Consider the following 120,000-nt stretch of genomic DNA (forward strand, 5'->3'; position numbering starts at 1 on the left):
CTGACATTATAAAACAGCACCCAGGTGGGCCACTGGATGGTTGTATGTTTATTAGGGCTGCAACTAAGTAATGTTTATATTCATAATACATTTTAAAATATATAGATTATATTCATGGTACATTTGACAGTGACAGATACAGTGTAGCCTACACAAATTGCAAGTATCATAGTGTTTATAGCAGATGCTAATTTGCAAAACCCATCCCAGGGCTTTTGAGAAAATAAGAGATTCATTTAAAACATGTTTTTGATAAATCTACATGTGATTAATTTAGACTATAAAATAATGGTATGGAAAGAGAAGAGAAATAATTAAGTACAAACACACACCTTGAGATTGCTTATATGTTTACCCAGCAGGCAATAACATTATTTTCCTTTTATAATATGGAACATGGACATACATTCACATTTTGGTGTAGTCATAAATAACATGATAGCAATCGCTTGATCGCTAAACTGATTATTTGATTACTACCATAATAATAATTTGATTCATTGTCTGTCGATCGATGAGGATGTCTCCATTGTTGACAGGACATTCATCACACTCAAGTCAATTAACAGATTGGTATTGTGAATGCAACCTCATGGAGCTTCAAGTATTTCATTCTCCCCACCACTGACTGGCCTCCAAAGCCTTGCCTATATGTGACATATCTATGTCTGCACTTGTTTGTACATTTGTATGCATGGTAGCTGTGTGAATGCATCCCATGGCCTAATACTGTATGCACAGCCTGAATATTTTTTATCCAAAAGTGGAAGCACATGTGAGGCCATGGCATTATTTTTAAACAGTTGGTTAAGGTCTCTTTATTGTCTCCGCCAGGCCGAAAGGCATGGCGAGAGAGTATGTTTTGCCCCCTGTCCGTCCGTCCGTGTGTCCGTCCGTCCGTGTGTCCGTCCGTCCGTCCGTCCATGTGTCCGTCATTCTGTCATTTTGTGTACAGCTAATCTCCGGCACCGTTGGCTTGATCGCAGCAAAACTGTGCATACACACTCCCTGGATGCCAGAGCAGAACCTCTGCCCCAAATTTTTCAAATTAGCCTTTTATAGCGCCACCAGGAGGCCTCTTTTTGCAAAACACATTTCTTGACAGTACTCCTACAGATTTTATCCAAACATCACGCAAATCAGTACACAGTATCTCTATAGTCATGTGATCAACACAGATCTGTCCAATTTTCCATATTTCATCCTGATTGGCTAAGGTTGGCTTCCAAAGTTTGCAGGATTGCTCCGTTTTCAACAAAATGCCTCAAATCATGAACGCAGCTTGCGATTCCCGTGAGATTTCACGCGCACATTCCCATTAGGCCGAGGAAGAAATGCCACTTGAAAATGTTCAAATCAGCCTCATGGTGGCGCTATAAATGGACGATTTGTGTTTTTAACTATAACTGCACCGATCTGCATGAAACTTTGCACGCACACTCCCTAGAGGCCAAGGAAAAACAACTGACCTGCATTTTTCACATTTGGCTTTCATAGCGCCACCAGGAGGCCGACTTATGTAAAACACATTTTTTGATATTAAGCCTTCAGAATTTATCCAAATTTCACGCACATCGGTACACTTGATCTCTATAGTCATGTGATCACGATGGATCTTTAAAAATGTTCATATTCCATCCTGATTAGCTAACATTGACATCTAAAGTTTGCAGGAGTGGCCCGTTTTGAACAAAATGCCACAAATCATGAATGCAGCGTCCGATTGTGGTGACACTTTGCACGCACATTCGCACTACATTGAAGAACAAATGCCACCCTTTTAACATTGCCCTATTATAGCGCCACCAGGAGGCCAATTTTGCAACACTTTTCTTTTTTATTATTACTTCTACAAATTCAAACATCATGCAAATCGGTACACATATAGTCAAGTGATCAAGATGGTTCCGTCCAATTTTTCATATTCCATCCTGATTGGCTAATTCCGAACATTGCTGCCCCACGATAACCTACCTGACCTGGCGGAGACCTGTGCTCCGAGGAGCACTTTTTCTAGTTTACATATGTAGTATCACCCTCTGTCACATTGGCAGGAGCAAGTATTGATATAATGAGAGTCCCATTATGAAAAATGGAACTGGAACTGGAATGGAAATGACCCCGGGACGTTGTGATTACAAGACTGTCATACAGACCGGCTAAAAAGCTACTAGCAGGAATGGTCCCGGTATCGGTGCCACTGCAACACATTAATGTGTCTTTGTGTGTCTTTCAGGTGATAGAAAAGCCTTCTACTTGCGCGGTAAGGCCCACATGGAGGTGTGGAACGAGGCAGAGGCTCGACAGGACTTCAGCCGTGTGCTTGACATGGACCCTGGCATGAAGAAGACTGTCAAGAGAGACTTGAATGTACTCAACATGCGCATGCAAGAGAAGAACCAGGAGGATAAATTGAAATACAAGGGCATGTTCTGAGCAGGAAAGCCAGACTAATGACGTGTTGATGATACTAGTGGTGACAAAAGCAAAACAAATATACCAATAGTGGTCAGCTACATTGCTGCAGAGTCGCTGTTGAATTGGAGCTGGAGCAGAACTTTTGCTACAAGTGTCTTTTAGGGGTGTAAAATGCATTGATGCATTAATCGATTTTGGTGACGATTGAACAGCAATGATTTTGAATGTTAGAATAGATTAGAAATCAATAGTTTTTTGGACAATGTAAAATGTAACAAATGAAATATGACACTTCTTGAAATGTCATATACCTGGTATGTCATTTTTATTGTCTATATTCCACGAGATTTGTGAATTTGAAACTCTGTCAAAGTGTGACATGTCATGATGTATTAGATCATTTACTAAACTTAAAGAATCATAATTAAATCAAATCATTGTAAGGTCAGAGATTGCCACCCCTGATTGTTTTGTAATTGTGTAATTATAATTGTGACTTCTGAAATCAAATAAACAAGCTGCACCCTCTGACTTGTAATTACATAACATGTCCACAAAGTGGTGCTGTCCCCATAATGATCTCTCTGAGTCATCTGGGTAAAACGTTATTGAGATAGTAGTTGCATGTTGCAAGGAGTTGCATTGTGGACCGGCCTTTACACCGGCACATCTGGACGATACAGAACTTTGAAATGGGAAACTGTTTGGTATAGTAGAAGCTTTGTAGAAGCCATTGCGGGTGAAGGGACGTTTTTTGTGTATACTGGGGACTTACATGTATTGTCTTGGTGGTATGTTATGTGTTATTATGTTGTTCTATGCTATATGGTTATGTGTTTTTCTATTGAACAGACTGCGAAGATGAATATCCCTGAGGGGACAATAAAGACATTATTATTATTATTATTATTAAGAGTCTGTAGCCTGCCTCTGGGTACCAGGAAACCGCTGACAATGGAGTGCATTTGCAGCCAGGACTACTTTAGGTGGCTGTGTGCAGTATGTTTGTGCACAAAATGTATCAGGTTGTTTGTATTACATTATGCTGAGAGTTCAGTTTCAGGGAACCCCCAGTTCTGTATTTCCACTATACCACTACACTTCCATTAATACTGTATAGGCAACAGTACAGTACAGCACAGCACATCATCACCAGGGGATTGGAGCCACAACACACAGACACTGATGCACCAATGTAATGATTAAGAAAATCAACAAAAAATAACATTACATAAGTCATTAATCATTACAGGTTTCCAGGACATGCTTGCTGGCAATGTAGTGTGCATAGCCTAAACTGGTAACTGCTGCAACTATAGGCCTATAGCAATATGTCAAGCGGTAATACCCCGGCACATCTGGGCGACATCACTCCAGACGAGGTGTGCCAAAGGATGGGGTTTGGTTAATCAGTCAAATCTAATACAACCTACCGTCTTACATATATGGCATAAATGTCATGCATCACGCTAATATTGGTTTATGGCAATATTTGCTTACAGACTGACATCATGACAATGTGGTGAAGAACTTTGAGACTTTGCAACGGTAACCACCTCCAACGCAGACAAGAACAAGGAATTGATGGTGGACTACTGGACGAGCAAGAGGGTTCCTCCGGTCCCTAGCACCATATTTGGGGAGGTGGTACAGATTGTGGACAACTTTGAGTTCCTGGCAGTGCACCTGAACAGGTTACTGGACTGGTCTGACAACTCAGATACCCTCTACAGCTAGGGTTGGAGCAGGCTGTTCTTTCTGAGAAGGCTCAACCTCAAGTCCCTCGGGGTGTGCAACAAGATGCTGCAGATGTCTTATCTTACAAACAGCCTGTCATGGCCAACCCCTCTCACCTCTTCCACAAGGAGATAAAGGGGCAATTGAGCAAGAGGGGAAACGACAGATTCATCTTCCCGGAGGAACTCTGAGACTGTCCTTTGTGCAGGTAGCCATTGATTGATTGATTGATTGATTGATTGATTGATTGATTGATTGATTGATTGATTGATTGAATACTTTATTGGTCAGAAATGTAAACAGCATGTGGTACAGTAAGACATTAAAGCTAAAAGGATAACACAAAAAAGTCCTGGGGACTTGTTTCCATTGTGGTCCTATGTAATTCAATTCATCAACATAGCATAAAAAATGTACAGAATAATACATGTCTCCAACCAAATACAAACACTATACAAAAGAGATGGGAAAATTACATTTAACTCCACTTGTGGTCTCCTGATAGATGTTTTTTTTTCAGGCCAATTTAGAAAGAAACCAGTGTTACACATCTTAGTGGATGGTGCCAGGGCATTCCACATTTTGGTGGCAGAGTAGTATGAGGGTATTGTGGGCACTGTCTCTTTGACTATCTGAAATACCATGAGGATATGCAAGGAGAAACGCGATTGCCACTCTCTTCCGTCAATTAGACTAATAACTCTGGAGTAACACCCAGTATACTTGCACAGAGACTATTGTAATGTCAACAGTGTATTCTATTACACAGTTGTTATACTGATAATGTTGACTCTGTATTCATATCAGTGTCTTATGTTGATGTTGTAATGACACAGTGATTGTATTTGCTTATGCATAGTGCATGGGAAACCTGCAGAAAAAGACTCGATCTCCACATAAACTATTAAGTAAGACTCCTTAGACAGAGACTAAGAAAATAGTATTTATTTTATTCTAACATGCTCATAAAGAGCTCTGTGCTCAAAGTGAGGGGTGCACTTCAGTGCAGGATACTGTAATGACACTGTGATTGTGTATATTCTGTTTCTGTATAGTGCAGGGATAGAGTGTATACCCTGTTCATTGTTGATGGTGGTTTGTTCTTCTTTTGACTCAGAGTCAGGACATCTGGAGGTGCAGGAATGTCCGAATAAATCTATCAGAAGTTCTGAATGCCGTCAAAATGTAGTTATTTCACCTCCCGTTTCGATAAAACGTTGGACATCGGAAGGAGCATGTATTAAGTGCTTTACTTCATTCACAGCTGTTACCAATGATACTGATAAATGTTGTGTTCCATTCTGGTCAAAAAGAGTCAGAGTGCTGATATTGCATGTTCACTGTAAAGGCTCTGCAACACTAGATGGAACAGAGCCTTAATTTAATCCGTATCATTGTTAACACCTGTGAAGGAAGTAGCTAAATTTCTTGCCAATATGGCTGCCGTGAATAGAGCGTATTTTGCTAAAATGTATGGAACATTAAAAGGGAACAGATAGATAGAGAAATGCTTTTGAGTCATGGAAGAAAAATTGAATTGAAAAGAAATAGTAGTAACAACAGACAAAGCTGAGATATTATACTGTACATTCAAAATGTAGTCTTGGATTTAGCAGGTACAACATGGGGCCAAAGACAACGCCTAATTTGTACAATTGTTACAAAACCTGTGGATGACCATCATTTTGGGCATAAGAAGAAGTTGAAGGATAAATGTAGGTCTGATAATGACGTGCATGTTCAAATCATTATTGTCAAATGTTTTTTCTTTTTCTTTTTTTAAGGGTACTTAGGCATCAGGGGCAAAGGGGTAGGTGCTCAAGCCCCTCAGCCCCCCTGCCCTGCATGTGCCTGTGGTGTTACACACCACAAATAGCTGATCTAGAAGATCACAAAGCATCACGTCATTGAGCATACATTTGTCATATAACAGTGTGTATGTATCCTCAGGAGAAGGCCTGGGCGACGCCATGGATGAAGCTTGAGAAGATTGGAAACACTTTGACTCTCAACTACTGCCAGTGTCTGCTGCACATGGAAGAATATTATGAAATCATTGAGCACACTACTGACATTATAAAACAGCACCCAGGTGGGCCACTGGATGGTTGTATGTTTATTAGGGCTGCAACTAAGTAATGTTTATATTCATAATACATTTTAAAATATATAGATTATATTCATGGTACATTTGACAGTGACAGATACAGTGTAGCCTACACAAATTGCAAGTATCATAGTGTTTATAGCAGATGCTAATTTGCAAAACCCATCCCAGGGCTTTTGAGAAAATAAGAGATTCATTTAAAACATGTTTTTGATAAATCTACATGTGATTAATTTAGACTATAAAATAATGGTATGGAAAGAGAAGAGAAATAATTAAGTACAAACACACACCTTGAGATTGCTTATATGTTTACCCAGCAGGCAATAACATTATTTTCCTTTTATAATATGGAACATGGACATACATTCACATTTTGGTGTAGTCATAAATAACATGATAGCAATCGCTTGATCGCTAAACTGATTATTTGATTACTACCATAATAATAATTTGATTCATTGTCTGTCGATCGATGAGGATGTCTCCATTGTTGACAGGACATTCATCACACTCAAGTCAATTAACAGATTGGTATTGTGAATGCAACCTCATGGAGCTTCAAGTATTTCATTCTCCCCACCACTGACTGGCCTCCAAAGCCTTGCCTATATGTGACATATCTATGTCTGCACTTGTTTGTACATTTGTATGCATGGTAGCTGTGTGAATGCATCCCATGGCCTAATACTGTATGCACAGCCTGAATATTTTTTATCCAAAAGTGGAAGCACATGTGAGGCCATGGCATTATTTTTAAACAGTTGGTTAAGGTCTCTTTATTGTCTCCGCCAGGCCGAAAGGCATGGCGAGAGAGTATGTTTTGCCCCCTGTCCGTCCGTCCGTGTGTCCGTCCGTCCGTGTGTCCGTCCGTCCGTCCGTCCATGTGTCCGTCATTCTGTCATTTTGTGTACAGCTAATCTCCGGCACCGTTGGCTTGATCGCAGCAAAACTGTGCATACACACTCCCTGGATGCCAGAGCAGAACCTCTGCCCCAAATTTTTCAAATTAGCCTTTTATAGCGCCACCAGGAGGCCTCTTTTTGCAAAACACATTTCTTGACAGTACTCCTACAGATTTTATCCAAACATCACGCAAATCAGTACACAGTATCTCTATAGTCATGTGATCAACACAGATCTGTCCAATTTTCCATATTTCATCCTGATTGGCTAAGGTTGGCTTCCAAAGTTTGCAGGATTGCTCCGTTTTCAACAAAATGCCTCAAATCATGAACGCAGCTTGCGATTCCCGTGAGATTTCACGCGCACATTCCCATTAGGCCGAGGAAGAAATGCCACTTGAAAATGTTCAAATCAGCCTCATGGTGGCGCTATAAATGGACGATTTGTGTTTTTAACTATAACTGCACCGATCTGCATGAAACTTTGCACGCACACTCCCTAGAGGCCAAGGAAAAACAACTGACCTGCATTTTTCACATTTGGCTTTCATAGCGCCACCAGGAGGCCGACTTATGTAAAACACATTTTTTGATATTAAGCCTTCAGAATTTATCCAAATTTCACGCACATCGGTACACTTGATCTCTATAGTCATGTGATCACGATGGATCTTTAAAAATGTTCATATTCCATCCTGATTAGCTAACATTGACATCTAAAGTTTGCAGGAGTGGCCCGTTTTGAACAAAATGCCACAAATCATGAATGCAGCGTCCGATTGTGGTGACACTTTGCACGCACATTCGCACTACATTGAAGAACAAATGCCACCCTTTTAACATTGCCCTATTATAGCGCCACCAGGAGGCCAATTTTGCAACACTTTTCTTTTTTATTATTACTTCTACAAATTCAAACATCATGCAAATCGGTACACATATAGTCAAGTGATCAAGATGGTTCCGTCCAATTTTTCATATTCCATCCTGATTGGCTAATTCCGAACATTGCTGCCCCACGATAACCTACCTGACCTGGCGGAGACCTGTGCTCCGAGGAGCACTTTTTCTAGTTTACATATGTAGTATCACCCTCTGTCACATTGGCAGGAGCAAGTATTGATATAATGAGAGTCCCATTATGAAAAATGGAACTGGAACTGGAATGGAAATGACCCCGGGACGTTGTGATTACAAGACTGTCATACAGACCGGCTAAAAAGCTACTAGCAGGAATGGTCCCGGTATCGGTGCCACTGCAACACATTAATGTGTCTTTGTGTGTCTTTCAGGTGATAGAAAAGCCTTCTACTTGCGCGGTAAGGCCCACATGGAGGTGTGGAACGAGGCAGAGGCTCGACAGGACTTCAGCCGTGTGCTTGACATGGACCCTGGCATGAAGAAGACTGTCAAGAGAGACTTGAATGTACTCAACATGCGCATGCAAGAGAAGAACCAGGAGGATAAATTGAAATACAAGGGCATGTTCTGAGCAGGAAAGCCAGACTAATGACGTGTTGATGATACTAGTGGTGACAAAAGCAAAACAAATATACCAATAGTGGTCAGCTACATTGCTGCAGAGTCGCTGTTGAATTGGAGCTGGAGCAGAACTTTTGCTACAAGTGTCTTTTAGGGGTGTAAAATGCATTGATGCATTAATCGATTTTGGTGACGATTGAACAGCAATGATTTTGAATGTTAGAATAGATTAGAAATCAATAGTTTTTTGGACAATGTAAAATGTAACAAATGAAATATGACACTTCTTGAAATGTCATATACCTGGTATGTCATTTTTATTGTCTATATTCCACGAGATTTGTGAATTTGAAACTCTGTCAAAGTGTGACATGTCATGATGTATTAGATCATTTACTAAACTTAAAGAATCATAATTAAATCAAATCATTGTAAGGTCAGAGATTGCCACCCCTGATTGTTTTGTAATTGTGTAATTATAATTGTGACTTCTGAAATCAAATAAACAAGCTGCACCCTCTGACTTGTAATTACATAACATGTCCACAAAGTGGTGCTGTCCCCATAATGATCTCTCTGAGTCATCTGGGTAAAACGTTATTGAGATAGTAGTTGCATGTTGCAAGGAGTTGCATTGTGGACCGGCCTTTACACCGGCACATCTGGACGATACAGAACTTTGAAATGGGAAACTGTTTGGTATAGTAGAAGCTTTGTAGAAGCCATTGCGGGTGAAGGGACGTTTTTTGTGTATACTGGGGACTTACATGTATTGTCTTGGTGGTATGTTATGTGTTATTATGTTGTTCTATGCTATATGGTTATGTGTTTTTCTATTGAACAGACTGCGAAGATGAATATCCCTGAGGGGACAATAAAGACATTATTATTATTATTATTATTAAGAGTCTGTAGCCTGCCTCTGGGTACCAGGAAACCGCTGACAATGGAGTGCATTTGCAGCCAGGACTACTTTAGGTGGCTGTGTGCAGTATGTTTGTGCACAAAATGTATCAGGTTGTTTGTATTACATTATGCTGAGAGTTCAGTTTCAGGGAACCCCCAGTTCTGTATTTCCACTATACCACTACACTTCCATTAATACTGTATAGGCAACAGTACAGTACAGCACAGCACATCATCACCAGGGGATTGGAGCCACAACACACAGACACTGATGCACCAATGTAATGATTAAGAAAATCAACAAAAAATAACATTACATAAGTCATTAATCATTACAGGTTTCCAGGACATGCTTGCTGGCAATGTAGTGTGCATAGCCTAAACTGGTAACTGCTGCAACTATAGGCCTATAGCAATATGTCAAGCGGTAATACCCCGGCACATCTGGGCGACATCACTCCAGACGAGGTGTGCCAAAGGATGGGGTTTGGTTAATCAGTCAAATCTAATACAACCTACCGTCTTACATATATGGCATAAATGTCATGCATCACGCTAATATTGGTTTATGGCAATATTTGCTTACAGACTGACATCATGACAATGTGGTGAAGAACTTTGAGACTTTGCAACGGTAACCACCTCCAACGCAGACAAGAACAAGGAATTGATGGTGGACTACTGGACGAGCAAGAGGGTTCCTCCGGTCCCTAGCACCATATTTGGGGAGGTGGTACAGATTGTGGACAACTTTGAGTTCCTGGCAGTGCACCTGAACAGGTTACTGGACTGGTCTGACAACTCAGATACCCTCTACAGCTAGGGTTGGAGCAGGCTGTTCTTTCTGAGAAGGCTCAACCTCAAGTCCCTCGGGGTGTGCAACAAGATGCTGCAGATGTCTTATCTTACAAACAGCCTGTCATGGCCAACCCCTCTCACCTCTTCCACAAGGAGATAAAGGGGCAATTGAGCAAGAGGGGAAACGACAGATTCATCTTCCCGGAGGAACTCTGAGACTGTCCTTTGTGCAGGTAGCCATTGATTGATTGATTGATTGATTGATTGATTGATTGATTGATTGATTGATTGATTGATTGAATACTTTATTGGTCAGAAATGTAAACAGCATGTGGTACAGTAAGACATTAAAGCTAAAAGGATAACACAAAAAAGTCCTGGGGACTTGTTTCCATTGTGGTCCTATGTAATTCAATTCATCAACATAGCATAAAAAATGTACAGAATAATACATGTCTCCAACCAAATACAAACACTATACAAAAGAGATGGGAAAATTACATTTAACTCCACTTGTGGTCTCCTGATAGATGTTTTTTTTTCAGGCCAATTTAGAAAGAAACCAGTGTTACACATCTTAGTGGATGGTGCCAGGGCATTCCACATTTTGGTGGCAGAGTAGTATGAGGGTATTGTGGGCACTGTCTCTTTGACTATCTGAAATACCATGAGGATATGCAAGGAGAAACGCGATTGCCACTCTCTTCCGTCAATTAGACTAATAACTCTGGAGTAACACCCAGTATACTTGCACAGAGACTATTGTAATGTCAACAGTGTATTCTATTACACAGTTGTTATACTGATAATGTTGACTCTGTATTCATATCAGTGTCTTATGTTGATGTTGTAATGACACAGTGATTGTATTTGCTTATGCATAGTGCATGGGAAACCTGCAGAAAAAGACTCGATCTCCACATAAACTATTAAGTAAGACTCCTTAGACAGAGACTAAGAAAATAGTATTTATTTTATTCTAACATGCTCATAAAGAGCTCTGTGCTCAAAGTGAGGGGTGCACTTCAGTGCAGGATACTGTAATGACACTGTGATTGTGTATATTCTGTTTCTGTATAGTGCAGGGATAGAGTGTATACCCTGTTCATTGTTGATGGTGGTTTGTTCTTCTTTTGACTCACAGTTTTCATGTCGCTACCCTTGCTGTATCTTACTTCTCTTACTTCTCTTTACTTTCACTGCTGTGCTGCCTTTTCTGACTGAAGTTCCCCCATGGTGTGTGTGTGTGTGTGTGTGTGTGTGTGTGTGTGTGTGTGTGTGTGTGTGTGTGTGTGTGTGTGTGTGTGTGTGTGTGTGTGTGTGTGTGTGTGTGTGTGTGTGTGTGTGTGTGTGTGTGTGTGTGTGTGTGTGTGTGTGTGTGTGTGTGTGTGTGTGTGTGTGTGTGTGTGTGTGTGTGTGTCTATCTATGTATATATCAATCAATCAATCATGGCTATATACTTTGGCAAGTCATTCTGACAATGACAATTTAGGCCAATATATGCTTTGCTCCAAAGAAACCCAACTGCCCTCTGTCATGAACAATATTTCTACCTTTTGTCATTTGTGTTTGTCCTATGACCCACAAAGGACAGAACAGAACTGCATTCTGTACATACGGTATAGCAGCACTGTGTAAATAACACGGTTTTTAATGCTTAACTTCTCCAACCATCTCGCCTGCACATAAAATCGAACTTGCTGTTTGGGGCTAGCTATTAAGGAGCTTGTTTATCCAACAAAACATTTGATAACCCTGCTTTTTTATCAGCAATTTACACTTGGTTTACATGGCTAACATAATGAGCCCTGAGCAAAACAAATGCCATTCTGGTATTATCATAGCAACGTTTCTGTGTTATTTTAAATGTTAGGGCAGCACTGATAGACATGCATGCAACACACCAAGCAGGAATGGAAGCAGATAGACGTTGCAGTTATATAATGATGCACTGTAATAACCACCAGGGCACTCCCCAGCAACTGGCTTCCATGCATGAGCTGCTGCCTGCCTGGTGCTGATGTTGTGAGGAGAGGAAAGGGGGGCGGGGTGCATGGAGGAGGGTGTGTGATGGGGAGGGGAGGGGAGGGGAGGGGAGGGGGGGGGGGGGGGGGGGCGATGCGCGCCGCACTGCCCCGTTCCAAGCAGTGTTGCCATGTCCGCTTGTTACAAGCGACTTTGGGCTTCTTTTTCTGCAAAGTTGCTTGTTGAATATTGGTAGTTGCTGGTTGCGTTTTTTTGGGGCTTGTTTCTAAAGTGCAGTTGCTTGTGTGGGCTTGTTTCCAAATGTTTTAATTATAATTTAAACCAGTGGTTCTCACTTCTCAAATATGTATTTGTCCCTAACGCCCCCATCTGAAAATGTTTTGTGCCAGGGGGGTCCCGCATACCAGATTTGTGATTTTTTAAATATATTTCCAAATAGCCAATACATATAGGTTTAAAAGTGCTCATGTCATGTGGCCTAGTAAGTTGCTTGACTTGCTTCTTTTGGGCTTGTTTTCCTAGACCTGGTTTGCTTATTCCTCTCGCACAATCTGGCAACACTGGTTCCAAGTTGCGCCCATCAGTCCGGCTCTGTTGCTGCAGAGTGCTGAGGAGTATACAGGCTACACTACAGCCCGTTGCGGAACGAACTATACAGGGCAGAGGGGAACATTCATTCACTTCTTATCTCCGGTTGGAGACTGATCTACCAGAAGACCTTTCATCGTTCTTTGGAGTTTTAAGGGGGAAAGTAAACTAGTGAGGAATGGTAACAAAGTGGTGGGAGAGTCAGGTGAATTGTTCCTTGCTTGGCGCGCTGTATACTGCTGTGGACTGTGGATGGAGAGGAGGGCAGATATCTGATCTGGTCTGTTCTGAGCCCCTGCGGATAGATCTGTGCTGAAGGAACCATTCTTCATCCAACAGGAGGAACATGTGGAAGAAGCTTTCCGCTTTAAATTTGTTTACGCTCTGATTTTGTTTTGTTTTGTTTTGTTCCATTGCCACTTGAGGTTTAGTCCCCCCCTTTCAGGTAATCTACATTTTAGTTATCATTAATATTATATTAATGATAAATGATTAATGATATTATAATTAGCCTCCTATTTATCTAAATCAGCCTACATTGATCGTAGGTTATAGTGTTTAAGAATAAGGGTATTTCAATTATGGGAAATTAAGAGTGTCCTGGTCTGTGATAATAATTCATAACGCGAGGGGGAAGAGATTTCATTTTAAACGGTTCATATTTTACCTTGAAAAAAAAAAAAATGGCCATCAACACAGACACTGAGTTTGAGAAATCCAACCTAGGAGGAGAGAGCGGAGGAGGCGCGCAGCCTCCCGACTCCCACGAGACGGAGAAACTTCTGTCCGTGACCACCGAGCAGCCCGGCGGCAACGGCGTGAAAATGTCCTCGTCCTTCACACTCAACGTGAGCGGCGACAACAAGGGCCAGCAGCAGGGTCAGTCCGACGGCGACCAGAACGGCCACAGCGTGCCCCTGAGGTCAGGCTCCGCCAGCCACCTGGCCGCCGCGCCGCTGTCCCCGTCCAGGGCCAGCCTGAGCCACAGCCGCAGGGGGTCCAGGGCCTCCGTGGGGGTCCAGGAGACCCCGAAGCCCAAGGACTATCTGATCCTGGTCATCTTGTCCTGCTTCTGCCCGGCCTGGCCCGTCAGCATCGTGGCTTTGGTCTATTCCATTATGGTAAGTCAAGTGTCTTGGGGGGGGGGGGGGGGGTAGGGGGGGGGGGTAAGTAAAGTGCACTGTGTTGTAATTCAGTGGTTCTCAACCTTTTCTGGCTGTGACCCCCCAAAATAATCATATTTGTGGGACCCCCCACCCTGATAACAAGAACTTGGGATGTAGGAGTTGAGGCTTTACATTTATGGTTCTACAGATAAATGTCGTGAAAATAGCAGATCTACAAGCTCACCACGCCTCGCGTCTGTGAGCTTGTAGATCGGCTATTTTCACAAATTGTCACTGCACTGTCATCTGAGGACCCCCTCAAAATCATGTGGGGACCTCCCTGGGGCTCCTGACCCACAGGTTGAGAACCACTGTTTTAAATTTACCTCCACATCTGTTTGATTTACACTGCTGGGTTGAAAAGCCCCATGCAGGCATCCAAAGCATTGCACCAATGAACATATAGTTCTATGAAAGGCTATCACCTGCAATATCAGCTGCTTCTAGGGTAGACATAGCAATCAGTTAATTCAACCAATGGACATGGTCGGCCCGGGATGTCCTGCAGTTAGACTAGTAGTAGCCTGCGTTGCATTTCTTCCCCCCCCCCCCCCCCAGCCTAATCTAAACCTAACAACAATTCAGATATTGTCTTTCTTTTTGAGCTTGATTAAAGCTGCAATCTGAACTTATTTTTAATGACTAACCATCTGTATGGTGAAGCAGGTTATGCTAATAGTCTACATAACTACATGTCTGCAGTGGTTGGAGGGCCATCTTCCATTGAGAAATGCAGACCCTGGTACTGCGTCAAGCTCACATAGGAATAATCTCCCCCATGGCCAAGTGAGGATTCCCTCTTGAAAGAGCCGTACTAGAAGTTTGGTCTCCCACATGGGAGACCCGGGTTCGAATCCTGGGGTATAGGACATGGAAGTTACGGATTGCAGCTTTAACCATGTCCAACTAAATTATGTAACCTGCTCTCCTGGTCTAACTGACTCATTGAGGAATAATAGTGCAGCGTAAGCAACATGCAGCCTCTCCGGTGCCATGCAGTGCATTGGCACTACAGTCCCTGCTTCACAATGAATGACCAAGGCTCACTGGTGCATAGCCGACAGGACCGATGGACCAGCTGAGCTGCGGAACAGACTATACCACAGCAAAGTATACAGGCCTTTGTAATTAAATAAGCCTTGCCAATCTTTTATAGAACCCTAATGGGAATTGGTCCAAACAGGAGAAGTGGGCAGTTGAGAAAACTGGTCTTATGTTTTCTTTGGGGAAAACTGGGCACTGTTTTAGGGATAACTGTGCACAATTTTTGAAGGGGAGAACTGGGCACTATTGTGGAGTACACTATAGTAACTCATAATAACTCATTTCTAATCATTATCGTTAAACATTTCAAAACCAATTTCCAATCACTCATGAACAATATGCATTCAATTAAGGCTACAGCTTTTACATTTACTTCAATTTAATTAAATGCTTTAATGTTGATTCACAATGGGTGATGGCTATTGACAGTTAAAGACTGGCAGAATTAAAGTTTTTTTAAAGTGATGTGCATGGAAAAAAGCATGAAAAACAACATACCTAACAAAGTCTTGGTCAACTAAGACCAGGATTGTCAATTAAACAACTATGAGGGGACAGCACTAGTGTGGAGGCCTACATGTCCTATAAATAAAAGAGCTATCAGTATCCATCAACACATTCTGGTCATATGAAACTTATTGGACTGACAGACGGCCAATAAAACAAAGATTTTATATGCATTATTCATTCAAACTGTGTGTGTGTGTGTGCGTGTGTGTGTGTGTGTGTGTGTGTGTGTGTGTGTGTGTGTGTGTGTGTGTGCATGAATTGTGACAGCTGGTAACCCCAGTAAAATCCTGTTGTTGTTAATGTCACTCTGGGGATGGAAAAAATTACCCATAGGCTCCTCAGAGTTACTGTACATTAACACTGAGGAAATTGTACTGGTTATCAGTTAGATATCACATCAGCGTATACAGCAGGAGAGGGCTGCAACAGCCATATTATCCAACATCTATCTTTCAAGAGGCTCTGACTAAAGTCCTAGCTAGAGGATGTGGTTGAAGCAGGAATGTCACCCTCTCAAACAAGACAAGACACCAAGGCCCAGGGAGATTGACAGCTCAAACGAAACCAGTTAAATATTCCCATGAAGCCATAAGGGACCATTCAAATGAATTGTCCACAGTGTGGTCACCACAAGTAACACCACAGTAATAACACCTCAGCATGCTTGCAACATAAGAGCATGAACAAAATTGTCATCAGATGTCTGAGATCATTGACTAAAAACATGTCAAATTGCCATAAGTGAGAAGGGATTCGATAGGACTGGTCTGGACAGGACTTTATATCCAAGTTGGCAATTAACATTTTAAGCATTTAGCAGACACTCTTGTCCAGCGCGACAAAGTGCAAGATCAGAGTAAGTGGCATAAACACTAGCAAATGACATGGTAAATTGTCATGTAAAATAGAGTGCAAACTAAAGATAACAATTTAGTGCTATACATAATCTATCTGTCTAAACAACATACAAGCATTTGTGGACATGCAAACAGTATAACCAGTAACCAACTAAGTAACCAACTCACATCTATGGAAAATAGGAAACAAGAAATCATAGAAGAACTCAGGTGTGCTATGGGCTGAGATAGAGTCTGAAGAGTTGAGTTTTCAGACTACGAAGGAAAATGGGGAAGTGAGTCTGCAGTCGTGACTGAGGGGGGAGGTCATTCCACAGCTTGAGAGCCAGAAGGGAGAAGAGTCTAGGACGCTTGGAGTGTTGCCAGGGTGTCGTAGGGGAAGGCAAGGGCAGACGTCCTGTTAGCTGATATAAGTGAGCGGTAAGGGGTGTAGGGGTGTATCATATCCTGAAGGTAAGGGGGTGCCATGCCCTTGATTGCCTTGTAGGTTATCACCAATGTTTTGAATTGGATATGACTTCAACTGGAAGCCAATGAAGGGAAAATATAGGAGGTTGGAGACAAAGGGTGCCATGACATTCTGGATCAGTTGATGGGTCTTGAGTGAGCAAGTCAGCAGACCAGTAAGGAGGGAGTTCCAATACTCATTAAGCCTGGAGATAATGAGCTGGACAGACTCCCTTGAGGAAGGGTCTGATCGTTCGGATGTTGTACTGTACAAACCTATAGGATCGAGTGATCGCTGCAATTTGTGCCTTGAAGGACAGCTGACAATCTAGGACCACTCCAAGATTGGTTGGTCGGTTGGAACAGGAGCCGTGGTGTTATCGTTCTGGGTGTTGAAGGAAATGGAACGATCCAGCAAGGGACAAACTTTGGAGCTCTCTCTCTCGCTTACATGCACGCTCGCACGCACGCACGCACGCACGCACGCATGCACGCACGCACGCACGCACAAAGGGTATGATAAGGCCCCAGCTCAGTCCTTCCCCAGGCTTTGACTTAACAAAATGCAGTAGTCGTCGTGCAAAGTATAAACTTTCCTTGGCCTCCGGCTTCGGGTGATCACAGCTCAATTGCTGCCATTCAAAACCAAAACCAAATCCATCTTGTCAAAGCTTCTGTGACTTTATTCGTTTAGTTGTATTGACGTTTCATTCATCTCCCCAGAAATGGTTCCAGGATGCTGACGATGCTGATGCACAACTCCTGCAAATCCCTCCCGTTACATCAGTGATGCGAGATGGAAATTTGCACAAACAGTTTGCTATGATGCTACTGTTGACATTGTGTAGCATATACAGTAGCTGTACTACAGATTTGCTTCACCATGATCACCAGTAGAAGGTTAGAGACTGTTAAAACAAATAAGTAATGTTGTTGTAGTGTTGATTTGTTTAGTAGTGACCATACAGTATACAGTGAAAGACGTTGACTACTGGAGTACTACAATTGCTCAAAATCCAGTCAGACTCATTTTCCCTGCAAATGAGATGTTACTTTGCGATTCATTCCCCCGATGAGGCATACCGTGGTAGCAGACTGATTCCATGATCATGGCATAAAGCTGCTGTAACACAATGCAGGCGTTGCAATTAACAGTTAGTCTCACATTCAATTACTACCCCAATTGTTTTTCAATTATCTGATTCATCTTTGCAATTAATTTGGACCAACAAATGATGGCGCAACGAGGTAATACAGTAGAAAATGATGGCAAATGCTCATGGCAGGTCATCTAAACACAAATAGCAGAGTTTCCCACAGCGCTCAGGAATAATTGTCGCCCACCTTGACCTTTATTCCCACAAAAATAATATTTCATTAATTAATTTAATTTGGACCATACTACATGACATCCTGCACTTAAACTTAGATCGGCAAAGAGGTGCGATGAAAAGAATGCAGTGCCGTAAAGTTATTTGTTCTGCATGCCATGGGAATATCAAATAATAAACTGAGACAGGTATTACTTTACTGAGCCATCATCTTGACCCAGTTACTTTCCCATCAGCCTCTTACCAATGACGGTCTGTTGGGTGGGTGTGTGTGTGTGTGTGTGTGTGTGTGTGTGTGTGTGTGTGTGCGCGCGCGCGTGCGTGCGTGCGTGCGTGCGTGCGTGCGTGCGTGCGTGCGTGCGTGCGTGCGTGCGTGCGTGCGTGCGTGCGTGCGTGCGTGCGTGCGTGCGTGCGTGCGTGCGTGCGTGCGTGCGTGCGTGCGTGCGTGAGTGCGAGAGAGAGAGAGAGAGAGAGAGAGAGAGAGAGAGAGAGAGAGAGAGAGAGGGAGAAACCAGAGCTGGCCACTAACTCAATAGAAGGCGAGAGAAGTCAATTTAGTGTTTTCCAGAGGTCACATTGCAGCAGTTTGCTGGGTACAAGTCACTGAGCGACATCCCCCCGCTGCAGGGGGAAACATATTTAGCAGAAGGGATCAGAACCGTGCAGAGGCTACAAGAGCAGATAGGAGTGTGAGACACAGCAAATGGCTAGGAAGTATACTTCCTATTGCTGGACTAGAGCAGAGCAGAATCAATCACTGTGTTATGTCTGATAAGAGTGAGTGGGTGAGAGTCAGGGATACATCAGTGGAGAGCATCACTTGTTTGAACTATACCATGCACCAGGTGGTCCAGATTGGACCACAAAGTGGGGGTACAGAAGGGTAGTAGTGGTGGGTGTGTCCGCTCCGGACAGTCACAGATTTATGTTGGTTATGTGCTTCGCCATTTAATAAACTGGATTGTTTTGGCAAGTCTGAATGAAAGAAAAGGTCAACGATCACTGATGTCTCAAGTCCTCTGATGATGCTACTAGCAGAGTGCATGTAAGAATAAAATAAGTCAGCGCCGGCAACTGCATGTGCAAAGCGTTTGCACGATGTAGACTTATTTTATTCTTACACATGCTTATTTCTTGTCGTGAACCAGCGACATACATGGATGTGCATAACAATTCCTTTTGAATCTACTAGCTGAGTGCAACCATGTCCATGTCAGTGATAGCAACAAAAAAAACGAACCCTCAAATGAAATATTTATACTTCATTCCTTTCAAATCCACCAAAAACAAGCAAACAAAAATGATGTTGAATGTGCTAGGTCCCACTTGGCCACTAAGGAGAGTCAGCTGTTTTTGCACTGGCAAAGTGGTGCACTGTCTGCTATCATTTTCATCATCATTGTCATCCACTGTCATTTCTAGCACCAGCTCCCCCTAAAATCCAACTTTCAGCCGACTGCCAGAGGAATAAGGAGGCCTCAGAGCTAGGACAGATACACTGGTTGTGTTTTTTTTTTTTTTTTTGATTGATTGAATACTTTATTAGCAGTTTGCAAACAGTACAATTAAGCAAGCAACGCTAAAGATAACGCAAAGAAAGGCTTGATTTCTTGTTTCCATTCCATCTATTATGGTGAAGGCTTGTGGCTGGCAAAGAAGGCAAAGAAGATGGCTGGCAAAGAAGATGGGAAGGCAATTATGTGGAGTGGTATAAACTGGGTTAAGGGCTTTTATTGCCCAGACTGACCTATCCCAGTAATGGGAAAGCCAAAACTGCAGGACTGTTATTGCTCTCTCTGCAGATTTGCCTGTGAAATATGGGCAAGCAAGTCTACAGCTGGATAGATGGGTTTTCTCGTCCCCACTGTGTGTGGGACGGTGCGCTCGCGCATGCGTGTGTGCGTCTGCATGCAGCATGCATACTGTAGATAAATTACTGAATAGAAAATCTAATACTGCATCCATGATTGGACGTGAACTCCGTACCCAATTATTCCAACAAAACCTTTGATAAGACACAGAATCTGGGTATTGGAGTAATACGTGTTACGCTGTTACTACATAATCCCATGGAACACTGTTCAGATTGAAGAATACAGACACATCTAACATTTCTAATAGGAAGTCTGGTAGCAATTACATTATCAAGCCACAGTGGATGAATAGGACAAATCAAAGCAGCTTCAGCAAAACAGTGCTGAATCTACACTTATAGAGTAATGCACTCTCATTCAAAGTCTTTAAAATGTTAACAGAATGAGAATGAAGAAAGTGGCATTGTATCCACACAACTTTAATGAATTAATGACACATTAATTGAGTGTTTTAATGCATCAGCAAAGCACTTAAAAGAAGCTTTTGATTAATTGGATGAATTTCACACATTTTAGAAAAAGGTTACATGATTGAGTTTCATTCAAGTTTAGGCTAAGGTATGCGGTATGTTCAATTCCACTTTAAGTTGACGGCAGTGTTCAAGAGTTGTACAGTGCATTATATGGGCAGGACGAGCTAGTCATGACGGAATATTAGAGGCATAACAATGGCATATTTTGACAACATGCTGTCATTCAAGTGACCACAGGGCTGCCATTAAAACGCATTCACTGCCTCTGATGTAATTGACGTAATTAACCAATACTGCCACTGACGAAAAAAACTATATATTTTTTCCCCCCCAAATTTGACCCAAAGACCAAGGAGATATGATTCTAGACACCCATCCACTTCCTTGTTAACTTAAAACTTAAAAATTCTGTATCTCGGCTCCTGAGTACTTTTTTTTTTCAATGAAAAATCTCTGGCAGTGAATGAGTTAATGAATATTTTCATAATTAATCTGTAGATATTTTAATTATATTATTCAATACATCTTATCTTATCTTACTACTATATAATTGACAAAAGCTCACAAAGTTCGTGCGGGATTCGCAAGCACAGGATCACTCCACATGCCTCCAAGACCCGCCACAGACTGTTGATCAGAGCTCTGGCTATGTTTTAGGCTCCTCACCCCACCTCGATCAGTGATCAGACTCTCGGCTTGATTGATTTTGGGTTTGCCTATCAGACCCTCAGCCTGATCTGGCAGGTTGCCATAGCAACCAGATACAGGAAGTCTGACCTCCTTATCACATGACCACGGTTGGGAGGCTGGGAGGTTGGGACTAGAGGTTAGGGCCGCAAAGCAAAGCGGGGAGGGAGGAGAGGAGAGGGGAGGAGCCGAGAGGAGAGGCCAAAGGGGCCGGACTTCGCATGACGTGTGTGCAGAGTGACTATAGGCCAGTGCTGTCTGGACCAACCTCGGATCGGGCCTAGATGTGAGGGCCCTGACATCTAGTTTAATTAATTTAGAGTAAACTATAAAATACATTTAGAGTGTCCTACTTTTAAATTGGCGTGCTCATGTCACTATGACTCAGCCATAACCATAAGGAGGTCCCAATGCAGTAACACTCAAATATGGAGTGTGTTGTCTAACCTCAATATGTCGTCATGGCATCAGGCACAAACACAAACAAATCAGTCAGCTCCATATACAGTATGGGCACAAACGGGGGCAGGCCCATATATGGGCATATACTGATGATGGGTATAAAAGGGACAAGGACTGACAGATACAGAGATCTCCATATATGGGCATATCGGTCGGATTGGTGGTGTGACATACTTGTATGTGTGAGGGCCTTATAGCGGCCCGAACCTCTAGTGTTAATAAAGTGCACAATGATGTACTTTGTAATGCTCTTGCGGAAACAGTTATATTGAAAATCCTTAAAGGAATTTTATTAAGTGTTAAATAGCTCTATATCCCATGGCAATCATTGCTATGCTTAGTGTTTGCTCAGTAACAAGGATCTCCCCGTTTCTCCAGCTCTTTAGTAAACAGATAGAAAATAAATGTCCGGGGTGGAATACCAGTTTTATCCAATCATAAGACAGAAGGACTCATGCAGGACACAACATAAACAAGTGGGGAAAAAACACTATAAAACGGAAGCTGATACATTTTTTATTGGGTTTACTAAAAGCTGGAGAGATGTGGAGACCCCTGTTACTGAACAAACAAACCAAACAGAAATATATATACTATAACAAAATATAATACTAATTTTGTACTTTAACAAAAGCATATCACTTACACTCCCTTTAATGTTTATCCAGCCACTTTTAATTGTATTACTTTTTATTACTAAAATGTAATTCAATACATTTTCTGTCAATCAATCACATTAGAGCATTAATATGTCAAATAATCTGTCTCAGATGTCATGACTTTATTAGGATTCTCTCTCTCACTCGCTCTCAAACATGCACGCACACACTCACGCACACGCACACACGCACACACACACACACACACACACACACACACACACACACACACACACACACACTGTACACACACAGTGGATGTTCTCAGTTCAACTACTGCAGTGTGCGGGTATGGTAAAATGAGTGCCCTGGCAAAGCTCATATTGATCTGGAATCACATCACAGAGAAAAGCCACATCAGCACCTTAAATCGATGGGAGGCCCTTTCAACAACACTTCCCTGTTAGACCACATCTCCTTAGAAAAATACCCTCATGCTGTCATTGATATTAATTCCCCATGCACCAAAACCACCAAATATAAGACATGCTTTTATGAATGTATAAGCTATAAACCACAGCAAGATCTCACCTCTGAATAGCTTGGGTGATGTGTTATCGGATAATGTGGACTGTGTGTGACTGTGTGTGTGTGTGTGTGTGTGCATGCGTGTGTGTGTGTGTGTGTGTGTGTGTGTGTGTGTGTGTGTGTGTGCGTAATGCGTATGTGTGCGTGCATGCGTAGGTGCTCGTGCGCGTGCGCGTGTCTGTGTGTATGAGTGGGAGGGACCTCCGCTTGGATTGATTAATGACATTATTGATTTTCAGGGAAAGCTAAGCCTGGTGATATTTGTCTTCTGAATGGGAAGATGTAGCCTGTTACCATGAAAGTGTCTTGTATACTGTTTACAATACTACTGTCCATTCTGACCTGTCAACACGCACGCACGCACACACGCACGCACGCACACGCACACACACACACACACACACACACACACACACACACACACACACACACACACACACACACACACACACACACACACACACACACACACACGCACACACACACACACACCTTTCCCATTTCTTTTGTCACAAGGGAGTTTCCACTTTAGTTTGTAGAGAGAGAGAGGGTTAGAGAAGTGAGAGCTCTCCTTCACAGCTTTATGTCAGAAATAATGGACATTGAGCAGCTTGTTGTGGAGACGGACTGTGAAATGCAGACTATTTACCACACACTATAGTGTCTTTTACAGCCCATAAATCTTCCATAAGTAATTTAGCGCTGCAACTATTGATTATTCTCTTAGCGATTATTCTATCGATTACAATATAAAGCACGCTTCTCTATATCTAAAGGCTAAAAAGCTCACAATGTGTCGGCTATTATCACTAGTTTTTTATTAGAATCTTCTACATTTGTTATTTACTTTTCCCTATAATGACATGACCAAAATACTGATATATTATTAATTGATTATTTTACTAAATTATTGATTATCGATAACTTTTTATAATTGATGACATCGATTGACTGTTGCAACCCTGAAGTAAATGTATCTTCCATAAACTCTTCTACTAGTAGTTAACACTAGTAGTACTACTAACTGCCCAGGCTACTTGTAGAATAAACTACTCGAGAGCTTCAGATTATATTGTACTTGCTAATACAAACTACTGCCATATTATTGCACTGGGTATGGCAAGCATACTCATTAAAACAAGCTGTGATCAGGCATAATTGTATTCAGGTTGATGCGGTTCACAGATGACCTCTGTATGTACAGTAAACCTTGGTTAACTGGTGAGCTCAAAACACCATTCAAACTGATAACTGGACAATATGCTTTTTACAGATAAACAGCACCACTGCTCATGTCGCTATCATTTTCAGTTGTGTAGGTGTATAATGTACAGTGTACAGTACAATGGGGTTCAATGGCATTTCTGTAAATTCATACAATAGAGGCTCTATGCTTCAGTTTTTGTTCAATGAGCTATAGAATGTATTTATTATACACAGCACAGTATACGGCTTCTCGACATCTTGACAGGATAAGATGTCGAGATGTCATACTGAACAGCTGCTTTAAAACAGCCCACACATTTCCTCCAACAAAATGTCATTCGTTTTTTCTTCTAATTCTTAATTAAGTGTTCAGAGTACAGTATCATCAAGACTAAATACTCTCTGAAAGCCAAAGTCAGTTTTTAGGCCAAGCATTTTATATACAAGTGCTTGTTTGGGTTAAAACAATTACATTCTGACTATTATTTTCATGTTTTTAATCATGGTGATTTACATGCACCCATTTTTGTTTTGTTTGTCTGGGAGAAACTCCTACTGCATCACCATGGGATTAGGGCACCTGTGCAGGTTTTTCCCAAGTGCATTGTAGGGTCTTACCACACTGGAGACAGCCTGGAGACAGAGAGGCTCATGGGAGTGAGAGGGTGGGGTCGGGACGATTCTTTGTCACTGCAGTGGTAGAAGTGTAATCCTATCCTATAGGCTACTGAGGCAACAACTGCATTGCAAGAGCAAAGACGAGTATAGGCAAAAGTGCGCGCACGCGCACACACACACACACACACACACACACACACACACACACACACACACACACACACACACACACACACACACACACACACACACACACACACACACACACACACAGCTTCTCGCTCGGTTGGTAAGATGGTAGCTGAGGACATTGATTTTATTTCTCTTCTTGTGCTCATAAACCTATTCATTTGAATATTAATGAGGAAGCATATACAATAAGCATAAAATGGCTGTCATGATAAATTAAGCTATGAAACACTGCTGGGCCGTTCCCCCCATGCATTTATTTCACTGCTACTGTTTCAGCCTGGAAAGAAAATATGGGAAGGTTAGTGCTTGATTTACCTTTACAATTGTACTTTTACTTTTTGATTAAGTATTAAGTATAACGTTTTGAAAAGAAAAGATTCAGTTAACCAAAGGGCATTCATGGGTATATGTATATTGGCCTGATGTTTACAGTGGTTCCCTTGTAAAGATGATACTTATACAGTACTTACATATTCTTTCTGAGAAATGTCACTTTTCTAAACAGTGGAAAAATAAATACAATGGAGCTCACTGTCTTCGAATATCTGTCCTAAACTCTATCCTAATCCACGCTTGAGGAATGTGGAGATGAGTGAGAGATTAATTAATTAATTAATAATTAAAAATAATTAATTAAGAAGTTTAATTTGGCACAATTCTGTTTTAAAAGGGCATCATTTTGCAAACAAGTCAGAGAACACCATGGGCAGACTATCATGGGACAAAGGCTTCTTCACTTGTAATTATACTTTATTTAATTAATTAATTAATTACAAGTGAAGAGAGTGCGGGAGTCACACAATACTGTTTTAACCCTTTAAGACCGGGAACGCATCTGTGTGTCATTTTAAGATTTCTTTGGCTACTCAAAAATAGCAGATCTACAAGCTCATAGAGCTATGAGCTTGTAGATCTGCTATTTCTGTGTGCAAATCTTTGAATTTATATAGCGAATATTTTTAACTCTGTTACAACTTCAGGGGATCCCTGGAACAAAACGTTTTGAGATCCACGGCCAAATACATATATAATTTTTGATAACCACTGATATTATACCAACATACATTTAGGATTTAGAGGACATTTGTAGAATCCCTGGAAGCAATAAGATTTGAGTTACAAATGTTCACTTTAAAAAATATATATATATTCAAAGATTTGCAAGAATTTTCACGATCTTCCAAAAATAGCAGATCTACAAGCTCATAGCGCGGCACTCTGTGCCGCGCTATGAGCTTGTATATCTGCTATTTTTGAATAGCCAAAGAAATCTAAAAATGACACAAAGATGCTTTCCCGGTCTTTATTGGTTAAAACAGCTTAAAATGACTTCATGGCACAGTTATTGATGAACATTTGATGTATTTGCGATTGAAAAGTGGCCCTAAAAGCACTTTATATAACTGTGTCCTAAAATTGTTCATTAGATGTTGGTGAGGTGAGTGGGGATGAGTTCAGTACTATGGACATTTACACGATACACAGTAGTGCACTGTTCGTCTATTAATGCTCATAGTCTAATAAAGTAAATGATTGCTTCATAGGGACTTTGTGGGCTCTATCACAGACAGTACCGCATGTACTGGGTTTGAATACAGCACATTATCATGTCAACCTATTTCTATTACACTTGCCTTGTAATGATGCAGAAATGTTTTAAGTATTAAGCTGCAATCATAACCATGTCTTACCTGGGATTAGAACCGCTAGCATACAGATTGGTTAAAACCGGGAAAGCATCTGTGTCATCAAAAAAGCTTGTAGAGCTTCGAGCTTCGTGCCGCTGTTTGAGAACTATTGATTTAGAAGGCATTTGTGGAATCGGTCTCAGGTCTTAATGGGTTAAAATAATGTTTTATTCACTATCTTAGATTACAGCTTTACAGTAAATCCCAAACCATACAGACAGTTTGTTGTTATGAAACATAATGCATTTTAACTAGAAATCTGTTGCACGCTATCGATCTGTTTTCTAGTCTGTAGCTGTGTGCTCCTCCGGGGACCACTAAGGAGTTTAAGGAGGAACCAAAGCTAATGGGAAGGGATTGCCATTCTTGTGTGATTTATCTTTCGGGGAAATCTCAGTCAGGAAAGCAGCAACACACTAGATTTAGGGTTCACCACCATCCGTCATGCGTCATGCGCCCCACACACATGCACACATGTTACATATCATCCTGCCTCCTTCATATGAAGGAGGCATAAAGCGATATACATACAGCATTAAGTTGACATACAACCCCTTCACATCGCTGCATTCATCTCGTCAATCCAATAGGCTTTGCATGTCACATCTGTCCATCAATGTCAACACAGCATGGAATAAATGAATGTTAAAGTTCATGTCGAGATGGGCAGATTCACAGGTTACCCGAAGAGCAACATTTATGTACTGTACATAAAACATGGTGATATACATTTGTGTGTAAAAGATTAGTACTGATTGACACAGATTGTGCTCATACAGCTCCTAAGGCTACTAGGTCATGTTTATTCCAAGGTTGATGAAGATGTAAAGTTTATATTTAAAGAACATATCATCCAAAATATGAAGAAAGACTACAGTACTTACAGATTGTAAATACTTTATTATTTTAAATTGTTTGAAAGTGGCTATAGGGGGATAATGAACTCCGAGCAGTGCGGTTATAAAATAATTATGCACTCTGTGGAGGCAACGGCACCTCTCCACCCCCCACCCACCCCCCATGCTTCACACCAGGGGAGGGGGGGGGGAGGATTTGCCTCTGTATCATGCATTATTTTTCATTAACCATATTAATAGTTATGATTATTCCTCCCATATGGACTGGGCCCATTTTAAGCAATATACATATTAATAGATTAAAGGTAGGGTAAGTGATATTTTTTGGTTAAAACAAAAAGTATTTTGTTAAAAGGTTAAAATACTATATTCTGATAGTAATCATTGCTATAGAGTGTTTTTTCAGTAACAGATGTCTCCCTGTCTCTCCAGCTCTTTAATAAACAGAAAATACATTTTTCAGTAGGTGTCAAAATCTCAGCCAATCAGGAGAAAGTACCCATTTTTAAGCTTAATTTGTATAGTGTTCCAGTTCCAATTTTGCATGCTCATTTCTTAGTGTCATCACTTCCAATTTCACTTGTTTAATCTGTATCCTGATTGAGTTCTCTGTCCTGGTTGGATAAAATTTGAAATGAAACTGAAACTGAAACGAAAATGCATTTTCTGTTTAATAAAGAGGTGGAGAGACAAGGAGACTCCTAATACTGAACAAACACTCTATAGCAATGAGTACTATCAGAATATAGAGCTATTTAACAATTATTTTAACCAACGCAAATCACTTACCCTACCTTTAAATCAAAAAGAAAAACTACTGCATCTTACTGTAAAATTTATTTGGGGGAAAAAAAGGAATGCTATGGTATGTTTGGAATATTCTACAAGTGAAAGATTTGTTTGATTTCCCTTTTAAAGCTGCTTCACCGTCGATTAATGGAACCTACCTGATAAATATTTCAAAGACAAACACTCAGTGAGCGCGCCACCAGAGAGCCTCAGCATCCTGTTTCTTGGAGGGAACATTCTCTGGGTAATTTATGGGTGAACCATGTTATTGTTGGTCTTTGTTCTTGGGCTAATACTCAAAAATAGCTAAGGAGGTAACATATCACCTTGGTGGTTTAGGGGGCTGCCCTGTAATGGAAGTGGGTGTGAACACATGGTGGCTCACGGCAAAAAGAAACTCATATATCTGATGGTTATAACTCAATTTAGAAAATAAAATGTATAGTTACAGACATGGGCATATCAGTCAGATAGGCGGTGCGACGTAGGTGTGAGGGCGGCCCGAACTCTAGTGGCATAACAAACTCATATCTCTGCTGGTAATAACTCTATTTAGAAAATAAAATGTAAGGTTGTATAGCTTTATTTCAATTACATATTTTTGGTGAATGTAATTGTTTTATTTCTATGATTAAATTGCGATTCAGCCTATACAGCAAAATGCTCCAAATGGAACTAAATGGACCCTTGCGGGTCAAATTAAACTCTGAGTTAAAATAACACTGATGATTTTACTGTGTATATTTTGAGCTTTAAAATAGTTTTGAAGATTACCTTAGGTGCTGGTTTTAGGGGTGAATTAGTCACTCAAATCTCACTCAAATGTCTGATGGGGAACAAAAAAGTGGTATGCAGGATGCAGAATAATATCTCTAGTTGATTATAGAGTTCTATCTGCTTGCTTCTTCTTGGCTGTTTCTTTAGTTTAGTATAGAGTTCTTCTTGGCTATTTGAGTCAGAATCATGTTCTTTGACTTCTCCAGGGCTTTCAACACCATCCAAACACACCTGTTAGCGGTATGGTGGCATGGATTTACGGACAGTACGTGACAATGAAGGGATGTCGGTCTGTTGTGTTAGTGAGCAACACGGGTGCTCCCCAGGGTACTGTGCTGTTACCCTTCCTGTTCACCGTCTACACCTCTGACTTCCGTTACAACTATAAAACCTGTCACCTCCAGAAGTTCCAGGATGAAATTGTTGTTGTCAGCTGCATCACAGGTGAAAGCTCGAGGGAGCACGATGACGTGATGGGGGACTTTGTGAGGTGGAGCGAGGTGAAGACCAAGGAGATGTTTGTGGATTATCAAGAGGGTCCCTCCAGTTCCCGGTGTCATTCATAGGGCGGTGGTGGAGATCGTGGTATAGCTACAAGTTCCTGGGAGTGTACCTGAACAAACAATTGGACTCGACTGACAACTCTGATGCCCTCTACAGCCAGGGCCGGTGTAGATTGTTCTTTCTGAGGAGGCAGTGTGTGTAAAAGGATTCTGCAGATGTTCTGTCAGTCCTTAATGGCTTGCTCTCTCTTCGATTGCATGCTGGGGGGCATTAATGCCAGGGACACGAGCAACATGAACAGCTAGCTCCCATGTGGGGGCTACCCTGGCCTGGGTGGAGGAGGTGGTGATGGTCCATATAGCGAGGAAGCTGGACACTATTATGGACGACCACTTAAATCCCCTTCACTTGGAGATCGTGGGGAAGGTTTAGCAGCAGGGGTGATAGATTCATCTTCCCCGCGGGGACAACCAATAGACTTAGACAATCCTTTGTGCCGCTAGCTATGAAGGTGTATGATGAGGCACACAATGGTCGCTCAGCTTGCTCAGTAGACTAATTGTTCGTATACAAGCCGTTCAGTACGGTAAGGACACTATTAGACATGCTCGCTTACTGTGCATTCTCTTGTATTTCCTGTGTCTTGCACTAGTACTGCTGAGGGTGTGTAGTGTTGTATATTGTATGTTGCATATTCCTATTTATATTTTTTGCCAACTTACTGATGGTGTTTGTTGCTTTGACTGTGATGTATTTCAATCAGGCTGTATCTACAGTACTTTTTGTTCTTGCCCTGTAATCTGTATTTTAACGTCTGCACTGTCTTTGGTGACTGTATTTCCCTTGCGGGATAAATAAAGGTATTATCTTATCTTATCTCTTAGCTCCACAGAACAATAATGAATGTGTTTCACTGACATTTTTTACATATTTGTAGAGGAAATATCAGATACAATATCAGGCACATACACCATCCCTGACTGAGCCAATGAAGGCCATGAATAGGAACAGAGACGTTATTGTATATCTGAAAGAACCACATACAGTATATCCAGTGCAGAGCATGTTGCCAGCGCTCAAAACCTCAAGCTTAAAGGGATATTTCACTTTAAAAAAGACTTTGGGTCATTTTATCGTCTACTCAGGCTAAACAGTTTTTAAGTTGCTTGATTCAGTATTTAGATATTTGATATTCATTTTATCAGACACGCCCCCTTCCTATACAAACCCATTATAACTTCAAACTCCATTTTAACATGTTAGATTCATCAAAAACACCCGTCCTTGGTTCTGGTGACTCATCCTGCCCTCAAGGGGGCCGTGTTTTTTCGATTACTTTTTTCATTTATTTTATTTCATTTATTTATTGTATTTAATTTTTTTCATTTTCCAAAAAAAATATTTAAAATAAATGAAAAAAAGTCATCGAAAAAACACGGGCCTCTCGCGTATTAGGAGAGCAGGGTGAGTCACCAGAACCAAGGACAGGTGTTTTTGATGAATCTAACATGTTAAAAATTGAGTTTGAAGTTATAATGGCTTTGTATAGGAAGGGGGCGTGTCTGATAAAATGAATATCAAATATCTAAATACCGAATCAAGCAACTTAAAAACTGTCTGGGGGGCTGACAAAAGCCTGAGTAGACGATAAAATGACCCAAAGTTTTTTTGAAAGTGAAATATCCCTTTAAGCAGCAGTCACATACAACACATTAATAAGGAAATCATATTTGACTCCATTTGAGAGAGAGAGAGAGAGAGAGAGAGAGGAGAGAGAGAGAGAGAGAGAGAGAGAGAGAGAGAGAGAGAGAGAGAGAGAGAGAGAGAGAGAGAGAGAGAGAGAATGAGAATGAGAATGAGAGAGAGGTGGAGAGAGAGATGACCAACACCCTTTAACAGTATATACCGTACATGACTGGCAACAGTTAGAATAACAGTATGCCCTTGATGTCTGTGCAGTAAAGTCTTTGATCAGGTCAGTAAATCCAACTTTTTCAAAGTCACTCACTCTCAAACATTTAAGCGACTAAGACTCTCCAACCTTTTCTTTTTTTACCAGAGCCGGCTGTGAGAAAGGACACTATAACCCCTTTATATAATGCCCACATTGTTTTAATACCCTCCTTTTTAACAAAGATATGAATGTTCCAATCTGAGAATTTCTGAGACAAAATGTAGGCTAGTGCATTCATAAACTTTCATTATGGTTAACCAGTGTTGTAAAGGACATTATTCGTATTATTTTCAAAATATATCTTTTTGCAAAAGAAATATGTAAAAGCCCGCCCTTTCTAGACTACAGCATCCTCAGTTAATGAAAAACAAGAATGAATATGACTTGACAGTCATATTATTAGCAGATGCATGCTGTATTGTGTGTGTGTGTGTGTGTGTGTGTGTGTGTGTGTGTGTGTGTGTGTGTGTGTGTGTGTGTGTGTGTGTGTGTGTGTGTGTGTGTGTGTGTGTGTGTGTGTGTGTGCGTGCGGCTAGTCAGCGTGTGTGTGTGATTGTTATCATAGACCTGCTTGTTTCTGGCCTAATCGCCCTGAAGGCCTTTAAATTTCAATAATGACTACCTCCCCATGCATTATCCCGCTTATTACACGGCTACTTAATAAATACATAAATACATTTACCCAAAAGTAACAACAAAACGAAGTATGTCCTTGCTTACGGCAATGAAAGTATTCCATAAGTATTGGGCTGGGCGGACAAGTTTGCCTCGGAAAACAAATGAGAAAATTAAAAAAAACTCACAGCCACACAGTATAGCCAAAATAATAATAGTATTCAAATAGTAGCTTTAAGGCTACTAATCATCTACAACACTAAGTTACCTTACAATACACTGAATACAGGCACGCTTGTAAAACTACCCATGTTCCCTAGTAAGAGAGGGGTAAATACAAAATATACTGCCTCCAAAGCTATTCCTGTCATACCTAAATAAATTAATTTAGCCTAAGCCTAATAATCATTGGTGGAAAAAGTACTCAAATGTTTTATTTAAGTGAACGTATAAATACTGCAATGTAAAAGTACTCTGTCTGTTACAAGTAAATGTCCGGAATTCAAAATGTACTTGAGTAAAACAAGTACAAAAGTATTGGTATCAAAATGTACTTAAAGGACCAAAAGTAAAAGTTTTAAAATGTTTGAAAATAGCAGATCTACAAGCTCACAACATGTTGTGAGTTTGTAGGTATAAAATAGGTCTAAAGTGGTAAATGTATGTTTTATAATAATGTATATCTACAAAGTAACACGTAACTAAAGTTTTCAAATAATTGTAGTGGAGTAAAAGTACAATATTTGCCTGTGAGATGTAGTTGAGTAGAAGTAAAAGTACTTATAATTGGAAATACTCCAGTAAAGTAGAAGTACCTCAACTGGTTAATTAATGATGTACCCTTATAAATGTAGTGGATGAAGAAGTACAAGTAAAGTCAAATTTTGTGTACAGTATATATATATATATATATGTTTTTTTTTTTATATTTATATTCTGTCATTCGTTATACGTATATTATAATGAATTGATTACTGCAACAAATTAATGATACAGCACTATTGTTACAACTTATGTGCATGCAAATATGCACTGAAGGGCAGAGCAGCACTCACTCCAGACCGTTCTTTGCGATCCGGGGCGACCGTGTTTAGGGGCGAGGCAGAACGGCGCTGATCGCTCACCCCAGACCGTTGTGATCAGGGGCGGCCGTGTTTACGTGCATCTGTTGTCCGTCAACAACACAGCCAGGCTCTCTCCCCAACTCCTTTCGCGTCTCTACTGGGTTAGGTGCCTCGGAGGCGAAAGGAAAAAGCCGTGCGCGTGCTCAAACATGTTCATGGACCCCCAGATTAATATGTATTTGTCAACAGCCCCCCCCCCCGATCTATTTTGTGGCAGGGAACCCCCTTCCCTGCGGGGACGGGCGATGTGAAGTCGTTGGCGAAAATGTTCTGCGAGAGGCGTGTCTAGTCCCATAGCTTGGGCGGACGAGAGACCGCCAGTTCAGAGTATGGGAAAATGGGAAAATGTCCCCATTGGCTTAAAGGACAGCCAATGACGCAAATCTGTCGAATGCAAATGTGTAAGGACAGCCAATGACGCAAATCTGTCGAATGCAAATCTATCTGTCGAATGATGTGTCATAGGTCTGTCTCTTAGTAGAGCAGATTGCATCTGCTAATAAAAATTAATGGCCACATAGGATTGCAATATCAGTCACTTTGCTGGCTTTTGTTGGTCGCTTAATTACGATGCTGTATCGCACTGAACATACAGTGTATGTAACTGAGCTCAACGAGGTAAAAGTCAGGATTTAGATCTAAACTTGTTTGCAATTGCACTTAGTTTAAGTTCCTCTATGGTATGAATGTAGGTGAAAGGAACAGCCTAATAAATAAAACATAACTCACTCAGTTCATTTGTGTGTGTGTGTGTGTGTGTGTGTGTGTGTGTGTGTGTGTGTGTGTGTGTGTGTGTGTGTGTGTGTGCGCACTCGCGTGTGCGTGCATGCGTCTCCAGTCCAGAAACAGTCTGCAGTCGGGGGATGTGGATGGAGCCAGGAGGCTGGGTCGACTGGCTCGTCTGCTTGCTGTTGTTTCCATCATCCTGGGCATCGTCGCCATCGTTGTGTTCGTCTCTGTCTCAGGTATGCAAAATACACACTAAAGCACGTCAAACATTTATCAACCAGTTAACCTCAGTTATTTCTTTTGAAAATAACAACTGTCCAAGCTCACAATGCGTTGCGGCGCGTTGTGAGTTTGTAGATCTGTTCTTTTCAAAGGGTTTTTGATATTTCTTTCCCCCTGTCTGTTTTGGCATGCTCACAGTTGGGACGCCAGGGACCAGGGCTAAAGTTGGTTAAAGTTCACGGAGGATGAATCCAAAGGAAATGATGAAATGTTAAGTCGAGATGTATTTAAATGGCCGACGAGATGTGCATGGCAAATGTTTGTAAAGGCACAGCGTTGTCTAATATTAACACATTTAATATTTCAATTATTCTAATAATGGTCTCTGTTTAGTAGTCTTCATATCCATCATGGCAAATGAGCTACAAACAGGACCGGTGCTTGAGAACATGTATTATGTTTCCAGTCAGTATGAAAAGGAAACATATTCCTGCAACTTTTACTACAAGTCTACAACAAAAAGTAATGCATTACATATATCACATTGCTGGAGTGATATATGACACCATCACAGAATGAAAAGTGTGTTACAACTCAGCAGATTTACAAGGTCTGTGTGTGTGTGTGTGTGTGTGTGTGTGTGTGTGTGTGTGTGTGTTGATTAAGCACTGCAGCTACTGTAGCAGGTGGACTGTGTCGCAAGGGGAGTGATGCCCCTGCTGCTCAAAGTCCTACAATAAAAAAAATTACATCAGTCAGAATACTGGACAGGATTGTTAGTTTAACCTTCTCTCTCTCTCTCCCTCCCTCTCTCTCTCTCTCTCTCTCTCTCTCTCTCTCTCTCTCTCTCTCTCTCTCTCTCTCTCTCTCTATTATAATACCTACCACCATCTCTCTTCCACAGTGACCCAGTGACCGTAGACCGGAAAATAAATGGCAGTGCAAGCCAAACCATGGATGCACAAGAAAACCTAAATAATATAAATACATAAGTACATTGTGTCCATTCCAATACCAAAAAAAAAAGTCCTAACTATACCACATTGTAACAACACAAAGACACCACCTAAGCAAAAAATATATAACAGTCAAAAAATATGTACTGTAGCAACTTAATGAATTAATCAATCAAACAAACAAACAAACAAAAAAAGTATCCAGAGATGCATGCATTAGAATCCAGTAACATTTGCTTGACAATGACAAAGAAAAAACCTGATGTAAGTAAGCTGTGTTTGGTAAAGAGGACAAATGTCTCTCGCTGGAATGATGGACTTCTGAATATGAAGAGGTAAAGATTGTATATGAAGACAAAATGAAGATGAAGAAGAAAACAAAGGAAGAAAGTGGTAACTTTCAAAATGGGCTCTGGGCTTAGACTACAAACTTTGCATTATATTCCTCTTATACCGTATATTCTTTGTTGACCTTCTTGCATTCAAAGCATATAGAAATACAGATATTTGCAGTATAAATGAAGACAGATGCACATTTTATAAAAGGTTTGTATGTTGAGTGGTGCCGGATTGATAGAATCACAATGGTTGCTTTGTCAGCACTTGGATTATTAGGGGTTTGTGAACGGGACTGGGAATACATTTTGGATGTTTTGGGGATTTGTGTTTATTTTGTATAATTTTTGGACAGAAAAAGAAAAAAAAAGAGACCAACAGCATGCTGAAAGTAGATAACCAGTGTTTTTATTTGGGAATGAGGACCATCTAGGTGGGTCTGTCATAGAGGCACATGGTGAAACAATAGAAGCGAAAAGATTTGATCTACATAATGTGGGGTGGTCCAGCAATCCTAAACACTGGCCAATATCTTTCTATTTACTTGTACCAAATCTCTGGAGCCTTGCCTTGTACTGTCTGGGAGGGGTCTGATGTAATGAGGCGCATGCCCTCCCTCCCTTCCATATCCTCTGATTCCTACCACCTACTGTATCCTAAATATTTCTGGCCAGTGTCAGGCTTCATTTATACTTTGTCACATGACCCATTTCGACAAGTGTCACTCGACAAAAACAACGTATATACGAATGTGCGACAAAGTATAAAATCAGCCTTCAGTTTGGGCCCTGCCCCTTTCCATTCTGGTCCGTCTTACATCTTCAAGCTCTATCTTACAGTACATACCAAGTCTTAGAACCCTATACCCTACCACCCCCGAATCATGCTTACATCATAATAATTGGACTGTTATATGTCAGTTGTTTCACTGAATGCCTTTTATAGTACAAAGTCCTTACCCCTGACCTACATAATTGTATCCTCCACTGTGTATTAGTATTACTGTACTTGTATTTATATAAGAAAATAATATATGCAATATCTAGGCATGCTGTGGGCCAAACAGAACTTATCATTATTTATTTTATTTATCACTGTAACAATCACTGTAACAATTAACTTTGCCTTTAGAGTTTGACTGAGTGAATGGCAGCAATTAGAGCATCTCTGTAAGCACGATGGATTGTCTGTAATAATGTCACATAGGCCTACTTTTCTATGAAGTCACAGGACTGTTATATTGACAAACTACAGCTTTATTCTGCAATTACACAGGACAAGAACTAGTAAGACCATTGTAGCACAACTTTTTATTAAGTGTACATGCTGTTTTTGTTTTCCTTTTTTACTTTTATAAGGATCCGGAATAATTCTGACAAGTTTTCTAAAAGTGAAAACTTTGACCATTTATTCAGCACCGTTTTATTTCACTAGTGTGGATTTCTAAAGGGGACATCGTTTTTAGTTTGTGGAATAGAGAGAAAAATAACATTCACACCTGGTTACAGATGACATTCATCAGACTTGGTTTGAACAGAATTTTGTTATATAAGATAAGTATGACAATTCCAAACAACATTGTTTTTGAGACTACCTTTGGCAAGTTAAAAAAATTAAGACCATATATGTATCAAGTTAAAGGGCAATCAATAGCAATATAGCATATTATTACAGTATAGGACAGTTACAAAATAGCATTCAGCCTATTCCATTCCAAGTCTGATTCCCTCAATCCAAGCTTGCTAACAGCAATCAAAGAGTTTCAAGTCTACTCCTTAATAAATTATGAAAAATATTTCATAATTTATGATGAATGAAATGGCAACATCTGCATATATCTTAGAAAAACAAAACCCAGGTTAATTGTGCTCATGGAACTAAGCTGGTCTACAAACCGAAGGCTACTGCTTAAGTGTTACTCTAAATCTCAACACAACCCTTCTGTTCCAGGGTGAATTGCCTTGTCTAAGCATTACTGTCAGTAAAACTGTTGAAACATTCAATCTAAATGTTACTGTCTAATTTCCTCTTCTGAAAAATGTATATGCCACTTTTCCCTCTCTGTGTTGAATATATTTTTGCATGCCTGGAATAAAGGTTAACATGCATGGTCCATGCATTGTTGTTTGGCTTTTGATGTTGTCTGCAGTCAAGTTGATAGCGAGCATGTGACTAAAGTGAGATTTGCAGCTAGAATATCATCATCTGTCAGTGTTACCAACTTGTACAAAAAACATGGTTCACAGAGCCTTTACCTATGGGGCACTTTACAGTCGTGAGCAGAACAAGAGGAGGAGCATTACGGCTTAAGTTAGCAAGCAAACTCCCTGCAAATCATCGGCACAAAGTAATTCCATTCTCCATTTTTCATGGTCTTGGCAGCATGAATATGGCTAATGGATGGCCTACGAAAAGGCACAAGATCTCCTAGCAGATTTTGCACTTTAGTCAGGGCCCTCAGTGCCTGATTACAAACTAATGGTTTGACGCCCAGCTTGGCCACAGCCCACCGCCCACGACAGATCCTTAATGCATACTAAAGGAGGTAATATATTGCACAAGAAGATACTGTAGTGACAGCCCATTCACAATGTCTACTCCAAACCCCAAGATCCCATTCTTAATTCCACACTGAACTGTATGACCAAAATGATGGAAACAATTTATGAATGGGCTTTTGAGTTTAACATGAGCTGCACAAGCTACAGAGAGCAAACAAGCAATAACAAGCCATGCACTATTCCTCATTTCTATTAAAGTCTAGTATTCAATTCTATGATGAATACAGGTCCAAACTATTAAGACCTTTCCAAGATACTGTACTAAGAGCACTTGCATTTCAAATAATACTGAGTGCATTGTCAACACCGGGAAGTCCTCCATGTCATGGCCACTGAGTGATCCTCCATATGCAATGATATAGGGACAAAGGAAAATAGAATGGTGACATTATTGTATACAGTAGGTTCATGATTTGTGGTTATTGTAGTCCAGTTATTACACTGGCCTGGGGCGCAGTCCGCGGAAAGAGAAAAGAAAGAGACAAGAGAAAAACATAGGACGAGACAAAGAAGACTAGACTTAGACTAGGACAACAAGTTAACTGTCTGTGGGAAAAAAACATCAATAACCATTTTGACAGAATGAAGGATCAATAAATATACTAGTGTGCTCGCATGGTGGCACAAGATGAACACATTTTAATTAATGAAACCATTGCAATATGTTAGATAAAACACTTTAAATGGGTAAGTATTCAATGGAGGGGATTTCTGTGCATGAGATGTTGAAAATTAATTGATTTCGACTTGAAATTAGATCACAGCACTAGGTATCAACCTCTGTAATTGGTGCCCAGTTCTGTTATGATACACATCAGCCAATCTTGTCAGTCACCTATAGTTGCCTCCTCTGGGACAGCATGTAGGAAATATGTAATTATGCTACTTTTGCTATTCACTGTTCCAAGGCCTTAGATTAGAACTTCTCCTGTTACTGTCCACGGTAATGATTAATAACTACAAAGTAGACACAGCATTGTGAGACAGACTATCAGCCACAGGAGGCGACACAACCAGAGTGATGTATGTCCCGTGGGGAGGCCATGAGAATGTCAGCTTTCTAAAGGATCATGGGGAGCTGCTGTCAATCTCCAGACAGTCCTGTAACACTATCTCTCCCCAGCACACCTGGCAACCAGCCTTGCTGCCGAGTGTGATTGGGAGAATCAATAGAGAGACACTTTCCTCTTGTCCTGGAGCCCGCCATCTTCAGTCAGCTGGGTTTAAAAATCTAATTTTTTCTAACAGGACACAATAGGGCATGTCCTAAAGTCCTGTCCACCAACAAAAATAAACTAGAAAAAGTGCTCCTCGACGCACAGGTCTCCGCCAGGTCAGGTAGGTTATTGTGGCCTCCTGGTGGCGCTATAATAGGCCAATGTGAAAAGGGCGCCATTTCTTCTTAGGCCTTTCACAGCAAGCAGGCACTGCATTCATGATTTGAGGCATTTTGTTCCAAAAATGGGTTTTGCTAAATTAGACCTGCTGGTGGCGTCATAACAGGCCAATGTGAAAAGGTGGGCATTTCTTCGTCGGCCTGGTGGGAACGTGCGTGCAAAATTTCACGGAAATTGCACGCTGCATTCATGATTTGAGGCATTTTGTACAAAACGGACCAATCCTGCAAACTTTGGAAGCCAATCTTAGCCAATCAGGATGGAATATGGAAAATCAGGCTGATCTGAATGATTCGGGGCACTCGGGCCATCCAGGGAGTATGTGTGCACAGTTTCGCAGTGACCGGGCCAATGGTACCGGAGATTAGCTGGTCACAGACAGAAGGACACACGGACGGACAGACAGGGTGCAAAACATAGTCTCGGCCATGCCTTTCGGAGACAATAATAAAGTAAGAGACAAAACACTGGAAAAAGACTCAACTTGGGTTGTTTTTCCAAAAACGTCCAGGACCCTAGAATATATAATTAAAAAAGCCTTTATTACTTTGACATTGCAATAGAACGATGAAATTATATTGAAGAGTGACCGTATTCTTTTGTATTAGTTTTTTTTTAAATATACAAGATGAGTCTTTGTCCAATGTTTTCTCTCAGGATTATTTCAGCATAATATCACCACGGCAACTTCTGATAAAACACTCTAATTCATTTCAGAGTGGGACATACAGTAAGTGCCTAATATTAGGAGATTCTGTAAAAGTTCAGAAGAAAAACGATGGTATGGTAAATAAAAGTATCAGTGTGGACGTTACATTTTAAAAACTATACAATCTGGATTGTGCATAGCACTTGCTGGCCTATTTCAACTCAAGTGTTGTAGGAAAAATCCTGCCTCTAAAATCCTTAATTAAAACCCTGATAGACTTCTCCAAGAAACAGCAGCCTGCCAAATTTGATCCTACACTAATTTCACAGTTATCGTTAGTTATCGTTATTATTGGTGGATGGCCCTAAGTTTCCTCGGTGGCCGTAGGTTATTAGTGTGGTACTGAGAAAGTCACCAGTTCGCCTCCCAGTCCGGTCTATGTGTCAGTATCCCTGAGCAAGACACTTATTAACCCCCCACCGCTCATTATATTCAGAGCGGCCATCAGCAGGGTGAAGCTGAAATTTGTATTTCAATCGTGGGATTAATAAGTTAATGGAAAATCAAATAAGAATTTGATTCCAGCTGTGTAACAGCTTCAGCCTGGAAACAAATGTATGTTTCTCAGCAAGCTGCTTTTATTTAATGTTTTGACATGACATGTACGTCAAGACTCCCAGGCTTTGCTGAATTGTTTACCAATTATTTTAATCACAGCTGGAAATACTTTAATCTTGAAGGAACTTCCACCCCAGTCCTTTGCAAGTATTTCAATCAAAGGTTAGTGCACAGTGTACTACTCTAGCCTTTGCAGATCAGTTAAATGTATAGACCACTTTGATAGTGACAATCATAGTTCTTCACTATCACCATTACTTTCCCCCACCAATATTTGATTTGACAACATATTGATAAAAATGAACACTTCAGTCTAAGAACGCATTAACTTACATATTTTGGACTGTTATGGAGGACGACAGTTGTCGCAAACAAAACTTACCAGATGACAGACGTACAGCCTAACCAAAGTATTTTGTCATTTATATTTGCTTTACATATGAGGTCGTTTTTGATTAATATCCCACGTTGCTATTGAAAGTATGTGGTACCTCCATTTCTATAAATCACAATATGGCTTCCCAGTGTAAGTAAATGTAAGTATTGTAATCCTAAAATGTAATACTTACCATTCTTAGTAGTTCTTAGTGATGCATACACATTAAGAATAACAAATAAAAACTAGTAAAATGTTTTATAGTGCCGAGTCCCTGACAACACCACACTTTTGTACATACTGAATATGAATAATTTATTAATGGACATTTTACATCTGATGATTACTAAACCGTCCCCCTTCATCACTTTAAAAGACCATTCAACTAAAAATCCTTGCACCTCAAAATATCATTGACATTCAAAATCAGTCTCTTCAGGCCGAGCTCGGCACAAAGTCTTTCTCCAAGTGAGTGTTATCAATATAATTACTTAACCACTTAACCACAAAATCTTTCTAAATCATATTTCGAAACATTTTAGGAATTATTTTGTACATTTTCATGTACAATGACATGCCCAAAATTGGGATGCCAGGGTTAAAGTGGTTAAATTCTTGTCCTAATAGTACATTTGGTCTCTCCAATGTCTTACTGGTGACAGAACAGCACCCAACCACCAGTCCTCTTCTTCTCCCATTGCTAAGTACAAATCAGGTAGTTTGGTTGGCTGATGGGATGAAACTGCTCAACAGCCTCCAGAGTTCTCCAATCACCAGGCTTAGTTTCCTGGAAGCTTCCGTGCTCCAAAGAGCAGAGTAACCCCACTTCCTTTACAAAAGCTGTTGGCCACTGGGCCTGTTGGTCAGTGCAAAGCATAGAGCAGCAGTAGAATGGTGCAGACACCAATGACTCCACCTAGAATGAGAGAGTCTCGCCTCTTCCGCAGGTTGACTCGTTGGATGAGGTTGTTGATGGCTGGGAAACGGTCTAGAAGACATGCAAGTTAAGGGACATTCAAAAAGATTCTAAATGACAGGTTAAAAACAGCTCAAGTTTCTCATACATCTTATACAACAATTTTGAAAAGGGTGGATTTTTGGTTTGTTTGTGCCGCTTCTCCTAGCACAGTTATCCTAAGTTATCCGATATTTTCGCCACTAGGCCACACCCCGCCCACTCCTGCCCATCACCACTGCCGCTCACTGCTGCAGCTTATTATATTTGTGTAATAACACAGACGAGACGCTACAGTAGACTGTCATTTATTTTGTGACTGTGGTGCTGGTGTGTAACAGCAATGACTTTCAATACAGACGGTAAGTATGGAGTTGCAATCTCGGCAGGCAGCCAACCTTTCTTCAAAACAGTACATGGTACATTGCTGACAGATTGCAGAAATAAAATAATATCACGAGCGCATAGAGTGTCAGACCAATCACACACGATGTTCCGTCGGATGTTGGTTGGAATATGTAGACGTCGAAACTTTTAGTGAAAAGTACGATGAATTCCATTCCCATCACCAATACCTGCCTCAGTCTGTGTTTGTTCATGGGAAAGAGAACAAGCAGCAGAACGTTTTTTTTTGCTGTGGGAGATAAGGAGGGAATAACACTAATGACTTCTGCTTTTCAGAAATAAAACTAAATTGCTGACTACATTATACAATATACAGTACATTCTCAATATAAATTACACTCAAAGGTGATGGGGACAGTTGGGAGGAGAATCGGCAGTGTCCGGGGCTACGGGTGAGGCTTTCACTTAGGAAGGGGCCAAACACCCAAATTTAAATTTCCAGCAAAGGTTCATCATTCAAGTTTGCAAGGAGATTGTAGACAATCAGCGATTTCCTTATTGGATCAATTACAAATGTTCTCGTATCCTTGGTTCTACAAACACGCTCTAAAGCATCTACAAGCTCACAATGTGTCGCATCGCTGAGCTTTGCAAGCTTGTAGATTGTCTATTTTCGCTGTTTAGTTTATTTATTTTACTTTTTACAGAGTGATAACAAATGTTATAGAGGTTATTTTGCGCAGATATGAAAACAGACGTGTCAGTGTGCCTTTTGGTGTGACCTTGGGCACAAAAAGTTTGAAAACCACTGCCATAAGGATACTGGCCAAAGTGTTGACCTTGCTCTGAATGGACTTCAGCACTCCCCTTTGCGAGGTCATGTTTTCCTTGGTTGCCATGGCAATACTGGAGAGGAAGGGGAGTGGGGGAGTGGCACAAGAGAGAGAGAGAGAGAGAGAGAGACTATGTTGAAACATAACATTGCACCTAGTTGCAGTTCTCCATATGGTTGTAAAATGCTTTCACCCATGCACAAAATAAATCATGATAGGTCCCACAAGTGTCATTACCCTGCCTAGAGAATGGATAGTATTGTGGTGGAAACACCATTAGTGCAGCTATGGAGGGAGTGATCGTTCAGAATGAGGTTACAATTGGAAGAGAAGTCATATCAGTAGTCAATGCAGGAGAGCATTACAATGGGTGTAAGAGCCAATGGTATTCTCCTTCAGCTTAGTGTTTCTGATGCCTGATTTTTACATAGTTGTAAACCGGTGTCACACACTAAAAATAGCAGATCTACAGCCTCACAACAGCTTGTACATCTTTCTCTTTTTTGTGCACATGACACAACCATATAAAGTATAAATCAGGCATAGGTGTCTATTCGTGTGTGCAGCGTATGTGGTACAGAACATGGGTGTGTGTAGGGCAGTACTTGGCCCTGAAGGAGGAGGGTATAGAATTGCCGTCATAATGTACTTCTCACCCTCAAAGTGAGGCTTCAGCATCTTTGAGGAAAAGTGCAGCTGGGCAATTGGCAGGAAAACCCAGCCTCTTCACTCTGCTTCTGTGGCATCGGTTACACAAGCTAATCAATATATCAACTGCTAAAGCCCACGTCTCAGCCCCTCACTGGAGTTGGTGATGCCGAGTGGTAAGACAGAAGAAACCAGCTGCTACTGCATCCTACTCCCTCAACGGTTTCCACTTGGACTCTAGAAAGTTTGATCGTAGAAGATGCTAAAATGTCTTGGCGCATACAGGCTAATTCGGGAAATGTTATGATTGTGCAGAGGGCTAACTAAACTCCCTTTCATTCTCAGGGCTCCCTTTCATTCTCAGGGCTCCCTTTCATTCTCAGGATTTTTTAGTGCTGTGCTCATAAATCCTGAAGTATTTCACAGTACACTAATTCCCCATCTTATTTTAGCAGTGTGAAGGCTTCTGGAGACAGGCCCCATCTAAAACACCAGCCCGCTGGATTGCTTTAATTCATGCAGCTCACACCAGCTGGAAAATAAGCAGACGACATATCTATAGAGTAAGATTAACAAACAAGGTTGGCTCTAATTGTTTTTTATTTGCAGGTTTGATGATGCAACGGTGAGGCCTCAGCCACGTGACAAGCAGTTAAGTAGTCACCCCTGGGGACTAGCTACCTCTAGTCCTGGGTGACAGGGTCCCAAAGGAGGACATAGATAATGCTCAACAACCAGATGGATGGATCGCTGTGGCTGTTTACATATCTAGCTGGCAACTTATAAAAGCGTAGTGTCTATGTATACACCCAAAGACATCAAAACCTGTGAACACAAACATAGACAATTTGTGTGTGTTTTGAGTCAAGTTGCTTGCAAAACAAGGGTCTCGTGTGTGAGGGTGTGTGTGTAGACTACAGAGATGGGGGGAGAGAGGGATAGACAGAGAGAGATGATATGAGAGATGGAGATGATTCCATGCCATCCCCTGAGGGTTAAAGTTGCTGAGGAGACAGTCCCCAGCTCAGGCCAAGGAGATCTCTGCTGTGGATCATGTTCACAGTGAGGAGAGAAACACATTTGCTGACTCCTCCAACACGGTCAGCTGGCCTGTAGCTAAATGCTAAATGCATATCAGACAAGAAGGCACACACATGAGCAACCGTACACAAATACATGCAGACTTTTCCAGCTGGTCATTATTTGACATTAAACTGGATCGGGTTGTCAAATAATTAATAAGTGGTTAATAAAAACGTTCATTTCATTGTACAAAGAAAATAAAATAAATGTATTGAGCACACTGGTTATTTGTTTTTTGCTTCACTATGACATGGGAGGGAAGGACGTAGGATATAATAAGTCAGAATGTGGTTAAATGTAAGGAAACAGGTAGCGCAATGTGTGCCACCTATATGATAAAACCATGTGAGTGACTGACAAAGGTAGCCGGGTGTCGGGCAGAAGTCTCTTACCTCCATATTCTTACTGGAACTAACTAACTTGTTTTTAGTTTTTTCGTAAATTAATGCCCTACTTGATCATACTACAGCGTCACACAAAAGTATCAAAAGTAGCAGATCCACAAGCTCGAAACGCGGCACGAAGCGACGCGCTTTGAGCTTGTGATGAACTTTAGATGCTTTTGAATTTGAATTCCTGAAAAGAAACCGTTTTGGACACACTGTATGAGGTTTCCACCCGACGGAGATGATTTGTAGAATGGGCCTCAGGTCTGAATGGGTTAATAGTGCAGCGCAGGACATTATGCACAGTGGAATACACATGAAAATATACACTGTAGTACAGTGCAAGCTATGATGTAATGATATATGAGCTGAGCTGATGTGGTCTGCATGTGGTAGATACCAACACACTGTCACTTTAATTCGAATAATTGCACAAAAACTAAACAAATCTAGGCTCTACTGTTTTAGATTTGACTTGTAAGTAAACTATACTCTGAGATGTCACTGTGTTCACTTTCTGTTTACATCACCGTTGTGAGAATTGATCTAGTCTGCCTGGTTGCCATTACGATGTGACATTTAATAAAAGATCCCATCCGTATGTGGTTTGATGATAGGATTAGGGGGGAAAACAGGAAGTAAAATTGACTGGAGATGGATACATTACACAGTGGAATAACTGATGTACCATTTTTTCCCTCTGTGTATGATGATCCGATGGATGTTTAGATCGATCTATGGATTCAACGCGCAACAATAAATTCTAATCAATGCAAAGTGAAAACATTAGTTCAGATCGTTATATAGTTGCAAAACTAACTTTTATTCGTCAAAAAGATTATCGTTTTGAAATGAACACCCCACAGCAAGGTTGCAGTTTGTCCATGTTGAACAGTGCACAAGGTCCTTTCTTTTTACAGCCTTGTGAGCTGCCATCAGCCATCACTGAGGGAAATGAAGTACCTTGTGCCCGAACGAAACACAAGCATAATGGTGATGTTTGTCAGAATGGGCTTTATTCACCAAACATCCGTTTAATCATATTGGATGATAAAGTGTACTTACGAATATTTGTAATATTGAATTTATTTATTTTTTACTTTTTCAAGTAAAGCACCTATACCTAACAAAACAAGACATGCATAGAATTTTCTACGTAGAGTAGTACATACAGTAGTACATACAGTCCTGTTTAGGCCCACACCCCTTTTCTGTAATCTGAGATGTATTATTTTCCATCTATTATTAGTAGACTACGCTACTACTGGACAGCTGACAGTGCAGTCTGTACAAATACTGCAATAATCCTTTCATACAAATACGACAGCTCCACAGTGCCCTGCCCTCTGCGTTTCTTATACAATGTACCTACTTGGGTTGCACTCAAAATTATACCATACCAGGGGACATGGGGAAAGGGTCTCTAAAAAAGGTTTTGTGAATGAGGCCCAATCTGTTTCCAATTTACACGCTTTCATTTGTTGAAGCGTGAAAAACAGGGTTTTTCCTTTCTTTTACTCAGGAGGAGTAGCTGTTACCATTTATAACTGCGAATAGAGATCCTAATAAACTAAACTAATCCATGTTTTTTTCCAGATTGCATTTCACGAGAGGATATATAATTAATAACAGGTCGATTGTTTAGACATACATTTCCAAAGTGCTGAATCAGCAAACTGACTAAATGTCTAAATAAACGGTTCATGGTTATAGAAATAAATGAATTAATCTAAACATGATGCTGCACTGTAGCAATTCTGACTTTGTTACATTATCCGGGTCAGCTGTCAACTCTCAAGCAAACTAATTGCATTTACCTGTCAACACAAAAGGTAATCAGCATGTTGTTTTTTTAACATGCAATCATTACATTAGCTTTGTACTATTACATTTATTTAATTGATAGTGTCTCTATGGTATACATTATACCCGAGATGATAATCTCTGGCAAAGCTATTTTTTTGTGAGCTGATATAAATGTAACATGACTGTGTAATCCAGTACATGGTTTTGCCTCCTATCAATCAACTGTAGGCCCCTCAATCAAATCAAAATCTAATTATGGGTAAAAATGTGTGAAATGTGTATCAGCAATCGTCACATGACAGACGCTATGTCTCACCTTATTGTGTCATCCATCAGCCGGTCAGAACTGTAAACAAGGAAAGAGAGGGAGAGAGAGAGGAAAGGGGGAGAAGAGAGAAAACATTGGTTAGCTATGGCAAGGAGTGTGGTGAATTGAAGGGGATTGAATGAATTGAGCTCCCTGTCTCTGGGGGATTGGGCACTGATCAATGCTCTGTTTCTCAGAAACCTGATCAGGTTACCAGGATAAGGAAGACTGTGTTCCCTTCCCTTCTCTCCATATCTCACAGAACAGCTCCTGTACTGTGGCTCGCCAAACAAGCTATCAAGCTATCAGTGTACAACTTGGTCCTGAGGAAGACCTGTGCTCAATGGAAGCCAGTGTGTCCCCCCCACCATCACTAACCCACAACTGCCTGTCTGAGGTCAGAGGCATGCCCAAGTATAACACAATGGGACGGAGAGACACTGGGACGGATAGATGTTTATAACTTAGGACAGCGATTCTCAACCTGTGGGCCAGGGCTACTTACTTATTATGGTCAGATGGATGGGCCACCAACACTTTTGAGATTTTCAAATGGGCCCTGATTGAGAACCACTTACAAGCAATCTTGCACGCAGCATCTTCATGCACCTTAAAAGTTAGAATCAAATGGTCAAATTGTTTTTGATAATGCTGCTACACTCTGATTCTTGACTATTCCATGTCTTATTTATCTTTTGCTATTCTACAATTTCTGAGGAACCAGAAGAATTATTATACTCTTATGTACCTGTACATAAGAGTATAATGACTCAAAATCTGGCATATTTATGACGTATGACTCCAAATTTGGGTCGATCAAAGCTCCACTATAAAATTGAAGTTAAATATTTCATAAAGTACAACACATGAAAAAAAAATCTAGAAAAAGAAAGTGGAAGGTACTTCTGTGGTCTACGGGCACATTTTTGTATAGTTTCGGCGTGGTTAGCAGCAGTTGTCTCAGAGGCACCATCTGTGGGGTAGGGGCAGTTAGCCTCCTCCAATGCAAGGTGGCTCTAAGTGCCCGCCACCAGTGAGCTAGTACTTGGGCTAGGCGGTTTAGGGGCCTTTGTTACTCGGTCCTCTCTGCGATTGTGCACTGTGCGAGTTACACAATTTTTTTGTGGCTCTCGGGTTGGCTCTAGGCACTGGAGAATCTGTCCTTTGAGCAGTTTATCCATGCACTGTAGAAAGAGAAAAGACTAAAATGGAGTGGGAGATGTTACATTTTCAATTAGAGCATAAAAGGCTGCAGGCAGAGCAGGCACAGAAAGCAATGGTGGCAGAGGTACAGTTGGCTCTGGAAAGGGAGTGGCTAAAACTCAAACAATTGAAACTGGAGTTGGTAAGAGGGGAACGCTAGTTAATCTCTCTTGGGCACTGTTACGTAAGGACAAGCTGCTGGGGGTTATTCTGGTTTTAATGTTGCTGGCAATCTTGTGCTTGTTACTTAAGTTTTATCAAAATGACACAGACACATTTTTGTCTTTGCAGATGCTAAGGGGTGGCCTAATACTGAGTACTGACGGAATATTAATGCAGTGTGTGTGTTTTTTTTACAGACAAGGGCACAGGAAGCATATTCAGCCCTTAGTTCTGTTGATGGCATGGATTATTGATGAAGCCTTGCATGGGTTGAAACGTTGTTTGGTTAAAATAATAAAAAAGACCGGAGAGCAGCCTATCGTGTGCGGACATTCCCTTTTTTCTTCACTTGATTATTTTTGGGTCCAGCACCGTGTTTAAAGAAACTGTGGTGATGTGCATATTCTACCCCTTTTTTGGCAGGGATTATGCCATGGTCAGTGGTGGAAAGTACATAAGTACATTTAATCAAGTACTGTACTTAAATATAGTCAATTTACTTTACTTGAGTATATATATATTTTTTTATACTTTCTACTTAAATTGCAGAGGCAAATATTGTCCTTTGGCCTCCACTACAATTATTTACTTTTACTTTGCAGAATTAGATTAATACAAACATTAACCACTTAAGCTCCTATTTTATACTTCATTTTTTTCGAAAAACATTTTGTTCTTAATTTGGACACTGTAAATATGTTTTAATGTGAATATGTTTTACAGAGTTGTAACAATATTTGCACACTAACATCCGAGTACTTCTTCCAGCACTGGCTATGGTGAAAGCTGCGGTGTTAAAAGCATATGAATTCGTTTCGGAAGCGGCAAAATGTATAGGAACTGGAGGAAAGGTGACAGTCATGTTGAGTTACTTTGCACATGACATTTCAGCACATTTTGCATGCTGGTGTTCTGCCTCTGAGATAAAGGAGCTGTGTGACCTCATTGTGCTGAATCACCAGGCATCCCTGTTCCAGGGATGCCTGGTGACTCAGCCAGTAAGTGCAAATGGGTTCAGATCTGAGCTAAGTCTCCTGAGGAGGTGCGTCTGAAGCCTGTCCTGGACAGATGATGATGATGATTCTGAATTATGTAAATGACTTTGTTATTTTGTTGCCGTTTGCATACTGTGGCTCAGGTGAAGGAAGATGAAGGATCTTTTTGATCGTAAGGTGGCCTACACACCAAACGTAGTTGTCCTAACTTCTACAGACTGGCATTGTGAGATTAGTCGGGTCCGATGTTGGATGAAATGTGTTGAAAAGTTGGTCTCTTCACACCACACAAACGTCGACTGATGCATGTTATGTGCCTGTGTCAGATAAAATAAGAGGAAATAACTCTCCATACCAGGAGGTGGCCGTAGTCTGCAGTCTTTAGAGAATCAAAAGCTGAAGCAGCATTCACAAAAACATAAACAAAGAGCATTTTTGTGCTACTCTGGTGTTGCCGCTCGGGATAGGAATTGATAGTTGAGATTATGGTATCGTCTAGTTTAAATGTGCGACAGGCAATGTCTCTGGCTTATCTAAGCTGGCTGTTTCTGCATCAGAAGTAGATGAGATGGGAAGAAATGACGAGAAAGCGCAACAAGGCAAACAGCCGGCCCAAGAGCTCTACCCACCTCTCTGCCACCAACAGCTATCGACGTCCGACAACCGACTAAGTTTGTTCGGTCGGCGAGTGACGGCTCACTACAATCAACGGGCGTAAACACCACCTATACACCGCACACACTACAACAGGTATTCAGCCACAAACGCTCTCCAACAACATTCACGGTCTGTGTATGTGTGGACCTTAAGGCTAAGTCTTGTCAGTTTGAACCAGGTGATCCAAGTTTTGGTCTTGTTGCAGAGCACGACTATCTGATCTATACACCTGTCACGAGAAAGAAAGTGAAATGGAACGGTGAAATGGTGTCATGTGAATTTATTTAAGCCTTACTATGTCTGTAAAAAAGGTTTTCCCATGGCAGCTCTAAGACAGGGCACTTCCTGGATGTGGCAAACATCACAAACATAACTGAGAGTTAAATTAACTGAGAGTGTACAAAATGTAACTAAATGGACCCATAAAGCCTTATTTTTTACTTTGTCGAATGATGGTTTCGCTGGCTGAAAATAGCCAATCTACTACAAGCTCACAGCGCATCCCATGGTAAGTTGCGACAGAGTTGAATAATAATAAATAATACTGAGAAATGTGCCCAGATGTACGCTTTCAAAACACTACTGATGTCTGCCTCCCTCAGCCATATCTCTGACTGGCAATGTTAGCATAGAGTTCAATGCAACATTGCTCTCAGAAGTAACAGGAAAAATCGACAATCATTAATGGGCTATAATCGATTATGTTATAATCTGATTATACAGGGTTATGAGCAGATTATAATACCTTATAAGTATGTTCATGATGCGTTATACACATAGGATGCACAGCAAGTGCTACCCTACAGGTAATTTGTAACACACTTTACTTAACAACTATGGCATAAAAATAGCAAAGGCAAAGCAAAAAAGGTCGGCAACAATGTAAGACCCTACTTGTGGTAAAAAGTAGATTAAAAACTAATTAAGGCATAGAATAAAAGACCTACGGAAAAAAAATAAGCTTAAATGTTGTCACTGTATCGATGCTGAATCGTCCAAGTCGAAATCGACTGTAGTTATCAACAGACTGCTACTGCCGCCCATTCCTGATGGAACTGCTCATAACAGAGTACTGTGTAACGTCTCATACCCGTGTTGACACTTCTGATACACTCAAGCACAAACTTATTAAACTTTGATTACATGTCATGTCCTGCACACAAGCTCATCTGTCACACGTATACACGACTCAACTCCAGAAAGGTTTGAGAAAACAGTATTAAGCTGTGGCATTTTTTTATGGATGACATGGAAGAAAGAAGCAAAGCTATATATTTTCTTACCAAGAAACAACACAATTGCCTCAGCCATATAAAATGGCAGCCTCTGAGCTCTAAATGAAACAATATTTTTTACTGCTGCATTCAATAAGCATCACATCTATGAAAATGTCAAGAAGCAAGGTGCACTTCCACCTGCGCTGCAATATGACTACAATTATTCATATAGACTGCGACAGAAGTATCAATCGTCTCCCGTCCTAATAAAAAAAAGCCACATAGCTAACAGGAGAAATAGCATTTCATTTCAGCAGTGGTGGTACAAAGCGATTCTGGGTTGATTTTCCCTCCTAGTTCCTGTTTGTTAAAGATAATATACTGATAAACAGTGTGTTTGCTTTCTCATTATTGGACAACTAATGTAATGGATTCCATAAGCAAGATTGACAAGTTGTGTTAAGAAAAAGAGTGCCAACATAAACACAAAAGGGTAGAAATAAAAACATATCACCAGCTTAGATGGGCATGTTGCCACTAAGAAGACATATGGTCTTTCCTGCACTTGCCTACTCATCTGACACTGAAGCACACCTTCCAGCACTTGACTCATTCTGTAATAAACTGCTCAACATCACCTCACTCCATTCTCCGTGAAAGTCTTGGCATTGCTTTCATTCATGTTCAGACTCAAGTATGGTTGATGAAGACATATTAACTCTTTGACTGCCAGAGTATTTTCATAAAGTACTCCCCCAGTGCCAGCAATTTTCGTGTTTTTTTATTTTTATATTTTGAATTTTTCTCATGAAAATAATTTAAGGGCACATAATATAAAGACCCAGCACAAATCCGCCACTAGAGAGCAGCACATGACTGCTTGATCAGGTCGTTGGGTCTCTCTCACCCTTCTTGATAGATTAGACAGGGAAAAACATGAAAACGGATGTGACGTCCTCCCAGATTGTTTTGATCGCCAAAATTACGATGTGATACACGACGGCGATGACTGATCGTCACCCAGACCATAGATTATAGAAGAGAAACTGTCCGTTTGTCCGTCATACCGTGTGAAAGACCGTTTATTTACCTATTTTGGACGAAAATGACTGGGGAAAAGAATCAAAAACCGGAAACGGAATCCAGGTCATGAAACCGGATGCAGATGTCCGTGAAGTAAGTGGAACTCGAGAATAACATTGAATATTAAGCAGCATAGCGCAATCAGAGATTAAACAATGAACGCGCGTCCAGCGCGTCGACGGCCAACTGGACAAAGTAGCACTTGACGCGTTATCGCGTCGTCCGCAGTCAAAGAGTTAAGCTAACAAGGTTAGCACTTAGCACTGTGTGACTAATAGTTATAAATTGCTGCGATTCTGTGCTGACATGGCCATTCCTGGTCTCTCAGACTACAGTCGTTAATTAGAGGAGCAACTCATTGACATTCGGCTGGCATTTTGTAACAGTAGGTTTCCAAATACCCACAATGAAGTAATTAGCTGAAATCACTTAGCTAGTTATACATAATTAGCTAATATAATCTCATTCTACAGTACCTGATTAGCCAACTGCCAATAGCGCATTTATCAAAAGCAAAATAAAGCTAATGTGTAACAAACATTTTACATTACCAGATGAAAGCAATGTAGTTAGCAGATAAGTGTAAAAAAAACGGGAAGAAATTAAGGCATTAAGCTAACAGTATAATGATAATTGTAGTATTGACTTGACTACAAATGAGGCAAACGTAACAGACTAACTATGCAGTATAATAAATAATAGGCCTCATTATGTGCAAGTGATCTGTCAATCCTGTATTATTTGTCTATTCCCCCTGTCAATTCAATTACATAGTGACTGATGGCGACGTGTTTTTGCTGCAGTGTACCATTATGAGTTTTTTGTTTACTGTACTGCAGTGCTACAGTATGTCCACAAGCAACAAAAACAACATCATGATGCTGCATCACAGCAACCATGGACAGAAAACATTCTTCATATATTCTTCATAAAAAGTATTAAAAACAAATCTTCACAGTTACTTCCTTGGCCTACTGGCAGTTTTCATAAGAAATTTGGCGCTGATTGGTCCAGCGGTTTGCCAGACTTACACCCAAACCCCCTTCTAGACGACTCATCCGCTCAGGTGGATGTGTTTGGAGTGCTACATCGTGAGATATTGTCACTCATTAGAATTCCTCTCAGCCAATTACAATGCAAAGTGGTGGCTAAGCGTGGTATAATACTGTACACAACATATGCGTATGCTGCTAGAACCAAGACAAAAAGCATCTGATAGGCCTGGACCGCTGGTGTAGCGGTCCAGCTCTCAGTAGCCTGACAGCGCGTCGCGGGTTCGAGTCCCGATCCCGAAGGCCTTTGCTGCATGTCACCCCCCCCCATCTCTCTCCCCATTTCCTGTCAGCCTACTATCCTATCCTATCAATAAAGGCATACATTTAAAAAAAAATCTTTAAATAAGCATTTGATCTAATGGCTCTAATAGTAGGTACATTTTGATCATTATACAAGCAGGAGGGAACACACACCAATTGTTTTGTCTCTTCTGTGGTATAGGGAATCAAATCCCCCAAAGATCCAATTCCCAAATAAATAAATTCTCTGATAAACTTAACACCTGTGCATTGAGTTACAAAAGGTTGACATTTCGGTCACCAATTATGACATTTTGAGAGTTAACCACATCTAACAGAATACAGTGGTCAAGCTTGATGGTCAGAATTGAAATATTAATGAAACTATCGCTAATTAATGCCATCTGATCTCTAGGGACAGTGGAAACCTACCCTGGAGATATTTGTAACAGGGACAGGGTGTGGTTAACTGTTAAAGATGTTGACATCATGTTGATGAAACATTAAGCTACAGATAATGAGGTTTTGCTCCCATCTGATGGGGATAAATCAACTTGTTTGGTCTGCTCTCATGTGGAAGGTTCCCACATGAGATAGATAGAATGGGCTAAGTAGATCCAGAGAGGCTGCTACCTGGCAGAGTCTACAGAGACCAGGCTACCACCCAACCAGATCAACTAGGGTGTCAATAGCCTACTTATTTTTGAGCGGTGTAGCCGCTCCTATAAGTGGGTTTGGGACCGTCGTGAAAAGACCGTCGTGAAAATGTGTCTTTCGCTGTACTGTGATTGGCTGACTATTCACACCCTTTGCTCAGTACTGTGTTTGGCTAGCGAGACGCATGATGAAATTAATAACCTATAAATAGCACCACGCACTTCAAAAGAAATTATTTTTTTTTAAAGTGAGCTTCCATCACTGTGATGACCACTGTTGTCTTTAAATAACACCGCTCATTTCACACTGGGTGTGATTTTTTGTACCACAGAGACATTAACCACTATATAATTTGTCGTATGACGAATAACAAAAATAGCCAGTCTGCAAGCTCACGGGGCTCTTAACAGGATGAAACCTTGCCCAAATCTTTAGTCATAGATGACTTAAGTATCTCGGGGTCTTGTTCCCAAGTGAGGGGAGGACGGAGCAGGAGATCAGCCAGAGAATCAGAGCAGCAGGAGCGGTATTTCAGTCGCTGCAACGCACTGTTGTGACGAAGAGAGAGCTGAGCCAGAAGGCAAAGCTCTCAATATACCAAGCAATATTCCTTCCTACTCTCACCTATAGTCATGAAGTGTGGGTCATGACCGAAAGAATAAGATCGTGGATACAAGCGGCCGAAATTAGTTTTCTCAGATGGGTGGCCGGCCTCTCTCTTAGAGAAAGTTCAGTCATCCGTGAGAGACCGCTGCTCCTTCACTTGATGAAGTCAGAGATCCACATCAGCACCATGTCGTTCCCATGTGGACTTAAAACTAAAAAAAAATGTATCTCGGCTCCTGAGTACTTTTTTTTTTCTATGAAAAATCTCTGGCAGTGGGCAAACACGGCCAGAAATAATTCTGGCAGTGAATGAGTTAAGAGAGAAGTATTTAAAAGGCTAAAAATTGGGCAAGGAGAGGGCGCCCGCTGGCCTAGCAGTCCAGGCGCATACCACATACACTGGTAATCCAGCTTGACAGCGTGTCGCGGGTTCGACTCCTGATCCCGACAACCTTTGCTGTGTGTCTCCCCCATCTCTCTCCCCATTTCCTGTCAGCCTACTGTCCTATCAATAAAGGCATAAAAAGCCCCCCAAAAATATCAATTTAAGTTAAGTATATTTGATTTAAGTTAGGCAGGGAAAGTGAGTCTGAAAATGTGGGTTTTGAGGGAGGCTTTGAACACGGCAAGGGTGGGGGCGGCTTTGATGTGAGGTGGGAGTGGGTTCCAAAGGGAGGGGGTTGCAACTGAAAAAGGCTCTGTCACACCAGGTGCGTGCGTTTGGTTTTTGGGGCATTTCCAGGAGGTTGGCATTACCAGACCTGAGGGCACGTGGCGTTGGAGGTGGTCAGAGAGGTAGTGGGGAGAGGTAATTGGAATCAATATTGATAATGTTTCAAAGAATAGACGAGAAACAAACAAAGACGCTGTCATTACCTAATCCCTGGCTTCTGTAAATCCCTACAGAGCAGCAGTAGCAATCCTCTGGAAAAACGTCAAAAATGATGGGTCGTAATAACTGCTCAGCAATAATGAATACAATATTTCATTTCGGGGATGGTGTACTGGCATAAGAGTGGCTAAACTGACAACTTTCCAGAAGATCACTCAGGGGGATACGTCTACGCATGCGTGTGCGTGCACACAGACACGAAATGATGAATGCGGCTCCATGGGGGATCAGTGGATGCAGGCACTGCCATCTTTTGCCACCTGGTGTACTCAAAGAGACAGATAGATGACTGGAAATGTCCCCATGTGTGTAATGAGCCGCCCCCTGTCTGACCTTCCAATTCTTTATGGTTAGAGAGAGGCAGCATGACATTGTGTGTGTGTGTGTGTGTGTGTTTTTTTTGTTGCTGGCAAGCATGTCTACTGATATCAAGGTCTATGTGCTGAGCTAGCACTTTTGCGTTCCAACAAAAGTCGGGCACTCTTCCAAAGTGGTGGTAATATTTAGCTTGTCAAGAATTATGAGTGTAAAGAAAGCAAAGAGAGATGGACGGTTTGACGAGCTATTACTGTAGGTATGGGAGGAATTAGCACAGGCGTTTCGCAGAATGTTTAATTTAGTGCAACAGTTCAACCTTTGTCATGAAATAAAGGACACTACACCTGAAAAACCACGTCAAATTATTTTGATGATTAAGTTGATATCTGAGTGACCTGCATTGATAATTATTATCTTGTAGAATTGAGTGAGAAAAAAACATCATACAAAAAAATATCATACTAATGGTATTATTATGCAATGGAATTCAAAATATTCTAAATGTTTCAATATTTATTCATTATGTTTTAAATTTTACAAAATAATAGCTCACAATGCATCACGATGCGGCACGTGAGCTTGTAGATCAGCTATTTTAGTTATCTGTCATATGGCACAGATCTCCGGCAGGCCGGGTTGCCTACCCAGGGCTGTGTCAGAGTTGGGTCATGAGTAAGGACGCAAGGAAGCTGCGGAGGGAAATGAAGTTTGTATGATAGACGGTGCAACTGTTCATGTTAGTGGCGCCCCCAATGGGCAGACATGAAAGCTCTCTAAACAGGCCCCTCAATATGCGGCATGATTGGATATTGCGTTCATGATAGTTTCTTTGTAAGGAATAGGCCCTGCCCACAAATGTGTGAAGGCAAAATGGCAAACGGTATGGCGTATCAAAACCCTGTTTGACAGTCATTGTCACTGACTCACGAGACCATTCGTGCCCAATTTGGTGGGGAACCAAATCATGTATCAGCAACAAACATGGACACGGTGACATTTGTAGCAAACAAGGCCCTTCCACAAACTTTGTAAGCCAATCAAAGCCCCAATATGACAGATCTGAGTAGCAGCAATTACCGATTTGAAGAAGGCACAGAATGGCGGAAAAAGGGGCGGGACCTACTTGGGAAGTTGCGTCATGATCCAAATAATCCAGGGGAAACAGATCAAGAGTTATAGGCCAAAAGTCATGCAGCCTGATATAATGCCACCATGAAGCCAATTTGAAAGATTTGAGGTGGAGGTTCTTTCTTGGCCTACACAGTGAAAACATAATCCCTGGTCCCAGCCATTCCAGCTTGGCGGAGATAACAATGAAAGTGTTCTGATCCAATTTTACTTCAATGGGGTAGTTGGTAATCTTGTCCAGGTCACTGGAGTGGTCAAGTATTGACGCATTTCTTGGTCTACTTATTGATGTATTTGTGTTCCGATTTGTTCTGTTAAATGGCCTTTGATGCTAGATTCCCTGGATTTTCTTTCTAAAAGCACTGGGGACCATATCGTACCAGAGTTTTATGTAACTGAAGATTATGGTAAAGTAAGAAAGCTTAGGACATTGCAGAGGCACAATTCTTTCTCACAGTAGCTGCATTTTATTTGCTTATGAAAACATAAAGTTTAAGCCTAAATTATAAGGTGTATATATAAAACAAGGCATGAAAGACTTAAATTTATGAAAGAATGTTAACTCTTCAATGCTGAAGCTTTTACCCCTTACAAAATGGTCGTGCTCACCTCATAACCTGGTATAATCTAATAGCAAGCCATCCTTAGGGAGCAGGTCAGGTGGAGGAATCTAACATTCAACATAACTGTCGGGCAGAAACTTTGCATCTACATAAAAGCCATATTAGCAAAAATAGCCCATCTACGAGCTCAGAACACATTGTGGTGCGTTGCGTTCTGAGCTTGTAGATCAGTTTTTTTCTGAAAACCTTTGCCTATAATAACCATGTCCAAAAGAGGGCCACCAGGGTGAAAGTGTTAAAGTCGGTCTAAATAACTACATCGAATCTATTGAAAAACTGGTTATTTCTTTCCAAAGCACACATAACGCTAAACAGAGGCTGTAAATCTGTTCTTTGACAATGGACAACTGTATGGAGAAAGAGGTGGTGATCCCACGAAGATGGGAGTGGCAAATACAGGGGCAACTGGAAGAGAAAAGTGAACCCTCAGCTGTCGCCCGTCTGCTGATGGTGCTCACCCAGTAAATCATAGCTTATAGAGGCATAGGGAGGGTAGGCGCTGTGAGCTGCGGCAAATACTGATTCATGGCGTTTTTATATGCATCAATGAGATGGGCCACAGGATTTATACATTGCACGTTCTATCAGGACAAAGTTGCACTGAAGGGGAGAGAGGCTTTAGCAATTGGTTTGTTTGTGTGTGCGTGTGTGTGTGTGTGTCTCTCTCTTGAGTGCATGTCCTTAAAAGGCTGCAGCTTTGCTGCACTGGGTTACTTGCCTTCCCCCTGTAGGATGGGGCTCTGCTGCAGTCATTAAATTACTCATTAGCACCCACCGTTCTGTGATGAATCCTCTCTCTCGCTCCGTCTCTCACACACATAAACACACACGTGTGCATAGAACACACACAAAACTATAAGGACCAACATTACCTGTCCCACAAACACGTGAACACACACAAAGCTAGAAGGAATGGTGGTCCTTCTAGCTTCTACCTGTCCCAGAAAAACATGAGAACACTCTCCTCGTCCTTTCTAATGCTGCGTTTCGATATGTAGCATCTGCTCGTCTCGGTCCCCATTTACACTGCTCAGCTCAGCCCTCTTTTCACGTGTTTCCGCTGTACAGGCCCCCCACTCTTTAGTAGCCCCCCCCCCCCCCCCCGTAGGAGATTGACTTCAAGCGACGACCATTCTGCAACGTCCTAACGATAATGCAAACGATAATGCTACCTGTAAACGATCTCTGTTTTAAACCATCCTAACAGTTTCTGGTAACATTAAGACAAGAAATAGGCCAGGCAGTTTCTAACATTGATTCATTTCTGCTTTGCTATGTGTCAGTCTGATGGCACAACACAGACTATGAAATATAGGCAAGAAAATGTTCCATTTATTGATAAACACAATGAGATTTATATTCACAACTACAGTGACGTTTAACGTCAGGGTGAACATGGCCAAAATAGACTTACTTGCCTTCCGGGAGCGTGCGTGCAAAGTTTCAAGACTCAAACAAATCTTCAGGATCCATTTTTGGCCCGAACCTCTAGCATTTCAAAAACTTTAAGTACACATTATGTGAAGTAACTGCCGAGCGGTCCAGTGGGTTGCAAGATTAGAACTGTAAACACAGACACATGCAATATTTCAAGGGATATAAAATATATTTTAGATAGTGGCAGTGACCCTCCCCAGTGACTGTCCTACTCCTATATCGAACTTCAACTATAAATTCACTGCCTCTCATGCATTACCAACTTGCAGTTGGGAGTAGGCCGGTGCACCGGTCTAATACATAATACTGATGTGAGGTACTGACGTGAATATTGAGATGGTGGGCAATGGCAGGTTTTTTTTATCCAGTTTCTAAAACCAACTTCTTTTTGAAGATGTGGTGTAGATGTGTTATGCCTTTTCTCTTCCAATTGGTGCCTGTCATGGGTGATTTCTTTATCAGAAAATGTGGGTTATGCCAAATGGGTGTATGTAAGCTAGGTGACATTGTGAAGTTTGCCTTTTTTTTAATATTTATTTGGGGAATTTTTTATGCGTTTATTTCAGATAGGTCAGTGTAGAAAGACAGGAATCCAAGGGCAGAGAGAGAGGACAGACATGAGACGAGACAGGGGTGGGATTAATTTAGAACCCGGGTCCTCACACTCTCTAGGAACATAATGCTCCATATTATGGTCTGTGTACTGTACTACTGACTGATTCGGCACCCCGAAGTTTGGCATTTTATTGACTTTCACCAGGCCAACTGAGTTATGGCAATTATGGTGTTTTTAAAGCACTTGTGTTTTTAAATAATATATATTTTTACCGTGTTTCTAAGGAGGGGTATGTCATTGATTGATTTCTTGGCATTCCATTTACTCTACATCCAGAAATGAATGATGATGGTGGGTTAGGGTTATTGTATTTGGTTGGCTAGGAAGTATTGCCTCTAGCCCCCACTAGTTTTTTAATTTATTTCCTGTTTTCTTTTTATTATTTTTCCAAGATCTGACATCTGCCCAGAGTAAAAAACAACAACAACAACAATCAATTGACCTCAAACGCTCCAAAGACTGTGGACTACGGTGAACTGCTGATCAGAGTCGAGGGGAACCGGTTGCCTGAAAACGCCCCACCGCCGTGTCTCTGTGACAGGCAAGTGAAAGGGAGGCTGAGCGGCCCTCCCCATCCTTGCTTTCCCAGAGCTCTCCTCCATACACTCGTATTGATTACATTAGCATTTCAGCGAAACAGCAGCTCGGGACCCGCCGTGTGACTGCACTAGGCGGGCAGGGGGCCAGCTGCATAGAACGTACTGGTCTGCATGAGCGTGAAAGACAGTGAGAGACAGAGAAAGAAAGCAATAGTAAAGAGAGAAAAACGAGGAGATTTAGAGAGGGAGGTAGGGAGGCAGAAATAGTGAGAGATTAGGGGAATGGGAGAATAGAGTCAATAGAGTGGTCTGCAGAACAATGAGCCATATGTCTGCTTAGGCTTGCAGTCAATCCATACCCACTGCAGCAGAGCTGAGAGGATGTGAAAAATTCAAAAAACAAAATGCGTAAGTCATCTACCTAACCTATTTCAGAACAATAGGCTTGATTAAAGGGACGCTTAACCACACGAATCCTAGCGTCCCGATTTTGGTAATGTCACAAAGGGTGAAGATTCAGCAAAAACAGCAAATCTACAAGCTTGCAACGTGACGAGTTGTGAGCTTGTGGATCGGCTATTTCAAGTGAAGAGATTTGATGCACAGGGAAAAAAGGATTTCATGGGACTAGTGGTTAAGTCAAAAGTATCAAGAATGACCAAATATAATGATTTGTATCATTACTTTCTTGGAGAATTGCTAAAATCTGAGTGAATTAATGTGTGTGTCAGAGGGCATTAATAGGTATTCACCTTTTCATACCGACATGCTCAGTCTGAATATGGCTGCTTTAACAAGGGTATGTGTTAACAAGCAGTATAATGTACCCTGACTGTATTCTGTGCCAACTCATTTCACAGCTGCAACCAACAAATAGCATGAACACTAAAATTCCTCATCGTGCTTCTAATCCACTTGTCTTTTTCTAAGTTTAATGTCACTTTTAGCTAATACCTAAACGTGCAATTATTTTTCTTCCAATTTGTTTTTTGATGACCATGGCCATTTCAACTTCTGGACACATTCTGGCACAATATGTGTATGAAATTGGAAACTGTGTAGTTTGTACATAATTGGAAACTGCTCTGCCAAGTCAAAAAGCCCCTGCTAGCTGCCAGGAGCTCCAACTCAAATATTTTATGTTGAGCAGCAATCTCAATAGCCACTGGCCTATTAGCCTCCCAAACACACATTCTATTTAGCTATGCATGACATATTAGAATCAAACTCGAGGCTTTTTAGCATGAAGTAGTCTGAGAAATATTTTAGCCAAGAGTGAATGATAGTAAGTATTAGTGATAAAAACCTGAAATGGATAATCATCAAATATAGGAAGCGAGAGCTGGTCTGAACGTAAAATGGAGATGCTGATAGGGAAGGAAATGGGTATTAATATGGGAGATAGCAGTCAAAGAACACATTTTAGAATGACAATGACTGGATGAAGGAGGGCAGTGATATGATGGGGCACAGAGAGAGAGAGAGAGAGAGAGAGAGAGAGAGAGAGAAAAAGAGAGACTCAAAGTGAGAAAAATCTGTTTCTGTTTTACAGTAAGTCCTAATCACCATGGTGACCGCAACCATTAGAGCAGTTCCACAATGGACTCTTAATGGACTCTGGGCCTGTTCCACACTTCTTTGTTTATTCATGAACACTGACGTTTAAGGCAGAAAAAGATGGAATATGGGGAGAGACAACAAGGCCACATTAAAATCTGATCACATAACAAAGCTCTGTAAATTACCTCCTCTGGTCTTCCAAAAAAAGGACAGGTCAGAATATCAGGCATAATTCATTGTTGCACGACCATACCATACAACAGAAATGACACATTTTCAACTAAAGAAAGTCATATCACACTGACTTTGTAGTTTGGGGCAAAAACAAAGGCCCTCCCAAGTCATGCCAGGATACAGATAACGCAGGGAGCGAGAGGAAGGCAAAATGGTAAATGGACTGCATTTATAGTCTCGTCTTCTAACCATTCTAAGCACTTTATAAGTGTATGCCTCACCTTCAATCATTCACACACAGATGGCGGAACCAGCCAGGCAAGGCACCAACATACTTGTTTGGAGTTATATTTAGTTGCGCGTGGGTGTCGAATCGATGACTGGATTTTGCGTTCATGATATATGCCGTTTTTTTTTAAAGAAATAGGCCCCACCCACAATTCTGTGAATGTAATTACAGGTAAACGGTATGGAGTATGAAAACCAAACCCTGTTTGATGGTAATTGTCATTGATGCATGAGAGCAGAGCATTTGTGGATTTTGTACATAATTTGGTGAAAAAATCTATACAATTTCTGCAACTAACAGTGACGTTTGTAGGCAATAGGCATCACCTAGAGTGTAGGTGAAAGTAAAATCACTTTTTGGCTCTGTGTTGTTTAGAGTCCCCTCGATGCGTGATTAAAATTTGGGGAAGATAGGACGCTATGTTTATGATTTGTGGCTACATGATTTTTTTCTTCTAAAAAGGGCCCCTCCTGCAAACTTAAGTAGCTAATAGGAATGGAATACAAAAACTCCAACTGATACATCTTGATCACATGACTCCAGAGAGAATGTGGACTGAAATGTGTTACAAGTATGTTTTGAAGAAAATGCCAAATCTTCTGCGGCATATATGGGGAGTTGTGTCATGATCCAAGGAAGTTTGATTGTACAACCTTCGGTTCAATAGTTCTAGGCCAAAACGTGAAGCAGACTGTTACAGTACCAACATGATTTAACTGTGTAAAAGTATAGAATTCATTCTTGCTTTTTGAATAATTTATAGGGATATCTTATAGTCAATTGATAACATTTAATAGTATTTCTCACAGTGGGCAGAACCCTGATGTGTTCTCCTCTACCTTTTCCCCCAGACAGGACAGAGCGGGAGGAAATGCTTGGCTCATAGCGAGACTTGCAGCAAACCACTTTAGACCATTATTGTGGCCTGTAAACCATTTCAACCCTATTCTCTTCAGAACCTCTTTCCTGTTCTCTTGCTCTAATAGAACGAATCAAGTGTAACCTAATCCCCATCTCCTACCAGCCACTCTCCCTGTCCAATCTCTGTCATTGGTCTGGGGAAGCCCTGTTAGATGGGCTGTGGTTTAGTAAGCTAACGGAATCAGCAGTATCCTGTTCAGTTCAACTGGACTGGCATGCAGCAAGCTGGATTTCTACAGCAAGTGGATGGCTACAGATAACATGAGAGAAAGGCTGTGCGATTTTTCCCCCGAGCTTGTGCGGTTCCAGTCTTGTATTTCTTAATTAATGTCCCTGTCAGTATTCAATTCAGTTCTTCTATGTTTTACAAAACAACAGGACATTGCCTGATGCTTTAGATTTCCATTCCAAAGTATTTCTAATTTCTTTGCCCTAGCTGGCCTGGCATACAATGCAGAGTACACCTCCTGTGTACAGGTATGATTTACACTGTGTGTGTGTGTGTGTGTGTGTGTGTGTGTGTGTGTGTGTGTGTGTGTGTGTGTGTGTGTGTGTGTGTGTGTGTGTGTGTGTGTGTGTGTGTGTGTGTGTGTGTGTGAGAGAGAGTACTTTACATGGGAAAGTCTCTTCAGGGCCCATCTCATTCAGTGAAAGAAAGACAGAGACACGGCCAGCACCTGAATAAATAAAACCCAATCAATTGGGTCTTTTAGCCAGCTTTGCCTTCAGTGGAGAAGTTTGTTATCAGCATTCTGGTTGTATCGATGCCTGTATGGGAACTGTACTGCCCTCAAATGTACTGCCCCCCTCCCTGTGTGGTGTATTTTACCACACAGGGAGGTATCTCAAAACCTAAGTTCCTTTTATTTTGTTTCCCAGTCTGACCTTTTGAATATTATTAACAGCATGAAATCCTCTTCTACCTCTGCAGACGCTCTACCCACCACATTTTTTAAAAGAGGTTTCCCTCTTTTTATCTCCAGACATTTTAGAAATATTTAATAAATCACTATCCTCCGGTACTATTCCTTCAATCTTCAAGTCAGCTGTAGTAAAACCTCTGTTGAAAAAATCAAACCTTGATATCTCCAATTTCAACAATTTCAGACCAATTTCCAAGCTACCCTTTCTCTCAAAAGCACTAGAGAAAGTGGTTTATTCTCAACTTTTAACTTTTTTAAACGATAACTCACTTATTGAAATGTTTCAGTCTGGTTTTAGAACTCACCATAGTACGGAGACTGCACTTCTGAAAGTTCTAAGTGACATCATGATGAACTCAGATGTTGGCTGCTGTACCGTATTGATGTTGCTTGACCTTTCGGCTGCATTTGACACCATTGATCACGATATCCTACCTGAGTGACCGAACCTTTACGGTTTCAGTTGGAAATGCGTCCTCTAGCCACGCCAATGTCACTTGTGGCGTCCCCCAAGGGTCAATCCTTGGCCCGTTATTATTTTGTAAATACCTTCTTCCTTTAGGCCAAGTTATTCACAATTTTAACGTTTCCTTCCATTTTTATGCTGATGACACACACATTTATTTTTCCATAGATCCTTCAGACCCAGCCACAGCTTCTCCGGTTTCTCTTATTTCCCCTTTGATTGCCTGTCTTTCTGCCATAAAGTCCTGGATGTCAAATAACTTTCTTATGCTAAACAATGAAAAAACATAAATAATTGTGTTTGGACCAAAAACCCATAGAGACAGTGTAAGCCAGTTATTACTCTCACAGGGGTTACAGTGCACTCGAGGCAAGAAATCTGGGAGTCATATTTGATTCAGACCTCAACTTATCTAAACATTTTTCCAACATCACAAAAACAATCCAAATCAGGAATATTTCTAAAATCAGATCATTTATTTCATTCAGTGATGCACAAACCCTTATGCATGCCTTTGTCACAAACCACTTGGACTACTGTAATTCACTCTTTTCTGGACTCCCCAAAAAATCAATCAATCGCAACTCATTCAAAATACAGCAGCTAGAGTCCTTACAAGAACCAGGAGATATGATCACATTACCCCTGTTCTTGCTTCACGCCACTGGCTACCAGTGGCGTTCAGAATTGATTTTAAAATTACATTGTTTGTCTTTAAAGCACTGAACGGACACAAACTTTTACTTGTCCCCCCCCAGACAAACCTTGTGACAGAAGGTGACAGGGCATTCGCTGCTAGGGCTCCATTTCTGTGGAACCAACTTCCCCAGCAAATTAAACAGGCCACTTCGGTATCCACCTTTAAAAACCTTAAAAAAACTCATTACGTTAGAATGGCCTTTAGCTAGAATGAATATCTGTCTTATTATTTTTGTATGGTTCCTTTGTTTTTAAATTTTCCATCATTGTATTGCCTTTATATTTCCAGTGTATGTATTGTATTTGTATTGTTAAGCACTTTGTAAACCTGTTGTGCTATATAAATAAAGTTTATTATTAACCGCAAACACTGCAGAGGGACGTGCAGAAAGCCCAGTGCATGTGAGCATATATATTTTAAACTTTTTATTTGGAATTAGAAAATAAAAATAAACATTTACAGACATTTATAAGAGTGATAACATGTGTTACAGGGGCAGTTTTACATGGATATGAACATAGGTGTAAGTAAGTAAGTACTAAGTAAGTAGGTTGGAGAGGCTTGTCAGTATCAGCCAATAATTGAACTGAAAGTCTATCCCCGTTCCAATGCACTACACCCCTGGGAGATGGATTGCTGAGGTGGAGCGCAACACCTACCAACAACTCCCAGTACTTACCGCACGACTTGCCGCACCCAAGCCGTGCTCCTCATACGCTGAGTTGGCGGTGCCCGGGAACGAACCCATGACCTTGTGGTCCAAACAAAGGCGAGAGATCTGAGAGACTGAGCTACGCGGACACAAATATAGGTTTGCCTTAAGGCAGGTACACACTGCAGGACATTTGGTCCGATAATGCTGTCTGCGACCTTTTTTGGCGCTCGCCGACAAAACCTCCCGATCTGACGCAGATCGGCCTTTGATCGGCGAGATAATGCTCGCTGTGTGTGAAAGTCACAGCGACACGATCTGGCCACGATCATCCGCTCTGGGATGGCTTTGCGACCGTTTCAAATATCTATCTGGTTAGTTATTCGGCCCTGTCGCAGACAGAAGATCGGACAGTATCATACAGTATGAAAGGGTCTGCGAGGAGATGCACGCTACAGCCAATGAGAGCACATTACAGCCACTGTGGCTAGGGGAGCGTCACTGGATCTGACCACAACAAACAGTCCCTACCGCAATATTACCGTCCAGTCCTGTATTAAGTTAACATTATAAAACAAAATGAGAGAGTGAGCGAGCCTGGTGGGCTGTTTATTTTAGAGGAATTGTACAGAGAGAGAGAGAGATAGAGACAGAGAGCGAGCTCTGTGTGTGTGTGTGTGTGTCTGTGAGACAGTGCAGCATGCGTGTGACACACGCTGTGTCTGAACAGCGTTGCCAGATGTTGCGAGAGAAATAAGCAACCAGGTCTATGAAAACAAGCCCAAGAAAAGGCCACTTGAGCACTTTAAACCTATTTACAAATACATTGGATATTTGAAAATAGCCGATCTACAAGTTCACAACGCGTCGCAGCTATTTTCAAAGAAAAATCTTGAGAAAATTGTGGAATATTTTCCAAATCCACACAAATCTTGTATGGGGGTCTATGATGGCACAACATATTTTCAGAAGTGGGGTCTGCGGACAAATACATATATTATGTGTTGTTTAAACCACTGGTTTAAACAACATTAGGAAACAAGGCCAAATAAGCAACTACACAAATAAGCCCAAAAAACGCACCCCGCAACAACCAATATTTACAAGCAACTCTACAGAAAAACAAGCCCAAAGTCGCTTATAATAAGCGGACATGGCAACGCTGTTACTGAGTTTCATTGCGCACATTTAAGCTGGTTGACTTGTTTCAGAGAGAGCGAGAGCGAGAGAGAGAGAGAGAGAGAGAGAGGACCCCCGACCACTTTAAAAGTCCTACAGTGTGTACCTGCCCTTAAGATTTTGGTGTGCCTTCTGCGCCAAAAGTTTGAAAACCACTGGAATATAATACACTTACTTTTCTTAACATAAATGAGATTACAAGTGGAAACTCAGTCGTTATGTGTCACATCTAGGAAAAAATTGGTTTCAACTTTAATATTGAAATCATAAGGCATTACTCCTTTCAGTCTGCGGCAGAAAATAAATGTTGAACCAATTTCAAAGGGGGATCGCTCAGACTGGTTGATAGTTCTCATGCCCTATTTATTGACTCTGATGAGGCTCTTCAAGGCCATTCAGTGTCAGCCATGATGAACACTGCTGGGTGGTTTATTTCTGGTGTGTGCCCCCTGCTGACATCCAGCTTTACTTCACACATACTGTAGAACGCCTCTCACACACACACACACACACACACACACACACACACAGGTACGCAAATAATGACAGCTAGAATTTCAACATCACATGCTGTTCATATTGGGAGAAAGCCAAATGAAGCTATGAGGGTAAAACTACAGTATGAGGGTATGCATCATCAACTATTAATTTAATATGACTGACCAGCCAAGGCTTACAAGAATACCTAGGAAATAAAAGAAAGGGCAAACTGTGATGCTTTGACCTTTAGGATTTATTACCATGTCGTTAACTGCAGGATTATATACATATACACTGTGGGGGAAAAAACGACCTCTAGACTGAAAGTGCAGCTTAAAAAAGATAAAGAAAAAACACAACTTCCCATAGGTGGTCACTAGAGAAAAACAAAGAAAGTGTGTAGACAGAGTAGGGGGGGCTAGAGAGAGATTGCGCAGGGGTGGTAGAGAGGACAGGGGGCTAGAGAGTGGGTGTGGGTGGTAAATAGAGCAGGGTGCTAGGAAGAGCGAGAGAGTGAGGCAGAGAGAGAGAGAGAGAGCGAGAGAGAGAGAGACTTTCATTGCCAGTGCTTACCAAGCAAGTAGCAGCAACAGAGGAGGCAATGGGTTATTCCAAATGACTGAGCAGCCCTCATCAAGATGAGTAATCCCAGCATTGCAAAAGCCTTGATAGCTTTATTACTGGTGGCAGCTGCTTTGCCAAGAGAGGGTACACGGCACTGGAGAACTGGACCTACCACCTATGGTCTACTTTCAATCACTAACAGACCCAGAAAAAAGCCAACTCATGGTTTGAAAGATTGAGAGAAAAGAAAAACACTTAAGGTACACTGACCAAATGAATACCCCGGTGAAGTAAACGCGTTGGGCATTCCATCAAGCCCCAAGCCAGAGGAAAAAAGGCATTCGTTTTAAATAGCACTTTTATCCATTTGTATGGCAGAGTATGGGAACACAATATAACTTGCACCGTTGCCGTGATTGGTGACACTCTTCATACTACTTTAGTTTATTTAGATTGCCACAAATCGTGGAATGGTTAGAAACAATTGAGGATGAAGCAAAATAATGTCCACAATGTATTTCCTCCGCTATTGACCTTCACCTGGTTGTGGGGCCACATTGGTAACAGCTGACACAGCAGTTACTGTGAGCATACTGTCATATCACAATCAATATTTACATCATTGTATGCCAATTTAGTGTCTAGTTTCATCACTTCAGAAAATAATATATTTATGTCAGTTGAGTCTATGCCATATTCACTCTGCTGGATAAGAACTAAAGGTCCTTACACACCGGGGCGTTTTTTTCATGCGAATAATACGTTTTTTTTTTAAACCTTATAAAGTCAATGGAAGCTTACATGGCGCGAAAAAGTGAAAAAGAGAAGCGAAAAAGCGAAGCGAAAAAGCGGAACGAGTCCGAATTTTACGTATATTCGCCGGTGTGTAACCGCCTTAAGGTTGCGAGAAAGTAGATGTTCCGCTATATTTGCTGTAGTTTTAATGTGTATATGCCGTATGGTTTGTAGCTTTAATCAAGTCAATATATGAAGATGGAACAAACGTAGGAGTGTTGGAACTTACTTTCTCAGGTGTTCATGCTCCTTCAGGAACAGCTCCGTTCTTCTGTTGTTTACTCCAGAGCCACTCTTGTATGTCCTAGGGAAGACATGTTTGATATAACACAATGATTAACAAACAAACATGGGCTCTATTAGCTGGTTTGAAAGTATAAAAGGTAAATAGATTTATTAAGTGCTTTTCTAGTCTTCCAACCACTCAAAGTGCTTTACAACGTATGCCTCACATACACACCTTCACATACCGACAATGGGGGCAACCTGGCAAAGCATCAATCTGCTCATCAGGAGCAGATTGCAGGATTCAGTGTCTAGCTCAAGGACACTTTGACATGATAACAGGAGGAGCCAGGGATCGTACCGGGAACCTTCCAGTTCCCAGAGGCCTGAGCCACTGCCGTCCTTTTAACTTTATTAGAGGTCCGGGCCCTCAAATCTACGTCTCACCGCCAATATGTCTGAGTCATAGTGTTGGGGGCTTTGTCAGAGTACCCGTTGTACGCGTCTGTCTGCGTTCCTTTTATGTCCATATATGGAGATCTCTGTATCCATCAGTTCTTGTCACTTTCATGTCCATGGAGATCCCTGATGTCATCAGTATATACCCATATATTGGCATGCCCATATATGGGTATATCGGTTGGATCGGTGGGTCTGCTCAACCGAATATCCGAACCACTCCACGGCGGGCACCGCACTCCCTTCAGTCCTTGCCGATGCCGAGCTTTAAGTCGGTCGGTCCCATATATGCACATCATGACCATATTTGGGCTTGGCGGTCGGCTCTGTGGCTCTGGATCTCTATTATATGCCAACATATAGAAACCTGCTGACTTCCTTTTCCAGCGGGACTTGGCAACTGCCACAGTGGCAAAACTAGCAGTAATTGGTGTACTGACCATGGTATTACTGTGCTTAACTGACCAGCCAACTGGCCTGACCTGAACCCCACAGAGAATCTATGTTGTATTGTCAGAGGAAGGTGAGAGACACTACACAATACAAATGAGCTTTCGGCTGCTATCAAAGCAAACCTGGGCTTCCATAACACCTCAACAGTGCCACAGGCTGATCACCTCCATGCCATGCCGCATTGATTAAATTATTGTTCAAAAGTAGTCCAGACCAAGTATTGAGTGCATAAATAAAGACATTTATGTATTATAAATCTTTTTTTTGAGTGGTCTCATGTAATATTCAAATATTGAGCTGTATGCATAATCATCAAGATTAAAACAAAAAAGGTTTTGAATATTTCACTTTATGCGCAATGAATCTAGAATATATGAACGTTTCACTTTTTAAATTATATTACGGAAGGAAATGAACTTTTCCACGATATTCAATATTTTTTAGAAGGATCCGTATACAATAAAATGTATTAAACACACTAGAGCCACAATCCAACTAGGGACATGCTTGACTATTTTATTATTCAAATATTCATTCAATTATAAAAAGTTGCAAAAGCACCTGGTAGTAAGTTAAAGGAAGAGTAAATGGGCTCTACTTTGTCTCAATTTAATTGTGTAATAGTTGTGAAAATATTTGCCAATGCAACTATACACTGAAAGGGTCTATGTTGAGAGCTGTCAGAAGGAGGAGGTGCCCAGTGGCCACACTTCCGAAAGTCCCTCCCACCACCTCGGAGAACGACCATCGCAGCATTCCGAAGATATTTCCCAAAATGGCCGCTGTAGATGATAAACCTCAAATGTATAAAATAAAAAAATAAAAAATATATATAGTTGTCATACTTAGGTTGTTTTTTTAGACCTGTGTCAACATTTTTGTAAGGTAAATTACATGGTGCCCACACTTTAAGTGTTACTATCCCCAAAAGTTTGATTATTCGCTTATCAATCCTTAAAGGGCAAGACCGCTTTGGTAGAGGTTTGGGTTGTGTAGTAAACTTGCCATGATGTAACTCCAATGGACAAGAAATCAAAAATAATTGCTCCATTGATTAGAAATTGATAATTCAAAATATGCACCTAATTGGCTTACATTGTACGGTGAAACAGCTCTCAAAGTCACTCTTTTAGCATGTAAATGAACATAAACAAAGTTGATTCAGACAATATAGAACATCACCAAACCCAGTACTGTTTTTTTTTTTATTATAAAAATGTCAGCTTCCTGTTGATTTTGCTATTTTCATTAGGAAGAAAACCCGGACTGGATCTGTGGATCCGGATCCGGATCTTCAAATAGTAAAATCAACAGGAAGTTGACATTTCTATTAAAAAGACAATGTTCTATATTGTCTGAATCAGCTTTGTTTGTGTTCGTTTACAGGCTAAAAGACTGACTTTGAGAGCTGTTTCCCCATACAATGTAAGTCAATGAGGAGCATATTTTGAATTATCAATTTCTAATAAATGGAGCAATTAATTTAGATTTCTTACCCATCTTTGGAGTTACATCATGGCAAGGTAACTACACAACCCAAACCTCTACCAAAGTGGTCTTGCCCTTTAAGAATAGTAGAAATGTGTCATTCAGAATTCTAAAATTCTAAAACCTCCAACCCTCTTTGTTCCTTATTCTCTCTTGCTCCAGCAACCTCCCTTACACAAAAGCATTTAGACCAGCATAAATAATAAATATGAGCTGCATGGAGGATGAGAAAAGGAACAGAGAAGAAGAGAAAGAGAGGAGACGAGTACAGGACCCACCACATTTCTGTGTCTGTCTCCCCTGATCTAAGGGGTTGAGTAAAAATAAATAAATCCAGCAGCAAGAATCAATCCGTTTAAAAAAAAAACAAGCTACATGAATGTGCACTTATTTAAAAAAAACAAAGAATTAACAGCTACAGAATGGGCAGTCGGGAATGTTTAATAAATAATGAATGGTACCCTGTTCCTCACCATCTCTATTATGTATGTGACATTGCATTGATTACATCCGAATATTCATGGCTCCATGCAATTTCATGTTAATAAGGCGGCAGAAAATAAGACAGAATGATCTACGTCTGAGCCATCAGCCACTGAGACAGTCATTCTACATCTACTCTCATTCACAATTCCACATCTCTCCTCCTGCTGGATGCAACGCTTTACACTCAGCATCCTTAGCAGCTGCCTCCTCATATGCCCTGCTGGAATTCTGACCATTTAACATAGCCCCACCCTCCTGTTCGACTAGAGCAAGAAAAAGGGGGTAGGAGGAAAAAAGAGCAACGAATCGTTCAAACGATACAGCATACAAACACTCATATACCACCAACCCCATCAACAACCGACCGCACACAACCATCCCAACCGAATCAAAAACGAACATGGTAAATAATATTCAGTAGTTAGCCGGGCAGCCAGAGTGGCAACTGCCCTAGCAAGTGTAAGTATTGCTGGCACTCCTATTGTTTGAGGGAGGTTTATTCAAAAGGGCGCCAATGTAAATCACGGACTAGCTGTCATTTAGCATCACAGTACTGGCAGCTGTAGTTCTGAGCTCAGTGCAGGTATTTAGGCAGCTTCTGTAGTCAAGGCGGGTAGTAGCATTGAATGCCTGGGTGCTTTACCAAAAGGAAAACTGAATCCTAGAGAACAATGCTGCCCTCTAGCTACAGTACCTCAGTTAACAGTAGACATCACTGCAGCATGGGCATTTAGTACCCGAGTCGAGGAGCATACCTTGCATGCCAAACTTAAACTAAATCTGCAGAGTAGAAAGCAAATTATAATGTTCAGTAACATTTAACAATATCTCAGGTGTCAGGTGCAAGGCCAAACATAAACTATTGAACCAAACTCAAGCCCAGTCGATCCAGCCAGGTTTCATTGACTTCAACAGCAGTGATGGGCTGGCTGATTGCCAGTCCAAAGACAATGCTGCACCAAACTCTAAGCCTGTAGTGTGTCGTCAATTCATTGGGAGAATTCAATCCCAGTTTATCCAGATTCCATTCCATTAGAATTGTAGTTTTTGCAGTGTAGGAAAGACTATAAATGCAATGAGCAAAAACTCTTACTGCCTTTACACAAATAACTGTTCCTATTTCTACTTAAGTCATCAGATGACACAACACATAAGAGTTCCATTCATAGCAACCCTGTACGTCTGTATTTAACATGAAAGGGGAAGTGATAATTTCACGTGGCCGCTTTGGCGTGTTTGCTCGATATGACGATGCATTGGTTGTATGGTATCCATTGTCAGCAATAAGCATCATTGTGTATCACCCCTATTGTGCGCCAATAGGGGCCTGTGAACACTGATGTAGGGTACCGATACCTTTCAATCTGTACTATTCTATTATGGCATGCACTATCAAATAATATTCTTATGTACAGAAGAAAATGAGCGCACTCAAAATGGAGATGTGTAACCAAATTCAAAAGAACTGCCTGCTCATCACTGCATGGCGATAAACAATTATAATTAAAATATCAAAAAAAGAATTATAAACAAAAATCACAAAACTCCTCTTTTTGGTATCTGCTACTTGGATTAAGGTGACTTGATAGATTGACATCAAGAAGGGCCTGTCAGCTACCTTCACAGCTTCTATAGTAGGCAATGCAACGCTTTGTTTTCAAGAGTGTTGCTCGCAAACGTCAGTTGTATTATAAAGTTATATAAAACTGTGCGAGGCAAAGAACCCTATCACTTCCATACAGAATGGGAGGAAGGCTCCTCCCTATATCCATTTTGAAGGGCTATTCCAAAGCCCCCTCAGGTACAATTTTTCAGCAATTGGATAATCATTTTTTGGGGTACATCTTGTTGAGCTGGTCATTTTAAAAGTAGTTGTCAAGCTAAAAAAGTGTGGGCACCGCTGCTGTAGGCTGTACATCAATCATAAAAGCATATTTTTTTTTACTGTGGACAGATAAATTTGACGAAACCATTTTTATGTTCCCATTCCTCTTATAGTTGAGGAGGCAAATATCGTGCTATTGTAGTTTACCAATACTGCCCTTGTCCCAAAGTCAGCCCAAAGTCCTAATGCTCTAAGCAAGCAGCTACATTGATGAGGGAGCAACAGATCAAGCCTTTGAAAAATCTTCCAATGTCAAGCATTCTAGTCAGGTGTTCAAGCAGTGGCAGTGTTCACAGTTTCACTGTTATTTCAATTCCTTTCTTTGACTTACGGAAAAGCTGAATGTCAAGGAAATAGTTTTATGCTTTATACAGTGTGAATACAATACCTCTCCACTAGACCATGACCACAACACCTGTGAGCTTAGGGGGCTCCCTCGTTGCCACTTGCTCATTAGTCATCATTAGGCCGATGGTATGGTCAGCAACACTGGCTTATTGCTATGCATTAGACTCACCATCGCTGGGCCTATTAGTAGAATCAGTGGTGGCTCCTTGACAATATGAATTATTGAAGTTTTCTAAGACTGGTTGCGCTACTATAGTACATGCAGGGCTTGGTTCAATATTATACAGTATACCCTCAAAACAATACTGTAACAGACAAGTGCAACAGTCCTCATACCAGTTGTGATGAAGGATCCCTGTCTATTTAGCTAGGTGGGTCACTTTGACCTTATGTGTATTGTTTCACTTAATTGATGATTATGTCATAACTGTAGTTCTCTTTTCCAGAAAGTGTCAAACATTTCCTGTTCCGGATCAGTTTCCCATAGCTTTGTTTGATTGGCTCAGCAGCAGATTTGAACTGGAAACACACGATAACTTTGTATGTATTTCCGGTTCAAATCTGCTGCTGAGCAAGTCAAATGAAGCTATGGGGAACTGAACAGGAAACAGGTATGCCACCTTCTGGAAAGGGGAACTACAGTTATGCACAGAGCGTATTGGCCATGTTCACGTGTGTGGGAAGCCGGCAGGTGAGGGCGTTCTCTATTGCTGCACTAGCAACTCCTGCAGGTTAGTCAGGGCTCCTGTTCAGCAGGGAGCAGGATCCGGGGGGAAGTTGTGTTCCTCAGAACGTGTTATAACCTCCCGGTGAAACTCCTCACTGTCAAGTGAAAAGAAGCAGCTGGCGACCCCATGTGTGTATAGTTGGAAGAAAAAGTATAGCAAAGGTTATGCTGTACGTCCTGAATAATCAGTGGCAAAATGCTTTTTTCCAAGGAATTATGCAGCTGCAAGTTCAAAAAGAGCTGTACAAACTCAGCCAAACAGTAGATTTTGCCTCCATTCATCTGTTGGGGTGCAATAAAAAAAAGTTTTGCCTGCCTGACTGATTGGATGTTCTTTCTGTGGTTGGATGGCACCACAGCAGGCCAGGCAGTTAACACCCCAGGCCAGGAAATCATCTGATGGAGCGATTGTTATTACAAAGGGTTGACTGCTAAATTATGGACCACCTGTCCAGTATTTACCAACTACTCCTCAAACATGATGGCCCTGAACTGGGAGGTCTTCCCGGGTCCACCAGAACCAGAGACCTGTACCGGTCCAGGTCCATGTTTTATCATGGACACTCGGGTGCGGGTTGGTTCAGATTATTTTACCTCAGGGCTCCAATTAGTCTTTTTTTTTTGTCCATTTGGACCAAACTTCACGGGTCTATTGGGGCCCGGTTCCGTTATTTGAAAATATTCTTGGAATTAATCGGATCTCAGATCAACTTTCACGGGTTTTAAATTTTGTGTTCATGTTTGGGAACATAATTCTGGACCCGTGAAGAGCTCTACCCTGAACCAATTTGAAATTTATTTACACAGATACAGTGGCCCTCATTTATCAATGGAGCGTAAAAAACGTCTTATATTTTCCCATATATTCGGCCGTACACCAACGTCGAAGTCACATTTATCAAAGGATCCTATACAGCCGATCCTAGCGTATATCAGGTCGGAGCTTTGATAATGTCTTTCATGTAATCCGTAGCGTAGCGGTCACATCGCCATGAATGGAATACGTTTGTATACCCATTTATTTAACCCATACCGAACAGTGCGTGTTCGAGTTACACTAAATAAAGCAGTCATGAGACTCGGGCGGAATGCAGTGATCCCGTGCCGCCACGTTAATATTGGAGCGTCGGGTTTATATCCTTAACCCAGCCAGGTTGTGTAGCCTACATAACTCTCTATGACATAACTCCATAACATAAGACAAGCTACTCTAAGTTTGTAGACCTCACTGTCCATGAAAAGATGGTCGGGACTCCCGAAAATTCTCACGCAGAAGCGCTGATGCGCTCGTATATTTTGAAAATAGCAGATCTACAAGCTCACAACGCGTCGCGATGCGACCTGTTGTGAGCTTGTAGATCTGCTATTTTCAAACAGCCAATGCAGCTAGATCTGCAAGCTTAACCGAATGACTGTTAAAGCAGTTTGTTTAAATTACCGTAATTTTCGCACTATAAGCCGCACCTGAATATAAGCCGCACCTGAATATAAGCCGCAGCAGCTAAATTGAATGATTTGTACATATATAAGCCGCACTGGACTATAAGCCGCGGGTGTAAAATCCATAGATTTAGGAGGTCCCCTAGTGGCCGTTAGCTGTAAAAATCCATAGATAAGCCGCACCGTTATATAAGCCGCAGGGTGGAAAAATGGGGAAAAAGTCGCGGCTTATAGTCCGAAATTTACGGTAGTTTATAAAATGATATATTTTCACAGCGATTATTTATTAGTGTAGATATACACATTTTGGAGTGGATTATGTGTCCAGATGCCAGTCAGACAATGCTGCTCCGCAGGTCTACAATGGAATAAACGGGCGCAGCCAAAGTCAACAACTGGTCTCTACCAGACGTGAGATCTCAGCCTACGGTAGGATGAATCCAACGTCAGGATATATTGATAAATGCCGAAAGTTGCGGTGATCTCGCCGTACGCCCATTATTTGGTCTGCACCGCGTTGATAAATGAGGGCCAGTATATTTTGTGCAGTTTTTCACCATCTATACTATAATTCACCAAGTCTTGTTTGTGTGTGTGTGTGTGTGTGTGTGTGTGTGTGTGTGTGTGTGTGTGTGTGTGTGTGTGTGTGTGTGTGTGTGTGTGTGTGTGTGTAACTTGTGTCCAACTTTAGATACCGGTAGCTATTCTTCAACAGGTCTGTCACTCCACAAAAATTGCAAACTAAAGGTCATACAGTAAGCAGTGAAAGGGTCTGCTATGACATTGACTGTAATATTCTGATACCTTGTTGTAAAACATGTTGAAGTAAGGTGTGAATATACAGATTAACTAGTATTGTAGAGATACAGTAACTATATATATGTATATAGTCTAATAGGTACTGCAGGTCTTGCTGCCAAGCCTTTTAAGCTACTGTATATAATACATGTTTTTCACCCTATTAATCCCTTTGTTTTACACAAGCCATTATATAATGAATTATTGTTATTATTATTATTATTACTAGTAACAGCAAGTTACATCAACGCTTTAGAGTGCTGCTAACCTCCACTGATGGCTTGGGCAGGGTATAGACAACCACACGCCTCCTCATACGCATATACGAGTCGCCAGCCACTTCTTTTCACCTGAAAGCGAGGAGTTTCACCGGGCATGTGGAATGCACACAGAGGTATTTTCTTCCCCAGTTCCCCTGCCCACTGAACAGGTGCTCGGCAAACTAGTAGACACCACTTCCACCTCTGCGCCACGGTGGTGAACAAGTGTATTACCTCTGTGCCACCCAGAATCCTCCCATCTTAAGGGCTACTTTACCTAGATCAACACATTCATGCCACAGTGTGTGAGCATGACTTTACAATACCATGCCCCAATCTACAGAGGAAGCATCATCTATTAAATCTTCCACTATTAGTGGTTCACTGGAGGACTTATTGACGTAGGGTAGGACCTTGGTAGGACCTTGGTAGGACCATAGAACATGGGTGACGGCTTGAGCCAGTGGCAGGCTATCTGCATACAAGAAGGGTGGTTGGTAGTGGAGAATCAATAGGGAGCCTGCAGTGGTCTTCCTTACGCACACGGCTGTGTCTTAAGAATCAATAAGCCATTAAAAACAGACAAGAGTCATGGTCCATGGAAATCCCAAACTCATTTCAATACCCTCACCCATAGCCAGTCAATGTGAGGACAGAACCATCTTTCTAGCACAGGGTCAAAGAGGCCATGAATCTTCTCCATTTTAACTCTCTCACTGCCAGACTTATTTCTGGCCGCGTTTGCCCACTGCCAGCGATTTTTCAGATTTTCTTACCTTTTTCAAGTAATCACAGAATATTTATCTCCATTATGATCAAATCTTCAGATCACGATATCTTGGGTTCTGAACATGAAACATTTTAATCAATAAAAAGTTATTATTTTTTTTAATCTTTTTTTAAACTCGTGATAACTCGTTCTTGGCAGTCAGGGCATTCAGAAAAATACTTGTGATAACTCGTTCTTAGCAGCCAGAGAGTTAATGGGCAGCATCATTTCTAGGAGCAGTGCCAGGAGGAATAGAATGGGCAAAACCTATAACAATTCGATAAAAGGGTATACCAAACTTTTCTCAGTTGATTCTTATGTGTTTTTTCCTGTAGAATCCATTTCTGCAATATACATGTTTGTATTGTGCATAATTAATTAGATAGTTAGCCTATTTGACAAATGGGTGGAAATAACAGGGAAAATCCTACAACGATTTGATAAAATAGTCTTGTCCCAGTTTGGTTCACTTGCAAACAGTTTCCACCAAGCCTGAGCAGAAAACCTGAACATGATCTTACATCTGCTTCAGAAATGCCTTCTTCCTCATCAGAGAGTGACAGTGATTTTGTACCCAGTAGTGATCCAGATACAGTACATCAGACAGAGAGAGTGATTACTCAGATGACTTTTAATAAGAACAGATCAACTTGTCAGTTAATCTGTCTGTTATGCGTAACTATTATCTCACAAATGTGTTTGCTGTCGGAATATATAAGACACTCATTGCCTAGTTTGCATATTTGCTCTGCAAATCTAAAAACGTATCTGCCTATTGCCAAATGATCCACACAAATTTATTGTACAACTATATCCGCTCATGTGTCAAATAGGATAATTATCCAATTAAATATGCACAATACAAAAATGTATATTGCAGAAATGGATTCTACAGGAAAAATGCATTAGGATCAACTGAGAAAGGTTTGGTAAACCCTTTTATCAAATTGCTATAGGGTTTGCCCTGTTATTTCCACCCATGTGTCAAATATGCTAATTGTCTAATTAATTATGCACAATACAAAAATGTACATGGCAGAAATGGATTCTACAGGAAAAAACAGATAAGAATCAACTGAGAAAAGTTTGGTAAACCCTTTTATCAAATTGTTATAGGGTTTTCCCTGTTATTTCCGCCCATGTGTCAAATATGCTAATTATCTAATTAATTATGCACAATAATTGGATTCTGCGGGAAAAAACACATAAGAATCAACTGAGAAAAGTTTGGTACACCCTTTTATCGAATTGTTATAGGTTTTGCCCAGTCTAGAAGGGGTCACGGTTCAATTATTCTTCTAGGAAATAAATAAAACTAGAAAAAGTGCTCCTCGGAGCACAGGTCTCCGCCAGGTCAGGTACGTTATTCTGGCCTCCTGGTGGCGCTATAATAGGCCAATGTTAAAAGGGTGCCAACCGTATCATTTATTCTTGCATTGACACTGCATTCATGATTTGAGGCATTTTGTTCCAAAAATGTGTTTTGCTAAATTAGACCTGCTGGTGGCGCTATAACAGGCCAATGTGAGAAGGGTGGCATTTCTTCCTCGGCTTAGTGGGAATGTGCGTGTGAAATTTCACGGAAATCGCAAGCTGTGTGTATACTTTGAGGCATTTTGTTCAAAACGGACCAATCCTGCAAACTTTGGAAGCCAACCTTAGGCAATGAGGATAGAATATGGGAAATTGGGCAGATCCGTGTTGATCACATGACTATAGTGATACTGTGTACTGATTTGCATGACGTTTGGATAAAATTTGTAGGAGTAATATAAAAAATGGGTTTTGCACAAATCGGCCTCCTGGTGGCGCTATAACAGGCCCATGTGAAAGATTTGGGGCAGAAGTTCTGAATTGGCATCCAGGGAGTGTGTGTGCACAGTTTCGGAGCGACCGGGCCAACGGTGCCGGAGATTAGCTGGTGACAGACGGACACACGGACACACACACAGACACACACACGGACACACGGATGGACGGACAGGGGGTAAAACATACTCTCTCGCCATGCCGGAGACAATGAACAGTAGCTGGAATTACTGTGCCCTCAAAGTACAGAAACGGCTAACGCTTGGCAATGTCATTTTTTCAGTGATTAGCTTGAAACTTCAGACACGCTCGTGCAAAGATACCACCTTCACATGCACTTGACACACTTTTTCATTGCTCTTGACAGGCCACAATTGTCAGTAACTTTCTCTCTATGTGCTGTGGTTGGTGCTGAAAACGCACTTGCTTGGAGCTAGATCAAATGAATAATTCCTCATCTGTATGTTATTCCAAGTGAGCTGTGCTATGATAAACAAGTTCAACAATTACCTTTTCCTTTACATGAAACAGGAAATGATAACGAAACCATGATGCCAAATACCGACCAAAATAGGAAGCATTTCCAAAGAGGCTTTTTAGATAGCTTGGAGTGCAAATCACTCTCTGCGACCAAGTACCTTCTGCTATCATTACCAAACAGAGGGCCACACGAGAAGCCATTTATGTTCGAATTTGGAATATTCATCGACAGCCCTCAGTTTCACCGAATCCACCCTATATGTTTATAAGTACCCCATTTCTTTCTTTGTGGTAAGGACTGAAGTAATAGGTTGCACGTACATGCATGCACAGGTACTCACTCAATGTCTTTTCTGACAGATCCTAGTAGGTCTTCCCTTTCTCGGATGGCCAAGAAGTTGCCTTTGGTTTTGTGGAATTCGTGAGTATAGTCCTAGGGAGGGTAAAAATTAGGGATTTTATTTTTAGACATTTACAAAATTCACTCTCCTTGTACCCCTTCAAGCCAACTTCTCTCTTGATTGATGTTAGCGACTGACCAAGATATGGCTACTATGCAGACATGTCTTGGTCATTCGTTCTCATGTTTTGTTTCTCAGGTTTGTTTTTCTTGACCACAAATGTAAAGAATGTCATTTAGATAGGCTGTTATTTAGACAGATGCTATGTTCATTGTTTACCTATAGTATCCTATAGTTTCAATGTTCAGATTGTTATTTAGCATATTGTTTAGGCAGATGCTAGGTTCATGGTTTACTTGGTATCCTCGTTTCTTGAGGCACTACACTGTCAGTATACTACAGTATATGCATTCTATGTATGTGATTATAGTAAGTCACTCTGGATAAGAGCATCTGCTATATGCCTAAATTGTAAATTGTTTAAATTTGACAGGGACCAACTTTAGACTTCAACTTGTAACAGGGAATCCTGGGTGCAGGGAGTGAAAGAAAGGAAAGGGGAGATGAAAGGAAATGCGACACAGACCTGTAAGATGTCTCTGTGTCTCTGGAGTGTATGCATGAGAGCTGCGTTGAGAGATGCCGCGCCAGGGGTGCTGGTATACTCTGCCATCTTGTCGTTTACTGCAGTGAGCTGTGGAAGAGAGGGGGAAATGTTCAAAACAATTTAAAGCCAGGTGGGAGCCCTGCAGATAAGAAACACAGACCCATACGTACAGAAGCTTAGACACAACAACATCTCATGCATGACAAGACAGAACAATGGCATAGCCATATGATTTAAAACACACTCACACACAAACATGATCCTACTTGCAGACACTCCAGACATCTCAAGTAGAGCTGGCCAGTGTGACTTAAAAGCTTTACTATAGGCTATACCGAATGCTTTTATTTCATACGTCTCGATGTTGTCAAGTTCACTTTTAACTGCTGTAATTTCATTGCATTTCAACAACATGCCGTACCTCTATGAAATCAGACTTTTACATGACACAGGTTTATGTGTAGGAACTTTTTCATGGGAACATTTATTGGCATTGGATTTTTCACTTTGTTCATTAGAATGTCTATCATATTGAAGCATGCTATATACAGTATGCCCAGCCTACATTCAAGGATACATTTAGCACACACAGATAACACATAAAGGATAAACACACACACACACACACACACACACACACTAATTTCACTGTCATGTTGAAGTAAGTATGATTAGTTCAATATGGAATATGCTTGGTAACTGCTTTTTTGGGTTGTTTTCAAAATTCTATAAAGCAATAAATAGTCTTACTTTAGCCAACAGCTGTTCAATCTCTACTGACATGGTGTCAAACATCCTGTCCTGGGTTGAGTTGTTGAGCAAGGGGGTAGTGTCTGACCTGGAGGAGAGAGAAAATAATGTAAGAGTGAAGATGAGAAAGTTAAGATGGTGATGGCAGATTTTAACCCATTAAGACCTGAGGCAGATTCTACAAATGCCTTCTAAATCAGTAGTTCTCCCACTTTAGGATAATTCCTTTTAACAGGACGTTCATGAAAGTCCTTGCGGGCTTGTTTCCAATGAGGGCCTGTGAGCAATTAGGGGTTAAGAGTCTTGCTCAGGGACAAATTTCATTTCATCGACACATATGCTGGCGAGGCCAGACTTTTTAAAAATGTTTTAAAACTGTGAGTTATAAAATTCCTGTTTGAGACCATAATTGAAATGTACGGTGAAATAAGAATGTTAATGTCATACCATCTTTTGCAAAGTTGCAACAATGTCAGAAACAACAAATATGCAAACAAACATGAAATGTTCTGGATATTGTGTGCTGTAGCCTCAATTATCGTTATGCTGCAGTCACACTAGCAGCGACAAAGAGACAACTAAGTCATAGACAAGAAAGACAGGTCATTTTCAATGGAAGCCAGCGACATGAAGCTATAAACCGATGGCCAACATATATCGCTGCGTGACAAGCTACAAAAGCTGGCTTAAACTTTTTTGTCCACGCTGTGTGGACTGTGGGACTTTGGGAGATAGAGAATGTCATGTGACAGAAGAAGAATAACTTGACAGAGTTAGACAGAATAATAAAAGTTTGACTGTGTTCCATCCTTACGTCATTGTCTTGAATTATAAGATTAACAGAGAGCCAATACACAACCAAAGCAGTGTGTGCACTGACTGTTTGTGTTAATCGCTGCGCAGCCAACGTTCAAACTGAACAACTCTGTCGCACAACAGTGACAACATTTATGTGTCCTTGGTATCTTATGACCAGCCTCTGGCATAGCTTTTCAACCAGCGCCGAGCTCACTGTCACGACATGGTGTATTTGTTTCACACCCGCGCTACTGAAACACTAGCAGGATTATCATTTCATGTCAACATTCAAGTAGTAGAACTATCACAAAGTGTAACCCAGGTAAAATAAATGATATGCATGATATGATATATAATATATGGTAATATAAATAGCAGTCAACTAAACTTCTGTCTTTTGGTACGGATGGGTTTCACACCTGATGCGTACCATACCCGAGTACACATGAATCGTACTCCAGACCAGTGGTTCTCAACCTTTTCAGGCCGTGACCCCCCAAAAGAATCATATTTGAACTGGGGACCCCCCCACACTGACAAGCAATTGGAGTTGTAGGAGTTGAGGAATTCGCACCGGGGAATAGATCCCTGTTCCGTTCCCAGGTACGGTACGCACTTGTTCACACTAAACGCAACATCTGGCAAGTGGGTCCGGATCCGTGTGAATTCGCTCTCAATCTATTTAGTGAGATAATGCATTTTCAAGTCGGAATACCAATTTCATCAAATCAGGAGAAAGAACTCATACAGGATACACACAGTAGGATAAACAAGTGAATTTGGAAGGGATGAAACAAACAAAATGGACATACAAAACTGGAAAACTATCAAATTGAAGCTGATAAAATGTTGTTTCTCATCTCCTGATTGGATGAAATTGAGTATGAGTTGCTATGGATGTTATTGGTTTCTTTTTTCTACTGAAGTGAATATAACATTCAGGAATACATAGTAATATATTTAGGTCTTTGTGTCTGTGCATGAATCCCAAAACAAACACACACACACAACCAGGTGTCATAGTGCCGGTTCAGCCCTGTCTGAGGGGGTTAAGGCAGTGTCCATGATACAGTACATGTTAAATCAAGACATAATCTATCTATGTGTGTGTGTGTGTGTGTGTGTGTGTGTATGTGTGTGTGTGTGTGTGTGTGTGTGTGTGTGTGTGTGTGTGTGTGTGTGTGTGTGTGTGAGGAAATTGTTTTCCAGGACACACGACTAGATCAAAATGTAATCCAATAATATACGCAGTGTGGTTTAAACCAGGCAGCAGGCCTTACGTTTCTCCTCGACGTCCATCCCTGGAGCTGCTGTAGCTGGTGCAGAGTTTACTGAAAGAGACCAACTTCAGGTCCAACTCGTTCTCCAACTGCCTGGCCTGCTTCCGCAGATCTGGAACAAACGCACACAAGCAACTTTTATCAATGCCATTTTATTTGAGCTTAAACAATGAGAACCTCAAACGGACCTGACTTGAATTGTACTTGGTGAGCTCTTTTTTGATAGATAGAAATATTTGATTTATATATATATATATTTTTTGTTTGTTTGTTTTGTTTTATATATAAATAAGAAATATATATATATACATAATATATATATATATATATATATATATATATATATATATATATATATATATATATATATATACACACACACACACACACACACACACACACACACACACACACACACACACACACACACACACACACACACACACACACACACACACACACACACACACACACACACACACAGAGTATATGGTTAATGGGACTAAGAAGTGTAGTCTTGATTCTGATTGTTCACAACTTTGTTTAAGTGGTCGCAACACTAGGATGTGTTAACTCAGTCACCTAGTTCAGCCTGGTCGATATGTGCAGCATAATCTTAACTCATAGCTCGTGGGACTTACTCTAACACTTTCAGAAGCAAATCAATGGCTTTTTTAAATTCACAGTTTGTTCATCATCAGAGCTGACAAACTGTTCCAGGTGATTACAGTGCTTGTCAATACCACCTGTCAGCTTACCGTAACTAGTTTTAATATAATGTGTTATTAGCTATGTGTGTTGATAATAGATATACAGGTAAACACTTTGCTACTGTAGGAGTGTTCACCAGTGATGGAAAAAGTACTCAAAGTTTTTATATAAGTAAAGTATCAATACTGCAATGTAGAAATACTGTTACAAGTAAAAGTCCGGAATTCAAAATGTACTTGAGTAAAAGTACAAAAGTATTGGTATCAAAATGTATTTTAAGTACCAAAAGTAGAAAGTACCCATTATGCAGAATGTCCCATTTCACAAGTTTTCATATGTATAAAAATCTTTTGAAAATAGAACCTCACAGTGAGCTTGTAGATCTGCTATTTTCAAATGGCCATATCCTGTATATAGGGCTGAAGAGTGGTTATGTATGTTGTAATAATAATCTAAATCTACAAAGTAACTAGTAACTTAAGTTCTCAAATAATTATAGTGGGAGTAAAAGTACAATATTTGCCTCTGAGATGTAGTGGAGTAGAAGTAAAAGTACTGGAAAATGGAAATACTCCAGACAATAAAGTAAAACATACAGAATCGTACTGAAATACAGTACTTGAGTAAATGTACGTATAGCTACTTTTACACCACTGGTGTCCACTGGTCAAACAAACACTGATTGCAAACAACAGCATGATTTAGATCTCGTCAAACGACGGAGTCGAGCTCACAAGGGGCATCTCAAGAGCTTGTAAATCTGCTATTGACACAAGCAGTACTAAACTCAGCTGGCCAGTAGTTATAGTAGCGTTGCCTTGCTCTTCTGAATCGTTGCGTTAGCTTGTTGCTAGCGAATAATAATACGGTGACAACTGTGGTTTGAGTCACTCAAGTTCGTCGCCCTTTATTATCCCTGGCGCTGATGAAAGGTTTTACCTTAAAAAACAGCTCTGCTGTCATTATTACCAGCTTCCACTGTGCTGCCGTTAGTTATGGACTCAGTAAAGACACCTCACCTTCCATTATTACCAGCTTCCACTGTGCTGTGGTTAGTTCTGGGCTTAGTAGAGACATTATTGCCAGCTTCCACTGTGCTGTCGTTAGTTATGGACTTAGTAGAGCCATTATTAGCAGGAACCACTGCGCTGTCGTTAGTCATGGACTAAGTAAAGACACCTCACCTTCCCAGTAGTTGCTGCTCCCTGCTGCCATCTTTGTTGTCCAATGACGTCACCAGCTTCCGGCGTGTCACTCTGTCAGGAGAAAACAAATTGGCGAATGGTGCCACTTCGTGGCGGTGGGAGGTATTGCAATGTTTAGTTATCTAGTTTTTATTTTTATTTTTTACTATTGTTCCCATCTTTTATTCTTTAATGGGTCACGTACAGTGGTGTAAAGTGACTAAGTACAACTACTCAAGTACTATACTTAAGTAAAAATTTGAGGCATTTTTTACTTGAGTATTTCCAATTGTCTATACTTTTACTTCTACTCCACGACATCTCAGAGGCAAATATTGTACTTTTACTCCACTAGAATTATTTGAAAACTTTAGTTACAAGTTACTTTGTAGATTTTTATCATAATGACAAAACATAAATTTCTGCCATTTGAAAATAAGACGATCTATAAGCTCACAATGATTCAGATTGTGGGCTTGTAGATCGGCTATTTTCAAAAGATCTTTCTACATTTGAAAACTTATGAAATGGGACATTCTGCATACTGAGTACTTTCTACATTTTGATAACAATACTTTTGTACTTTTACTCAAATACATTTTGAATTCCTGACTTTTACTTGTAACAGAGTATTTCTACTTTGCAGTAGGCCTATTGATACTACGTATTTTATGATTCTTTCGAACATTGTACACCAGTAAGGCAAATCAGTGCTACTGTTTTTTGTTATGTTTTTATCACACATATCAAATATTAAATATTTAAATTGCTGTGGATAGGGCTACTCAAGAGCCCATATGCCGAAAACATTCCTGAAGACCACCCTTTTGCTCTCTCTTTCTCCTCCCCAATAGTAGCCAAATCCCAGTTTAGTAATAATAGCCTATTACTGCATTTACCTGCACTGGCAGGTATTTCACAAATTTGGCATAGAATTGGGTGTGATGTCACGCAATGCAACACAGGCATTCAAGAGACTTCATTGTTGTGGCTTTATTTCGTTTGTTTATGTTAGCATGTTATCACAATCACACATACAAAGATGTATTATTAAATGTTGGTTGTATGTAGGCTAATAGGCTAACTTGAATTGCACTTATTTTCTTATTCACAATTGGCAAACATTACATTATTTACAAGTGATTCCATTTACTATATAATAGTATACCCCACCACACTCCAATTTAAAAATGCGTACACACAAAATAGTGCCGTGAAGAAAAATAAATTACAAAACTGCCTTTCTCTATTCACATATTAACAGATTTAACCCATTAAGACCTGAGGCCGATTCTACAAAATGTCAGTGGTTCTCAAACTTTTTCATGTCAAGGACCCCAAAATTATATATATTTGGCCAAGGACCCCCATCTCAAAATATTTTGTTCCAGGGACCCCCCAGAAGCAAAGATTTGAGTTACAAATGTTCGCTTGGAAATATATATATTCAAAGATTTGCACAAATCTTCACGATTTCTCAAAAATAGCAGATCTACAAGCTCATGTGAGCTTGTAGATCTGCTATTTTTGAATAGCCAAAGTGTAAAATAATGCTTTTTAGCTCAAATCTAAAATTGACACAGATGCTTCTCCCGGTCTTAATGGGTTAATGTCATGAACGTGGTAACTTTTTACAAATAATTGTATCTCAAATGTTTGATGCTATGCCACTCATGGAAATCAAGGCCATTTTCCACATTACATGGGTATGAGATGATGTGTCAAGTTTGATCAATTCCTTCAACTTTTACACACAGATGCAAACAATCAACACTGGTGGCCTATATGTTGCACTGAATTTCATCTGTCATGATTAAGTCATGGACGGACAACGCTCATGCAACTTTATTGCGAGGTGGGGTAGGGGAAGGGGGACTTGTTTAGATAAAGTAAAACCAGTAGAAAATGAATTCAGGAGCAGGGCAGTAAGGTTTTTTAATTTTCATTTTGTATATCTATGCCCAGAAAACAAATTGTGTTGAAACATGGCCACTTGGATAATGTTCCATGATCCAGGCAACGATTATTTCCAACTGTACATGTTCAGAGTGAGTCTGAACAAGATGACATTATGGACACGATATTTTTTAAATAATGATTATCCAATTATCCATCTGAAAATGTGGTCTAAAATAAAAGGAGACAATGATACTTACAATCTATTATCCTTTTTATACTAGTGCCATTCTCCACTGATATAAAACAATCTTTACTTTCCATTCAGTGCAAGTTAACTTAGTATTATGCATAGAGGGCCTTGACTTGACTGGGGTGGGTTTCTTTTAAGCTTTCTAACACTAGAGGTTACAACGCTTTGGAGAAACTGACCCAGCATGGTTGTAGCCACAACCCGAATTCAGCAAATAAAAACCTTGACAAAAACCACCTACGAAGCACAGGTGCCTGTGCAACATTGGAATTTAGCAGCCTTCCAAAGTACAATGGTGTCCCTTTCATAACACCTGAGAATTGAAAACCTGGACTGAAAATGATCCATTCACTACATTCCTGCCATCAACATCAGCCAAATACATGGACTGTCTAATTCTACAGAAGCCAAGGCACAGTATTGGAATCTCTCTCTCTCTCTCTCTCAAAGGCTCAGTACTTACAGTAAATGTGTCAATACTGACTTTTGAAATGATAATGGTTCGTAATCACCTATGTGTAATAGTATCTATCAGTAATAGTACTAGCAGTATCAGAGAAAAGCAAAATGTGATGCGTGTGTCTAATTATGCTTTTACATCCATACAAAGCTAAATGTGATTTAATTTAGACTGAGAGGCCAGGATAGGCCAGGCAGGACAGATAGCAGAGAACACACGTTGGGCAGCTTGGAAAAGCAAGAGGCTGTGAGATTCAGGGTACATTATAGGGATGGATGGATATTGGCCACTATGGACCAACCATCTTCCTCTTTATCTCTTTCTGGCTTGTTTCCTCTGAACCAGTCCAATGGAGATATGAAGCAAAACAAACAGGCCAGTCCATCAGTTACAGAGAGAAGCAGAAGTTCTAATAGTATTACCACAGTAATACTAATCACCAAATGGCAGAGGGTGTAGGCTCAAGAGTTTGTTGGCATCATGGCAGAAAGAGCACCTTCATTGCTCTTAAAATATCAATCCTAAAAGGTAGCAGTACTGCCTCCAGTTCAGACGGCCCTTTTTGACCCGAATATTTTGGGAAGTGTCGTTTTGTTCTCAAAGCTTGTTGGCATATAATGTGTCCTCCTCGCTCTCGCTATCGTCCTGGAACTCGTGGGCTAGCAGCGATTTCTTGGAGCCCATGGAGGTGAGGCGTATTTCGTCATCATAGTCGTCACGGTGCTGTCGAAGCCGGTGGAAGCCGTCCTTCTGCTGGTTGGACTTGGCCGAGCACACACACCAGATAATGCACGCCGTCACCACCAGCGCCGTCATGGAGGCCGCTGCACATGAGGAGGATGGAAAAGGAACACAATGCTCAGTGAGAAACCAATGTTTGCAGTCAGATGAGGTGAGACTGCCAATGTATCACTACGTGCCTAGGGGTCACAATTATGACATTTTACATGAGGATTAATTGTAACAAATAACATGTTTTTGTCGTTGAACACTGGAACATATGAATACAAATTACATTTCTGTGTGGCTTTTAGGCTTTGAAGTTGCTCAGGGCATATATGACAAATAACCAAAATATACAAAGAAATTACAGACATATTTAATAACTTTATACATTTAAAAAAAACTAATAGTGGAAATAGCAGATCTACAAGCTGTGAGCTTGTAGATCGGCTATTTACACAATTTTTGAAAATGTTTAAAAATATGATTCTTTTTACTATTATGCAAAATAATTGCGATTATCTCAAATAATTGTGATTAGGCGATTATCTCAAATAATTGTGATTAGGCGATTATGTAATAATTGTGACAGGCCATTGTGACATGTGCCAAACCAAAGCCTACTGTGTAATTAGACATATTGCATGATATTGTATTAAGAATTTGGACACACACACACACACACCCCTTGGAGTCACAAAAAAAACAAAGGCTATTACCTGCAGTAGCCACCACAAACTCCCTGGGCAGGCCAAAGATGTGGTTATCCATGTCAAACTCGATAGTGATGCTGACGGCAGCTTCATAGGAAGATACCACTACCTGGGAATCACAATGACAATGGTTTCATTCAGGTGTTGAGCACACTGGAGAGCAGACATCATCAACATCCATGCACATTTCATAGGGGTTTGGTCCATTATATCACTGGGATGACAATGCAAGATCAAAGCATCTTTACTAGCTTTAGTATCTAGCCTCTGCCATGGTAAGGCAATCTTATCTCAAGACTGGATCTGAGAGTGTTGTTTGTGGGGGGGAAAAGGATACACGAAGTCCAGTAGCAATAGCCTACCTCACCACCTCACAGGTGGTAAATAAATAAATAAAAAAGAGATAGATATCAATTTATTTATGTTTCTTATTTCCCCCCCCCCCCACACTTTTATTTTCTGCCCCACGATGCCTCCTTAATCAATGCCTTGGTTTTAGACCACTCATTCCAGGCCAGTTGTGAATTTAACGGGAATTAAGCTATTTTACCACTGTCAATCCATTCTCGAGTCGACTAGTATACATTCATGGAGAGTATATGCGTTGTGTTATATTATATAATATTTCAAGGCTGCGATGTTAAAGTTTAGCGCATCGTTTCTAATCGAGCACATCTGGCTTCCAGTCCGTGAGCAGCAACAATGAATGGATCCCGTCCGTGTTCCAGGCAGGCTATCAAGCGACCGAAGCCGAAAGCATGCTCATTTCATTGCTCACGAAATACTTTACGGTACATTTATTTCGATATTATTATTATTACAACAATCGATTGCACCGATCGGATTACTAGAGATTTGACGCTTCTACTCCATATGTGAAAATGTTCCATTGTCAACTCGGTCATTGCGTCACGTAAGTAAATAACTTGTTTAAACTTAGTTCACTATTTCCCAAACAGTGGGTCGAGACCCCAACCTCACTCCACCTTTTCGTCCGAGGTGGAAAGACTGGTGACGCGAGGTTACACTCCACCAGATGGAAGAAGCTTGCTTCACACACCGCCTCATCCGACTGGCGGAGTCAGGTTATCGAGACCCATCTTTATGGGCTGCGAGTAAAATATCCCTTTATTTTGTTTCCTATTTGTTTTTAAGTATTATTTGAAAACATTTATGTACATTTTCAAAATAATTTCATGAATAAATAAACAAAGAAATTCCATGAATTAGAAAACAAGAAGTAGTGAAAATAGTTGATGCAACGCATTGTGAGCTTGTAGATCTGCCATTTTCAATAGTTTGGGTCCAGGGCAAACACTCCATTTCTCTTTTGGTAATTATTGGTTGCAGAGAGCCAAATACCATTAACAAGTGCACGATCGCATCGACTGAATATATTACACCAGAACACGAATGACTTAAAACTTCACACTCACTGTTACGTTGTTTGTTTGTTTGTTTGTTTGTTTGTTTGTACAACGATCATCTCATGGCTAATTGTGGGAGTTGCCGGGTGATACGTGAGCGTTCACGTTCACGTGCGTGTAGTTTAAAGTTGATTGAGGGTGCATGAACATGACTGACGAAAAGGTAAGCGTACGGTGCTTTAAAGCCTTGTTTTCCATGTCCCTGCATGTGCAGACTGTGGATTCTAGCAGAAATCTAGAGAATTTAGTAGACGCATTGACCACCAATCCACGCCGTTTCAGATGTGATTGAAATGGTGTAGTATAATCTGCTCACATGAGGACTCTGTTGTCAAATAGTACGGTAAGTGCTACCCATATTGTTTTACATGTTAAATTTCAACTATAGGCCAGTTTTGCCAACTAAAGATTAAAAACGTCTGGTCTAGCTAGGCTGATCTTGATGTAAGCTCTGAAAATAAACAAACTAGACCTAGGCCTATAGGTCCATATACAAAGGAAAAGGAGGCAAAGGTTTTGAGGTGACTAGACAGGCACATTATGGGTCTGGGTGTGCCAAATGTGCAGGTATTGGAAGTACAATTTTACTTGTCGTCATTACTTACAAGTATTTACCAGTACACCTACATCTAACATCCATTATTTTATTATCTGCAGCTATGTTGCTTACACAATAGTCCCAAGATCAGCCCATTCCTTCAGTAGTTTTTTTTTAAATTTGATGGGAGAAATTCTTTTTTTTTTTAAATGGCCCAGTTTAAGATAGCATGAGAATCAGAAGCAACTACAAAGTTATCTTCAGATCATATGTACTGATATTTAAATTTCCAGAGTGATGAGATGCGTCCCTATGGCCTACGGCCGAGTATGCGATGTCCGAAGAAATATGGTGAGGGTACTAAGGAGAGACCTGATATGCTGGGCATAACATGTGACCTGGAGCCTGAGAGGAGTGGAGGAGACCTCCCAAAGCCACATCCTGACAGGTTCAGAAGGAACGCTGCAGTTCTTCCTGAACTCGACCAGGCTGCGAGTGCTGAGCCTCTCACTGCTCAGGAAACAGTCACTATCGGTGGGCCAATGACATGTCAGTCAGAACCCCTTATGATCCATGGCTACACAGTACCAGAGTATCAACAGACATATCATTCAGTGGTGGATCCCCTACTCTCCACTTCCTGTGGGGAGCGCAAGGCCTACAGTCAAGAGCTTGGTCGTACCATCAAGGAACATCTATTTGCAGAGCTCTGCTACCCTGTGTTGCAGATTACCGAGCAGAAAGGTGAAAAGGTGGAGATAGTGGAGAGATTCTGTGTGCTCCGCTCCACACCCCACATAGAGGTGGATATGAATGGGGAGCCACCATGACATTTATCGTGACATTTCATGTGTATTTATGTTCGTGTGTATTTATGTTAATCATATTTTCCCTTATAGCACAACAGCCACATTTACTTTTCAATGTTTGAATCCATGTCAAACCGTTTGGACAATAAATATGGATGTTTTGATGCTAATTTGTTTCATAAACTGGCAAAAGAATAATTTCTCTAAAACTTACATTACATATAAACCTTTATCAATTATATGTAGCTTGTATTTCTTCCCAAGCCAAATACAGCCTAAGGGTGCAAACGTCTGCAACCGTTCTTTAAGTGCTCAATACCCTGTATTTTTTTTCTATGATTGACAGTATCATAGACCTTGGCTTAAATAATGGTGTACAACTGTGAAATGTCATGCTAACATGAGTGAGGTGTAATTAATTGAGTTGAATTTAGTTTCTACATGGTTCTACAAGTAAGGGGGATAATACAGTAAACTCAGAATATAACTGACTTGCTCACGATGCATTATCCCACTTATTTCAAGGCTTAACTTACTGCATTTCTGCACAATTTCAAGACTATACCATTAATACCAAGCCACTTGAACGCCAAAAATGAGAATACATTTTTAACCATATACACTACAGGAACCCATGAATTATAATTAGGATCAAATATATATTTGTGCTGGTATATATGCCCCCATCACAAATAGGGATAATAATATAAAGCCACAGCTTTAGATTTGAGACTACAATGCCTGCCTATTAAGTACATGTAAAGTAGAATGAGCTGAGACAAACTTGTATGTAGATGCAGATGATCATCAATTTGCAGTTTCAGCAAAGCTCATGAAATCAACTATTAACATGTTTGTATATCACCATACCATACAATGATTGCAAATGGACATTAAAGCAGTCATTCACCTCTAGACTTACTGTAGTTGCTGTGGGCTTTGACCTAGTAGAAAAACAAGTGATAGTGCTTTGGGTCCAATTGACATAGCAAATTTTCTGCCACTTTGTGAAACAATAAATATCATTTTTGTAACCGACACATTCCTCGCAGGACCAACACTACTTTTTTTTCTTCTCACGCACTTAATAAAAAAACCTGCAGCATATTTGTCACCGATGCCATTATTTTGAAATTCACTGACAAGAAGTCAAATGCTTACTGACGATTGTCTGACATGACGTGGGTTTCGTGGGGTTTTTAAACTGACTTGATGGAGCTCCTGTAGCGAGAGTTGATAGATGAAACTTTAAAAAAAAAAACATGGTAGTGATTGCTGTCAGTTTCACATCAGCCAGTGCGCTCTTTCACCTCAGGGTTAGCCACACAGAAGGCAGATACTCAAAGGAGATGTTTTCAACCCCTGAGTATTTAAACCGTTAAACAGTTTCTTATTTTTCTAATATGGAAATAATTTCCATGGTCTGGACCTCGGTGACCTCATAGCTGGCAGCGGCCATGATTGTCTCTTCTGCCTTCCTCCCCTCTCATTCATAGGCATCGTCTACCTCTCCACATGTTGCTATTTGCTGTTTATCAGCACTCTAAACTCTGTTAAAGGGGCCAAAGACTAAGACAGCTTGGAGTGGACTGAGTTGAATGTGCGAGAACATTAAGACTCATAATGTGGGGTTTTGGGGGTTTGTTGTCACATTTATAAAAGTAGTTTGCATGTCTGCGATTGGCTAGTTCCACTTCTGGTACGTCCCATAAGCCAGAGGAACAGGAGCGTTGTCATTTGCTAGTTAGTAGTGGGATGCTTATCCCATAACCTGGATTGATAATCACGCTGCAATTAAAAATTGGAAAATATTTCTAAATTGTAGTCTGCTGTCAGCGTGCACAAAGATATGAGAGGCCAGCAATATGTAAGATTAGCTGCGGACAGACACACAGACGGATAAGACAACACATACAGGGGTAAATGCATGATCTGGTGGCGATAATCCTAATCAGAGGCCTTTTCATCCAATTATACACACACCTCCTGGCGTTGTTGCTGGTAACCATCGGCAACAGCTTCAATGTTGTGGCTGCCGGGTGCCAGCAGGGCATGGAAGTAGCCCCCCACCGCAGTGAAGACCCGCACCCCTCCATTCAACACAATCATGGCACCAACAATTGGCTTCCCGCTCTTGTCCCTCACCACACCACGTACGCCCTTATGAACCTGTCCGAAAAATAAACATGAGTATGAGTTTCAAAGTTTAGTTTTATAATTTAACTAACATAAATACATACAACCCCCCCTGCTGCACTGTGGGCTCCAGAAAAATAGCTTGTACTGTACCTCCACCAGCATGCTAAGAAGAGGCTTCTTGTTATCTGCCCAGAGTGTGTCAAGCTCCTCAGCTGCAGGGAACAGACAACAGCCAGTATACACTGTGATTTCGGGACAATGACCAAAGTCCACGCTGAAGTCCTGGAAAGGCACAAAGTCAAACACAGTCACATGATGCACTCACTTCTGACTCATTACTTAAATACACTGCTGTATGGGGCTGCTCACTCCATGTCAAGCCATTAACATTGAAAATGTGCCAAGTTTTATTTTAGGGCTAAATGTCACCGGTGTGCGGTCCAGTGATCCGAGTAATACAGTACTTACTGTATATTCCAGGACAAAATAGGTGGAAACTAGGGCTGTCCCTTCATAGTCGATTTATGGATGGGTTAATAGTTGACCTTGACTTTTTAGCAATTAGTCGTTTTTTTATGCCTTGTTCTATGCTGAAAGTTATTTTGTGAAGTATATCTCTATAAGCTCTAGATGTAATCCTTTCAAATATATCTTTTTACTTTTTCTAATAGTCCATAAATCTCAATGGCTAAGGGTTTTCAAGTTTGGTCTCTTTGTATGATTTTAAGTGGGAAACACAATTTAGAAAATGTGTTAACATGAACGATATAGTTATAATTATAGTGCTTGGTGTGGACGGCCCTTTAGTTAACCAAGTCCTACGATCATTAGTCAACTACGAATTTAGTTGAGTAGCCCTAAAAGAAACCTACCTTCATGCTGCCCATGTGACTTTGTCTTTCTGCAGCCCTGAGAACTCCATCTGGGATGTTCCCCACTAAAGGAGAAAGGCATTCATTATATTATTTCCTTGCTCCACAGCTTTCATTAAAGACCACCTGACTATGTTAATGGCTTAACGCTTGTAGTACATACTCTGGCCATTATTTTGACATCCAGCGTTCCCGAGGTGCATCGTGGGGTGGTTGCTGGCATATACATTTGCCAAGTACTTCAGAGTTCCCTCATTTTCCACTGGAAAAAAAAGAGATACAATATATAAATTGCTGTATTAAATAATATGTACATAGCATGTCATTCTCAACAAATGTATTGGTTGTAAGCAAATGCACCAGTGTCTAACGCAAACATTTTTGTTTGAATATTTTGTATAGCTGTCTATCTACAATAACAATAGATCATGGTTCTGGTTCTGCCCTGTTATTACCAGGTTGGACAGGCTTGTCATAAGGGTAGGTGGCCAGAAGGGAGCCTCCATCCAGATTAACAGACAGAGTATAGCCTCTCTCTAGGATTAGGTCCATTACAGCTCTGGTCTCTGGCTGGGCATCCACCACGCGCTGTGACGCATTTCCTAAAAAACAAAACAGTTGAGGCATTCTAGAAAATTAATTGAGTTTAAATATGCAAACTGATCTCGGTTCTCCTTCTCCCTTATGTCTTGCACTAAAACTCAAACAACTAAACAAAGAAAATGGATGTTCTTCAATTAAAAAAAGAAAACTAGTACATATATGTATTTGCATACTTTATTGCCAAAACACAGGCATTTATTTTTTAGCACAATAACATGTGAAACTAACCAAAGAAGTCCGTGTCTAGGTCCTTGCCGTGAGCGTTAGTCATGCCCACGGACGAGGTGCACTCCTTCTCCTTGGCTAACTCCCGTCCATCTGGGTTGATGGAGGGCAAGATAACAATCCGCGTCTCATTGATCAGCTGTCAGGGAGGAGCGGAGGTGCAGTCAAGAGACATATCTGAACCATTCAAATATTCACTCAGACCAGGTCGGTGTACGACACCGGAGCACAACAAAGTATAAATCACCCGTAACCATAATCTCGAGACCTCCTGAAACTCACCCTGGTGATGGCTGGGTTCTTGCCATAGTTAATACACAGGAAGGCAGCAAACTCCAGCAGCAGCTCAGTGCCCACCGGGGCGTTACCGTGGACCCCTGCCACGAAGCGGATCTTGGGCTCAGACGGTTCGGCCTCCTCTGGTTTGTTGGAGATTTCCAAAGCCCAGATGGTTCTAACCTCCACACTCTGGCCCAAGCTGGACACCACACACATCGAACCAAGTCAGCAATACCAGAGGTAGCAAGTTTTTAAATTGAAATTTGCCAGGACATTTCATACACTGTGACAGATAAAACATGCATGCCAGAATAATTCCATTTTAAGATTCCATTTATAGTTAGGTTATAATTATGCATGACAGACTGGAAAGAATAGAAAGAATGATAATCAAAAACTTCCACTGGAATGTTCATTGGTGCAGCTACTTATGGCCCTGGAATCAGGGAGATGGATACTCTTAAATATTAGTCAGAATGTAAGATCAATATTTAGCCAACCTGTGCAATGAGGTGATCTTGGGGAAGTTGAGGGTAAGTCCTCTCAGGAATTCAGATAGGTCTTTGTAGTTCCGGTAGCGAAAACTGTTCTTTGTGGCCGTGCTGCTGACAAGCTCCTCCAGACCCTGGCCAAGGGACAAGTCCTTGATGAAACTCTGGAACTCCTCCTCCGATGGGTCCTGTGTGGCCTCTGGACCTTCAGGAGCTTGACCTTTGGGCTCAGAGTGGACTCGTGTCAGTTTGAAGTCCACAACCTCCACTCCGTCCTTTGGAACTGTGGCATAGATCGACACTGGCTTGTATCTGCATGAGACAGAAGATTAAAACACTGAAAACAGTGCATGCTGCAGATGGAGAACGCAACAGCACAGGAACAAGTAACCTGTTCTCCTGACCTGACAAACAGTATGTATGATTATTAAATGTTCCACTTGCTTGTTGACCAATGTTTCCCACTCTGATTATGGCATGTCTTACCCACGGGCGGAGGCGATGAGGTTGTAGGTACCAGGGACAAGCAGTCTCCAGTAGTCTCCAGACTGGGCTGAGGTAATGTTGTGGTCAATCCCCTCCACACTAATGGTGGCATTGGGGATACCTGTACCATCCTTTATGTCGCTCACTGTCCCCTTTAATCCTTTGTGGACCTGTTAGGACAGACATGTGCCCACACATATGAACAAACAGAGTCATTGTCTGGTGGATACCAATTATTAGGAGTCGAGTGAGCCGATGATTTTGGGCCAATATTTAATTGCCTGTAAATGTAAAAAGTTCAGTGCAAGAAGAGGACACTGACACAAGACGTCATGCAAATGAATATACAGTATTTAAGAAAATAAGAAAGTAATGAGATTAAGGTGTGCAAGATTATCAGGGCATTGCACATGAGCTAAAGATGGGTATTGCATAAACGGAGAGGCATGCCACGGGCATCATTCCTAAAGGACATTGGCCTAGTTAAATGAAATTCGAAAATGCATGGGGTTCTCAGCAGGTGCTTATTATTTACTCACACAAGTAAGCAAATGGATCTTGTAAATCCCTAACCCTTTTCCCCCCTGAATCGGCCAGCATATCATATATCAGCTTAATACATGAAAAGAACGAATACCGCAGTCAGTCAACCTCTAGACTGAAGTCATGTTATTGAGTGTGTGTTAAGGCAGGTACACACTGCAGGATATTTGGTCCGATTATGCTGTCCGCGACCTTTTTTGGCGCTCGCCGACAAAACCTCCCGATCTGACGCAGATCGGCCTTTGATCGGCGAGATAATGCTCGCTGTGTGTGAAAGGCTCAGCGAGACGATCTGGCCGCGATCATCCGCTCTGCGATGGCTTTGCGACCGTTTTCAAATATCTATCTGTTTAGATATTCGGCCCTGTCGCAGACAGGAGATCGGACAGTATCATACAGTATGAAAGGGTCTGCGAGGAGATCCACGCTACAGCCAATGATAGCACATTACAGCAGCCACCGTGGCTAGGAGAGGATCACTGACTGGACCTGACCAAACAACAACAAACAGACCCCCCCCCTGCAATATTACCATCCTAGTCCTGTTTAAGTTAAACATTATAAAACTGAAAGAGAGAGCGTGAGCTGTGTGTATTGTGTGTATGTGTGTGTGTGTGTGTGTGTAATATGCGTGTGAGTGTCTGCGTGAGCAGCGCGTCTGTCACTGTCTAGCCTCGCATGCCTTTTTTATTTGTTGTTGCCAGATTTTGCTAAAGAAATAAGCAACCACATCTATGAAAACAAGCCCAACAAAAGCGACTATAGGGCAGGCCACATCAGCACTTTAACCCTATATACAAATACATTGCATATTTTAAAATAGCCGATCTACAAGCTCACAACGCATCGCAGCTATTTTCAAAGAAAAATCTTGAGAAAATTGTGGAATATTTTCCAAATCCACACAGATCTTGTATGGGGGTCTATGGCACAACATATCTTCAGAAGGGGGGAGGTCTGCGGACAAATATTAATTTGGGGGTCCTTGCCATGAAAATGTTTGAGAACAACTGGCTCAAACAACATTAGGAAACAAGACCAAATAAGCAACTACACTTAATTCACGCAACAGAAAAGAAAGAGAAAGAGAGAGAGAGAGAGAGAGAGAACTATCCTACAGTGTGTAATCCCTGGTCGGGGATCAATCTATAGGGTGAAAACCACAACGATATATGACAGCCGATTTCAAGAAATAAACTCCTGTAGTGTGAAATGCTTAACGATCAGACGACCCCCGACCACTTTAAAAGTCCTACAGTGTGTACCTGCCCTTAATGTGTGTGTGTGTGTGTGTGTGTGTGTGTGTGTGTGTGTGTGTGTGTGTGTGTGTGTGTGTGTGTGTGTGTGTGTGTGTGTGTGTGTGTGATTAAATGAGTGTGAATGAGTCAACTGAACAACAGGATGTGTGAAATGTTAGGGCTCAATACAGGGTGTTGTTTTGAGTGTTACCTGGTGTATGAACTCAAGCAGCGATCGTCGGTTTTGCTCCCAGTAAGTGGGGAGGTCCTTTTCCTTGGGGTACTTAACACAGCCTAGCTCGATAGTCACCTCAAAACAGTTGGTATTCAGGTAGTTCCAGTCCTGCATGCCACCTGTGGAGGAAAGCACTCTCGGTTATTCCTGTCCATCATTTCATATCAAACATACAGTATATTGCACCCACACTTATGACAGATGAAGTAATTTGGCTTAATTAAATCCCTGTCCCCGTTTCTTTTACTGTACATTTTGATACAAAGGATTTAAAATCAAATCTCACCGACTAAACATTTTTGCAACGAAATACATTTAGAATATTTGTTCAAAAATAGGGACACCAGGGTTAATGTGGTTAATCGGATGTTTTGGGCTGAAAGGGCCTGATGTACCTGGAACATTGTACCAGTTAGCACCATTGGTAATGCCATCCTCAAAGTACTCATTTGGGTACATGTCCTCACAGGGGTGGCCATTGTGCATCAGAGGATTCTCCTACAAGTGCACACACACACACACACACACACACACACACACACACACACACACACACACACACACACACACACACACACACACACACACACACACACACACACACACACACACACACACACACACACACACACACACACACACACACACACACACAGTTAGAAATCAACAATAGGTTACTGTTATAACCAAGCCTTCAAAATATCAATCCACAGATTTCATTACATAACCCATATTTAACAACAGTAGCTGCAGTGTTCTCTAACCTGTGAATAGGCTCTGGACACTTGTTGAAAGACTTCGTCATCAGGAGCTTTGCTATACTTTCTTGTGCCCTCCTTGTCATCATCATAAGGGTAGTTCACCACCAAAGAGCCTGTTTAAAAATAAAAGAGACCTGATTGACTTTCACACGGGTATTCAAGTAACACAGATGACACAGCAAAATAAATCTGAATGCCGGGATTGCTTAGACTGGAAACATACTTAAGACCAGTGGTGGGAAAAGTACTAAAATATTTTACTTAAGTAAAAGTATCAATACTGCAATGTAGAAGTACTCCGTAACAAGTAAGGAATTCAAAATATACTTGAGTAAAAGTACAAAAGTACCTATCAAAATGTACTTAAAGTACCAAAAGTAAAAGTACTAAAATGTTTGAAAATGCCGATCTACAAGCCAGAGCTTGTAGATCGGCTATTTTCAAATAGCCTATGTATAAAATAGGGCTGAAGTGGTTAATGCATGTTTCATAATATCATAATTTATATCTGAAAAGTAACTAGTAACTAAAGTTTTCAAATAATTGTAATGGAGTAAAAGTACAATATTTGCCTCTGAGATGTAGTGGAGTAGAAGTAAAAGTATTGGAAATTGGAAATACTCAAGTAAAGTACAAATACCTCAAAATTGTACTTAAGTACAGTACTTAAGTAAATGTACTTAGTTACTTTACACCACTGCTTAAGACTAACAACAAAGCAGTAAAGGAATAATCTAATTAGGATAAATTGCTCACTGATCTAATTAGGGTGACAGTGGCATTAACAGAGCATATTGGTTATGCAAGGTACATGCATAACCAAGTCTATTTTCAAAGACTTATGTCCCAGAAGCTCAAAGCAACATCTTGCCTCCATGGAGGTTGGCTGACAGTACGAAGGCGTAGCTCCTCATCCAATTCATCACTGCCAGGGTCTCCGGCTGCCTGGGCACTGTGATGTTGGTAAATTGATCCGGGAAGTTACGGTTCAGGTCCAAATTATTGCCGTTATTGCGTCCCTTATCTCTTGTGTTCTTCACGTCAACTGTGAAGAAAGGACACAACACTATTAGCTATACTAGTATATTCAAGGGCTAAATTCACAATGTATAACATGGCAACAAAACTTAAAGCAGTCTGCATGACAATTGGCCCGTTCCCCCTTAAAAACTACGCCGTTGCTTCACTTCCTGTGTACTTCCTCTTAACGATCAGCAGCAGCAAAGATGTGTCAAAGCAATTCATGGCAGGCAGAAAGTGACTTTCCCATGCTGAAAACCTCCAGGGCAAAAAGTTGTGGGCTTGAGCAACTATCTGGGGTCAGTATAAAACTGTCCCTACAATGAATGTCCCTCTTCCCTTTGTTATGCATCTATTTATTACTGTTATTGTGCTATAGTATGCTGTTTCTGAGTTTCTTTTAATGTCTTGAGAGCAAAGATACATTTCAAATCTCATATGGACAATAAAGTTGTGTCTTATTTTAAGTATTTGAACATTTGTATTCCATCTACTTTTGGGCATTCTCACTGCCCTTTCTATTAACGATGTAGTCTGGGCACATTTGGTTGCAGTCACAGCCACTGTTAATTCCACAACTGACACAAACATGCACAACTACACACCAACCCACACTCTAACACACCAGGATGTCAGTGTAGTCAGTTGGGAAATCCCATTGCCAATTACGTTCTATCCATTTCCTTCTTTTTATGATATGCTGTATTAAATCAGTGTTGTTAATATTGGCAGAACATCTAATGCTATGCTGCTTTATGTCATTCCCAAAGCCACAGCAAATTTGGACAGTGTAGTTCCTATTTTGCAACCATTTAAAACGGTATCCATGCCTCAAAATAAACATGACTATGACCCATTAACTGTAACACTCCCCCAATGCCTTTCCCCAGTAAAGTTATTACTAGTAGCACGTAATCTAGTCAAGAGCAAACTGACTACTGAAATAGTAATTTAGTTGAGAGAAAGGATGACAATAAAACAATAAGGTTCTTTAAAAAAAAGAAAGTCGATACCCCCTTTTTTTTCCCCAAAGTACTGCATACCCTGTATAAACCGCCGTCGGTATGAACAATAAAAACTATTAAAAGAAAACACAAAAAAAAAAAAAAAAAGTTCTGTAAAAACATCATTGTGTGTGTATATATGTGTGTGTGTGTGTGTGTGTGTGTGTCCTTCCTTACTTTGACTGGCGGCCTCATAACCATCAGGGTTCATAGAGGGCATGATATGGATGCGTGTATTGTTGACCAAATGAGTGACCTCAGGGTCGCTCCCATAGTTACGGCACAGGTACTCAATGAGGTTCAGCAACAGCTCACGACCAACCACCTCGTTGCCGTGCATGTTGCCCACATACTTGAACTCTGGCTCACCTGGATTACAGAGGGAGAAATGATTGATGCGATTACCAAAGGTGTTAGATTGCCCAATGCTGCATTATTTTTCATGGCCATATCAATCAAAAATTATTACATTGGGTCAAACAACTAAAGAGGCGAGCGTCGGAAAATGTAATGTAATGTAATCATTCTGATTAAGTGTATTTATGACAATCCCAACAGTCAACCATAGTAGCTGTTCAAGCGAAGTCCACATTTTCAGGCTATAAAAAAGACATGATTAGAACCAAACAGTTCATTCATGAAACGTGCATATGATCGGATTTGATAGTAAAGTGCACTTACTAATGTTTCCACTATCATAGTGGCATGCAATGATTTATTTCTTCTTTCTTCGCTGAATTTGTTCTTTGGTATGACCAAATGTGTTTGGAAATGTGGGAAGGCATTATGCTGATGTGGCTTTTAGTTTTGTTCTTTGTGCAAAATCACAGTAGTGCTAAACCTCATATTAACAGCACAATGTTTTAAACATTTGTAGACCTAATACAGTCTACTAGGCTAGGCTAATGATTATAAACATATTAACAGCACCACATGCTCCATTACAGTTATTTTGGATGTGTTTAGAAAGCTAAGAATGCTGCCTTACGTGTTATGTAATCTGAGAAGTATTCTTTTCAATCTACTGTACTAGACCTACTGGGGAATGCACCGGGGAAATCCTAATCACCTCAAGCAGCTGCTTATATTGCCAGTTTTTTGTTTTTCAAACAATTCACTCACTACTTAGGACGGTACTGAAAATAATACCACCAGGATGATAAAACAGCGTGGTAAATCTCAAGCCTACCTCCAGTAAGTGGTAAAAAAGTAAATTATCCTTTTAAAAAAGGAATTATGTTTTAAAGACTCACCTGGCTCATGGGCAGCAGGGTTGTCTGAGATGACCATGACGTAGAGCTCACGGCCTTCCACTGAACGGCCGATAGAGTAGTGGTAGGCGATGTAGGGGAACTCGCTGCTGTACTTGCGGAGGAAGAGCTCCATATCTGCGTAGTTGTGATGGCGGAACTCTGTGGGTTGGACAGGCTGCTGCCTTGGTGGCGACGGGGGAGTGCCGCTCTCATTTCCCCCAGGAAGAATGACACTATTCTGGGATGAGCCACTGGAACTGCTGTTGCCACTAATTGCAGGTACTGGTGTTTTTGGAGCTTTAGTAGGCGAGATAACAGATGTGGTCGCTGCAATGTTACCTGCATGCTCATTGACCAAGGGTTCCAGCGTGAAGTTTAGTTCAGTGGGTTTGCCTTCCACCACTTGCACACTATACACTGCCATTGGCTTGTACCTAGGGGCGAGCACAACACATTTTTTAGTCTATATGATTCTGCCTTCACGTTGCCAGAAAATGCTTACGAGGGAGCTGTGACAAACTAGTCTCACTGGGAGTTTCCCCTGTAGGAACCCAGTCACCCAGGAAGTAGCATATTCACACGTCTGTTTTTCTCCACGCTATCACTGCCTTTTTTTCTCTTTTCTTTAATACTTTTAACAATATGGGAAGTGGCAGCAAAGCACACAGAAATCCATCACCTTCTAAAAAGAGCTGAGCTGATATTTTTCAGCACTTACAAGAGTTGAGAAAAATTCATGGTGGTAGAAACTAAACAAATTCCACACTAGGTCTTTGTTGTGGAAAACCCTACAAATAAATATATACGAATATGCCCGAACTACAAAAAACTAAAAGGATATACAATCCATTGACTTTGTGCGGCACTCACCCTGGGGCAACGGCTGAGATGTTGTACATGCCAGGGAGGAGGAGGCGGTAATACTCCCCGTATTGGCCTGTGGTCAGATTGTGGTTGATACCTGCCACTATAATGTTGACATCGTTGAGGCCAGTGCCGTTGGTGGCCTCTATCACATAACCGCGTACACCAACATGGACCTGGAAGAGGACAGTGTTACCAGAGGACATCTTGCATATTTGGACTGATTGCATGGGTATCTCATTATCGAAGGTGACTGACTTTAATACCATAAGACTGGTTGTGAATTATGGCCATTTGGTTTAACCATTATTTTCCTTGAAGAATAGGAGTTAAGTTGTATTAACAAGGAGTTACATTGGTGCGGTCTGGCCTTTAGCGTCAGACGCTTGACGCGACTTTTCTGTCACGTCGCATTGTGTCGCAAGCTGACGATCTACAAGCTCACAATGCGTTGTGATGCGACACGCTGTGAGCTGGTAGATCAGCTATTTTTGAATAGCCAAAGTATAAAATAGGGCTCATGTGGTAAATGGACGCAATGGAAGTCCTACCATTTCAATGTAGGCCAGTAGCGACTCCCTATTTAAGTCCCATTCCTTATGGAGCTCATCGGCAGGAGGGTACTTGCAGCAGCTCAGCTCCATGGTGATCTCCAGACAGTTCCCATGGAGGTAGTTGAAGTCCTGCATCCCACCTGGATAACAAGTTAGAATCAAAGGCTGGATTTTTTAAACAGCACCACAAAAACACATATACAAACAGCCTTCATAAAGGGTGAATAATTCGCTTGAGACAATCAAACTGAAAACTGAAATATGAATTGCCACATACTGTATGTAGAAAATGTATGTATGTATAGAAATAGATTTTTTTAGGAGGACATCTAAAACCCCGTTCCATGTGATAAGTTAAAGCCTGCAATTTGGAAATGGCAGTACTACCCCCAAATCAACATCGTTTTAAATCTCTGCCCCATCCAGTGCCAGGTATTGAGCGATGGACATTGGACACGGTGCTTCTGTTGGGAGTAGGCTGTGACATATGTCTCTTTCCAAGGGCAGTGTTCGCAGCTGCGGTACCAAGCCAGCTGCAGCCTGGCTCTGCACCCAGCCAGCCAGCCTAGCAGGCAGGCAGACGTGGAGTCGTGTCCTCTGGGCTTGCAGCGGGCTGCCAGCATTCCCTCTGGTTGGACGGTTGCCATAGCTGCCTGCTGGGTGGCCACAGGAGCCCAATAAAAATAGCCACCGGCATTAACTGCATCAATGATTCTTTCTGCACACGCAAAGTAAAGTGTTACAAAGAGGCCACGTCTGTCTGCCACTTAACTACACATGGTCCAAAACAAGGCGTGCCTGAACAAGCGTGTACACGTGTACATGCACTGCATACAAAACCAACACTAACCACCATATAGCTTAACCACCTGCATCCTTGTTGTCTCAGTGAGTAAGAAGATCCTTTAGGGTACAAAGATTAATCACACTTCGTGACTTCACTAGTGAGAGAGAAAGAGGAAGAAAAAAACATGGCCAGTCACCTTAGCATAGAAGATGGCTGCATTCAGCTTCGATGATGGCAATGTGATGCAGTGCCAGCAAACTGCTCAGCACATTCGAACAATTGCTGCTGCACACACAGGTGATCAGCAAAGACATTTCTGAGATTTGGCAAAAAGTAACAATATCCTTCCAAATAGCTACTTTGGGGAGGTTGGAAAAATCTCCATTATTAATGCAGCTTTGTTCCAACAGCTTAGAATGGGCATACGTTTTGGCACTGAGAAACAGAAATAGGTTTCAAAATGCACATACATAAGCTCTGTGTAATTTCAAGACAAGTGTGAGCGTGCAGCTGTGTTCAACTGTCTGAAACTTGGTGACTGTGACTAACTGGCAGCTGACTGGAGACTAGAACCAGTCATTTCAGATTATGGGTCAAAATAGTTGCAGCCTGGTTTAAAACCAGTTGAGGTGGAGCGGACAACATGGCCCACTCTACTATTTGACAATCTCTTTTTCATTTCAAGTTTTGTTTTTTGATCAAGATCAAATATATTTTCTTCAGCTTTCCTTACAAACTAATCCCAGCCCATTTACTCTTCCGAAGTCAAATCTTAACTAAAAGTTATGGCCAAGAAAGTAGTTGGCTGGGCAATTAGGGAATTGCCTTTTGAGTAATTAAACAGTGTTGTCTCTACTTCCATAAGTGACTGTGACGTTCTGCCTAATTTATTTCTATTTTGACCATGCACCTTGTGTATATCTTGTGTTTTATCTGGCTTTGTTTTCTTTGTTTCTTTCTCCATTCTCTATTATGACTATGTTTGAAGTGTTGGGAGCTTGTACAAAAAATAATTTCAACCACAATTTACAACTGTAAACTTATGTTGTGACAATACATGTGAAGCTGGAGATATATTATACACCAGACAAGGCCTGGATGGGAACTGGTGCCTGGTCTAGTAATCAAACATCTGTATAAGCCAGATCAGTGGTAGCCTGGTAAACCCCCCCTCCCTCCGGAAATCTCATTTGCATTTGGTTTCAGGAAGGAGGGTCTGGGATTGCTCACAGAGTAAAGCTGCCCGAACCGCTGCGCATACGAACCAATCAGCGGCTGCTAGGGGCGGGATCATCCAATCACCTGCCTAGTAGCTTGAAAAAATGAAACTCCGTCTGTCATCGATTCTGCGCCCGGAGTCTCAGATGCAAGTACGCTGTGAAACAAAATGTGTGTCGCAAGCTTCTTCCATTTGACGGAGTGAGGTTAGATCAGTGGGGCCATGCCCTGTGACTGTCTTCTTGAAATGGGGTCTTTATGGGTGTGTCTGGGTGGATCTCTAGAGGTGGTACCCCCTATGGTGGCACTAGAAACAGATTCTCATTCCTATAAAGTGCAATGGCTAATCTGTCGGGGCAAGAGTTCATTTACAAGACTTTATCCAAGCATGGCCTCCGCCCTGACTAATGCTAGGTTTATTGAACTACATTTAACTTAAAATGTGTGACCCATATGCAAATCTGTACTTTATGGCAGCCACCACCACCTGACAGCATAGCCAGGCTTATCCTTAGTGTTATATCTTTCTACAGCAACAAGCAAGGGAGGACTGCTATCAATGATTTTATTTATCTTGGTTTACTATTCACCATTGTTTAATCAGTTGTATAAATGAAATACTTTGTCTGGACAGATGCCATTTCCTACAGTGGCAAACATCCTCCAAAATCAGTCCTCACCCTAAATAGCCGCTATCCAGACAGGAACTAGTCAGCCACTCCCAAATGAGTGGTAAGCCCTGGCCAGTGTTTGACAATATAGCTGAACACATTGCTCAAAGCCTCCTTAAAGTACTAGCTCAAGTTCTTGAGGAATATCTTGTTGTGTAACTTAGGAAGGCACAGTAAAGACACAGTGGCAATGGTTTTGTGATTTAAGTTATCAGAACATTATGAAATAGAAGGGAAAATAAAATAGAATCTGTCAACATAAACATTATATGAGAATTTGCATAGTTAGTTTATTGCTACATTATCACCAAATACAATTTAATTATTAGGTGGATGATCAATCTATTAGATGATTGGTAGAGACTAGAGAGTGGGGCCTATATCCTCGAACAAATGACCCAGAAATATTTACCCAAAACAAAACACTTACACTATTTGTCAGTTTTACCAAGATTACAAAACTTGGCACAGCCTATGCCTTTTAAAAAAAAGCTACAATCGTTCCTCCATTGACAGGACACATTTGAAGATTCTAGTGTAGTTTATGTCATGTAGTCCATTAAAACCGGGAAAGCATTGGCCATTTTAGATTTTAGAGTTGGCTATTCAAAAATAGCAGATATACGAGGTTGTAAATTATGATTTTTTAAACACAAATCTTCTCTGCCTCAAGTCTTAATGGGCTAAGTTACATGAAGTAAAGGGAAAAAAAGGTAATTGCTGCTCAATTTAAAGAGTCTCTGACACAGAAGTTGACAATAATTGTGCAGAGGAAGGACACATCATGCTAAACCACAATACCTCAACGTCATCATGCATCATATCTGTTTTGCAGATCAGACAAGCACTGTCATACAAGGAAGACGAAAGGAGCTAAGCAAACCGGTCTCATTTATGCTTCATGACATTTAGACCAGTAGATTATCCTCTACCTTTGTCACAGTGTGTGTCTTTTCCAGTTGTTTGGCTCCCCAATAATCATTTGTTGACAGTGACGTTTACATTTAGACTTGTCTTAATTAGTCATTCATAATAATTATTGTGAGATGAGTCTTACGTATGATATGTAGCTTTTACTTTATTTACATACTAAAAGTATATGTTCTTACAATCTTAGTCTATTTTTAGAAGAATGAAGTTGGCCCGGACATCAAGATCAAAAGTACATAAAATGGTAAATAAATAGAAAATAATTAATGAATTAAGAAAGAAAGAAAGAAAGAAATACTTTTACTTCTACTTGGTCTTCAAAAATGGTTACTGTATCTTTGCATCTATCATTATTTCTGATCCAAATAAGGTGATTCAATGCTAATCTCTAGGAAAATATTGGAATCGGGGATTATCCTGGAAGATATGCAGTGACAAACAAACAAACACACACACAGAGGAAAGATGGGCTGTAATTTGAAATCCTATGTGCAGGTAATAGTAACATTATGTCTATCTCCCCTCTCACCGCCTTGGCCAACCCATCAAATCAACACACAGAGCCAGTGGATCAGATTACTGTCTGAGTGACACCAATGGCCCGGTTTCTTAACCTGAATCAAGAGAAAATGGCAGCGGGGATGCAACAAGCCACCGATACCCAAGCTCATAAAAGACACATATATTCAGAGAAATAGGCGATAGGTGTGGGTGATAAAAGGAAGTTCGCTTTAGTCAGATCAACATCCGGCAGACTGATCCAGCCATGCTCAGAATGTGCTTTCTAAGAGGGCAATCACACTGAAAAGCGTTGCTTCAAAAATGCCTTGAAGGTGGTTGACATTGACTAAAACTGCTCAGAGTGCCCAGGCAGTGGTCACTCGAGCTTTGTGCTGTCATGTGTACTCCAGACCGCTAGGATGAGTTTTCATAAACACTGGCTGGCCATTTTCGTACTGTCAAACATGACAAAAAGAAAAACAGGAGGAAAGTTATAAAGTAGTACTAAAGCCTGTCCTCGTGCCCTTTGCTTGATTTAATTGGCTGACTGGCCAAAAATGTGACACTGGCGAGCAATGTTACTCTGTGCCTTGGGCCAAAAGGTGAAAATATTGTAACTTTTATGTGCACCTAAAAACCACGTTCAGCAGTGGACATTTCTTGGTGGGATCGCCCCCTGAGGGTACAATAATGAACCTGTCTGCTGGGTTTTACACACAACAATCTAAAATGGATCTGGATCTGATTTGGCAACAAGACAAACAAAACGAGGCCAGCCTATTAAGACTTAGGCTTAGAGTGTTTTGTGGCAGACCCACCCAAAAATACAGTAGACATAATGTCAACAGTGCTCTGTTGAAAGAGTTGAAAATATAAAATGTTTATGTATAAGCTTTTTGTCAAGTGTTGTAATTAAACTCTACCACCAAATACAATTACACACACACACACACACACACACACAAAGAATGAATGAATGTGGGTCCTGGAGTCACGAGAGAAGACAATGCTGTAGTCCATCACACACAGAAAACCAATACCAGACCAATTACATTAGCAAATCTCCATAGCAACACCGCCTAAATATCTCACTTCAGGCGGTTTTGTGTCATTTAGCTCAGTGACCAAACAATAGAAAAGGCAACCAAATACTGCAGCCGTTCCACTATTTTTCATCCATCCTACAAGACACTCCTATGATCCAACAAAACAGAGCTCCTTCTTAAACCAGACGTGCTCGCTGTCAACACTTCTCAGACGAAATTGGCCCATTATGTTACTGCCGAGACAATAACAACAGCCATTGAGGCTCAATCACCATGGAAACCGTGGAACCCATGCTACTACACACAATATGTGTGATTGTTCACAAGGAGGTGCGAGCAAATAATGAGCATTGATCACACAAAGTGACCCCTGGGCTGGGATAATTCCTGGACACATCTAGAAACGAAAAGATCATCTTACCAGGTACATCATACCACTGGGCTCCATTGGTGATACCATCCTTGAAGGTCTCCTCGGGCGTGTCTGGGCAGCTGGGCAGGCCTGTCTTCATCACAGGGTGGTTCTGGGAGTAGACTCGGGCCAAGTATCGAAACAGATTGTCGTCCTCAGATCTGCTATATTGGCCCTCCCGCTCGTGGTTGGCCGAGTCGTCAAACGGGTAACTGGCGACCACGGTGCCACCGTGCAGGTTTCCCGAAAGCACAAATCTAAAAAGTCGAATGGACACTTAACTTTCGTCCAGCAAACAGACAGAAGAATGTGAATTGTGTGGTGCGAGTGATCAGACAGACAAGAGAACACAGTGAGTCCAATGTCAAACATACAATAAATATCTACACCGATTACAGGAAGAGTAGAAACCTAAATATTTACATTTTGGGGAAAATAGCAAATTTTCTAACCTGTATCTGTCCTGTATTATGCATACTGCCTCTGCGGTGCTGCCATGTCACCTGAATTTCAATAATATCAATGTATCTATCTATCTAAAAAACACCACTTGCACACAAACAGACCTGACCGCCCAATATAAAACGTTACTTCCAACATTTTTCCTGGGAGTCACATTATTCTGTTGCTATAATAATGTGTATTTTGGGATTGCAGCTATGGCTACCGTAAATTGCTTACTGACTGGATTGTGCCCAAAGCCATCTATTGTCACATGCAGTGTGACTAAACAAGTGATTGGTGCATGATGTTGACTGAGAGGCCATTCCAGCCCCTGCCTCTAGCAACGAAGACCCATTCAAAACAATTGTAAACTAATGTTATGTTTGCTATTTTAAAAGTGTTCTTCTGTTCAGCACCTGAGATTTCATGTTGGATGTGCATACTTAGATGTTTGGTAAATAAGCACGGGAGAAAATAGATATACAGTCAGAATCCTGTGTTAATGTATCCAAACCCTTTGTAAGAGTGAACAAAATATAACCAAACAGGGCTCCATTTGGTTACATGTACACTCAAGTTACAGTGTACGGCAGTGGTTCTAAAACTGGGGTCCGGGGACCCCCAGGGGTCCTTGAGGAGTTACATGACTAACTCTGAGAGTGCACAAATGGAACCTGCGTGGTCCATTTCTACACTCTGAGAGTTAGGATTTCATAATATAGATTGGGGTCCCAGAGATAACAAATGGTATCAAATGGGGGTCCGTGGCCTAATACTTTATATTAAAATGGGGGTCCTTCAAAAGTTTGAGAACCACTGGTGTGTAGTGGGCCTGGCACTTACTTTTTCTCCAGGATCCACTTGATGACGGCCCTGACCTCAGGAATATCATCCTGGTCTATGTCTAGCTCGCCAAACTGGTCGGGGAAACTCCTGTTGAGGTCCTTGTTCCTGGCATTCTGACGGCCCCCCGCGTCGCCGTTGCAGTCCCCCTCGATCGACTTCTCGAAGCCGTCCGGGTTCATGCTGGGCATGATGTACACGTCCGTGGTGGTCAGCAGCTGCGTGATGCGCGGATCGTGCCCGTAGCCCGCCAGCAGACACTCCACCAGGTACACCAGGACCTGCCTGGAGATGGTCTCGTCGCCGTGCATGTTCCCGACATACTTGAATTTGGGTTTGCCCGGTGCCTCCGCGCCGGGGTCCTTTGTGATCCGCAGCACCCACAGCTCCCTGCCTTCCACCGACTGGCCTACACTGGACAGGTTCGCGATGTGAGGGTACTTCTGAGCCATGGATTGCAGGATCCGGGTCAATTCCACATAGTTATAGTATCTGTGATAGGTTTCCACATCTTGTATGGTGGTGGGATTACTTCTCTTGCCTCGCCTCGCCTCAGCTACGTCCACAGACACCACCGTCAACACAACAACAACAACCAGAAAGGCTGGAAGTGAGACGCGTAGTACTTTCAGCGTCGCGGCGAGATGTTCCTGCAAGTGTGTTGTCGCCATTGTTTACGCGTCTCCTACCCTTTCACCATTCATTCGGTCTCTCGAGTTGCACGGCGGCGATCGCGGCGACAGAAGACGTATATAACAAAGGTAATGGACGAGAAGGTAGACGTATGTTCGATTAAAAGCCCTTGATACTAGCTCTGCCTGACTGTCTGTCTGCGTCTTACTACTTCCCCTTCACCTCGGGAGGGCGGGGCTTCGCGGTGTGACGGAATCAGGCGTCAGGCCGGGTGGGCGGGGCCTTTTTTAAGGTAGTTCCCCCGACTCCCAGTGGAGCAGCACATTCGAAACCCTATTTATCAGTGGTGTAAAGTAAATTTACTCAAGTACTGTACTTAAGTAAATTTTGAGGTACTTTTACTTTACTGGAGTATTTCCAATTTGTTATACTTTTACTTCTACTCCACTACATCTCAGAGGCAAATATGTACTTTTTACTCAATTACAATTATTTGAAAACTTTAGTTACTAGTTACTTTGCAGATATAAATGATCATATTATGAAACATACAAAACCACCTTAGCCCTATTTTATACATTGTCTATTTGAAAATAGCCGATCTACAAGCTCACAAGCGCAGCTATTTTCGCTATTTTTAGAACAAGTTCACATAAATTGACATGACCGAAATAGGGAGGACAGGTTGAAACAACATTACTGTTTAAGAGCAATGCATTGATTGGAATTATCCTTGGATCAATAAATGGATGGTTTAAATTGCAAAGCAGCATGAGCTTTGCAAATATGTGTTGTTTACTATTTAACAGCATTGATGCTGAAAGTAAGCTGCATGTGACTGGAACTGTAACAAATTAATTTTTAATACTGTGCTATTATGCTTGAATACCATTCCTGGACCTTTTTATTTGTTTTATTTTTATGTGGCTAATGAATGGGAAATGAAAATGTCTTTATGGCTCTGACGTCATAACTCTGACGTCATAATCTCGGTATTCAAATCACCTGATGGTTCACGAATTTCCCTGAACACAGCTTGGACGGCTCGCTATAAGAGCATTTTAGCCTTGGTTAGTTTGTTCAATAAATGTATGGCTTGTAGAGAAGCATAAAATGTGATTTTCAAAGATGGCAATGCTGTTTTTCCATTTAACAGCTTTGATGCTGAAACTCGCAAGTCAGCTGCATCATGTGACTGGAACTGTAAAACAAAATTAATTATTACTTTTCCGGCATCAGTATGCTTGAGTTTTTTTATTGAATACTTTATTAGTCAGAAATGTAAACAGCAAGTGGTACAGGAAGACATTATAGGATAACACAGAAAGGTCCTGGGGACTTGTTTCCATTGTGGTACTAAAGTAAAGTTAAGTAATTCCTGAACCTCTTCCTCTTTCTTTTGTCTTTTAACACAATGCTTGTATGGCTTATGAATGGGAAAATGTCTTTGTGGGCATGGCTCTGACATCATATAACTTTGACGTCATAATTTTGGTACTTAAAAGGAGGTGGCCATAACCTGGTGGTTCATATTGATTGTGTCCCTGTCTCTTGTGTTTATTCAGGATTGAATTTGAACATAGAGATAAGAGATGATGATCTAGGAGGCCCTATAGATCATCAGAGGGACTAGTCTGGATTGAAGAAGAAGGAGAGCCATGGCCCCAAAGCTGTATGATGAGAAGCCAGAGCTTGGGGACCTGATTGAAATATTCCGTGGAACCTATCAACACTGGGCTTTGTACATCGGTGATGGCTATGTTGTCCACTTGTCACCCCCATCAGAGGTTCCAGGAGCAGGGATCAACAGTGTGATGTCTGTTTTCTGTGACAAGGCTGTGGTGAAGCAAGAGGAGCTCTGGGATGTGGTCGGGACCAACAAGTGGCGAATAAACAATTGCCTGGACGATAAGTATAAGCCACAAGCAGTGCATGTCATTGTCAAAGATGCCCATGCACTGGTGGGTGAGGAGTATACCTACTGTGTCTTCAGCTGGAATTGTGAGCACTTTGTCACTGAGCTGCGCTATGGCAAGGCGGAATCTTGGCAGGTGCGAAAGGCAAGGGGGTTTGTCATGTTATCAGGTGTAGCCACTATGGGCCTAGGACTAGGCCTTGTGGCTCTGGCAGCTGCCCTCTTTGGATTTGAGACCAAAGAAAAGACACGCGAACGCAAATGCAGTTGAGTAGCCTAATTTGATGTGGAAACTCAAATAACCTGATTGATTTATAGAATGAAATGTATGCAGATTTTTTAAAACTCATTTAATAACATTTTTGTTTTGTTTTCCTGTTTTCCTATTCCTATGAATGCTAAGAAATTAATTATTGAATGTAGTGTATGTTTTGTTTGCTAAGCCTATCCCTGGAAACAATTTAACACAAAACTCTTCCATTGTTCGCCAAGGATTTTCTTTTTTTTTACTGGGTCCTTTGTATGGTTTTATTATCCACAACATCAAACTTCTAAGACTTTTCTATAGGTCCATTATACCCAGTACCCCTAGCCCAGTAAAAATGGCCTCCAAACATGCAGTGAAGGCTTCCTGACCCTTTTCAACCATTTTAATGCATGACTGGGACAGGATGCTGGCTGCTGCATTCTCTTACCATCAAGAAACAAATGAAAACAGGACAAAAATTAAAACTTAGATCGAGAGCTACTCCCTCCTTTCAAGTTACCCATGGTTCAAGAAGAGAAATGGATTGATTCCGATGAGCCTGTCACCATCAGGGACAGATTGACTGTCCTCCTGACCAGGTGGAGGTGCCGAAACATTGACTCAAGTCCCCACATCTTTGGGCTCCAGGCACATCCCAAGTTGACCCAGAGGAGAGTGATGTCTGAGTGATGGAGACTGCAGCGAGCTACAGGAGAGGTACATTTTGGATGTCTACAACCAGTTCCAGGCTCTGACGAAAGATGGGGAGTCAGCAACAGAGTGGTATGGAAAGTTCCTGAACGTGAATGAGGGCGCAGCAGAGTGTATGGCCACTATAACAAAGAATAGGAAGAATGCGAGGGTTGCCTTGGACCCACAAGTCATCAGAGCCAGGGAGGAGATAGTAAAGTCATACAGGGCTCTATGGACTGCAGCGGTACCTACCTGCTGAGAGGAGTATAACAAGTCAAGCCTGTTTTACTGGCTTAGAGTGACAAGTCATCTTTTTAGTGTGCATCAGTGAGTTCAAACTAATTATTGGTCTAATGAGCAAATACTCGAATAAATTACAATGTAAAGCTTAGCTATTTGATGAGATATTAGAAATAATAATGAATACTGTCTCACGAGATTTGCACTTCCATCACAGTATACTGATTTAAAGTAGATTAAGTGTTTCATGAGTTAAATATCTGATTTTATTTAGTCTCTTAACAAGCCTATTATTATTTGAGAATCTCTGGTTGTAATTTGGAAGTTTGAATATCATTCCATTACACTTAGTTAGTAATCAAGGCTATGCTGGTCTCCCTGCATTGCTATAACCCTAAGACTTTTGGGAAGTGGTAGAACAAGGGAGTTATGGCGTGTTGTACAAATATAAATAAATTTAGTTTGAGCATCGATGACACCTTTTCAAAAAGCCAATTATGGTATTTTTCTGTTCTTTGGGGGCATTATGGAGACAACAGTCACAATCAGCATGGACAGCTGTCTATAGCACTTTGACATGTATGCATATTTGTCCAAAATGATACAATAGTTTCAAATTACTTTATACAACATGGCAGTATGTCTCAAGAGAGAGGCTTACATGTTTTGGAGAAGTACATTTGCATATGTGTTTAAAGAGAGAGCGGGCATAATTGTCAGAATTAGACCTATACTGTCAGCAAACCAAATTTAGCCATAAGATTTTGAAAAACATGTAAATTGGGTATTTTTGCAGAAAGATCATGTTTCACCACAAAACTAATACTTCCAGTACTCAACAGTAACAGTATAGGGAACTAATGGGGAAGTGGGAAACCCATTACCTCATAATCTCCTGCATAAATGTAAATGTATTCACATATTAATGGCGAATGATAGTTATGGGAGCAACAACTAATACATATTTGTTGTCAGTTAATCTGTTTTTATTTCCCCCCTGAAACATTTAACATATATAGCTTCACATGCAATGATGACGCCATCAGATGTTCTTGTAGATGTTTCACATTGTGGCCAACGTAAATGATGATCTGGTAGCCAACCTGATGCTTATATTCACCCCTATGACTCCTTAATAACATCCTCAGTGTATATTTAACTCTGAAGTTTGCAAATGTAAACGCATTTGCTTACATACTCTCTCTGAGTTACAAATTTGAGGATTTTACACACAAAAAAAGATTCCTGCATTCCACTTTCATCTGGTTAAAAATGCATCTTTGGGCAAAGCCCCAATAGTGGCAGGAGTCTCTATAGTCTCTTACCTGTTTAGTGACGCCACAAACCATTACCAAGCAGACATATTTTTAGGTCTGCTCTGTATATGATTAGGCCTACTCTGAATTGTAAAGGGGTTCAGGTCAGTGCATGGCCCTTAACCCTGTGACCCCTTTTACCCCTATATCATCGCAAACTGTCAGTTTGTGATGACATGAAATCTTCCAGAAGGAGCAAATGAAAACACAATCCACCATCCAAGAAAAGACACTTGACTCCAAACGGATTAATATCAGACACTTTGTCTCGTCGTTTTTTATTTCATGTTGCCCATTCTCTCTTTATTGATCCCGGTGAGTGGGGAGTCGCCTGCACCGTGTCACTGTCAACACAGACGAGACATGTTACTGTCATCTAGTGGCGGCAACAGGGCACCACCTGAGGCTCTACCGCTGCATGGTCTCTCCTCTGTGGGGCAGAACGGGCAAGCGGCCTTGCTTTTCTTACTTTGTTTCATTTTATTTCTACTTTTCTCTCGGCAATATAGATCGAAACAAAAGTGCTGTAAACATCTTTATGGTGGAACACCAGGAGCCTCAGCCGTACATCTTTCAGGTCTGACAGAGCTGGCCAAAGCTTGGAATGATGGGGTGGAAGGAGGGAAGAGTTGAAAGAGGTGAAGAGAGAGATTGAGAGAGAGAGAGAGATAGAGGAAAGGAGGGTGCTGTGTGTGGGTCTCATTGCTGGATTCGGCGCAGTGACTGCACCTGGAAGGTCTGAGCATGGGAGCCCCACTCCCTGTAGTGTTTGTACTCTCCTCCGTGGCGATCACATTCCATTATGTACTGGTAACCACGGTAACCTGGGAACTGGTAGCACACCCAGCTGGATGGGGAAGAATGGAGGGACGCAAAAGAAAATGATTCAATGACTCAACAAACTGTTGACAACTGTTGAGTAGATTAACATAATAGGCCTTTGCACAATGTGAGAAAATGCAGCATAGAGCAGGATAAAGATATGTCAGTTGTTGTGTTTACTCTTGGGGGTGCCTCCCTCAGTGCATTCAGACAAAGTGTTGACAGTGGTCTTGTTTTAGGAGATTATACTACCTTGGTTCAGGCAAACAGAGGCGAGGCCCTCCATATCAAATAAACCAAATCAGACATATAATTGGCTTTGTCAGAGTCTATTCTAATTGACTACAGGATTACAGGACTTTTATTTATTTATTTTAATTTAGGCAGGCAACTAATCTATGTTGGCTACAACATGGACAGCACAGTTATGGGGAAAGCCAAATGAGGGAGACAAGACAGGGTGACTTTAGCAGAATTATTACCTTAGAGAAGGTAATAAATAGCCTATATTAATAATTATGTAGAAAAGTGATGTGCGTTCCTTCCTTTATCACGTTCCCACCGTTTATACTGTCTTAAGCATAGCAAAATAGCCTACATCTATTTCGGGCACTCCAGGTATTGACTCTTCTAAAGCAGTGGTTCTCAAAGTGGGGTCTGGGGACCCCCAGGGGTCCTTGAAGGGGTCCAGGAGGTTCGCAGCAAAAATAGTTAATACAGCATCAAAATCAGTATAACCACTTTAACCCTATACATCAGCTAAACACTAAGTCGAAGAAGTACTGCTTTGTCTCCTCAGTGGAATAAACTGCAGACCAACAAGGGGACAAATCCTAGGCATTCAATCCTATACAACAGCTATTTGAAAATAGCCGATCTACAACCTCACAACGAGTCGCAAAGATGCAAC

General features: G+C 41.1%; 7 protein-coding genes across 9 annotated transcripts in view; 4 read left to right on the plus strand and 3 right to left on the minus strand.

The window, feature by feature from the left end:
* Positions 1 to 2,525, plus strand: part of LOC308085863 (aryl-hydrocarbon-interacting protein-like 1) — a gene marked incomplete at its 5' end in the record, with an annotated part of 7,613 nt that extends 5,088 nt beyond the window's left edge. The window contains 2 exons of the mRNA XM_080429175.1: positions 1 to 24; positions 2,237 to 2,525. The exon at positions 1 to 24 is cut by the window's left edge and continues 118 nt beyond it. Of these exons, the coding sequence (XP_080285301.1) occupies positions 1 to 24; positions 2,237 to 2,436 (224 nt within the window). The 3' untranslated portion in view covers positions 2,437 to 2,525. The remainder of the gene's footprint in view (positions 25 to 2,236) is intronic.
* A 1,477-nt stretch (positions 2,526 to 4,002) lies between these two features.
* Positions 4,003 to 8,748, plus strand: LOC308085864 (aryl-hydrocarbon-interacting protein-like 1; the record flags this gene model as incomplete). Its single annotated transcript, XM_080429176.1, has 4 exons — positions 4,003 to 4,124; positions 5,211 to 5,289; positions 6,106 to 6,247; positions 8,460 to 8,748. The coding sequence occupies 4 exons, from the start codon at positions 4,003 to 4,005 to the stop codon at positions 8,657 to 8,659; spliced, it is 543 nt and encodes a 180-aa protein (XP_080285302.1). The 3' UTR covers positions 8,660 to 8,748.
* A 4,863-nt stretch (positions 8,749 to 13,611) lies between these two features.
* On the plus strand, positions 13,612 to 37,501 carry trarg1a (trafficking regulator of GLUT4 (SLC2A4) 1a; the record flags this gene model as incomplete). Its single annotated transcript, XM_080428209.1, has 3 exons — positions 13,612 to 14,049; positions 34,129 to 34,255; positions 35,146 to 37,501. 3 exons carry the CDS (start codon positions 13,612 to 13,614, stop codon positions 35,154 to 35,156), a joined length of 576 nt encoding a protein of 191 aa, XP_080284335.1. The 3' UTR covers positions 35,157 to 37,501.
* Positions 37,502 to 41,448: 3,947 nt separating this feature from the next.
* gosr1 (golgi SNAP receptor complex member 1) lies at positions 41,449 to 87,017 on the minus strand (the record flags this gene model as incomplete). 3 transcript variants are annotated; one of them, XM_080427967.1, is made up of 9 exons in its annotated part: positions 41,449 to 42,122; positions 43,258 to 43,340; positions 47,507 to 47,536; positions 69,858 to 69,932; positions 81,597 to 81,688; positions 82,243 to 82,350; positions 83,014 to 83,101; positions 85,092 to 85,203; positions 86,987 to 87,017. In XM_080427967.1, 9 exons carry the CDS (start codon positions 87,015 to 87,017, stop codon positions 41,998 to 42,000), a joined length of 744 nt encoding a protein of 247 aa, XP_080284093.1. In that variant the 3' UTR covers positions 41,449 to 41,997. The 3 variants fall into 3 exon arrangements, with proteins under 3 accessions (XP_080284093.1, XP_080284092.1, XP_080284094.1); XM_080427966.1 differs by lacking the exon at positions 86,987 to 87,017 and adding an exon at positions 86,822 to 86,973; XM_080427968.1 differs by lacking the exon at positions 86,987 to 87,017 and adding an exon at positions 86,742 to 86,973.
* Positions 87,018 to 87,959: 942 nt separating this feature from the next.
* cpda (carboxypeptidase D, a) lies at positions 87,960 to 114,068 on the minus strand. The gene is made up of 21 exons (XM_080427875.1): positions 113,225 to 114,068; positions 111,947 to 112,194; positions 106,370 to 106,512; positions 105,825 to 105,994; positions 104,955 to 105,388; positions 103,879 to 104,070; positions 102,549 to 102,722; positions 101,681 to 101,790; positions 101,312 to 101,414; positions 100,893 to 101,035; positions 98,901 to 99,070; positions 98,424 to 98,726; positions 97,927 to 98,122; positions 97,648 to 97,783; positions 97,272 to 97,418; positions 96,980 to 97,078; positions 96,817 to 96,881; positions 96,095 to 96,226; positions 95,789 to 95,974; positions 91,038 to 91,140; positions 87,960 to 90,419 (listed from the first exon to the last, which is right to left on the minus strand). The coding sequence occupies exons 1-21, from the start codon at positions 113,893 to 113,895 to the stop codon at positions 90,193 to 90,195; spliced, it is 4,152 nt and encodes a 1,383-aa protein (XP_080284001.1). The 5' UTR covers positions 113,896 to 114,068; the 3' UTR covers positions 87,960 to 90,192.
* A 1,447-nt stretch (positions 114,069 to 115,515) lies between these two features.
* Positions 115,516 to 116,043, plus strand: LOC308085865 (phospholipase A and acyltransferase 3-like; the record flags this gene model as incomplete). The annotated part of the gene is made up of 1 exon (XM_080429177.1): positions 115,516 to 116,043. One exon carries the CDS (start codon positions 115,516 to 115,518, stop codon positions 116,041 to 116,043), a length of 528 nt encoding a protein of 175 aa, XP_080285303.1.
* Positions 116,044 to 118,967: 2,924 nt separating this feature from the next.
* cryba1a (crystallin, beta A1a) overlaps positions 118,968 to 120,000 on the minus strand; it is a gene marked incomplete at its 3' end in the record, with an annotated part of 3,670 nt that continues 2,637 nt past the window's right edge. Inside the window, exon 5 of the mRNA XM_080428522.1 lies at positions 118,968 to 119,115. Coding sequence (XP_080284648.1) covers positions 118,968 to 119,115 — 148 coding nt within the window. The remainder of the gene's footprint in view (positions 119,116 to 120,000) is intronic.

The sequence above is a fragment of the Gymnoscopelus braueri genome, assembly GCF_963280865.1.
Source record: "Gymnoscopelus braueri genome assembly, chromosome: 5".
NCBI lineage: Eukaryota > Metazoa > Chordata > Actinopteri > Myctophiformes > Myctophidae > Gymnoscopelus > Gymnoscopelus braueri.

Bases quoted from the DNA above. Each gene is read 5' to 3' on its own strand.
- cpda (XM_080427875.1), bottom strand. From the start codon at position 113,895: ATGGCGACAACACACTTGCAGGAACATCTCGCCGCGACGCTGAAAGTA. The intron at 112,195-113,224 runs GTAAGTGCCAGG...TCGACTTTTTAG, and splicing joins AAGTGGATCCTGGAGAAAAA to ATTTGTGCTTTCGGGAAACC. The intron at 90,420-91,037 runs GTAATAGCCTTT...CCTCATGTGCAG, and splicing joins GTTTGTGGTGGCTACTGCAG to CGGCCTCCATGACGGCGCTG.